Genomic DNA, 123,301 nt, shown 5'->3' on the forward strand with positions numbered 1-123,301 from the left:
TTAATCAATAGCTTATTGTTCCATTTATCTTAGTGCAAGAAAAATGTGGCAACATAAAACCTATTCCAGATAACAACAAAACTCTAATACTCACTTTGGACTCTAACTGCCTGCATTGTTTTTATGTGCACTATAACTTAAAGCTGTCTGAGCTAACAGCCAAGTCCTGGGGCACACAATGTATTAATGCCAAGTGAAAAACAACAATAAATTGCCTTTATAAGCTTGTGTCATGTTGAAATTACCTGTGGAACACACCTGAGGCTTCTGCACAGGATCAAATGACATTATTGTCTCTGTTTTGCCTTTTCATTGTTGTCTAGAGCAAAAATACATAATCATATGCCTATTTATCAACCAAGAGATATACTGTAGAGGGCTGTCTGCACCATGTGTTGTAGCAATTCTGCTCTCTGTGCCGGTTGCTAGCTTCAGCAACAACAAACATCTTTTCAAACATTACTCACCATTCTCAGTGGTTGACCACTAAGACCACCAGTTCCTTTACTAAATCATTTTTGCAGAAGCCCATGCTTGAAAACTCTAGAAGAGCTTAGAGTAACTTCTAGGGTAACTAAATTATAGTTGCATTCAACTATGTGGAACAGTCACATGTTTAGTTCACCAATATGAAACTTTCTGTGCTCTCTCTATGAACTGTACCACCATTATAAGAACAAACATCCAAAGGGCAGACACTTCTATCCACTGCTATGCACAGACCCACTGCCTGTGACAGAAGGTCCACTGGGACTACTATTTCCCTTATTCAATATGCCCTGCTCTGACACTCCAAATGACACAAGCTGATTCTAGCTAACATCCAAGGAAGAGTAAATGGGCCGTGAATTGGAAATCCAAAACTGCTCAATAGAATGGAGGGAGATCTTGAAAGGCTTTTGAGAGACTTACCTCTGTGTCCTTCCTTGACTCACATTAGTCAGCATCAGTGTCAACCCAATTCATTCTCTGTGTTGATAAAAGCATGTATTATTCATAGACAGGAGGAGCAATTCTAGATTAAATTATACAATCACTGTCTTCATACTCATCATCAATCATCTGTTTCTGCTTATGCTAAGTGCCATTGCAAATTTTCTCTCTAGTTTTTCAATGCCATTCAGTGAGTGTGAATCACAAGGTGTTATGGTGCTGTAATTATCTCCATCTATGTTGCATCCTTCTTTGAAAAACTACCTGCAGTAAGCTTGTGGTTCTTTGACAACCTAGTGATTGGAAACAAATGGCTCATCACTGTAGATGTTTATAGTCATCGCCTTCATCCTCCCCCACAATTACCTTGATTAAAGCCACCCATTTGTTACTGTGCCAGGCAGAAGCTAGAAGAAGCTATTAATGCTATTGGAGCATTAAGACATATTGGCTTAGTGCACTAATAACACCCAAACTTTTAATTTTGTGGTTTACATAGTTGCAGAACTTGTCTGTGGTGTAAAATGTGATTGCAGTTAAGATGGTGTTATCCTGGGCATGTTTTCATCTGCAGGTTTAAGCCCACCTGTCTTTGGATCATTTCTGGGGGTCTGTTGGCTGAAAACACGTAAGATCCTTACATAACTAATGTTGTCACTGTGGTACTGATTTGTCTATCACAACGTAGCCACACCCTAAAGCATAATCTGCTTTATTGTCTTTTATGCTAAGAAACAAACTGCAATACAGATCTTTAAGTTGATAAATACATTCTAAAATTAAATGTTTGCATCAATGTAGTATACAAGCCTGAAAAATTCTAATTTGCACAGACCTCTCAGTTGTCAACTGTCCTCTCCAGGTATGTTTAGTGTGGTGTCAGAGCTGGGTGTGCACTTCTCTTGTCCCCTGCCGTATCAGCGCAATAGAACACCCATTGAGTATGAAGCAGCCTGTTCAGCTCACTTCAACCCTCGCTCAGCACGGTTCACCTCGCATCACTGTTCGTCTGCACTGCTGGCCCTGCAGCAGTGCAGCCACAGGCTACAGTACCTCTGTCTGACCTTGGACATGAAACAGATCATCTGGACTAAGAACCTGCAGAAATTCAAGGATAAGACATCGCCACTGGTTTAAGAAATTAAACCAGTGGCGATGTCCTGGTACTTGTTCAATGCTGGAAATGGATTGTTTAATCTGTCAGGATTTCAGTATAAGAAGGTTTGTGGCGTCATTTTCATGTAGAAGATTGTTTTGGCAGTACACTTTTTCAAATTAATGCACAGACACATGAAGCATACCAGTAGTTCTTGTAGGGGGTCTGTCTGAATCTGTCTCAGGAAGATAGATTAAAAAGGAGTTGACAGAAGAAGCACATTTTTCTCTATTGAGAATAGTGACTAAACTTGTTTCCCGCCCCTGTTGTCTAAAGCAAAATACTCTGCAAAGTGCCTTAGTCCAGCATGCATTCTCTAGAGAAAAACAACAGAAGAAACTTCAACAAATGTCACAAGTGACCTCCTGAGTTTCCTTGTTTGTCTGTCTTGTCTCCTCCCTTGTGCTCCTCTCCTGTTTTGTCTTTGTTTCCCATTGGCAGAGGCAGGGCCCAGTGGTGGAGGTTTGACACACCTGTTTCTCATCTCAAGAGCAGCATAAAGACCCGCTTCACCCTTCCTCCCTCGGCCAGATAGTTCTGCTACTCATGTGGTAAAGCTTGGCTGTGTCTCAAGTATTGTCACGACAATACATTTTTTTTTTTTGCCTAAGTGAAGATTTTTGCCTTTGTGTAACTGCTCTCTCCTCTTCCCTCCAGTTTCGCCTGCTCCACCTGCTACTGCCCTGCCTCTGCCCACTGGATCCAGCTCCCTGTACACTACCTCCCCGTTTGGACCCCCGCTGCACCCACCTTCCCTGGAACTGTTCCACCGTACCCAGCCACTGCTCCCTCATTGTCCTTCACTGTCCCTCACTGCCCTCACTACCTTACCATTAAACCCTGTCTTTGAGTTACCTCTGTGGTCTGCTCAGGGGTCCTATTATTCTGATTGTGACAACAAGTTTGTTCTGGTCCCACAGACTTTGTCATTTTTGACAACCCATATCTATCAATCCAGTACTTTTACAGCTATAGAGGAAAGCCTTAGATGTTGCAGATACAAAGGATGGTGAATGAAGTGTCATTCAAACAGGCTATGTGAAAGGATTTGTGGTCCTCACATAAATGCCACATCAGGCCAGGCGTCAAGCCAGGGATTCATTTTAGAAGTGCAGGGAAGTGCAAAATGTGTGTGTGTAAAGGTGAGATCAGAGACTCTCACTAAACTTTTCGTAGTAGCTATAGCTTGCTCGCACCACAGGGTGGTGGTATAATTACAAATACAAAGCAGCTAACGAGTGCTTGTGGGATTAAATACAAGATGTTTTGTTAAATTCACCAAAACTACAAATACTGTATACAGGACAGTAACACTTTTGTGGCTGAATAACAGCAAGCAGACAAAAGGAATGTTAATGTTGTCCTTGCCCCAAAGCATTACTTGCCCACTGGTTCACCATCGCAAATTGTCAACATGCCATACTGTTATGAAAATGTCATTCATAGCCCACGACAGCCTAAATAACTTTGGGAGTAACTCAACTCTATTTTCTTCAAAACAAAATGCTTTGGACCTGTTATTTCAATGCAATATCACAAATTAACCAATTCATGTGAACTTTCATAATTTTCACAGTTATGTGAACTTTCACATGAATATAGAGGCATTCAAGATGATATAGAGATTACCTTGAACATATTTTGGGAGGAAGTTGAAGTGGAGGTTGGTGGGCAGCCACCTTGGAGCTCCTATGTGTGGAACCTTGCCTCAAGCTCCTATAAGCTCAGTGTCACGGAAAAATATAATGATTTACCCAAAGCTCCCCGATTTCTTATTGAAACTTCCTCTGCAATCAATAACTATTCACTGACATACACACACACACACACACACACACACACACACACACACACACACTACACTCAATACCATATAAACTCTATTGATGTAAAGTGTGCTTCAGGGAGGAACACATCTGTTAAAGATGTGGATGCCAGTGCTGCTGCAGTGTTGGAACAAAGGACAGAGGGTTAACATGGAGAGTGCTTACTGCATATACACACACACAGACACATATTTGGCCACACTTCAGTTTTACTATAATTTTAGGCAAAAGTGCTTTCCCTGTTTGGTGTAAAAATGCTAAATATTTAGGACTCTCAGTTATGTGTTACTGTTTCAGGTTCTACACAGATTAAGCCCTCTGTGTTTGTTAAGGCTCACAACCATCATAACACTCATTTGTAAGTACTGTATTTTGAGGAAGTTTTTGTTTTAAATGTAAGGAAACCAGCTTGCTTATAGGACAAAGATCATCAGAAGTCAGACAAATATCGAGCTGTATCACCCGCATATGAATCCTGTCAGGTTGTTTGTCTAATAATGTTTGTCTGGCAATTTTACATTCATATTGAAATGTATATCTACTTGTACTTATCAGAATTACAAGCACAAGGTGAATTTACCAGATTACGCTGGAGGTTTTGACACAGCGTCATTTGCACAAGTCGTATTTGAAACAATTAATTATTTAGATTAGTTGATGAACAGAGCAAGCTATGGATGAAATCACAGCGACTGAGCTCCAGTCAACAGACCAATCTTCATGACAGGTGAGCTAACTGCTCAAATTTGGTTTAAAACTCCAGAAAAAGCTTTTTTTTTGTCAAACTATTTCCAAGGTAAAGAATTATTATGCTCAACCTCTCTCTGCTCTACTGATATTGTAATAAAGGTCAAACACTAATTGAAACCACACTGAAATAAACCGGTTACACACACTTTGGTATTTATATAAATGGCAGAGGAAGATCATCAGTGTTGATGACTTAGTTACACATTGAAGGAAAGCATTGTGTTCAACAAATTTGAATTAAATTATCCATTAATGGTTTGTAAAAGCCATCTGAGTTGATAAAGCTTGGTTAATGAAAATGGAATTCAAGCAATTTGCCCCACATCCTCTTTCTTCTGTATACCTTGTTATTATTATTATTGACGTCGCCTAAAAGCCTCAAAGACTGACAGGATGCGTCAGCGGGACCATATGCAGTGTCTTGTCACCAGTTGGAGCTTTCTCTGCAGGTCGCCAGCTGCAGGTGACAGCATGGATTGCAACTCAAGCTGCTCTCTTTTTTTCTCTCCCACCTATGTGTCACTCCACAGTGCCTTGCACCATGTGGGGCCTGGGATGAGAGGAGGCCACATACATTCAGCAACATTATATCAGCAATAGGTTATTTGGAGGAATCATGGAGAGAGAAGAACATTGTGGCAAACAAATCACTTGCTATGACATTACACAAAAAATATTGGATAGTGAATTCAACACAGATAGGGGGCCAATATCTCCAAATTAGCACTCCTCCAAATTCAATTTAATAGTCATTTTAAACCACAGATGTTACAGAACAGAAGGAAACATTAGTGTTACTGATGTTTTACTGTCATATTAACTATGAAAAGCTGTCAGGTCCTCCACCTGAAAAGCACAGTTGAATGAAGTGTAATGTCCCCTGGGTTGTGCCATTACACCTTAAGGCGTAACGCCATATGTCCTGTTTTATCATGGACCTCAATTGGAGAACAAGCCCATGCAGTCTGTGGTTAAAGATCCCTTAGCAACAAGCTGCTAAATGACCTAAACTTTCCCTTTTTATTCTACAAACAGGTAATATAATGGAGTTAAAGGCACTTTAACATGCGCCAGACTAAGTTGTCTTTTCTATTCTGTCGTGTTTTGATTGATTTGACCGCTTGAATTTTAAAGGAATAATTCATGATGTAGGGAAATACACTTTAGATTAGAAGATTGATACCACTCTCATTTACTCTGTAGTTAAAACTTCAGGTACAGCCAGGTGATTAGCATAGCACAAGTACTGGACAAGGGTAAACACCTAGCTGGCTCTGTCCAAAGGTAAAGTTATTTATTTTATGTATACAACATGTAAAATAGTGGCTTTAGAAATAGTGGCGTATTGACTCGGTATTCAGTTTCTCATGTAACTCACCAAAAGAAAGCCAAATGAAGAAAGTCAAATATCCGTAATATTTGCTGAAACATGTCCATAAAGCATACATTCCCTCAAGAGGCCATTTGACAGGAAATTAGATTAATTTTGCTGCCTCCAGACTTAACTAGCTACAGTAATGTAATAGGTATAATATCCCTGGTTATTGCATGTCTTAATTGTTGCTATTTCATGTTGTGATTGGCCTCCCACAGCTTTTATTATTTCAAATTGTTGAGAAGATTATATCAATATCATTATTTCTCCCATTGCTGTAATGGCCACATAATATGCTAAATAAGGCAGGACTTCCTGTTCATGTTATAATTCACATTGAGTTTCTTACTAAATTGTCTCACAACTTTTTAAAAAACAATTAGTGACAAAAGAGGCTATTCAACTTTGCAATAACTATTCACTACTGTGAAAGACAATTAGTCATTTTTTTTGAGTCACTTTTTAATTTTTAAAAATGCAGTTCACTCATAGGGTGCTGGAACAATAAAGACCAGTCAACATGCCAGAGCTGTTACAGGCATTGAGGAGACCGAGCTGCTCTCAGCAGCAGGCTGCAGCACTGTGTGGTGCCTGAGGTGTGGTGACATGATGTGAGTTGACAGGTGGCACCATTGGTAATAGGGCTAAAACTCCCATCATGCGGCCTGCTGAGGCCTTGTCCTACCTTACTGACCAGTGAGTGCATAGCCACTGCTTATTAATTATTACACCATAATTCAAAGTTACAAAATAGTTTTTGAGAGATTTGGCCGCAGGGACAGATGTTGCATCTCTAATTTTGGAACGGAGATGACTCACTGTCTCAGAGCTTTCAGACTTGTTCTGACTCTTATGATGTCAGTGAATGAACAGTGTGAAGAACAGTTCTAAATATATATTGGTAAAGGTATCCTGAATATCAAATATGAGTTTACAAATCCAAAGGGACAGTTTAAACATCAACATTTCTGGCGTTGATTTCTTTATTTTTTTCCATCAAAAGAAATGCACAGATCAGCAAAGCTACTACATACAAATGGCCATACAATAGCAATTTCATTTTTGTTCTTGTTTGAAGGTGTTCAGTAAATTCTGGTGTGTCATTTATACACTTTGTACCTTGAACATTTGCAGTTATGCTGCATTCAGCAAAATAAATAAATAAATAAATAAATAAAATAACTAAATCAAACCAATGCTGTTCTTTCATGTTCAAATGAAAAAGTTCTGCCACAAACTATATATCTGGACAGATACTTGTCACTGCTCCAAGAAATCTACTGAACTTAAATACAATAAAGAAAAAAACAAAAGTTTTGCATAGCTTCATTGTAATGTAGTTACAGTACTGTAAGGCACTTCATGAAAAAAATAGGCTTTTTTAAAAAATCCTACATAATAAACCTTTTTGCCTCTTCATTCTAAAACATCATCTCAATATGCAAGGTTACAACATCTGAAAAAACAACAACTTCTCAAATCACATTTTGCGCACTATGTAAATCTACTGTACTCCTCCACTTTTCATTTGGCATTAAGTCTCAAGTTCAACATTCTCAAAAAACTGAAGTTGGGTTCTTGTGCATAATATGACTGACACATTGTCCCATAACCCCACACAACCCAGTGTTTCTCAAAAAAGAAAAAAAACAAAAAAAAACAACAAAATTGTGCAATGATTTGGGGTTATGTGGAGTAAAAGGCAACACGCTGTCAAAAATCTAGTCCCAAAACTAAAGAACCAAAATATCTGGGCAAATTACAGGTTGTTTCCTCATAGACCGGCACTGTACCATCAGTGACAGAGGTACATCTGGTTTCTGTTTTTTTAGATAAAAAAAGTAGTTTATTGTCTCTCTTCAAGTCATACCAAAGCATTGGTGTGATGACTGTGTGGTGTTCAGTCCAGCAGCTGTATGTAGGACTACATATTCCAGCAGCCTACTTGGTATGGACAGAGGTAAAGAGGATGCATCTGCTCTATCCAAGCTGATCTTCGTACTGTTTGCGGAAGCAGTCTCCAGCTGGGAAGAAATCCCAGCAGCGCTCCTGGTACATCTTCCACACATATGACTCCTGAATGCAGATATACATGATGAGTAAGTACACATTTAAATGTTACTCAAAATATTCAGATATTCAGTTTATGGACAGATAAGGGCTGAACAATTTATTGTTTAAATATCAAAATTATGATTTGAAAGCTTTTTGAATTGGAAAAGCCCAGATTTTAATTATAAATGTAAGTAACCATTGTCTTAACAAGCTGTTGGAAGTGAAAGTTTAAGCTAAAGATTTCGCCAACTATTATTACAATACAAGTCTCATTAGGGAGTGGTATTTTCATACAGCAGTTTCAGACAGTTAGCTAGTCAACATGGACACAGCACCGCTGTATCTCCCTCAATGACAGGATCATAATTGTCTAATTGTTGAAGATTCCTCAGAGAAAGGTCATTAGTGTAGAATTATACTGTACCTGGCCAGTGTGCTCGGTCTCGTCCTTGTTGATAAGGTACATCAGGAAGAACCTTTAGAAAAAGACAAGCCAATGAGACAAAACAAAAATGTCACACCAAAAAAAAGAAAAAAAAGAGTATGACAAGCTTTGACATTCTCCTACCAAAACATCTCATCACAGTTTAAACACACATCAGAGTGGGGAAGTGGTTCGCTGAGGCATATTTGATCAGTACGACTTTCACAGGAAATGTCACATTCTGTGTTACTAGGAGGCTTCAAAATATCTGACGCAAGAGTCTAAACAAAGTAAGACCATCCCATCTTTATCACCAATCACCTGTTGTTTCCCAAATCAAGTGTAAATAAAACGGGCCGCCGTATCTCTGTGGGCGTCACAGCTTGCCAGATTATGATGAATACTGTATGAGAACACACTATCACAAACCTATTTTCCAATAAAGTTCATGGCATTAAATAGTAATGAAGCAACATAATGAGGTCGCTCTCATATCCTCCGGCCTGCTTACTGTGAAAGCAAATGGACTGAGACTTGCTATTGTCACGGGCATTATACAGAAACACTGGATAAGCAGGGAGTGCAGGGGAAACAGAGCGACAGATGGAAAGAATACCTGAAGGGCTCTAGTGTTCTGGATCACTGGGGCTATTAGTGACTTTGGCCCTCATTCTGTTGTAAAGTGCTGAAGCCATCAATCATGTGGTTAAATTACAGAGATATGTTGGGAATAGATGACCACAATGATAAATTAATTTGAAATGAACCCTTAAAGAAGAAAAGAAAATGTTTAAAGATTAGATTAAATGTCTAAAAGAGGGATACTCACAGGTAATTGGCCAAATTGTGCTCTTGTAAGGTGTGAGTCTCAAAGCCGTGAGGTGTTGTGTCGAAGTAGTCATTACCGATCCCACAAATGAAACACTTGGTCTGAGGACAGGAAAGGAAAGAGATGATTACACTAGTGCCCTTCTTTGTTTCATATATAATATACAGTAGCAATCACAAAGACATTTTGCGTCATTCTTAAAGGGGCATTCCATCACTTTTAGGCATAAAGCTCAGTTTATATGTCTAAATGTCTATAAGTTTAAATATCCTCTGAGCTGTCTAAAGTCAGAGAAAATAATTAACTGATGATTTCATCACGATTGTGTGGGCTTAGACTGCAGACCCCATATTTTGGATCGAAAACCTGTGTGGTTAATGGAAGGCAATTTGAAAGATGAGGACATGTAATAGGCAAAATAGACTCCCTCTCTATTGTCAGACCCTAGTTGCAGATTTCCATGTGTTACTCCACTATTAGAACCCATTCACATGTATTTAATAAAACAAAACATTCTCCCTGTCATTACCATTTCTTAAGACCTGAAAAATCCAAGAGACAAACTCCATGTAAAATATGCCAGGCTGAGACAGATTTCTGCATGATTAAGATGTGTCCTTGTTCTATGGTGATCTTAGTCAAATGTGCAATTTAGGTAACTAGATAGAGCACTTTGTGTTCAAATGAATTCATATGATATGATATAATAGTGATATGATTGTATTTTTGGTTCATATTTAAAAGTTACTTTGTAGAATGAATTTAAAAAAGAAAATGCATTTTATCTGCTGTATTTTCACCACAATGCAGTGGAGAAGGATTTTACGTAAGCAACATCCCAAATCTCAATCCACCCAAGCTTCTTCTGAACCTCCATAGATTGGCAAGTATGAGTGAGAAAGAAATCTACTCTCACCTCCATGTCCTCTTTGACTTGTTCCTGCTGGTCTCTCAGCTCTCCAAAGGCATCAATGATCAAACCTGCAACCACAAAGGAACTGCTGTGAGCATATTGTATATACTGTATCTATTTAAACAATGTAGCCACAATCTTTCATCCGTCACTTCCTAAAAATATAGGATATACACTATTGTGTGGTAATTTAATGAGGCTTTAGATTACTCAGTGATTAGATTATTTAAAACACTGAAACAGTAAATGTCATTGAAGTTAGCTTAAAAAGGATTGTGGAGGAGGCCATCAGGTCATCTCAATGCCGGAGCTCACCCTGAATGATGGCCAGGAGGATGACGATGACGAAGAAGAAGAAGGTGATGTCAAAAAGGATACGGTAGAGCTCATAGGGATCACCGGCTGGATCCTCAATCTCATCCCCAATGCCTCCTCCTGCTCTCACTCCAACGTACATGTGGAACAGGTAACACTGTGGAAACAAGTTGAACGTGAGTTTAAGCGTCAGACCCACATCTAGCCTAAACATGTCTAAAATGTAAGAAAAACAGTCACAGTATTGGTGTCAGTATGGGATATGTGATTGATCCTTACAGTCATCATGTCATCACACTTCATGTCTGGCTCATCCTCATCCTCACTCTTGTTGTAGAACTTCCTGAAAAAGTTGAAGGCCACCACCGTGTAGAGATAGACCACAACTGCCAGCAGGCCGACCGTCAACACCAGCTACAGAGATGCACAGATGATACTCAGCAAAGTCTCATTACAAATATCTGTCTATTTACCCTAGTTGTGGTAGAAACTCAACAAACACAGCAAGCATTCATTTTCTATAGAGATCATTTACTCAATCACTAGGAATATACTGTAATGGAACATCTGTCTGTGAAACTTAATGTGCTAACCAATCACCCAGATCAGTTGTCTAACCTGATGCAGATTCTACATGGATTTACTTGTGAATCCAAACAGCTACAACACTGGAAGAAGCAGTAAACCGCATTTAGATTGACAGCAATGATTGATCTGCCTGTAGGCCTGTAGGCAGATCAATCAATCTGGCTGTTTCCTGGTGGCCTCGCCATTTTTGTGTATCTCCACCCTTGGAGATTGTAGTGACATTAAATTTTGATTAGTGCCTCCAGTCAGTTGACACGTGAATCGCTGCAAGAACTCAGTCAGACGTGGGATTTAAATGAAAGCCTTTTGCCTTTTGAACTTAAATGGCAAAGGACATTGGGCACATCTAAATTCTCATTTATGCATCCTTGCTTCTCTCACTTGCATCTCTCCCAATTTTCTCATGAGGGAGACATGAAAAGGTAGGGGAATTGACACAACACATACAATATTTATTAGATGACACAACTTTGCTCAGCCAAGCATAATTTTGAAGAAACATCCATTATCTGTCTTAAAATATGGCAGCTTCTGAAAAAAGTATAGAGAGACAGGCATTTTTCACAGGAGCTGGTTGAACAAATCAGTTAAAAGTAAAAAGAGAGTCAGATTTGTCCACTGTGATGCCCATGTTGCTCTGTGTCTGCTGTATGTGTAAATAAGTTTACAGTTTGCTATAAGACATAACCCACTGATAGGTTAGTAACATATAAGGACTTGGTTCTGTACCCTGGTGGTCAAAAATGCTTCAAGCTGCTTTAGGTTGTTGATAAATAGACATAAATCCTGTCACTTATAGAATCCTACTGAAGATTTTAAAAGGTTCTTTTTGCCTTTAAATTTGACAAGAGGCTTGGCACTCAATTATGACATGACATCAGTGGGACAAGAACAAGAATGACTATGCATGGAAACAGTGATAAGACTGGCTTGTGCCTGCACATGGGGGAGCACTGTTACAACCTCCCAGCCACTAACTCTGCAGTGACCCCTGCTGTTTGAAAGAAGACCTACAGCCTCCTTCTCCTCCTCACCTGTTTGCCATTATGTGTAACAGAGGACAGGATGGTGCGGAGGGTCTTGAAGCCCATGGCGATGTCCAGCAGATGGGCGGCAAAAAAGAAGTTGTTGTAGTGGCCCAGAATGGACATGGTGGTGTACCATACTAGATACAGGAATGACTGGTGAAGAAAGAGTGAATGAGAAGTTGATCAAAATCCATCTGTCCTATCATAATATCATCTGTCAAACAATTAATCATCACAAAGTAAACTCAAACTTACATTGTCTGTAAACACCACCCCCATTTTCCAGATATGGTACTTTGTATCGATTGAGCTCAACCTGTCAAAAGAGAATAGTTGATATGAAGGCCCATATTTTCTGATTGACCTCTATTTTTGCTCAAAACTGGTCCAGTCCTTCTACTTCCTATCTGTCTTAACTCACCATGACACCAGTGAGGCCTCCTTGATGACAGTTTCCTCTGTAGGGTTGAAATCCAGAGCACTTTTATCCAACCCCAGCAGCTCTGCTATTCTCTCCGCTCCATACAGATCTCCGTACTTTTTGATCACCTACAAATAGCAGCAAAACAGGAACAGAGGATGACACTGAAGCTGACATTCAGGGTATATCACCAGATTTGGCTTATGGTTTGAGTGCACAACAGATTACACTAAAATAACATAAGCCACTTACTTTGCGTTTGACAAATTTATCCCAGTAGTTGTTAGGAAAAGAACTGAAAGACAGCAGAAAAACAAATTAGGATTAAACTTTTGTTTATAAAAGATTATGACTCAGAATTTAACAACTGCAGTTGACTTACGGCGTGTTAATAACCAGTCTGTCCCACTGTCCTTTGATATCATCATCAGATGGCTGCTCTGTGATGTAGAGCCCTGCAAACTCCAGTTTTCTTGCTATCTCCTTCTCCCGCTTGAACACTACCAGAGGCACCTGGGAAACACAAGGAAATCAGCTGTGTCATCAGTATAATAAAGCAACATTCATCAATTTGCTGTGTAGTCAAAAGCTCAAAAGCACTGATGAAATACAGTGCAGAAAATCTTTTTTTGAATTTTTTTTTTAATATGTCAAAAACAAATGTTCGTCATTTTTATACAAGGCTAAATAAATATATGAAAATGTAATCATGTGTGGTTTATTTTTACTCCTTTAACGAAACCCACCCTTGCTAAAAATACTATAAGTCATAATGTACCTTTGTGTTTATGTATAAGTGGATGTTACTGTACCTTCAGGTAGTAGTATCCCACTACACACAGGAAAGATATGATAGTGTGGAGTATTGCCAGGCAGCGAAGCGTTGGCGCCATGTAACCTGTGCTCTCCTGCAAGACGAAATACTCTAGGGCACCTTCCTCCTCCTCCTCCCCAGCTCTTCCTCGACCATTCCAAGGGTCTTCATCGTCTGAGTAATCACCTGTCACCTGAAAGACAACACGATATTTAGGAGTATTTACTGAAAGAAGACACTAACAGCAATGTTTTACCCCTTTACTGTACAGTATATATCATGATAACTAAGCAATGAGCTTACTTTGTAGAAGAGAAGAATAAAGTTGATAGCAAAGGCAACAAAAAGTGCCAAGAATCGGAGGTTGTAGAAGTTTCTCGCCAGGTAGTTCTGTGAAAAATAACAATGTCATATTGATAGCAAATATATCTCATCTTTCAAATTTTTTTTAAAAACAGCTATATAACTAACATTATTAGAGAAAAGATCCCCCTTAATCCCAAACTATGCATTTCGAATTATATGGACAATATGAGTTGACTGTGGCTATTGGTCTTATGAGTGCAAAGAGAGTCATAGTTATCAATTGGAAAACCACTGTTAATATCAATGAAAAAGTATGGTTACAGACATTTGAAACATTGTTGAGTTTAGAGCAAATGTCTAACTCAATTGACTCCTCCACCTCTAATACTTGGAAGCGGATTATGCATTATACAGTTTTATGTATATATTGAATTCTTTTTTTTACACATAAAAATGATGGCCTTAATGATTAAGACCCCAAGTACCTGTGTATAGTGATATGCCACATGTGTCGTGCGCACATATGTGCATGCGTACATTCGTAGGTGCGTGCGTACATGCATGTGTGTGTATGTGTACTGTACATGTGTATGTGTGTATGTTACTATAGCATGCAAATTATGTATGTATGTACTGTCTATGTATGCATGTATGTGTAGCTTGTATGTACTCAAGTATATAGTTAACAGATATGCAACCATTGTGAACTTCCTTTGTTGTTTAATTGACAACTGTTAAAACTTAAGCCAGAACTGTGTATGAAATAATGTCACCCCGAGCAACGAAATATCAATAAAAAAATTAATTAAAAAAAAATAGCTATATATAAAAGGGAGATATCTGACCAGCATCTTGGTCTGATAGATTTCCAAGCCAGCGAAGAAGCTGGCCATGAAGGCCTCTGGTGGTTCTTTCTTCTGCCCAGTCCTCTTCTTTGGGGCTCTCTTCTCCTCCACTGAAGGCTCCGGAGGGTTATCATCTTTGGCCTTGTCATGGTCCTTCTTCTCACCATCATCTGAACTGCAACAACATACTTTTTGTTAGTGACAGACAGTCATGTGTGTAACCTTGCTGCAACACATGTCAAAGTTGAAAACAATTAAGCACTTCGAGATACAAACATATACACTTGGGGGTGATTTATATGCACACAGAGTGTATTGTTAGATCTCAATTCACATCCCATCAGGAGTTGACTAAAGTCCTGTTAGATAGCTGACTGTGTAGGAATATTTAGCACAGCAATCACATGACAATTAAACACAGATGGATTTTAAGAATTACATCAATTGCAATTCTACAGAGAATGAACAGTGAACAAAAAGACACTCACTCTCCTTTCTCTGAATCAGACTTGTAGTCTCCATTTGAAGCCTTCTTCTTTGCAGCCAACTAGAACAAATGGATTATTGTTATGACCATCAATTACTTTGCTAAATGTAAAGTGAGAGGAAGTCTAAATGCAGACATCACTAGTGTAGTGTCTCAAGTGGCTATTAGTTAAGATGTGATTAGGAGTAGCGTTATTCTAATTCCATTTGATTTAACATGAGTACTGACCTGTGCCTTCTTCTGCCTGACAGCACTGGCTATGGATGGAGCATCCCCCACTACTACCTCTGACACATCCCCCAGACCCGGCTCAGTCCCGTGCTTTCCCTCCTTTTTAGGCTGTATGTTGAGCAACTCAGCCATCAAGTCTGCTTCTGCTGCATCCCCTTGAGCCATCTGCCCCATCTCCGACAAAGCTGATGCTTCATTTGCCTCCATCTTCTCCGTCTCTAACACATCTCCATGTATTCCAAACTGAGTGGGATCTGGCATGTTTCCCAAAATGTCTGTTACCTTCATGTTCTTGGCACCTTCAACGAGGCCACCCCCAAACATAGTGGTCCACAAGATGTGGAAGAAACCCCAAATGAGGCTGTAGACAAAGTGGAAGAGGCCCGTTATGATCATCCAGAAGAAAGAGAAGAAGCCTCGTACCATCTCCCTTATGCTCATCTTCCTGAATTTTCTGTACTGCCGCCTCATGCTCTTGAGAGTGAGCAGCTGGCGAAAGTGGCCGAGGCTCTTTCTCATGGAGATGCAGGCAATTGTGAAGGCTGATGATGACTCCAACATCACACTCTCTTCCTCTTCTTCCTCCTGGTTCTCCACCACACTCTGTTTGTCATCTTCGTCTTCCTCTGGACGCTCCACTGGGTCCGGCTCTGAAATTTGAGAAGCTAATTGCATCTCAAAGATGGTGTCCTCACAGAAGTTGACAAACAGTTCCATCTTCTCGCTCTCCCCACCTTCGTTGACCACATCAAAGATAAACTGCCGCTTGGATTCCTTGACCTGAGGCTTTTCCCACTGGGTACGACTCGACTCACTAATCTCAAAGTAAACTCTCTCGATGCGCTTGGCTCCACCCATGATCTCAATGCGACCCAAATAAGGCTCAAAGTAGCTAAGAACACTCTCAGCCAGGTCAAGGAATGTTGAGAGGCGAGCATCATTAGGCATGTGCTCTGAGAGATTGGTTAGTAAAACAGCTACATTAAAGCCAATGTCCTTGGCAGGTTCATGAAATCTCTCCACAAACTGCTCGTAGTTGAACATGTCATTTTCATCAGCCTCAGTACAAGAGAGAAGAAACTCAATCTCAGATTGGGAATACTGCTTCTGGTTCTCCATGGACTTCTGGAAATCCTTCTTTGAGATTACACCTTTGCTCTCAGGGTCGTATTCCTTGAAGCTGTCCGAGGTGGTCAAGTCCTTCAACTTCAGGAACATGTCGAAGAACTTTAGGATCATCTCCACATTGCTGGAAGATTCCACCAAGGTGTCCACCATTTGTTTTCCAATGGTACCGTTGACAACATTACCTGTGAAATGATGAGATGAAATGAGGAAAGTGGCCAAAGCAAACAGTGTCTCAATACACGCAGTAAAAAGTGACAGCCTCCATGCAGATTATACAAAGCTGCTTTGGTAAATATTTGATTCAATTCAAAGCAAACAAATGTATTTTCTGTTTTATCAAAGTCCTAAAAGTCACAATATCCTTGCAAACTAATGCTGCCTGTACAGCTCCTATGATGAGTCAGTAAAAAGCAAACCTTCGAGAAGAGACAGCATCATGACGATCATGTCCTTCTGCAGGTCCAGCAGCTCCTTCAATAATTCAATCTGACTGGAGTCCTGTTAGTGAGGTGAAGACAGAAAAAGGAAACTTTATGACTCTCGCTGCAGTATATCACACAGTCTGCTGATGGCCTCCCTGTAAGGACACTGTCTAAGTTGCATTTGGTGAGATCAAGGCTGCCTCAGATTGAGGGGACCCACAATGGCCCTGCTGAGGCCCAGAAGGCCTGTCCAGGTAACAACCATCCATCAGCACCAGGGTTAATGTTATGTTACTGTCCAAGAGCAGATGGCTAGGTCAGGCTGACTCATTTGGGGTCTCTATGGAGCCTGTATTCAGCATGCCATAAATCTGAGGCACACTTTGATTCGCTAAACCCCTCCACCTGTGCTCTCGTTCTTCCCCGTGTCTACTGCCAGAGACAGAGCCCTTCCTGATCACCATGAGATAAGGTTAGGTGTTTAAATTTCATCCAACTGCTGGCATATTGGGCACAGAAGAAATATTATAGATGAATTCATATATCATACAGCTGAGTGGAATGACATATGTGATTGTACTGCAGTAGCCTGAGGTTATCCTTGAGCCTAGAGAGACCTCTAGTGGCAAAAGAGACCCTGGCTGATGGAGACAAATACTAATAATTAGCAGTACCACCGTATAAGTACCACCAGCTAAGTGCAGAATAATTATTAAACAATGTCAAAGTTTTAATTAATTATTAACAATTAAACATGGTTATGTTATTGGATTATCACTGATTTGTTTAATTTATAAGAATCAATTTTAATCTTAACGAATCATATTTTTATGAGGTAATCATATAGTTTTTGTAAATAAATGTATATCTTGATCTACACAGTAACCAGCTGTCAAATAAATTATTTATTTGTAAAAATAAGTATTTATTTATACTTAGAAATATAGTGAAGTAGAAGTATAGTAATATAACACAGATCTGCAAAGGTAAGTTAATTAATCAATTTTTCAATAGAAAATCTGTCTGCAAGTATTTTGATAATCATGACTATGACTGAAAAATATTCCCTCTCGAAAAACATTTTTTCAACCAGAAATGTCAATCATTCACTGGTTCAAAGCTCTAAATTTGAGAATTTGTTGGTTTTCTTGGTCTTATATTACTGTACTTTATTATATTATGGGGTTTTGCTATACTAAGTAGGACATTTAAGGACGACACCTTGGACACAGGATACTGTGACGAGTGTTTTACCATTTTCTGATGTCTTACTAACCAAATGATTAAGTGATTAATCGTAAAAATAATCAGCTGATTAATCCGTAATAATAAAAATAATCATTAGTTGCAAGTACATAAAAGTTATGCTAAGGTAAGTTACTTGACAAATACATATCAACAGAGCCAGAGTTAAATAAGAGGAATTACCTGGGATAACTTCATCTGCATGTTTGCAAAAACATGGAGGAAGCCCACCACTGCATCCCACAGCCTGCTGTGAGCCAGACTCTGTTGGTTTCCAATACATGGACCCTGATGCACACAGCACAGGTCAGATAGAGAAAACAGAGACAATCACAACATCAGAAATATATGATTTACTGTAATTGTGTATTGTAACTGAGGTTTGAATAAGTTCTTGTTGTGTACCTGTATATACTCAGTTAAAGAGTTGAACACCTGCTTAGCCACTGCCAGTGCTTTGGAGAAGTCCCTCTGACCAGCTTCATCAATAATATCCTTACCAGAGTAGTACCAATAAAAATCACTAATGGATTCCTAACAGAGGAAAAATAAATACATCAAGTACAGAGTACAGCATGAATGAAAATATGAAATATATATTTTCTGGATCCCTCTATAACAATCTCACACCTGGAGTCTTAGTAGGTAATCTACAGTACTAATGATAATGTTGACTGTAGTTGTGTTCCCTGTCTGAGTCCTTAGGAAGTTCTGAAAATCTAAAACAGATAATACAATCAGGGAAAAAACAATAATGATAAAGATCAGCAATAATACACTCAGGAAAAAGATCACTATGTCTCCAAATCTATGTTGTTTAGAGACATGCAGCTCAAACTTTATTTCAGGTGTATGGAAAAGCATATACCTACCATTGTTGTGACCCTCACAGAGAAGCTGCAGAAACCTAAAGAGATCTGTAGTGAACTCATCATTCTGCAGTACCTTGGAACCTGGGGACAAGAAATTAGATTATTGTCCTTTTCAGTGATAAGGTCAGAGACTCATCATTTTAATGTTAGTACAGGCAATACAGCTCACATTGCTTTCATTTCCTCATAAAGCTGCTGTCTACTTGTCAAACAGCATCAAATTATGTGCACTATACAAAGACAAGGTATAGTGCATCATCTCAAAAACTTAAAATAATGTTAATAGGAATAACACTGAGCTCTGTTATTTAACACCAGCAAAGTTTTGTTGTTTCTTACAAACAAAGCTTTGGGAGATTTGATTCTTAGTACAGTACACGCTGGTTAGTATCATCAAAATGAACATAAAATGTCCCACACGAATGACAAGCACTGACTTCTTGTAAAAGAAGATGTGTGGAAGCTTGAGTCAGTTTGGGTCACCTGACCATGGACTGAACAATCTATCCAGATGTCATAGAAGCATGCATGTGTTCCTTCAGTCCAAGGTAAAAAGAAAGTGGTTATTATGCATTCAGGGTAAGGGAGAGGGAGGACAGGGAGGGGAGGGATAAGGATTAGGAGGAATGAAGAAAAGGAGATGAACGGACAGCAATCAAGATGTCAGCATAGCAAAGAATGAGTAGAATCTAAACCATGTATTTACCCCGCTCACTCACGTTGACTGCGACCGATGAGATAAAAAACATGATAAGAAGAAAACAAACAAACAAAAAATAGCAGACATAAGCAAAGGAGAAGACATTGAGATTCCATCAGAAGAAGTAGGAACAGGAGAGAATGATAGCACTATATATATATATATCTTAACATACTCACATTGATTTGCAACACTGACATGCGGTTACAATTAGTAAAAGTATTACAAATACAGTCTGCTCTCTAGGCAGGTGTTTAGACTACAGATTAGACAGACTAACAGTCACCATCACTTATGCCTGAGTTTATGAGGTGAGAATGAGCTGGAATATGCATGATAACAAGATATTTATATACTGTATGCAACCCATCGGATCAAATAGAGACCTCTGATTAAAAAGTGGATTTTCATGTAGATGCAGTTGTGACTGTGAGTGCTTTTCATTGATAGACAGGACTTGGACATACAGTAACACAGGTGTATCTCTATGATGGATATACATAAAGACATGATGACATTCAAAATGACGCACAGGATATATGATATGGAGATGGGCTCGTACAACAATGAAATAGCAAAAGAGAGTTTGGTCAAGCTAATGGGGAACGTTGTGTCCTGTGGCTAATTACAAGCTTGACTAAGGAGCAATGACAGCATGAATTTGAATGAGACGTGTCATGTAAGAGTCCTAAATATTTCATTGGTGAGATCCCTTACAGTTGAGGTAGGGGAGAGTAAACAGATCCACTGCTGTGGTTTGGACCATGTAATAAAGAGTGGTTGAATATACAGAGTGCTGCCGTGGGAAACGGTCTCGAATAAAGCTTTTATAATATCTATTTCATCTTGAGATACACAGATCTACAACAGTTTATGGTTTAGCCTTCAGCAACACAGAGCTTAGTTAATTGTTTGCTGAACTTTCAGCATTGAGGTCTTACCTATGTTGTCCTTTAATTACAGGTATACAAGTGCTGGTAATACAGTAGATTCTGTATTATACTGATGTATAAATATGCACTGTCCTTATAGCAGTTTCAGTGCATTAAAGACAGTTGTCCCTGTTTTTTCTCCTCACTTACTTGATCCTTCCTCAGTAACCATCCCCAGACCCTCTGCTTTGTTTTGCCTCTCAAAAGCATTCAAGTCCAGGACACTGACAAAGACGAACAAACAAAAATTTAAAAAATGTTAACCAACATTTTTATATTCAGTATTTCAGCATTATATTTTTTTATGTTGCATTTGACAAATAAAATGACATTTGGCTTCATTACCTGCAAGACATCATCAGTCCAGATAAACTTTTGAAAAAGCCAACGTCTCTTTTTTCCTTCAGGTAGTCCAGCATTTTCTATATCATGATAAAAGTTGATGACAATAAATAGCAGGTTGATGCTATTAACCATATATCAGCATGAAGATCTACATCATGTATACCTGCTGGACCAGTATGTTTCCCCCGTTGAGAATAGAAATGCCAAGTTTGAGGGTGAAAGTCACGATAGCATCAAGTCGACCTGATGGGGACAATCCATATGTCATAGTTACATCACAGGTGCTGGTTGTATGAAGGTGGACAAGTGAATGTGTGTTCTCCTACCTTTGCTGGCACTGATCATCTGGAGCACCATCTCTGCAGCCCCTCGGTCATGCAGTCTTGCCTGCTGGTACAACATCTTTTGTTTCTCCATCTCCTTTTCCTATAAGACATCATAATATGCATCACTGTATGACTCAAAAACAAAATAAAAAGTAGAATAGTATTCTCGAGACATCAATAGTACCTCAAATGTTTTCTCTTTTCCTTCCTCATCTTCTTCCTCTTCTTCACCATCTGCACAACTCTGAAAGACAAAACAGAATGTAAAACCTGAAAAGTTTGCTGAACACCATAAACTTTGGCAGAAGCATTTTGAGAATGAAGTACCTTTGCCATCATATCTGCATATGCAATATACAAAGGATCCTCCTCCAAAGAACTAACAAAAAAGGGAGATAAATATCCACTGGTTAAACCGTGTTAGAAAACAATCACACATAATTATATTAATCGCCACTGCAATGTATGTACAGTAAGCAGCAAAATACAAAAAAACTGCTTGTTTCTCTCTGGAGTATGAAATATATGGCAATGATTAAACTTAATGCAACTCTTTATTAGCTGAAAGGCAGGCCAAAACTATTATCCAGCACAGATGGAGCAAAATTGTGCTGGTGCCAGGTGGCCAGGTGTGTTACAGTGTGTGTGACAGTGTGCGTGTATCTACCTGCACTCGGTCAGAGCATTGTGGCTGAAATGCAGAATGAGCTGGTGAAGAGGGTCTGGCTGCTTTCTGACCTCCTCTTCTTCCTCATCCTCCACTTTGGGCTGTGTTTTCTGGACAAATCCATAAGAGTCAATACTGGAGTTCAGGCATGTTCACTCAATATTAACTACACAGTGGGAGCCACTGAAATGTGAAAGCACTTAGTTTAGACAATGCTGTAATATTAACCCACTTACCTTAAGAAAATCAAGTTGTATCACGATAAAGACATTGATTGGATACACTGGTAGCATGCAGATGATGAATTACAAGCACAAATATGTAGTCAGTTGCAGACACATTCGCACACATGCTGGCACACACACACATAAAGACGGTGGTGTTAAGCAATATTCATGGGTGTAGAATGTAGTTAGGCATGACTCTCCATGAGCCCTGTTTACACTCTATCTTTGGCCGCTCTATCATTATCAAGGCGCCGAGACCGCACATGATATCAGACACACTGGAACGATTTTTTGAGGGATTGCTGGAAATATGGTTTTGTGATTGACCAGAAAGTTTTACTCGTAACTATTCTTAGAATCCCTGTGGCTTTAAATCCACATAATGTGAAAAACATATGACTAATAATAGTTACTAATTTCAAAAGTTGAATTTATTCAACATTTATCTTCATTTCATTATTGAAAAAGAAAAAACATGTCCTTTAGCATAGTGCAGTTTGTGCATGTGGTTCCAAAGTGCCTGCATGATAGTCTCTTATCAGAAAACTGCATTTACAGAAACATTTAAACAGAAATCATTAAACTCTAGTTCATAAAACCTGTAAGCATTTTTAACAAATATATATAATGAGCTACAAAGTGCAAAACAATTTTGAAGCACTTTTGTGAGGTTGTAAAGAAAGCAGGAACATTCTGTATTTCCTTTTCTTGCATTACAACATATTTAATGTATGACAGTGAAGTTTTATGACTGTGAAAATTTAAGAAAGACACCACAACTTTCATAAATTTCATTGGTAAGTCTAAGCATCATGACTGGATGCTCTCTTACCTCTGTTGGATGCTGTCCGACTACAGAACAGTACAATACCGGCTCTGACATCAGCGGTAATGTCATGCTTGCTAAAAATGGGCATCTAGCAGTGAGAGTTCGAGGGCGACCCAGTGGGTGGGAGTAGGGCGCTTTCAAGCAATTTAGACAATGACACGAGTAAAGGAGAGCGGTAGGGCTGAAGCACAGCCCCCCCACAGTACACGGGCACCGACATGAGGGCACTGAGGGGACGACATAAGTACTTACTGCAAGGTCCTGCACTAGCTTCTCCTCAAAAGAGTACTCCTCTGTTTCTATCCATATTCTCTGATAGGCCAGGAGGAAGAGGTTAATAGAGCGATGCCTAGGGAGGGGTGAGAGGAGATTAGCCTGGGTTAGGTAGGAGCAGAGCAAAGGTGGGAGGAAATCCCTCGCCTCTGAGAGGTTAATACTGGTTAGTGTAGGGGACTGGCACATCCAACTGGTCACCTCAGAGGAAGCTGTTTATGGTTGCGGTTGATCTAGTCAGAATTTTTGAAAAATCTAGCTGTCAACTCCAATCAGCATGCAGCATTTTTAATTTAGGACTGGATGAATTAGTTGAGTTAGATCTATTCTGACTTACTGTGGGACCAACAGATAGACCAGTGGAAAAACCAGTGGGAGCATTTGAATGGGAGTTAAGATTTGTAGCATAAACCATGCCTGGAGGAAAGCATCAGGTAGTTGAGAAAGGTACACAACACTGGATCAGCACTACATTACCGTCAGCATGGAGAGCAGACTGTCATAGTCTGTGTTCTCATGCATTATCTCCAGCCAAATATGTCGGTAGGCATTCAGGAAGTAATTATTATTTGTGTGCCTGAGGGGGGGGAAGTACAGTATGACATTGAGGAGAAAACAAAGATTCAGACTAAATAGAGAGACAACAGAGAAAAGATTACATCGGAATGCATGAAACTCAAGGAAAGTCAACATTATACAAAAGATTCACATTCATCTTTCAAATAGGAATATATTCCTCCAAACAAAAAAACAATCAATTGTGCCTGCATTGCAAATACTGACTAATAATTATTAGCTATGCTGGGACATATTTCACTGTCAACAGCTCTGAATAAATGAGTCATGCTGTCAGGCAGGCAGGCGGCATCATCTGAGTACATATTGAAGATGGCCTCCCCCAGGTTGGTCCTCATAATTGTTTTCCTCCCTACTGTAGCTCTCTGCCTGACTTCCTGTGATTGAGTTACAGAGCAGCAGGGCATGAAATTGCTAGTGTCCCCTTTTTTTCTATTCCTTGATAACAGCTGCGGGCCAGACATTTGTCCTACAAACGGGAGGAGGCTGTGCATTAATGCAGGGTCACAACCCAGGAAGACAGAAAATGAGAGTTGTGAGTCAGAGAGAAAAAGAAAAAAGTGTGGTGGTATTTGGGCAGCAAGCATAGAAGTGATGCTGCAACGCCCGCTACACAAGTTCCCATCTGCTAGCAGAACCATAGGGAGCTCTGAGCTACTGCTAATGTTTCATCATTAAAAGCCAGTTTATTATCATTTGCAGAAGTCTAGAGTAATACCTTGGCAGATTATAAAGTGGAGCCATGCGGAAGCAGGCCACGACCGCTCGCTTCCTCTGCTTGGACAGCAACTTCTGCCATACACATTTCTTGGATCTCAGTGGCTGCTCCACCTAATGGGAATAAGATATTTCATATGGCAACACTGAGGAACAGAAAACAACTCACTGCTTTCATCAGGCACACAGTATTTTTCTCACCACTAGTGTTTTGTATTTTGGTGAAAGGAGAGGGGTGGTACAGAAACATTCAAGCTTCCCAGAGCACTTTTTCTGTCAAGGATCACTGTTATTTGTGTTTTGTCACCCATTACAAAACAAGTAAAAAGAACAGATTGGAAGAGGCAGTGGATTTTATGCTTTTATGTTGCTGTACCCACCAAAGTGTACAATTCATACATCAAATATTCTCATGTAAAGCATACCCTTAATTAACTGTCTTATGGAGCATATTTGATGTGCAAGTGTCCTTCATTAATATTTGAACTCAAAAAGTGATCAGGAATGTGTTAATGTTTGACCTGCTCCAGGTTGAAGACAGCAGCAGAGATCCTCTGGATCCGGTCCACCACCCTCTCAGGGTCTGGAGGGCCCTCACTCCTCATCACTATGTCTTTGTAAAGATTTAGCTGCCACCTCACAGCAGGGTCCTCTGACTGTTTTAGAGAAGGGTATCAAACACAGAGCTGTATAGTACACAGTATATAGTATATGGAAGCTAACCACTTCCAATAATGAATCTAATTTCAACATGCTCACCTTTTCTCGAAGGTGTAGATTCTGCCGAATATGGTCTTTGACCTCGTCATCTGTGTCTCTCTGTTGACCAATAGGAGTAAAGGATCAATTGGTTGTAAACAAATGTAAAGCTTTCTCATTTTGAAATGCAGTTGTTGAAATCTCTTCTTTAAAAGATGGATCTTCAATCAGGCGGTAATTTTATAGAAGCATTCTCACCAGGAGGTAGCGAGTCTTGGCCAGGGAGATGAGTTCTTGGTCCCCTGGGGTACACATGTTTAGGCCAATTGGTAACATCTTCTTCAGAGCAGCCACAATCAGAGAGGTTTGGATAGAGTAGAACTCGCCACGCCTTTTTTTGTGCTTCCTCTCCTGGTCTTGTCCACCAGACTGAAAAAAATCATGATATTAACTTCAGACAACACACAATGAAAAAAGAAAAGTAGACTACTATTAATAAACCTTTTTTCAGGTAATACATATTGCTTAGACTAATGTTCCTTTCCACATTTGAACTGATACCTTGAGAGTATTTTATGAGAGCTTATTTCACAGTGGGAGCACTGTTACTGTATTTGAACAAAAGCCAGAGGCAAATGAGACATTCATTTTTCAGCACTGGCAAAATCTGAGACCAGACTAAATCTGTGAAGTATTTAGCAACCTAACACCTCAGCTGAAAGGGCAAGAGAGGGAAACAGCACCGTTGAGCCACAATAAAGCAGCTGGTTCAGTGAAAAATTTCCATATTCATAAATATATACACTGACACACATACACACACAAAGTACCACAATCAATCAACTGCAAACACACCACTGGCATATGATCACATGATTTGCTACAGAAGGGCTGGGTTTCATTACTCAACATGAGACATATCCCGCCCCCAAACACAATGAGGAATGACCAAAGTTACCGTGTTACACATGGTGATGAATGGAGCAAAGACCACAAACAACCAGGTGACATAAAATATAACTATACTATAGACTATATAGCACAGCTATAAGCTATTGGCTTTTCTGCTTCATGACTGGAGCATATAAGCCAATAAGCTGGCAGGTAAATAGCTCATGCACTGCATCACTCTACCTTTTCCTTAAAGGACTGTTCAAGATAGAGATACAGCAAGAGAGACAGAAAGAGAAAGGCAGATAGAAGGGCCGTTAATGGAGGCACACAGTCCTCACGTGGTCGTGCACTGCAATGAAAACCATTTGTTTGCCTTTAAACAACTTCAACAGGCAGACAAGAAATTAAGTGTTGAAATCCCTTTAATACTGAAAAGGGGTGAAGGTATGGATAAATATTTGCTGCAAGGGATGACTGTTAGTTTCTGTTATCAGCTGTGACAAGCATGCATGCATAAATTCACACACACAAACACACTTACACACACAGTCATACTTAAATAAGTAAAAGTCAATTTCATTACACTTACGTTATTAGCAAGAGGTTGTCTATTCCTTCTCTCATTCATAAGTCTGATCAGACAAGCTTTAACAACAGATGTTTCTCACATGCGTTTACTGTAAATTATATGTGGGTTTACACTGGGCCCCCTCAGATGTTCTTGGGCACATTATACTGTATGTTAACATACTATATTAGCACATGTACACAAAAATGCATTAACATGGCAGAGAAAATGTTAAAACATATCATGCTTATCCCACTGATCTTTTTTGAGCAGCGTTTTCATGTTACACACACTACAAAGTGGGTAAAGGTGCCATTACATATGAATAAAAATATGTGAAAAGTAGTGGGTAGATATAAAACCTACCTTAGCCATCTTAGTCTTACTATCTCCAGTCAGGAAGGAAAGGTTGTTGATTTCATTCTGGACCACAAAGTTCTGCTCTTCTCTTTTGAAATTCTGAAGAAAGACAAATGCTAAATGAATCCATTCATGTTTATTGTAGTTCAATATGTAGTGTGGTGGAGATCAGAAAGCTTACATGTGACTTGCACCAGAGAATAAAGATTTCAGCAACCATTCTGAAGAGGTCATTGGAGTCAGCATCCGGTTCTTTCAGCCACCTGGACCTGCAGTAGAGGGAAGTGAACATGTGCCCCATATCCTTCTAAATAGTGCTTAAAAAGAACTTGGTCATCTACGAGTTGGTGAGCTAACCTGTTGTTATCAACGTAGCGGATGAGCATAGGGTAAAAGGCGTACAGGTCCCTGCAGAGGACAGCAAACTCGTCCAGGATGAGCAGCTCGGCCTCCTGCGTGTCTCCTTTACTGTCTGCCTTTAACAGCTCCTCCTCAGCCACAACCTTTACCGTCTTCTTCTTCAGCTTCTCCAGTGTAGGTAGGAAGTGGCTCTTAAGCAGGTCCGCACGGGCCTTGCTGATTATGGGTTGCACATACACTGTAAACACAAACAGTGGGAAAAAAGGCAGAATGTCTTGTCGTTCAATTTAATTTTAAATGTGCTGATATATTTTAGCATTTCAGTAACATTTTATATAAATGAATTCTAATGGTTTATCTAATTATAAGCAACAGTACACCATACTAGTAATTCAACCATGAAAGCTTTTATATTTACAAAATGTCCTATTCTAAACTAAAAGATGCAGCTCCTTGTGCTCCTGATGGTATTTTACAGTTGCATTGAATAGTAATGGTGCAGTGGTAATGGTGCAGGTCCCATGGATAATGCAGGAGATCTTTCCAATGTTTTTTGATGTAATAAAGATGTCATAAAAAATTAGTGTGGTGTTGTATAAATGTAAAAACTACTACTGTAGGATATAGTAAACTGCAATAATCCAAGCCTACTGTACCTGCAATCCTCTTCATCCAGGAGGCCTCATCAATGCCCAGGTTGTTATTGAGGATCTTGAGGATGTTGCCAAGAATGAGACTGAGGTGCTCCGAGGTGACGGTGGTGCAGCAGATGCTGCCCCCGCTAGTTGGCTGGTTCTCAGGTCCCCTCTCCCACCAATAGGATAGATAGTTACAAAGCATGGGCAGTACTACCTCGATCACATGAGGCATCTCTGTGTACCGTGCTCCAGACTCAGCCATGTCATTGATGTCTTTCATCAGACCGTCCAAACGCGGCATCCCAGGACACATCTGTTCAACTGAGTCTGAAATGCCGAGGACTAAAAACAACACAGAGGTTTACAGTAATATGTGATTACAACTATCACTTCAACTGTCAATTATTATACTGTATATTTATAATAACAGCTGATTGATTTTGGCACCTGATCCAACAATTACATGACTTACTGGCTCGTTCACGTGCATTCTTGGTATTGTAGACAGAGCAGGGGTTGTAAGTGTTGAGCAGTGGCTCCAGGAAAGCAACAGGCACTGCCCCAGCCAGGGTGGCCAAACACTGACCGAGAGCTGGCAGCTGTCTGAGGGGCAAAGGGAGGGTGAGCGAAGCCTGCAGTGAATACAAGTGAATTTAGCCAGTGAAGTGTTGAAACACAATATTGAAACTGGGATACCTTTCTACATAGATGTTTTTCCCAGTGCCCAGCGCATACAGACTGGTCAGGATTCGATAGCAGGACACTTGGACATCATCCACTAGAAAAAAATAAATAAATAGAAAATTTGACAAACAACCTAAGCTGTCTACTGTCCTGCAACAACCATGATAAAATATGCCTAGTTACCAGTATTAAAAAGGTAATTAACTTAGCAAATAAGTGCTGTATATGGGCTAACTGGCTAAAACAACAATTTATATTTACTGGGGAAACATGTAATGTATATTATTACATAATGACACAGTGTCCCACATATTGGGATACATGGTGTCAGAAATATATCGTCACTGTGTTTTAATAAACTTCACGTTGACACTTGACTCCAGTTTTTTAACAGCCTCTCCAACAACACGTTTGATCATTCTTTTACTGTCAGGACTCACAAAGCAGGTCGACTCCAAAATGGTGCTGAGTGATGTGCTCAAACAGAGCGGTTAGGATGGGGAGCAAAGCGACAGTGGTGTAGTTGATATTTTGCGACACCCCTTTCATCTGTGAGCGAGAGTGAGTGAACTTCCCCAGCTTCAGGTTCTCAAAAGTCTTCTCCAGGTCCTCTGCAGCGTTCTCAAAGAATGTCCTCAGGCCCACCCTCACCAGCTCTGAGCCCGACTTCATCACTGTCCTGTTGGAGGGAAAAGTGAATGTGATAAACGACTGAAACCAAATGAGATATGCAAGGGCAGGGCTATAATGAACCACTGGATATCCCTTGGTATGCAAAGGACAGCGCTGTTTACTCACAGTAGGACACACTCACGTATGCAATTACTTCATTCTCAGTCGGTGAAGGTTTTAGTCATGAAATATGAGACGTGCATATCAACCTGACTGCCCTTACGCTGACAGATGAATGATTTATTTAATGAATTAGGCGGATATTTAAATCCAAGGTGAATGTTGGAGCTTAGAAATACTGTATGACACTCTGAAATAGCACAATGCATTAATATGATTAGTCTGTCAATTTTCAGCTTTTCACAGTTCATAACATTGCTAAATGAATTACCCATTGTTAAGCCTTCATGTGTCCCAGTAGGAAGGAGAAATGAAAGACAGAGTCTGTGGGCATCAGCTGTAGCTCTTTAGCACAAAATAAGACACAATAATACATTGCTGATTTAGCCTCATTATGTGTGAGCTGCATTTACAAACAGTACATTGTCTCTAAAGAACATTATATGCCTCGGGCAACGTGTGCTGCATGAAATTTGTTTTGCTTATTTAAATGCCAGAGGATGCTCTTTGTTAATGTCAGCACCTCCCATGAGACGGTGGAGTAATAACTGTTTAAAAGAACATGTTGATGACAAATATACTTCTCTTGAAATTATAGCTTGACACTGGAAAAACAAAAAGGGCTGTTCAGTCATTATGGAACAGAGGGCTTTGTTAACATTTTTACTAAACTTTCCATTTCAAGAAGAAAAGGCAGCGGTGCCAAGTTTGTCGTGAGTTTTATGTGCTGCCAAATGAATACCCACCTGGTGTCCAGGGTGTGCGCCAGGATGTGAAGACAGCTCACCATGGTGGTGGAGTCACTCCCTAAAAGACACCATGAGCACATAAGCAATCATTAAGATGTAAACACACACTGCCAACCATGTTTGGGGGTCTTATTTCATAGTTATGTACCAACAAGAGCTACCAATCAAATTACAGTATTATGTTGAGGTTTGGTTGGATTGAAATCTGTTTAGTCTTAGTTTAAGAAAAGCAAACTACTGTAATTACTGGCACAATAATTAAGACAGTTAACAACAGTTGCATTCTATAAAGAATAATGGCATATGTAACACAATTATATAGAGCACTATTCAGATCTGACAAAATAAAAATATGTATGTTCAAAGTATAGTCAATCAAACGTTAGCATTTATTCTTTGTGAGCTTCAGACAAGTCATAGGAATTATTTTTTTTTTTAGGTACATTCAAATTTAGTTGACCTATTTCAATATGAACTTCTAAAATCTAAATAATTATTTCAGTGGCTTTTGTTTAAGGGTTGCCTCTGCAGGTGTATAGGTCAAACAAAGCTTTAATAAAGTAAAAAAAAAAAAAAAAGGTAGCTAAAAAGCTAAAAAGCTAGCAAACTATATATTTTAAAGATTGCTTTTAATGCCACTGTTAATATACTGCCTAAGAAAAAACACTAAAGTTCATGAGTCAAAAAGTTCCCCAAGAGAAAAAAGTACAAAGTGATGAAGTGGCAATCACACAGACAACACATACACACATACATGGCTGACCAGTCAGTATGAATCAGCTTACCAAAGAGTGAAATCCTATGTCTGACAAGAGCTGCCAGTTTACAAAACAGGCTGCAGGTGTGAAGGTTAGAAAAGGGAAGGAAATCAGAAAATTACAATGAGTCAACTCTTAGAGGGAAGATTAGGAATACAGACTATAAGAGTGTAAGATTTGAAGTAAGGAATGGTGAATTGTTACTGGCATGCTATGTTGTTGTGAATAAATGAAAGTGAATATTGTGACTACATACCTGGTGACCATCTCCTTCTCCTTGTTGGAGGCATAACCGCTGCTGCTCAGGTTCTTATTGGGTGAGGAGAGAAAGTAGAGAGAGTGGTTCTTGAAGTACTGGTCGATGAGGGGGAGAAGAACCTGAAGGAGGACATTGATGACCACAAAATAGAATCAGCTTGATGGAAATTACATTTGAAAGAGTTTAATTCTTAAATGCATCACATCCTTACTTTGGCAAAAAACTTGATTTCCTGTTCATGAGGTGACCTATCTGTTTTTCCACTGGCAGCCATGGACTCTGGATTAAGAACATGAAAATGTTATTTAACATTAAGAAGTAACAAGACTTTAACATGTCTCTTATAGCCATGTCCTATGTTGTATTATCATACCCAAGTGGGCGATGAACTCCTGGGCTGAGTCAACATACTTCAGCAGCTTCTTGAGGAACTTATAGGCAAACCTTTTCTCCATGGAAGATGAATCCTGCTCTAAGTCCTTCAGACCTCTGTAACATAATGACAATTTAGCTATAAATAATTTCCCTTTTCATAGCATTGATGGTACTGTAACTTCACATATCAAACGTTACAGTTATCAAGTAGTGTAAAGTTTCTGGAAGACATCAACATGATAATGTATTCAAGGACACATCCAGTGAAGTATTTGTTGACCTTGTGATGCTGTATCCATTGATTTGCAGAAAGCGGAAAAGGTCCTGCGCCTTCTCTCGATCACGGGCCTTCTCCTTGGCTGTCAGCGTGTCGTAGGGCACCAGCAGAGGGTGTGTTCCTCCACCTGAGACCACAGACAATCCAGTACTCAATGAGTGTTAATGAGCCATGGGTATCTGCTGAGCGTCTGTGTGAAGTGACATGGAGTGGATGCACCTCTCAGCTGAACCTATTTAGTCAAGACCAGCGAGTCAGACACATCCATATGCTCTCACAGGCATATAAAAACACTCCAACGGCCGCACTTTGCATCCATCCATCCATCCACCCACACACACAAACACACAAGTACATACTGTCTTTCTCCCTGTTTTTGTGTGTATCAGTATATAAAGTGGAAGTATGATTGACTTCATTAGTGAATCACCTCTGCTTCCAAGGTCACTCTTTTTCTTCTTGGCCCAGATGTTATGGTAATTCTCAGCCAGCACCTCCACCATCCCCTTAGACCAAAGACAAAAGAGACAAACGGTACATCTCAGTGAGGAGCACATTCCCGCCCACATCGCTCATCAATATTCAAGAAGCACTGCTTTTCATCTCGTATTCAGGCTGAGGTATCTTTAGATGTGAAAAAAAAAGAAAAAAAATACAACAAAACCAATGTGCGGTCACCCACCTGTAATTCTCTGGACAGAACAACGTTGCTTGTGTCAATCGGGCTTGGATTAAATCCATTTGCCTGGAAGTGTTCAACGGGATACAGATATACAGTGAGGCACAGTGTGAATAACACAATTTCTGCTTTACTAACATGTGTTAGACTGATTCTTTAGTTGTTCAGCCCATTAGGCAAGATTACAAATAGCATACTGCTCCTTTTAATGCAAATGTGCTTGTTTTAGGGGTTGGTGAAAGAGACATAAAAATCGACATATACAAATGTTTTTAAAGGCCTTCATTTTTAAAGACTTCATTTTCAGGCCCATTTACAGTGTCTAAACATTTTTGAGGAACAAGTATGTCTAAATGTTAGAATTTGCCTCTGTCCTCTTGATTTCACCGTACCTGAGAGACCTGAGAGATCTTTCGCATTTTCTCATTTTCCCTCTGTTGAGACATGCTCTCTCCATCCTTGGTCCTGTCGATGCACCATCCCATTGCCAGCATACTCTTTAGGGACTCCCTAATTGGCCATCTGTAAATCTCCTTCTCCTGAAGCACCAAAGAAGAAAGAGTGAAAAAAAAAAAAAAAAACCCAGAGGCATCTTTATCTTTTCAATGCATTTTCATCCTCTTCACAAAACTGATATTCTTTACCTTCTCTGTCAGAGCTTTGTAGGTCCTGAGCTGAGGGTGAATCTTGGCCTTTTCATCCACACAGTCTCCATATTTCCACCCCAGCAGCACCTGAGGAACAAGTATAGTGGATGTAAGAGTGAAAGCGAGCTTTATTACCTTCAGAGCCCATTGAGGACATGATTTATTATTTGAAAAACTGGGTAAGAGATTAAGTATTATCCTAATAACAAGCCCTGAGTCATCAGAGAGCTGAAACAGTCTCAACTCCAGAAAGGCATTCATACAGAGAGACAAACAATGAACTGAAAAGGGAGCTAAAGCACAAAACAAAGCTGGCCAAGCTCTGCTACAAAAATGATGTAGAAAAGGTTCACCAGAGGAACTGCGATGGAGGCAAGGCCAGGTCTCTGAAGGGCATATATCAGAAACTGGCCCAGATACAGCTCCCAGACCCCGTCGCAGAGCAGCTGAACACATTTTAAGCCAGGTTCCAAAGGGCTGACCCTGTGGAGGACTAGACCCCAACCAACACCACCTATGCCTCTGCACCAATTAGTGTGGAAGAGCAGAAGGTCATTTCTGTCCTCTCCAATATATATCTAAGGAAAGCTCCCGGACCGGATGGGCTCACGGGCCATGTACTGTATACTTAAAGGCAGTGTAGGGGCACAGCTCTTCCAGCTGTTCCTGAACATCAGCTTTGTCCCCAGGGCATGGAAAGAGACAACCATCATCTCTGTTTCCAAAAAAGCCTCATGGGAGCTTACCACCATGTTGGGCGAGAGTCTGGACCTACTCCAGTTTGCCTACAAGGCAAAACAGGGAGTTGAGAGTGCCAGCCTAACTCTTTAGGATACAGTGGCGAGGCATCTTCATTGTAAGACATAGGTCAGAATTTTATTCATGGACTTTTCATCTGTTTTTAATACAGTAAACACAAACACACTTCTACACCACATCCAAGAACTGAATCAACATGAACACTATGGATTAAGGACTTTTTTTTAAAGGACAAACCAAACATGTCAGAGTTAATGGTTAAACTAAGAATCATTGTTGTAAACTATTTTTTAATATAGTGATGATATGGTCTGTTAATGATATGGTCTTGCATGATGGTTAAACGCTAACTGTCCACTTACAGGCAATATGAGGACACCATGGTTCTCTGGTACCAGGAGAGCTCATTGGAACTGAATATTAGTGTGGCCACAAAGCTGTGTTTCTGTGGGTTCCCAGCACCTGGCACCTGTCACACTCTCTCTGAACCACACAGCCTTGAGGGGCAGATGGTGGAACAGGTCAAGATCTTAAAGTGCTTGGGCACTGAGATCAAGCATCACCTGTCCTCCAAACAACAGGCAGACGGTGTCTACAAAAAGACCCAACATTGCATGTTTCTCCAGAGGAAACTGGAACATCTTAATGTCAGACAGGACATTTTAACAACAGTCCTCACATTCAACATTGCATCCTGGTACAACTTCCTCACCCAGAAAAACAAGAAAAATTCACAAAAATCATCAAGCATGCAACCAAAATCACCAACACCACTCAAACCTATCTCTCACACCTTTAGAGTCACACAGTAAAAAGAAGGCAGAGTCCATCATTAAGGACCCTTTCTCTCTCCCCTCACAGCTCCTTTCAGCTACTCCCATCAGACAGCCACTTCAGAGCACCTCTGGCCAAAAAGAGAACCTCTTTCATACCCACTGCAATATCCAATTTAAACAGGTCCACATAGACTCTCACTACTTTTTAAAGCAGTTTTGACCATGTGCTATTACTCATGTAATTTTACATTTATTTCATATCTTTCATGGGTGTATATTTTAATTGTTGTTTATGAGCCCCTAAGACAACTTTCTATCACTATGTAATAGACAAAGTTTTTTACATTTACATTAAGGAGACATGGTACATTTAGTTCCTGCTGCTCTCAGCTGTTGTTAAATTTTTGACAGATGCAACATTGCAGGCTAAGCATTTGGCACAAAAAAGAATACTGGCCCTCTTCACAGAGAGTAGCACAATTATTGTCAGCATGCCCAGAGTAATAACAAAAAGGAGGCATCGCCACCAAGGGGAGCAATGTTGTGATATTAGAAAAAGAACAATATCAAGAAATTGATCTGATCTTCCTCTTTTTTTGCATGGTTGAAATGCTGTTCAGCTCATTATTGTGTGCAGTATTTCTTTAAGAAGAGACATTTTAAGTGTCTTTTCTTACAACACTCATTCCACATCTAATATTGCACCGTTTAATGACCATTTTCTCAGGTGGAGACTCTCATCTTTGGCCTTACCTTCTCTGCCGACCATTTCTCATGGGAATGCTCTGCATATTTGTTGGCAAAGTGCTCAAGCTTCTCTGGAAGGGCAATGCTGGAAAACAAATGTGACAATGAATGCATGTTACTGTACTTTATCACAGCACTTAAAAAGAAAGGTGTGATATAGAAAGTCAGACTGGTACTGTATTTCTTATAGACATGTGGCTTCAGTATGGCTTACTTAGCTGTATTGATGGGTTTGGGGTCAAAGTTGCCCTGAGCGTCTATAGAAACAGGCTTCTCCACAGTAGTACTAATGGAGGCATCCACATAGTCAGGTGGCAAAGCTCCAGCTATGGCACTGAGGCAAGGCATGGCCATCTTGAATAGCTCTGGGTCATATTTCTGCATGGAGAGAGAAAGCAAGTTACAGTGTTAAATATATAATTTAAAACTGTTTGTACAGACAATACATTTCTGCAAATAGTACTTTTAGTGAGTGTAATGTGTTTAGTTGTTCATTTAACCTCAAACTTAAATAGAGCTATAAATCTGCTCCAGCCAAAGTGGCGGTGCAGTGGCCAGCGGAAAAGACATTAATGAAGAATTATTCTAAAAGCTGAAGAACAAGCATGCTTAGAAGCTTTGGATCAATGATCGCTGTCCAGATATTGATGTTTTCAGACCGGCCCTTCGCACAGCCTCGTTTCATGAGTGTGCAATTAGAGAGATATGCTGAGTCCAGCCATCTGTATCACGAACAGACCATAAGATATCTGTGGCAATAAAACCCCCGAATACATAAGTGTTAATCAAGTCCGTGATGAATTACCTTTATTTAACTGTTGATCGCTTTTGTATAAGAAGCATTTGTGGTATTACATTCTCATACCACTGCACTCCAAATCAGCTTGCACAAAATGTTTTTTTTAAAACACAGAAGATTCAGAGTCATAGCTTTTGCCAAACACATGTAAATGTCTATAAAGTAAAAAAACAAGTCACAGCCAAATTGCTAAAAAACTGCTAATGTTCTCCCATCAAAAGTGAAATAGATGAGTGATCCCTCACCCTCTGGGACAGAGAATCAAACACGCCCCAGAAGATCTTCTTGGTGAGCAGTAGTTCATCCTCAGATGCAGTACCGTAGCTTCCCCAGCCCGATGGGAGGCAGTAGTACTTCCAGTTCTGTTCATAGTGGTTTGTTAGCAGCTGGAGGACACACAGAGAGCAAAGCTCAAGACATGTTGAGTAAATACTTTGGTGGACAGTACACAGGACAACTGTGTTTTCAATTGCAGACAACAAGCATGCAGCCAATAAACAAGCACTAAAACATCACACTGGCACGAGCCCATGCATGTGTAGTAAATAGCACCTCGGAAGAAATAAGCTCTCCCACACTCACACACACGCACAAATGAAACCCAAATGTGTACATGAAAGTAAAGAACAAGTGTGTCCACCATTTCACTGGCTGGTCACATTCTATTACATAGCCAGTATTTCTCTCCTGTGGCCAGACGGATGAAGTGTAGCAGTGGAGCCAACAAGCCTGTAATCACACAGTCCAATACTTCATCCCCTTGTTTTCCCTCCAGTAGCTGCCCGCTTCTTCCACGCCACATGATTAACACCACGGGTGTGTTGCAACTGTGTACATTTGAGTGAGTGTGTGAGAGAGTGAGAGAGGGATAAACACCAGTAACATTATATTAAAGTTAGACCTTTACTGAAGGTCGATTTAAATAAGCTGCTGGTACCTTCTCACGAAACTAACAAGCTAATAACCTGAGGTAATAAAGCATGGCGATGCAGTGACCACACTGCAAAACTGAGTCAGGTTTAGTCAAAAGAACATAAAACGTCAAAATGACTGATAATGAGGCAGACAGGAAACAAGTGAAACTGGGGCATGCAGGCAGGGCAACAGGGGAAAATGAGATAAGGGCAAGATAGAGGATGGTAAGCGGATTTTAAAGAAGAGTGAGAAAAGTGAAGAAAATATTACCCACCCTGAGAGGCATCTTGCAGTAATCTGTAAGCAAGGGCACATCAAAGACGAGGCGGCGCAGGAGCTGCTGCAGCATAGAGGGACGAAGGTGCCTGCAGAATAAGGTGAGAGAGAGATAAGAGCTGCTGCCCTGGGCCATCTTTAACCATAGCATCCTCAGACTCTGACCACTTTCGTCACACTGACTTAGAAAGATATTTTGGGAAACCAGACTTTGAGCTATAATAGAATTTCGTTAGAAGGCTGATAAAACATACTGTTGATCTTTTCTTTTACTGTGAGCTGAGATAAAGGGTTGGCTATTTGGGTCTTTGACGTATTATCGCCACTCAACAAAAAAATGCACACAGCCAACAGAAACTTTTTACTCTACTAGTTTTGTATGCTCCTCACTTGCAGACAGACAGCAGGCATTCCTCTATGGCGTCTCTCTGAGCCTTGGTGAGTGAACGGCCCTTGGAAAGGCGGTAGATGGTGTGCAGAGTGGAGTCGATAAGGGTGGCATAGTGCTCTGTGCCAGCGAAGAGAGGGGCGCAGCGGGTGAGGAGGGGAAGCATGGCAGATCCAATGTAGCGGTTCATAGCCAGCGCTGTCTCGGTAGTACACAGACCCTCCTGTAGAGAGAGGGGGCCCAGGTAATTAATGACAGTCATGTTAACATTTAGATATGACTTTATGTAAAGTAAGACTAAGAAATAACACCTCTTCCTTTTGCAAAAGAAAATAAGAATGTATCTTACTGCAAATACATACTGCAAAACAAGTTAGCAAGCAAAGCTAAAAGGAGTAGGTGACTAACAACCACAAAGAGATATCAGATTGTTACACATGCTGCCTAGATTAAATCAGCATGAGTGTCCGTCAGTGTGAATAGCACTGTATGATCTGCTCTGCTGGATGTCAGACACAATAGCCACAGGTTGAGTAATATTCTTTGCTGCTTCTTCATTAACATTGGGGCAGACGGCAGACTGAGTGACTACCAGAAAGAAAAAGAAAAAATCACAGATATTCCAGACTTTACCAAGGGCTCTCATTGTTGTCTAGGGAATCACAGGAGATTAACTGAAACTAACTACTGCATTGTACACAGCACGCACACGCAAGGGTGTCTCAGCTCACTGAATAAGTGACTTCTTTGAACAGTAGGCCAAGTGCTGGATAATACCTTTTCCCTTGTGTTTAACTAAAAGAGTGCACCATGTGTAAAAATGTAGAGTTCATTGGGCCAGCATTTTGTTCAACATTTTGTTAATCTACTTAAAACTCATATACATTTTGTTGAAATAAGAGCAGGCTAAAGAACAACTACATTAATCAACTCAAGAGAAACTTGAACAAAAGCCTAATGAGGAGCTCCTCGTTAGTATAAAAGGTTGTCCGGTATTATTGATCCTGAAACCCCCTGATGAAGTTCATGTTATGGAGGATGGCTGTACATTACTTCTCTGCATTGTTACTAGCTCTACCTACCGTATCCAAGGAGTTTGCAGCCCTCAGGTCAGAGAGGAAGCCCACTTCGAGCAGGTGAAGCAGAAAGCTCTGGTCCTCAATACCGTACACCCTGTCCAGAAACAGCACCATAGGAGCCTTGTGGTCTGGACAAAAGCTGGCTGACATGTCCGGCTCTGTCACTGAACCATCTGAGAGAGATCCAGATGAGGAAAGGAAGGTGTGGCGTATTTAGAACAGAGCAATCCCTTGTACATTGAAATACCTTGAGAACAGCTCACAGTACATAATGAAAAGTCTTTTCTGATTAGGAGACTCATGTGTATTCATTAGGCAGCATGCAGCATGTGGATGAATGTTTTCTGGTGCTAAAGTCACGGCTCACTGTTCTCACTTCTGGCCTGCTGTCAGAGCTTGTGTGGCAGTGCTCACAGCAGCAAATTTAAAAGGCGAGTCTTGCCATGCTTATGCAGATCAATCAATAGAGCAAGACAGCTCTCTATAGAAATGATCTGGCTTACTCAGAACTATGGGAGTGTGCAGTAAAGCGTTGTGCTGATTAAAAAGGCATGAGCAGTGGAATGAAATCAATAACCTTCTGCTTTGGACTAAATGTGCAGAGTTTCATAACCATTGTATTTTCTTGTGTGTTAGAATCCTTTTGTAGAAGAGACAAATGAATAGGATGTGTCTTGATTGGAGGTGTGGAGGTGAGATGACATGCTGTGTGTTATCAGACCTAACATCCTGACTACCTTTGTTGGTGATGGGCATTTTGAGTGGTATGCTAATAATTCCCACGAGGTCCTCAGTAGGCACTAGAGAGCGTAAAATGGCACGAATACGTAGAGCTTCACCTTTCCCTTTGTTGATGAGCTGAAGAAGGGAGAATGAAATAGGAAATAGGAAAAATCAGAGGAAGTTCAAGAAAAACTATAATAATCACAATTTCTTGCAAACATACGTGCATCTCAGGAGCACAACGTCCCAACAGGTCAATGAGGGCAGAGTAGAAAGACATGATGGCATTGCCCATATGAACAACCTCCTCCTCATCGTCACCATCAGCAGACCTAACAGCAAAAAGGTGAAAAGAAACAGAAAAGAAAAATCAAAGCAAAGATGTGATGGGTCATCTTAAAGAGACAGGAACTGAAACTGCCTGTTAAGAAACAAACTGAGGGGCTGCATAAAGGGCCAGTATAAGATAAATAAGGAGGTTTTTTTTAACGGTGTCATGCAAAGCTACTCTAGTTGAGTCCCAGAATAAAAATATAGAGCTGGAAATGAGCATAGTATAGCAGAGCATTGATTTTAATAAGCTTTGCTTGATCTTCAGGGCTTACACGTCAGAGCTAACTCCCTGGACGGAGCCTGGCAGGTCTAAAGCAGGTGTCTCAGAGATCTTGATGGCTTCCTTCATGGCAGCCAGCAGGCCGTTCCCTCCCTCTCCCCTAAGGGCGGGTCCGAAACACTCTGGACGACGGATGAGCAATTTTACCACAACACTTGAGTTCTCCTCCACGCTCTCACCTGGAACACAAATTTAAAAATGATTGTGATGGAAATGGGGTAAATACAAACCAACAGGAAAATATATAAACACACATCTTTTTAAGTTTTTGGTACAGGATATAAATCCTCCTGACCAGACTCAAAACAAAGAAACAATAAAATAAAACAATACTACAATAAACATGTTTAAAATAAGAATCATTTCACAAATAATCTGAACTCAGCTTTAATATTACACAGAATATCTTTTGTTGACCACAGTTTATCCAATCTATTTTTGGAGTTAACAGAAAGAGCCTGCACCAAATTCTCTAGAAGCTTGATCCCAGCTTTTACAGCCAAAAGTGTGAAGACGTTTTTCTTCTTTTAGAGGAACACTTTGGTGGGAACCATTTTGAGTAGTTCCCCTTAACATCATATTAAACATCATACCTATTATTCCAAAAGTGTATGACAGGCTCTGCTGTCTGCTGATATGATATATTATGTGAACAAGCTTATCGACCTCAATCATATCTAAACTGTGTCTCCTGTATACTAGAGTTGGTCATTGTAATTTTCTTAACTCATGACATCTCTTTCAGACCTGGAGTTAGTTAAGTAGCTCTTCTCTGAACCCTCTCAATTTTTCTGAGACTATTTCCTTGCCTAAATTTTGAGAAGTCTGCACCTATATTCTCTTCTTCCACCAGTGTGTAGTGTTTACATTTTTCTGGACCTAATATCAGCAACTACTATGGAGATCTTCTTGCAGATGAACTGTGTCAATGTCCTTGGTAACAAAGAGTACAAGGCCCAGCACAGACCCCTGGGGAACTCCACCAGTTTTTTCTGGTTTCCAGCCTGAAGTGGCACAATCTACCACCACCTTCTTTTTACTATAGTATAAAAAGTCCTGCACCCAGTCTGTAACTCTGTCATACATGCAATACAATTTTAATTTTGACAGTAGTCTTTTATGAGAAACTGTATCAAAAGCTTTTTGGAAATCAATGCAATTAAGTGACTGTCCTCTATCCAGTGCTACTGACCACTTGTCAAGAACTGTGAGAGCCTGAAGATATATACTGCCTATTTCTGTAAAGTCTGTTTGACTTCTGATGGTCAACAATATATATCCCTGATTAGATTTTCCAGTCTTAAATACTATTGATGTCAGACTAACTAGCCTGTAGTGTCTGCTAATTATCTGTTTCCTTTCTTTGAAAATTGCACTGATTTTCTGCCTCTTTCTATTCACATGGTAAAAATGATCCTTCTAACAATTGATTATATAATACTGTTATGAGGTTCAACAAATCACACAAACCAATTCCTTTTTAAATCCTATGATGTATTTCCATCTGCCCCTGGTGAATTATAGACGTCAATATTCTGTAGACAGAGGCAGTTTTGTATTCTCAGTGGTATTCTAAAACATTTGCTTCTATTTGATTAATTTCCAATTTTGGTATTTCAGGTACATGCCCTTCAGGTTTTTCACAGATACACTGTTAGAGTAGTCTGGCAATGTTTCTTCCTTTTCAATATCATTTTGAGGGAGTTAGTATCTCATTTATATGGTTCCAGAAAAGGTCTTTATTAAATACTGCTGTACCTGGGTTTTTCCTCCTTCCTTTTTGTAAGAGGCTTCTTTGCAGGGAAAAGGTTGTGTTTTTTATTCAGAGTTCATATTTTATTGACAACTGGTCCTCTATTATCATAATTACATTATTATTGTTTTTATTGTATCTAATCAGATTTCTAATTCCCTACATGCTTCCTCAGAATTTGTCTTGTTTTAATTCTTTCTTGTTAGTTCATTTCACAAGTTCACTATCCCTAAGCTTCAGGCAAAACTCCAGATAGCTTTTGCCTTGAGCAACTGAATGAAGGTGTTTAAAACTTGGTTGGACTGCTGCTAGCATGTAGTGGAAGAATAAACAGAAAGAGAGAGAAACAGGGATGTTATCTGTAGTTATACCATTGACGAAGACTGCAAACCGCAAGAAAGAGAGGTAACGCTCTCCCTCAATGGGGTTCCAGCCAATGTCCGGATAGCCTTTAGCCAGAAGCATCGGACAACTCTGGAGACCACAACCTGCCAGGTAGGTGACCACCTGTAAATGGAACGCATAAATAACTTCACATATACTGGAGCTCAATACTAATCAAAATTTGATGTGTTACCTTCTTGACAGTATATACATACTGTTTAAATTTACTCAGAACAAAAGAGAGCAGGGTTAGAGGACTATGCCTTACCTTATCCAGATCAGGTTCTTCCAGTGCCAGAGCCAGGCCGTTGTTGTCCATCACAGAGGAAGCAGCCACATCCAGAGGAGTGGAGCCCCTCATAGCTGGTGAAGCTACAAGACAAATCACACATTTAGGTTCAACCACTTATGCTGAATGCATCAGCTTGTACCCATGGTCACATGTCTAAAAGTTTTGTTATGCTGTATTTGTATTAGTATATTAATCTGCTGTGTATAACTTATAGTAGTGGGAGGTGCCTTCAGCAAACAGCAGGGGGTAGTGTTTTCACTCCAAATATCTCCCGAGCAGCTAATCTGCCAACTGCTGGTAAACATCACATATTAAGCTCCACAGGGTTTACAGGGACCAGTTTGTGTTGTACTATGCTTACATGTATGGATACATTATCTGTAATCATTCTTGTATGCTCTTGTAGAATTTCAATTATTTCAATCAGTAAAATACAGTTTTCATTTTACTTATACTGAGCTGCATCATATAAATAGTACTCACCTGTTTAATAAGCAATGTGTGTTTGTGCGTGTATGGATTCATGCGTGCGTGCGTGTGTGTGTGTGTGTGTGTGTGTGTGTGTGTGTGTGTGTGTGTGTGTGTACAGGGGGGACACTCTCTTGCCCAGCAGGGTGTTCGCTTAGACTGTGGCATCACCATCTTCTAACAGAATGGGAAATAAGTCGCTCTCTTTCCTGTTAAACTCCCAACACTGGTGCACATGCTGAGACTCAAAAATACAAACATCTTCTTAGGTACAGAGCAAGTCCTTTGATGGCAAAAGGGTGACTACAGCACATCATCCATATTCATGAGAATGCTAAGAGTTTTTAAAATTCGTCTTCCATACATACACAAGGTGTTTTTTAAAATACAGTGCCAGTCAAAAGTTTGAACATAATTTCTCACTCAAGCGAATAGGAAGTTGTGTCCAAACTTTTGACTGGTTCTGGATGTTTGACCTTTGTGTTTCATAGGGAATGACAATCCCCACACTTCATCTTCAAGGTCATCTGCCAGCATGTCCTACAGTCTAAACATTTTGCTTGACTCAACATCAGTAGCCATTGGGCTAATCTTAGCATGTTGGATAATAGTAAGGGTGGCAGCTAAACAGAGACATTGCGATCTGTACCCACCGAGACCCACGCTGCTATTCTCTAGCAGGTAGCTAAGATGGTCGAACATGGCTTTCTGGTTCTGGCGGCTGATCCGGCAGAAGTAGCACAGGAAGCGACAACAGCTGGCAACCATCTTGGGGAAGGCAATTTCCTGTGGGGTACACATGAGAATATCCAAGGTCAAAGATCCAACTTGGTTGTATTTTAAAATAAGAACACTGTAGTTAAATCACCAACAAGATTGCTGTTCAAAGTACATATTGTATAACAGGTGTGTTTTTACCAAGAGTAGACACCATGTTTCATATTATATTTATGTCTCTACATTGTTAACAAATTGCTTCTTTATTCAAGGATACTGAGTTTACTATAAAGACTTCCTCTCAGCTTGTTACTAAAAAAGTGTCCCTGCATGTCGTCTGTCCTAATTAACGTCTAAAAGACCTGACATCTTGACACACTGCCGGCTAACCACATTCTGCCCTTTCTACCCTCCCTCCCAGACTGTGCCATTGTCAGCCTGAGGAGAAAGCCCACCTACTGGGACCATGTCTTCATTAATGTGCGCTCACCACGGGACCATATTCCACACATAAGTGATAACACGTAACACTGACTTAAAACACAAACTTTCAATGCGAGCAACATTATTTCCGTTTAGGTGGCACAGTGAACTCTGTGGGTGTCTCTTTAACAGCCTACGGAAGCAGACTGAAATATAAAAGTAGAAATTGTTAAACCTGGGATTTGTCTCCTCCGAGAACATTGACCATGACCTCCATTACAGTCTCATGCATGCCCAGTATTCTCATTAGGTTGGGGTGCTGGTAGAACACCTTGTTGTTCATGATGTCACTGTATAGAAAAACAGACCAGACATGAAATTACTTAATGTTCTCAAAAAGAGACAGTGCACTTCAATACTTTGCCAAATTAGCATTAGCAAGACCAGAAAAATGTACAAACTGCAGCAGCCACAACCTACCCCAATCCATCAATCATAAGCTTTTCCTCCTCTTTCCCCATACGAACAGACAGCAGTGATCTAATCTGACCAAGAGAGGCTAAAAGGTTGATGGTGTCCTGGACCGAGACAGCACTGATGGTGTAAGTCTTCCTCATGGCACGGAGGAGCTCTCCAATGCTGTCGTACTGCCTCCTCAGCAGGCTGAACATCTTACGGACCAGCTCTGAGTCCTGGATGTGACACTCCTGGGCCCAGCTGACCATGGTCTGGGAAATCAACTCCTTCAGATTGGCTGCAAAGAAAGTTGATAAAATATTGTCAAATATATAAAATGTTTCTTTTTAGTTTAGTTTAGTTTTTTTCCATTGTAGTTAGTAAATTTGGTTGGGGAGAAATCCACAGATATGTCTGAGTCAGATATGTTTTATAATAGACTTGACTCACTTCAAGTCAAACATCACATCACAACATCATCATTCTTCTCAGAGACAAACGAAAATGATCTCCTGAAAAATAATTAGCAGTAATTGTTTTTTGGTGATTTGGCACCAGTGGAAAAAGCTGTAAACACAATAATTCCATATCATAAGCTTATAACGTTCTTGTGGTAAATGTGTTAGCCAGCAGTTGCATATCTACACACCCAGCCGACACAGGACATTAACATTAATGCACTAATAAAGACTTCAAATCAATCAGTATGCTTCAGTCTTTTATCTCAACATAAGAATTCATTTCGTTTCACTTTTCTTTTAGCTCTGTTTTGTTCTCAAACAATTCCTCTGTCTGTTTGCTGTTTGGTGCTGGGCAGGTAGAATACAGATGGCTTATCAGAGCTTTTGTTCTGCTGTCTGCTGTGTGTGGATACAACTCAGAGTGGTGAGAGTGAACCACAACAGTAAAGTTGCGGGCGTAACAGCAAAACAATGAGCTGAAAGATGATGCTCTATATACAGTAGCTGAGAGGAACTGCAGAGTTGGGTAACAATTATCTGTGGGTTCATTACTACTAGTGGGAACTTTCACGTTACACACACTAATCTGATCCATTGTTTATTTCAAAATATTAATTAGTGCAGGTTGTGCAGCTAATATTGCATATTACAATATCCTCTAACACTATACTGCTTTCTTAGATCTTACCATTCACATTATTACATTAAACCTAGAACACAGATTATAATTAAGGTAAAGGTAAAATTACTCATTATGAAGGGATGAGTTAAAACAATGCAGATTTCTCTATTTTCAACAGTCAGATAAGATGTGTGTGTCAAATGGCAGAGGATGACTTGCTTCAACATTTTTTTAAAACCCTTACTTTCTATCATCACTGGCCTTATGAAGAATATATATCAAGACATGGCAACCCATCTTAAAGTACATCTGCCTTAAACACGCAGCACACATGTATAGACAGACATCAACACACACTCAAATACAAAGCTAAAGGTAAAATCCTTCCACCTGACTGAGTGCTCCCGTTTCTTCACAACATGTACTTGAGCACAACAAAAAAAGAGACGCGATCCAAAGGCTGCATTTCCAAACTAGTTCAGTGATGCAAATAAGTCCTTGAACACAGAATAAAAAGAGACAGACAGCCTATTCAAAGTCTTTCACTCAAATTTAGCTAAAAGTACTGCGTGCATGTACAGTATCAGTCACCTCTACAAGCCCAAAGGAAGGGCAATCAGCTGTGTTTCAACAATGTCAGTTATTTTCTTCTATTCTGTGGAAAAGGAAACAGACTTTGAGTGCTCATTCAAAAAAAGACACATTTTCAGCAGAGCAGAAAAGAAGCCCTTTTTATAAAGAATAGTGGATAAGGTGTTAATAGTTTCATACAGTACAATATTCTGCTTCTGTGGTTAAATGGAGACATTTTCTTGGACCACTCGTATGTGGAATATAAGGCTAGAAACTAAAAACCGGGTGCAAATTAAAATCAATTCCTAAAATTGGGTACCCATCAAAATTTTTCTTATTTCAGTTCCGCAGATCAGTTCCTAAATGTGATAAGCCTTTATTATTGCAAACAACTGCTACATATCTGCACGGACATGATATGGGTTACTTCAAGGCTTTATTAAAGCTGTATCAAAAGGGTGTGTGGGTGTATTTGTGTCTGTTCTTGGTATATAAATACACAAAGAAGAGACAGACATCAATTAAACAATTCAAAACCATAAAAGATGGAGTCATTTACCCAGGATTGATTTCCTTGAAAGTACTGCAATTAGGTGATTGTGTTTTTAAGACCCCCGGTTGATTGGATCTGTTGGTATCCAGGCTGTCAATCAATGGGCGTTTTGTGTGATAGTTGGGGGAGTCAGCAGAATGTCGCAGTCAGCGGTAACCGATCCTGCCACTGAGAATTGTGTGGGTGTCAGAGAAGGGGCAGAAGCACCAGCTTGCTCCAAAATGAGAAGCAGCGTTTCTTCATCTCAGCCAACATGCTTCACAACACCTGACTCTCATTCTGTCACAGTATCATGCACACTTGCTCATTGCTGCTCTGTCTGTCTCGCTCTTGAACACAGTCCTCTAGCACTTTGCCCTCACTATACCCCCCAACAAACAAATCTGAACAGTGTTGAGTTACATTGATGGGAGCCAACTGTTTTCATGGGATGAGAAATCACAAACAATCCCTGTGCTTTCTCTTTCACACACAGATCTCTTAAGGGTTACTCATCATGTCTACACATTAAATGAGTCTGGTGGATAAACCATTCATCAGAGGAGGAAAACTACTTCTGTGCTCCTTTTACTTCATCTCTATGAAATAATGGCAAAGATGACAGCGCCTTTTGTATCTTCAGGGTCTCACAGAGTAGATGACAGAGGGAAGGAGAAATTATAGCTGGAGTCACAGCACACAATATATCTTCTTCACTCTGGCTTTCAAAATACACACAAACAAACATACATTGACTTTTCACACATACCTACAGATAAAATGAATCTAATTCCAAACAAAATGAAACAAAAACTACATTAGCATTACTAATCGATCCCTTTGCCTCAAGACCAATTTCCTGTTTGATTTGATTGCTGGGATCTGAGGCTCATTTGGAACAATGGCTGACACATGGGTTGATGTGACTGCTCACATATATTTTATACAGGTGCCTGAACATTTCAGTCTCTCTCTCCTCTCTTACTATACACATTACTGATGAACTGACTACATACTTAATTTAGTTTTCTTAAATTAATGCATTATACTCCACATTTTGTCTTTCCTTTGAGGCAGGTCCCACTATGAAAGAGACAGGCAAATATGGTATCCACTCAATACTTGCTATCAACATATATAATCACAACATTTTTCAAAGAAAAACCCCACTTAGTTAAGAGAGGTCTGATGCCAGCAGAGATCTAATTCTCTAGTATTCCACTTCCTTCCCTCACTTTGACGCCTCCAGCTGTTGCAGAAGTAGAAGTGATGCTCCTGAACTGCAGCTGCCACCACAAACCTGTCCTCTAATCAATCAGCACTTACACAACACCCTGCAGACATCACCACCACCCACAGTAGTCTTTTAAGAAGAAATACACACCCCTCTATTTTCATCCTGCCTTGCTCCTTGGAGATCGGTGCCATGGTCTTCTGTGCTCCATATCAGGGTCAAATCAAATCCCAGTGGAGAGATTACCTTTCAGCTTCTGCAGTCAGCAACATATTTTGATCCCAAATTTACCCATCTGCAATTTGGCCACCTCTTGTTGCCAGCATTACTTGCAAGAATAGATGGGGATGATATGACGATGGCAAGATTTCTAACAGAATCTCAGAAGGGTTTTCGAATGTTATAAATTTCACATTTGTTATTCCCTATCTTGCCAATGAAGGCAGACACACACGTCTTGTTTATTGCCAGTAGAAGGTAAATCTCAGAAAACATCATATATAAGAAACAAGTTGCTGCCATAAACAGAGACAATAAATAAAATGTAATGTTTGTTTTTTTAACCAGCTAGGCAATAATGTACAATCACTGACTTGACTGGTGGTCAACAACAAAGTGGAGCTTGAGGATAGAAAATTAGATACAACTTGTTCCGTGTTTATACTTATATGGCACCCCAATTATTGAGCACGGTGATTGAAATGGTTTTTTGTTCATGTGTTTTCTCACACTTGTGCAGTTGTGCCTGTGCACTCACACATGTGTGTCTATTGGTTTAATCAGGTGAAAGATTCGGTTTTATCACCAATTTTTTTTTCTCTCATCTCTCCTGTCTCATCTCCCGGAAGACGCTCTTCACTCTGGCTCCATATTACCATAATGAAATTGAAAAGAAATTGAAATGGAAATGACTGCCACCCGGTGACTCAGTCCACATGACACTAGCAAATAGAGGCAAGACTGAGGGTGCTAGTGCTGCAATACAGGAGCCACTGCTTTTAAATTCTCCCCCTCCCTCTGAGCCAGAGACACAGACAGAGAGAAAAAGAGGCGAACCATACACCATAAACAAGCAGAATGTAGTGGGAAGTAAATGGAGAATGTGTGCTTTGAGTGCTTGTGCTGTTAAAGCAAAGTAACAAATGTTGCACAAACCATTAAAGCAATTCAACAACTTCAGGAACACTTTTTTAAGTTTTAGACATTTGTACTTGGAATTAAAAGCTCATAAAATACATTTGAATTCCAAATTACAAGAGCTACATGTATGCTTAATCTTCCAAACAACCAGTAAAATGTCTCACCTAGATGGAGGCATAATGTTACAGCAGGTACAATACAGTATTGCTAATATTAATTAAAAAAGAGATTTCCTCACATGGTGCCTCTTGCTCCTTCTCCGTGGGTTCCTCTGTTTTATGAGGCTGTCCTGTGATCTTGTTCACCAGATTGAGGAGGCGACCTTTAATAGATGTATCTTGCTCGTCTTCATCTTCCTCCATAGGGATTCCTACACAACACAAACATATAGATGGAACACTACATCCATGGAGCGCAATACATATTAAAGCAATATCTCTGTCAGGGTTGACATGTCATGTGTATGATTTCTATTGTGGCATGTACAGATTTTCCTACTATTCTGCAATTTCAAGCCATCTTTTATTGTTCTCTGTGTGAAGGGTGCCATGAGAGTTTGGCACTATTGCGGCAAGGCTGAGAATGCCATTAGATCGGTGGTGCCATAGAAGGTTGGGCAATTCAATTATTTATCAATACATCAAGATGTCAGAGAAATCTGAGAGGCACTGAACTATATATCTTCTGCCAAGACACAGAGAGAGATGCAGTGAGAGAAAAAGAAAGCATTTCATGGAGTAAGTGCCGGTACAATTCAGCTGATGTTGACAGCTCAAGCAATAGCAGCTAAAATGCACAATTACTGTGTATGTTTTTCACTGTATCCTTTTGAAAAGCGTTGAATCTAAACTGATATTTCCTCTAGTTTCGCCTTATTCTGCGTACACACTGTAAATGCAGCCTGTTTTACTCAAAGTGACTAGAGTTCATATTGAATACAATTATTTTACATTGACAGTGATCTTCATCTCACCACAGTGGAGCTGCAGCTGGTTGTGAAAATCATAGAGTTCCCCCTGGATGTCTGTTGGACATGGACAGTCCTCACCCATACTGAAGGTCAGCAGCATGTTGATCTAAGATATAAATATAAATTAACACATATGCACGTATAAACCAAAAAAAATGGCCTCTTCTGTCTAACTTGTGAATGGTAATTCTTCCCTTCTATAGTCTCCGAAAATGTTTTGATCTCATTGTAAGACTCAAAGACAAAAAACTAACAAAACCAAGCAAAACAGGTTAGGTGGTTTATTCTCCCTCAGTCTTCACGGGTCTTCACAGACCAAAGGACACCATGACAAGTCATTAAAGTAGCTGTGAAACACTGAACTATTCAGTTGTGACCGGGCAGGAGTATGTGTGTGTCTATGCCTGCAGTTGAGTGTGCGCTCTCACTGGAGCAATGCAAGCGCAGACAAAGAGGATGAATTTGCCTTGAGGCCTGTTTTAATACACACATACACACCAAAGAGAGCGCTTTAGGGAACATTTGAAGTTAGGACCAGCTGTAATTCACTCTGGGCCTTGGAGCCAAAATGAGGAAATTCAACGAAACAAAAACCAAAAGGGGATCTGGGAGTGGGGAGGGAAATTGGCCATGCATGTGAAAAATTACAGAACTTATATAAAATGTCCCATATGAATCATCTAGCTACATGCATCATTTGAAGCAGAGCGCTTACAGGCTTTCTTTGCAGACAGCTATAGATTAACATGTACTTTATTATAAGATGTATGACTTCTGGCTGTGGCACAGTTCCTGGCATTTACACACTGTGGCTGATTTCCCCCTTACGTCACATGAGCATCATTGAAGTCACAGGGCAGACATGTGAGTTGTCAGCATCACATGAATAGAGGTGAGAATTCTTGTGAAAGATGTCACAAATGCACTGTAAGCAGGAGAAAAGCTGTGTTATCCCAGTTCACGGCAGAGGGCTTACAGTGCCTAAGGCTTGCTGTAATCTTGGAGCATGTAGATTTTCCCAGTTGAAAATGTAGGTTTTTATTACACAAAAGAGAGAATGGAATGGTTTTCATAAATGTTCAGGATGCAGTGAACCTTCATCAATATCAGAAGCCAAATGACATATGCAACCATATGTGAAAAAATATGGGCCTATTCTCAATGAAAAGAAGTAGTCAACTATATTATGTTTCTATGCGGATTTGCAGAAACATATTAACCTACAATGAGCAAAAATTAAGAAGTATAATAAGATCTATTTCTTATTTATTTACTATGCATATTTTTTTCATTCTTTCCAAATCTAGCATTATTTTACATTTGCGCTGTTTTGCGTTGAGTAACTATGACAGCCAGCCTTGACCTGTCATTACCTATCCTGGGTATGGCATAATTGCATATTTTAAAGTATGTAATTAATTTTGAAAATACATAATACATTATAGAATGTAGTTAAAAGTCTCATTTTTCATTGTGGTGAAACTTTAGTAACATATATAATAAAAAGGAAATGCCTTGCCTTAAGACACCTATAAACACTTTGGAAATGCTGGCTTAGATAATGGGACCTGGTGAATATTGGGGAAATGGCTCCTCACCTGAAACTATTTTAGATATATTAGTTACATCAGTGTTTCTAATTACTTTTACATCCCTCTTATCAACCCTGCAGTGATTACAGCCTTGTCTCACCTGTTCTTGAGGAGGCGAGCGGAACTCTTTGGTCTTCTTCGCAGTGACAGCTGCAGACATATTGAGGGCCAGCATTAGCTCGTTGTAGCGGAACTTCTGGTTGTACTGCAGCTTGGAGACAAAGCTGTCAGAAAATGACACAATGGCCTCGATGCGATGCTTCAGCTCGCAATCGCAGAAATAGTGAAGCAGTTCGCACATCTGGGGAACAGACAAGGGGAGGAGACATGCAAGTGCATAAGCCCAATTACTTTTTGCATTACTGTTGCACACCTAGACGGCAGCTGTTAGGACCAAGTCTGCAAGGAATACATACAAACAACGTTATGGCTTCACGTTGTCTCACTTATTAAAGAGACATTTTATACTCAAGAGATCATTTGTTCAATATGAGACAGGGCCATTTCATGTTTGACTGACTTTTGAATGAGTCTATTACAGTGGAGCAGTTATGGAGCATGTGATTGAGAGCACAGCTGTGTTAGTCTTTAGCAGCGAATTGGTACCTGTAGATGATGATGTTCATTGATTTTACATGTTTTGGCAATTTACCTTCAGTGGTTTAACACATATAAGATTATTCTAAATCTGTTCATATGTGCGCATTATTACCTGTCGTTTGACAGGCTCAGGCAGCCTCTTCTCCAGAAGTCCTTTTATTGGCTGTTTAGCCTCTTTAGCTGCCTCCTCTTCTCCTGCTTCCACAGCCTTCTCCTCTGTTCCTGTTAGTCCTTCCTTGTCTGTGGGACCTGTAATTCCTTCCTCACGTGTCTCTCTGAACACATTTGGATCAATGAGCAGTAAGATCTTATGTACATCCTCACTACATAGCACACCCATAGTCAGCAGGGTGCTAATGAGCTTCAAAATTGGCACAAACTGGTACTCTACACCACCTCCTACGGGATCACGGATATGGTGCCCACCACCTTGAACAGCCTCTGTCAACATTGAAATTGATTTCTCCTTCAATGCATCCAGTGGGATTTGGGGACTAAACAAATGTTCCCGTTTGATGCTGATGAAACAGGGTGGAGTAAAGTTGAGGCGGGGTTTGAGCGAGGTGCTAAGCCCCACCCCTGGCGGGAGGTGCTTTTTGGAGGCATCAAAAAAGAGGCGGATGGAGCGTGTCTCAGCTGTGACCGGGATGATGAACTCATCTTTCATCATGAGTCGTGCTTCTTTGGCTGTCTCCAGGTGGATGCTGATCAGGACATTGTAGAAGCCCTCGCGTAACATGCCAGACAGGTACTGGTTGTCGATGGTGTATAAGAGCTGTGATTGGTCTAGGTGGCTGCAGAGGGCGTGAGCCACACGGGTGTTGCCTAGAGCACACAGTGCACAGTAGAGCTTCAAGGTGTGGTAGTGGAACTTCCTCATGTCCTCCTGCTCAGATAGCTCCATGATGTCGACACACCTTTGACACGATGGGAAAATAATTGCAAATACACCTTGATGTTGTTATTTATTTAGAGACCAGACAGGTACTATTTGGAACATAGGATAGTAAAATAAGTGTAGTAAAGTTTGACACAGAAAACAATAAACAATATTTCTTCATTAATAATCAAAATTGTAGTTATTTTTTTTATCAAATTTCTGTGGAAGATATAATATACTGTATAAGCACATGTCCTGCACCTGTTCTCCTCAGGTATGTGTACAGCCAACATCTGCAGGGGCTCCACACACTGGACCACCCAACCGTGTCTATCATTGACCCTTGCCGTTTCCACCTTGAGGAAGATGTTGGGCATGCGGCTCCACAGCACTGCGTTGATGGTCTGGACATATAGACGGGGTGGACACTGGGGGACTGGGTTCTTATGTTCACTCTTAAAGATGGCTGATGACAGAGGCATGGCATTCTGGAGAGAGCGAGCAAACATGGATGGGTGAGCGATTGAAGGATTATTGCAATTTGTCGATGCAATCAACATAATTAACCAACTTTTAACTGAGGCCTGCTCAACATGCTAAAATATTAGCCTAGTGGACCTAGCTAAAGGGTGTGTAGCTGTCCATTATCCTGGATCTGTGAAAAGTAATATATTCAGTAGAATGAGCTTGACTGTGAGCAATAAATCATTCAGCATCAATACAGCTGTGGCAAAGGAACATTACAGAACCAGTAGGAATTATACCTTTATTTTAGCTAGTTCGAACTGGAAGAGGTTAGGGCTGGTGGGTCGCACAAATACAGCAGGGAAGAGCTTGGTGTTTGGTTCCACCTGGAGAAGAGAAAAGAGAAGCTAGTTAATAAACAGAAAGTTGACATCAAAAGCTTGAGCGGCAGCAAGAGAGCATCACTTGTGGAAAGCAGCTTAATGATGCATCATGAAACTTCACTACTTAGTATATGCATATATGTGTGTGTGTGTGTGTGTGTGTGTGTGTGTGTGTGTGTGTGTGTGTGTGTGTGGGTGTGTGGGTGAGTGAGTGAGTATGCATGATCATTCTAAAGTGTCGGCTGGCGGGGATGACTCAGCACTGGGTGACGCCATAAAGAATTTCAGTGAGAGAGTGTAAGAAGATTATAGCCCTCGAAAGGTTCTTTGAGATTTAGTTTTCGCAGTACATCTGAACAGGCACATTCAAAGTCTGAAATTCAACAATTCAGACATTACTGCTCTTTTACAAAAATGTGCAATGACTCAAAATAAGTCCAAATGATAAACTGCATGTGGATTAATAAAACGTAGAGTGGACAGGTAGTGATTCCAAGCCGACTGACAGGTGGATGTATGGATAAATCACATGTAATCTTAAAATCAACTCTGTGTAATCTACAAATCCTTACAAAGTGTAAAAATGCCCTGAAGCAGAAGAGGGAGAAGAAAGAATTACAATATTTTGTAACATATACATATACTATATTTGCTTTACTAAATAATACTGGATTTCCTGTCCTTAACCAATTACTATAATTTGCTGTTGTCTTCTTATACACACACAATTGAGCTATATTCTGTCAAAAAGTTTAGTGTGGACAACATATACATTCATTACCTGATAGGATGTTGACATCTCTCTGCCATTGGCAGTGAAAGTCACTAAGCCAGTAGCCAGGTCTATCAGACAGCCAATCTCCAGGTCCACATTGCTGCGACTCGAGCCATGAGCAGCGTTGGTCACATCGCCACCCCACACCATGTAGCAGTTACTCCTCTTCAGGCTATCAGTGTAGTTATTAGAAATGAGTCTTGTCTTAAAATACAACAGTAGTAAAACATTTTGTTCTGAACACACAAGAAAAAGATTGTTGCAAAAGTTTGTCGACAAAGTCTCACCTCTCGTGGACCCGTCCTCGCTCGTCACCCAGGGTTACAGTCACTGATCTGTTCTTGCTGAGGTTAAAGTTGTTGCTATAGTAATGGTAGTCTGGAGTAACCCAGCCAACCCACACACCAGCAGGGTCCTGGCCAGCGAAGACCCTTACAGAGTGGTAGTACTGTGATGACACACAAAAGTTAACCAATACTGTAGGTGTTGCATCCAAAATATATATATATGTATAAAAAGAAGGTTTAAAAGATTATTCAATACCATAGTGATGCTGCTGTAGTCCACTCGTCTGCTTTCATCACTATGCCTCACAGATCTTAATGGATATCTATCAGAAACCACATTCAACAAGCGTCAATCAAGTACAGTTGATTGATATTAGTACAGTTGTGGTCTTTAGTTTTGACTGACTAAGCATTGACTGATAAACCACACATATATAACCACATCAAATTTAATTCAAATAGTCACAGACTAACTGAAACTAAACTTGAAGGATTTCTTTTTCTTGTCATGATTGTCAATAATGTTACAGTATATCAGCACAGGGTACAGTAGGTAAACTTCTAAGGAACAGCCCATAATTGAAAGGAATATGGCTCAATGAAACCCAGTAGAGGTTTCGACCTGTATTCTCTTTTAAAGGAAATAGTCAAGTTAGGTAATTTACTGTAATGGGAACTTTAAAAATGTCATTTGTTGTAGGTGATCACCTGTGTTTGACTTTAAGAGACTCTTCTTCATGCACTCCATTCATGTCTACAACAGGACTAGACTTGAAGAAGGAGTGAAACTCCACGGGCATGCTGAGACGACAAAACACCATGTCAGCGTTGCTGTTCTGGGTGCCAAATGTCTTGTGGGTGACTTTAAGACAGGGGGGGCTGTCGATAGTGCCGTCAATTCTGGTGACCTGAAAAGAAACAGGACAGTTTTTTGCATTCATACAATGACCAATATTGTAGTTGCAATCAAAGTATTTGACTGTGTTAGTCCGTACTGCGATGTGGTTGTGGTCCTTCGGCACATTGACAAAGGTAGGCAGACGCTTGCTGAACCACATGGTGAGCTCACGGTTCATGTTGACAGCAAAGGGTTCAAATCCTTCCTGAAGGCCACACATTGTGTAGTACTTGAAGGTGCTAGCATCTTTCCCCAGGTTCATACGACCCACTTGTGACAGGCCAAGGCTACACACTGGAATGAACCCTGAAGAACAGCCAGAGGAAGGAAGAGAGGGGAGTGTGAAGAAGAGAGAAGCGGAGGGAGGAGAGAATAAGACCTCTAAGAACACAAAGCAGGAGGGGAGGCAAAATCAATCCAGCTTTCGCAAAAAGGCAATTTACAAGTGTCACATTAAATAAGGGTGATTTTGTAACAGGGAACTTATTTTCACTTATATCCACTGCTTGGTCATTCTAGGTTAACACTCCCTGCTCTACATGTAAAGGCTTTATTAAAATATGTGAGGAAGAGGTCAAGGCATATGACGACACTTCTCTCTACAATCACCTTATCAGTCTTACACTCCCTGACCTACTACAAAACTTCTATAACGGGCTCTGTTATCACACACATTCACACATTTTCTCACCATCCTCAGTTTCAAAGTCAGTGAAACAAAGTTCAGAGCCCTTGGTGGTAATGAGTATCTCTCCATTAAGTGTGAAGATCATAGACTTGTCCTCCATGTTGATCATACAGCCCACCACGTCCCCAGCATGCCAGCACCGCCCGAACAAACGGCTGCCCATGTTCAGACAGTGGCCCTATGTATAGCAAAAGCACACAGAAAAAGAGTATAGTATACAGACTACACATAATGTCAAACTTAGTATTTTGGTGTAATTTCCCCACGCAATGTAAATGGATATTCACAGAGACTGATTTAGGTTTGATTGACAGCTTACCCTGTATCCATCAAAGACAAAAGCCAGCTCATCTGTGCCAAGCTCCACATCTGGCTTACATCCAGGCCTCGCCCAGCCCACTCTCATGTCTCCTCCCGTTACAGCGTCAAATTCAAAGTACCACTTCCCGGCCTTCACCGCATATGTCCTCTCTACTCTGAAGAAGCGGACTTTGTCAATGCTGAGCCGCTCAACTACTTGTCCTGTTAGGTGGAAGCCACAGTGTCAGAAGAGGTGGTGAAGAGAATGTGTGATTCATTTTATCCTGTATCATTTGACAGGTTGCGCATTTTTATAAGCATAAGCTTAATCCATAGGTCAAACATACCGCCTTCCTGGTCTGAAGGCTCAATATTGTATCCATAGCCTATCAGGGTGCGGATAGCTTCCCGTAGGCTATCCCGATTTGACTTCTTGGTGCGCTCATCTAGCAGAGCATAGGGAACCAGGCGAGGGTTGCGCTTACTCTTTAGATCCTGCAAGAACAGACAGAGAAACTTTTATACACCCTTTCAAAACCTATTTCCCAAGAATCCCTGCTCACCTCCTCAATTGTAGGCCGGCTCAAGGGAGCCAGCTCAATCATACAACTGTTGTGTTTGTTACGACTGTACTGTCAATCCCAGTAATTGAGAAGTTAATTGGCCATTTATTGCCATCAGTCTACTGCAGCTCATCATATGCTTAATATTTCCCATGTCATGTCCTATAGCTGTGGTTCCACTGGGGGTCAAGGCGCAATCATGGAAATATATTATTAATACTACTCAAGCAGATTTCTATGGCTTAATTTGAAATCTTGTACTGGTTATGCAGATCCAAGGCTGTTTGTTTGGTCTGAAATGCTTGCATATCATCAATGGGATTCATTGGCAATCCTGTGAAGAGTTGGTCAGTTATTTGGTGTCATGTTGTTAACTACTAAGTGACCCTTGAGAAAGAGGGGAGGACCAATTGTCTTGCAATGTTCAGTGAGGTAATTTAGGGTCAGTAAAGTTTAATTGGTACACTAAACTAACAGTTAAAGTTCAAAATGATAGCTAATTCATTGTTAATTTATATAAATCAGTGACAATTAACTTTAATGTGTGTATTTTGCCTAGTAGGTGTAATGTATGCAATATTCACACTGCTTGTACTGATTAAAATGACAGATAAAGAGCAAAGACAGAAAGAAAGAAAATGACCATGTACATGGCATATTTGATTGTTACTCTAAGCTTACAGGAGATTTCAGCACTCCAATCTACAGACACTTGCTGTCAAATGACAGGCATTCATACAGAAAGCCTCTTTTTTCCACATGATTGGCAAAATACTTCAAAATAGATCAACCTTGTGTTAGAAGAATGACATTTGTGCTGTAAATGATGTATTTCAAGCAAAAAGCAAACAGCTAAATTCATGGCAACAGTACCAAAATACAGTTAAAAGGTTCATCTAAAAACACTAGCCTATCTCTGCTGCAGTCTGTGTGTGTGTACAGTTTTAGTCCTTTCAACAGATAAGAAAGGACATGCTGTATCCACTGTCTTTGTGTACAATATGTTCTACAGTTTGTTGCCTTGTACTGCAGTATATCTTCCTGTGTGTTGAATAATGACATTGAGCTAAGAAAAGTCAGACTTTGTTTAGCCTGACAAGTGCATTGGTAAGATATAGATATAGAATTTATGAACTACAAAGGAGAAACTGAGCACAAAAGGAAGACAGTAGCAAAATTGAAAACTGAAGAAACACGTGCAGACAAAGAGAGTTGTTTCCTTAAATGTTTCTGAAAGTAAAGCTTAGACCTTCATGAGCATCTTGGCTGTGTTTTTACTGTACCTGCTGTATGCCGTAGGTCCACCCCTGTTTGATACGGTCCTTGGCCCACACATTGTGCGCATTCTCTGCAAGTTTGTCTACCAGCAGCTCCTGACCCGGGGTCAGTTTTATGTCAGAGAGGTCCAAAGGGGTCGGCTTATAACCATTGGACATCATGTAGCTGCAGAAAACAAATAATGGAAAAAATGTATGTTTCTCTGAATCATGAAGGTCTGAATATCTGAAGATTGTAGACTGGGTTAACACAGCATCTGATTTTTCAATTCTCTGCATTTAATGTACAGTAAAGGAGCCTGAAGTACTGTTTCAGTTGAAGATGATATTTTTCTCAACTACTGTATCTTTTTAATAGTCGGGGCAATCATAATCTGTATTTATAGACAGCTTTGATTTTGTACAGTAAATGTAAATGTGCTCTTACTTCTTTGGGAGTTTTATCTTTTTGAGGGAGTCCTCTGCATTTGGATTGACGTGAACAACACGGCAGCCCAATGCCAACAGGGTCCTGTGGGGGAAATACAACATACAGAGACGAAATGAATAAAGCTTTTCTGAACCTTAGGTTTAATCTTAATGTTACTTCTGCCTTGACAATAGGTTCAGATCCAGCAGGGTAATAGACGGGTAGGGGGCATGTCCTAATCTGTGAGATGGAAAAAGCCAAGGAATACACAGAGGAATGAACAGGGCGTGAAGTGCTCTTGACAAATTTTCTTCACACCTTCTGAGAGGACAAAGTGACAGGAAAAATGAGTTTGATGTCACTAAGACACCCATCAGTGTCACCCAGATGTGTCTGCCATTGCCACATATCAAAATTAATCACAGCAAACCATAGTGTTCTCCTTCATCATTTAAAGAGCATTTATGTAAAGCACTTGTAATAGGTCTCACTGGGACTGTTAGAGGCAGACATTGGTGTTGTGCAGAGCATTGACAAGTGGAAAAGGGAGTACTGACTGACAATCAGCACGACTTGTTTAGTTGTGCAACAGTAGAAATGGATATTTCTGACCACAAATATAAATGCATTTATTTATATCTTTATGGAATTCTCTCAATATACACAAAACAGGTTAGTGCTTCTATCACACCAAACTCCATTGATGTTATAATGTTTTGAAACAGCTTTTTAAAAAATGTATGTGCGTTAACTTTTTTGTTTATTGTCTCTTTCCCACCAGTACGCACTTCTTCTTCTCTTCAAAAACAAAAGTATGACCGTGGAGAAAACCAAACTGTAATTCTCAACATACTTTAGAGTTTCTGTTGACATCTGCAGATTGTAGTTCTTTTCAGTTTCTGGCAGCTTGGAGAAATCCACCAGGCATGGATGCTGCCGCTTATTATCATCCCTTATCTACGAGAAAAAGAAAAGTCACAGAAATAATATTTCAACATCCCTCTGTCGCCTGCAGTGTTGCTCCACAGTAACTCTATATGTATGTACATGTGGGAAGGTTTACTTAACATATGCATATGAAATACACAGCCTTGTCACTTAATGTCATTGTGAACTAAGAAGAGAATGGGAATGTGGTCTAAATACAGGGTGCTACTGGTTGCAGTGATAAGACAGTCTACTCTAGTGAACATGTTATGAAGGAGGAATAAGGGAGCATGTTTTCTTGGGGGAGATAGAAAGGTGTATGACTGGAATACCAAGTGAGAGGTGTAATGCCTCTCATGAGGCTGCACTTTATACCAAATAATCCCTTTGGCAATGCTGCTCAGAGGAGGCGGCATGGCAATGGTGGATATTTACCAAGAAAACATGCAGGGCTATGTACAGATATGCAGCTGTGTGTGTGCGGGTCCAGTGAACACCAGCCAGCTCTTTTGTGAATAGTACAAGAACTCAACAGGAAATCTCGTCTCTGGCTGTTCTTCCCCGTATAGAATTATATTTGTGGAACAAACAACACCTGAATGCAACCAGAGCTAAATAACAGATGTGTTGCTTATTCCCTCTGCTTTACCACATCTACTGTGAATGTTGCTGTAATTAAACACACCAAATGACAACTACAGACCGCAGAAGGAGCTGCAGTGGAACCACATCTACAATTACATTTAAAAATATGTGCACCTATCTGGTATTTCTCAACAAGTTTTACCACCACAGACACACTAATCGTCTCCCTGAGACAAAGAAGCAAGACTTCTTAATGATTAAAAGATAAATATTTCTGTTTTAACAAACAGGTGTCCTACCTATCTTCATCCTGTATTAAAGATTATGTCAAGGTGTTTCCTGCATAAAGGTACGTATTAGTAATAGAGGGAGGATGCTCATACATGTATGTTTGTATTATAGACATAAGAGCTGTGTTCCATACTGTTGTTTTGTTGTCATCTGTTCCTTTAAGGGCAAAACAGGTCACTTTTGTTATTCATTGCCTAATGTACAATAAACCAAGACAGTCAGCAGTGAGTCTTTTGCAGAAAAAAGGACCGATTATGAATCTTTTATAAATTGTAGTTATAATCACATATAACTTAAAATGTAATTGTGAAAATTAATCATTTTTTGTGTTTTTCCACAAAATAATGAAAAAATAGTTCTCTGTTTATTGATGCTAGTGATGTGTACAAACCTTCAAAGGACTAATTGGGCAATTTGAAAAATATGTTTATAGCCTTTTTTGCTGAGAATTAGATGAGAGGATCAATAACTCAGCCAGGAGAAGATTAGCTTAGTTTATCAAAAAGATGGAGAAAAACAGCTAGCCTTGCTCTCTCAAAACATTTAAATAACTCCTACCAATACCTCTAGAGCTCACTAATTAACCAGTTTTATCTGTTCTTTTAAAATTCATTCACAAATGGAAAGAGGAATCTTTCTGGAGTCTCAGCTGAATGCAGTGTTTAACTTTGTACAGAGCCATGCTAGCTGTTTCCCCCTGCTTCCTGTCTTCATGCTAAGCTAATTTTTCCTGGGCTACTGCTTCATAATTAACACACAGACATGAGAGTGACATCAATCTTCATTTCTAACTCCCTGCAAGAAAGCAAGAAAGACCTCTCAATCAATATTGGAGTGATAGCAGGTTTCAGAGGTTTAAATTTTCATGATAGCATGACACTTGGGTATTTAATTAAATACCCATTTCTTTTCTTTCAAACGATTAACTAAAAGCAGAAAATTTAACTACAGGGTTTCTTCTTGGTTTATTGCAGCGATGAAATACCCTGTTCTGCCCTTAGGTGAAACAATACTTTGTAATTTATGACTTACTGTATACTAAAACACAGACACAATGAATCTTCTACCTACAAACAAACTGGAATGGAGCTCCTAAATGAATGGTATGAAAAGCATCGATCATGGACAATGAGAGCGTTCTTTCCACTTACCCTCTTTTTTGGTGTGAACCGCAAATTATAAAAGAGAAAGCAAGATGATGTACAGGCTTTTTTGATGGTTCAACTCTAATACTATTACGTCTAATGCATTTAAAGCTGTTTTCTCACTCAACTCGAATATGTTTATAAAAAATGTGTACTTGTGATGTTTATTTCTCCAGAAACATGGCAAAATGTATGGATTATGCTTTTTAATCTTCTGATCCAGAGTGATGATCTTGTTGTAAGTGTATAATATATACGTAAAGGAACAATCTTCATTTTCTGACCTTGCCATACGACCAGCCCAGCTCAATCTTATTCATGCCCCACAGCTCATGGATGTTTTCAGCCAGCTTGTCCCGAACCTTTTCCAAATGAGGCGGCATAACAATCTAAGAAAACAGGCATAGTGGGTTTTTAATGAAACATTTCTGCATAGGCTCTGACACAAATTAATTTCTTGTAACGCTATTTCTTTGAGTTTACCTGGCTGGTTTCCACAGGTGTGGGAATGAAAGAGGCCTGTGACATGAACTGAGTGGTTCCCAGCAAATCTCGGACTCCTTCCACATCTCTCTTGTACTCTTTCACTGGCTCCACCTTCATCTTCTCTTTCGGCAGCAGAGCCTCGTAACATGGAGCATAACTTGAAGGAGGCAGAAATTTAAAGTCGCCATGTCGACCACCCAACAGGAATCGTACCCTAAGGAGATAAAATGTTGGTTATCTGTTGGCTTATTCGATTAACAGTAAATGGGGAAAATCTAATTATATGAATGCAGTATAAATTAACAAAAGTGATGATCACAGAGCTAAAACTGACAAAAGCAGTCAGTGAAAGAAAAAACAAACACACAGCCAAAAGTGCTGCTTTTCCTCCTCTTAATCCACTTCAATCATTTCCAGCCTGTGCTCTAACAGCGACAAGTTTAGTTCTGAGAGTGAAAAAAACATCTCAGGCCATCATTGTGAAGAGGCTCTCCTGAGGCTGCCTAAAATAGCTACTCAAGTAGTAGTTGTGACGCAACTGAGCCCATTCTGGATGCAGCCCTCAATTATTGAGTAGTGAAGATGTGTGTCTGTCATTTTCTGGAACGCTTATCTCCACAGAGATGTTCACCCTGTTCACTGGGTCATGTTCACCTAGCAAGCTCTAAGATGTCAGAACCAAAAATAGGTCAGAATGTGCCACTTGTCACATTAAATGCTGAGCATTAACTACATCATAAATTGTGCAGTAAGACATGGGTAAATTACAAACAGACTACTTTGTAACTTGGTAGTCAGATTTGGCTCAGTTTTTTTCCTTAAGCATCAATTTTAAAGTTTTTTTTTTTCATTGTGAAAAGAGAAATGAACTATCTGAAGATCACTAAAAGCTACGCTGTGTCAGAGCATAAGAAAACATACCTTTTATAGCAGTAATTCAACATTACATTGATTTTTCACTTAGGTTAGCTTTTTTTCTTGACTAGTTTTGTCTCTCTGCTAAGCTAAGCTAATGTGTCCTGGCCGCAGCTCTACATATAAATATGAGAGTGGTGTGAATCTCTCACCATGAAAGCAAATAAGTATATTTCCCAAAATGTCTTTTTTAATAAAAGAACAGTGAGGCTATTAAATGTGACAACAATTATAAAAGAAGAAATGTTAAATTGGTACCAAAAAGGTGAAAATAATTAACAACATTTATTTTTCTTTTAATCTATATTGCATGATCTCTTTCTCTAATAAAAGAGGAAGTAACAAAAGTCTAAAATGTCAAAAAGCAAAATCTGCTGAATCATATGCAACTCTCAATTCCCTTTCCACTACGTACACACAATCTAGTATGGCAACACTTTTTAGCAATTCATTTTTATTAGCAATTAGGACTAGATTTATTTTCTGGTGGCTTACATGACCAAATAAAATTAGCCTCCTGGTGTCTCAGGGCTTCAGAGAGTGAAAGCTGTAATGCAAAAGGCTGCCTCACTCTACGAAGTGAGAGCCAATCATGGAATCATGGGAAAACTACTGGAGCTTGAAATTCCATTTCAAAGTATTGTCAATCACACTATCTGTGGTTACCATGGCAACAGTGGGGAAAATGAAGCAAGCCTATTTTACCTGTGTCCAACCTCAAGACCAGAAGGATAAATGCATTTGGACCAGAATAACTGGGCAGATGCAGGCAGTGTCTGTGTGAGTGTAGGTTTGAAGTATATGTATGTATATATACACACACACACACACACACACACACACACACACACACACACACACACACACACACACACACACACACACACACACACACACACACACACACACACACACACACACACACACACACACACACACATATATTCCTTTTGGCTTGTCTGTGTCATCTGTCTGTGCTTGTGTGTCGCATATTCATCATCACAGCATTTTAGAGAGTCTGCCTCAACACACAGAAGAAATAAATAAATACTCACTTGACCCCTGCAGAGAAGCTGACGACAGGGAAGAAGAGCCCGTCTGTGTTGAAATTTTCAAACATGCCCTGAACGGGCTGTCCGTTAATTCTGAAAGAGATGCTGGGAGCTCCCAGGTCCAGACAACAGCTCACCACATCCTCTGAGGTCAGAATGTGCTGGTTAAGAGACGCAACCGCCCGTGGGATACGACCTGTTCAAGACACACATATGTAGACAGTTATGTGAAATATGACCCAGTGGGTGATGCTGGCATAGATCACGTCCCTTACACACATAAAGATATACACACAGGACACACATTTTTACTCACAAATATACCCAGTTACACACACTCTGGGCAAGGAAATCATCCCTGCAGGGTGCAGATGCTGTCTAGACGCAACCTGGCTGTAGCCCAGGGTTACTGCTCATGTTTATTACATCACCTTATTATGATCTGAGTTACATGCACACACAAACACTTTACCTCCAAACACTGACCTGACCAGAGGTGAAGTCCATCAAAACCATAGGAATAGAGATCATCTCCAACGCCATTACCCCCCCAGCCCTCTCCACCCCCAGGGTACGGAGCATAGCCTTTAGTGTTGGCCCAGCCCACTCTCAGGTGGGAGGGCTCACTGGTCACAAAGTGGTCCACCTGGTCAATCATCAGCTCATAGTACCACTTCTTATACTGAGCTGAGCCCTCGCTCACCCCGAGGAAGATGTTTGGTCTCATACTGGCAATGAAGTAAAACATGAAATCATTAAGTGTCCCACAGTGAAAGTAGAATATTCTCAGACATTCTTACATTTAGTTGTAATATGTTGAGTTTTTTTTCTTTCTTAAAACTAATTAAAAAGTCTGCCCTTAGGACAAGATAATTCAATTTGCTTCCAATTCATTCGGTTCCTAAAAATGTGTTGATATCTTGAAACGAGGCACAGAAAAGTAGATGACTTCACTATGGTCAGATTGGTGAGATTAAATCTGAGTTAAAATTATATTGCCCTAACTGGCATGTTTCTTTTCACTGCATAAAGACTAAAGTTTGAAGACCTTAAAAGATAAGAGATTTCACATGGGCTAAACCCACTGTCATGTCAATGTACAATGTGTTGTTATTATAGTCACTTTGTGGTTGATTGTACATTATCCATGTTTAAATTTGTGAGCCATGTTGTTAAGAGAACACAGTCCACACTCAACATGTAGTGTTAGTAGTAGATGTGTTGCATGTATACTATTACATGGGCCAAACATTGCAATGCTGAATTTACACTAACCCACAATGGAATCAGCTCTGCAGCTGGTTACACCAGCTGTTCATTATTTCAGTTTAGCCTCGTTGTAACTTGAGTGTTTACACATCAATTAAAATGGGTTGCACCACACGTAGCTAGGTTACTAGCTACGTTACTGCAAAGAACTTTCATTTTGTGTTGATTTTATTGGCCCCTTCAGACACAATTAAAACCAGCAGGTCATACAAAGCAAAAGAATTAAAACAAGCAAATCCTAAAACTATTAAGACTGAGTACAGCGCAAAAGGGCATAATAAATCATAATCATAAATCATTAGTCTGGGCAGTCAATAAAATCAAATAAAATCTATTATCATACTACTCTAAAACACACATTTTTCATCAAGCACATACCACTTGACCTCTTAAAATTGTTATTTTTGGCAGTTAAGCAGGCAGTTACAGGTCTATTTTTCTGTAGTCTAAGGGAGAAGAAAATGCAAATATGTTATTTAGCACACGCATTGTGATTTACCAAACCTGAAGGTATTATTTCTGACCCTAACTGTGTCTATAAATAATACATTTGAAGGGCAGGTATTAACCGGCTGCGCACAGATGACTTTTGTAACTGTGGAGAGGAGGAGAAGGATATACGAATACGCACAGGATGGAGTTTTTCCACCTGTGTTATAATTTTGGAGTGGAATATTTTTGGTTTTACTAACAGCATTGACTTTGTCACAAATAATCTCCCATATGTCGGTTATTCTGGTAATATTTGTTTTTGTTATAACTCAATATATTAGTTAACCTCTTCCACTAGAACCTGATCATATTTCATTTTGCGCTTTCTGGTCATCCAAACTCTCCATTAAGACACTGAAAACACTCATTTACATACTGCTGTCTCCACCCTGTTGCACCTGTTTTCATTTACGCAGTTATTCTTACTAGATCACCCGCAAAATATAGCTGTTGAAACTTGGAAGCACAAAAAGTCTGAAATAAATTTACAAGAAGTTGGTGCAACAGTCATGTAGATCAATCAGAGTGGAACTTTAATTACTTGCTTACTTCCTTATTTCAATCGTTTCATTTGGCAATGTAATTTTGAAATGAAAAGAAATAACTAAAATCTAAAATTGTATCAGAGAAGCAAGATGTTAAAAGGAAATGGTGCATGGATGGTTTTCTAACCTTTGGACATCATTGACCAGCTGGGTTTGCAGCAGCAGATCTCTCTTGGGCAGCAAATGATCACAGATAAGGTTCTGATTGGTTCGCACAGCTACGCCGTTACACACACATAGCGAGCAGAGCACATCCAGAATCTAAAGAGAGAAGTGGAGGTAGGGGGGAGGAACATAAGCAACAATATTGAGAGGAAGAGTATAACAGCTCCCTGACAAATGATATTAATCTCTCTTTCTAGAAATGACCCTAAACACTGACCATTTTACTGCTCTAGGTACAGCTTATTTTCAAGCAATCACTGCATAATTACCCAGAGATGTTTATCGGGGGCAAAAACATGTCCAATAATATTCCTTTGATGTTACCTTAACAAAGCCATAGAATTAAATGGGCCGGAGAGCTCAGCCATGGGTGACAGACCAGAGCCCCCTACTCTTTATCATTGGCCCTTTTCTCCTGCTTCCATAGCTAAATGATACATTCACGCTGATTTATGACCCAGGCCAGCTGGCTGCCTTCTCCTGGTCTCAATTCACTTTTAAAGAGATTGATTCATGACGGGGACACACTGCACCCAAACCCCCAGGAACCCTCTGTCAATGATGAAACTTTGTATGCTGGAAGAAGGTGTATAATGAATTAGTAGCTAAAGAGAAAGAGAAGAAGAGGTGAAAAAGAGCCCCAAAGGGAACTGTTACGGAAATGGATTTGCATCCGGTAAACCATTTTGGTGAGCTTAATGAGGAAAGAACTGAAGATGACAGGATGCAAGGTAAACCAGCAGTGTGCAGTTTCAGTGGTTATGTGCTTTCTTGCTTGACAAAAAAACAACATAGAAGTGATTGGTGATGTATCAGTGTGCATCTTAAGGAAATAATTCAACAAAATGTTCTTATTCACTGTCTTGACGAGTTTATTGAGAAGATTGATACCACCCACATGTGTTTAGGCAGCCGGAGCCATCAGAAATTAGCTTAGCGTAGTACAAACCTGGGAAAATGCTTCATATCTACCATACAGACATGATCTATCTTCTCATTTATTGTCTGGTACTCATTTGAAATGTGCATCACATTCTCTTTGCTGCGAAAAAGAGATACAAACAATGTGTGTGCAGCCTGAAGGTGAAAGTACTGAATGTGGTTTCTCAGCAAGACAACAAACTTATGTTAATGATTATTCACAATTTGGGTTCATTGTACAACATTCTCCTTGTAGCCCAAAGGTCTGACTGATAGTGCTTCCCACCTTGTGATTTCGCCCGTGCTTGTAGAGTAGTGATATGATGGACTTGATGTGTCCTCTCTGGATGATGTTGAGGGCCTCGGGGCTCTCAATTAGAATGCAGTGTAGAACCTCCAGGATGCCTGCATAGCCACAAATTCATCAATTAGTTAACACCCGCAGAGGAGAAAGACACACCAGAGGACAATCCTCAAAGAAACATGTAGTCCACTTAGATACTGTAGCTTCTGGTGCATGTTTTATACTTAAAATGTAAAAGTATCTGTATTATTTTTTAGGTACTGTAAGCAGCCTCATCTTTTTACATCCTCATATTGACTCATATTCCTGTTGAGGAGTGCTGGATAGTTTCGTGATGTCTCTGGCAGAGGAAAATGCAAGGTATCCCACAATGCTGTTTCACAGGAAGCTCAGGATGTGTGAGAATAATAATGATCGTACCTGAAGAAGACTCCAGTCTCTCCAGCTTGCTAACCAGCCAGTCCAAGTTGTTGGAGAACTGGGTGCAGTTGTTCCTGTTTCCTCTAATTAAGGCCGCTGTAGGACACAAGGTAAGTATGCATGAGTCAAAATCTTAATGGAAAGAAGATTTTTTTTGTGTGTGGTTTTGCAAAGTAGTCTGATGGATCCTTTCAGTGCCAAATCTCACTCCTTACACAACAGCAAAACAATGTCACCAAAAGGTGGACACCTTAAATGCAAGCCCAAAGCCAAAGAAGGGAGAGGTGCTGCTTTGACACTCTTATACATATTAATTTGGAAGATGCCTAAGATGGGGGGAGGGAACAACACAGGGAGAGAAAAGACATAAACACAAGCAAGCACAGACACACACCCACATATGCCCTAGCAAAGAAAGACAGGGTCACCCAATGCAGACAGACAAGGAAGAAAGGAGGGGGGCATCCCAAATCCACTTATCGCTGCACCGGAGCAGGTGTGTAGAGGAGGGAATAGGGGAAAGGAAGAGACGTGGCTGGAACACTAATAAGAGCAAGGAGGTGAAATCAGTGTAAATAAGAGTGTGAAGGACACACTTAGAGGGCAGAGGGGCTTCAACATGGCAGGATGAAAGATAAACTTAAATTCTCTCCTTAAGACAAATATTTTATATTAAAAAAAAATCATGCCTGCTTACAATTTTCTGCTCAGAAATGCATTTTTATGTCTCAATTGGAGAAAAAAAAAAAGTTCCAGCCAAACATTGTATTCATCAGATAGAGGACAGCAGACATAGAGGGAGAGCAAAAATATATATATATCTTTCCCTGCCAGGTCACTTTAGTTAGAAACATATATGTGACAGAGCATATGGTAGCAGTGCATGAGGTTAAAGGGATTTTTTTGGAAAGTCAGGGATGGTGACATTGGGCTGTGGGAACATTAAGATCACCATAAAAACAACAGCATAAAGAGTGTTGAGAATTGACATTTAGGCTTCAGCAGTTAAAATCATCTGGCACATAGAGGACACCCAAAATAGTGTGTGTGTGTGGTGATTGATCTTACTGGGGTGATGCCCTAGAAGCACATGACGTAAACGGGAAAGCCTCTTTGTATGCAGTGCAACACATGCCACACACATCTTTTCTCCAACAATGTGGGTATATGTGATTATTAGAGATGGGGTATTTATAGTGTGTGAGCATGTTTATTGCTTGTGTGTGTGTGTGTGTGTGTATGTGTGTGTGTGTGTGAATGTTGGGCCTTGCAGTTTCTGGCAACCCCAGAATTCAATCCTCCAACCTGAAGAGTCAGTACATGGCTGGTTAAATACAAGGTCAACACAGCTCCTCATCACAACTGAACCACTATACTTAGAGATGGAGGTGCTTTATCCTCAAACAAAGATTTTCATCTCTGAGATTTAACGTGGGTTTGTCTATATGTGTGTGTGTGTGTGTGTGTGTGGTAGCCAAGCCTCTTACCCAGCAACTCATACAGCAGATTGAGAATGTCTTTCCAAGCTGCTCCTGCCTCTGGCCCAGCACACTCCCCAAAATGGGCCACACTGTTGTACACGTTCAGACGGTCAATGCAGTTAGACACCAGAATCAGCATGCCCTGAGAAATGACACAAATTATTAAAATCACAATAACCAAATGAAAAAAAAAAAAATGAACACATAATACAGAGGTCTTAATAACAAGCTCTCATTAGTATGAGTGCTTAAATTGGTGAAATCCTTGTCTGCAGCATTTAATTAGTTGACCATCATGAACACAACCGTGATGGCTCTCTCCTGTCTCATTTGGTGGTCATGTCATGGTGATTTATTCTAAAGAGAAATCTCTATGGTGATCAGATATGCTAAATGGGGGGCGTAAAAGACAAAATGAAAATTGCAGATGATTTATAATGCCAAGAAAAAATCATGACTCAGCTGTCTGCAGTGACAAATTGACCATCTAAATGTAATATATTAGGAGTGCAACAGAGGTGTGCTATTTTAGTGTATTATTATAGAAAGACGGGTAAATAAGGTGAAAGATGAATTGATAAAATCTGCATAATAAGCAGCAGATATTACAAGTTCTAATTTGTATGATAACTGCACATATATTCCATTAAGTATTTATTAATGTTGGCTTGAGGATATGGTGGCACATTCATTTTGTTGTTGTAGCCTGTTAGAGCTACGGGGAGTTTCGATGGTTGACATCATAGCCCCCCTCAGTAAGGCAGCTGACATTTCGTAATTGATGAAAGCAATTTAAGTCCTAGAGGCTTAGCAAGAAAGCTTCAGTGCATTCGTGCCAGCCTCTGGAAAACTTATAACACCAGAACTGCTGACACTTTCAAATGCAGTGCCTCCAAATACAAGATGGCATTGAAACACACCACAAAGAATCAATCGCTTTAGCCTTTCACAAACTTTGTCTTTTGCAAGTTTGCCACTGCTTTCAGCTTACTCTTATGTGCAGTCACTTACTGGAACTGCCTCAATCACAAGTCAAACTCTTTACTCTTAATATTTTGCTGCACAATAGAATAGCTCTTGGTATTATTCGCTGATATTTTATGGTCTGTGAGTTTGCCTTCCTTGACAGTGAAACTCACTTCCTGTTTGAATAGATTCTGCCTATTCTTGAGTGACCGTAGCTTGATCTGCCTCTCTTCGTGCTCCAGCTCAGCGTCAGGGACCTGGAAATAGGTGATGAGGTCATTGAGGGTTTGGAGCACCTCCTCGACGGGCAGGGAGACCAGTGCCCTATTCTTAACACCCAAACAATCCAGGTCTCTGGGAGAGAGTGACAGAGAGAGCACAGAAACATCAGTATCCAGACAAACTGGGAGAAAGGAGCGATAGATGATGTCCCCACTAATTTCCTTGATCTTGTATAGTTTTTTAAATACCACCATTCATCACACATTACCACTGTGACACAACACAGTGAACCTTTGATACAGACACTCTGACTGGGAGGCTGAAAAGACTTGAGAGGCTGCAATGACTAACACAATGTTTAGCCCACAGGTTCATCCATGCTGAAATGCTGATTTCCGTTGGCCTTCTAAAAATAGCTCCTGTCGAACGCGTGGGAGGGGTGTGGGGAGATGTATGTGTCACAGCCGCAGGGGAAGCTGACAGACTCTCACATGTTTCTGCCATGAGTGCCCCCAGACCAACCCAGGGGACAGTGGGCCGTTTGATAACAAATAAGGGTTGTGGAAGCATCCACTTACGTGCACCAGGGCTTCTTTTCTCGTAGCCGGCTGTGCGTAGCCGTGCCGCTACTGCACTGTTTGCCATTTGGAAACGCATGACTGGACCACTGAGTGAGCTGTCTGGAGCTTTGGTACCCCACTCAGTCAAAACTCACAGCGCAACACTCCACCGGGTACTTTCGCAATCTGGAGGGACGTTACATCACGGCTAAGTGGATTGCGTGAGGATCTCAGGGGATTTGAGATGTCTGTTTTTTAGGTTATATATGTAATATAGTGATGTGTTGCAGTTGGGGACTCTTTGCTTTATCATCTGTAGACATTATGCTCAGCCATCCTCAGTGTGATGCTTACGTAACTTGTATCAATTACAGAACATTTTGTCTATTACCCTCATAAAGTGGCTTAAGACAAATGCAGGCTGTAATGTGGTTTAATTGGGCAATTTGTGCGATCACGTCACTGTGTGCACCAGTGAGGAAAAGCGACGTTTTCGCAGTGTTTGGCGTACCTGATGAATCGTTTAAAGAGTAGCGTGGTGTTGCGGATGATGCGTGCCGCTCGGGACTCCTCGTGTTGACAGCGCTGCAGGGTCAACCCGTCATCCATGTGACCTTCAGAATGTAGGCATGCCTTGAGATGTGTGAGGAGAAGAGACAAGAGTGTGAGACAAAGCCATGAGACAATATAGAAGAAGGACCAAAAAAAGGGGATAGGAAGCTGTTCAATGGAGAGAATGTCTCCAGCCGTCCTCAGGCAGCACTGAGCCACAATGTCTGGAACACAGGTGCTGACTCTACAGGCTACCTGGCTGTGTTTACACGGAGGACACATTGTCACACACATTATCACACACACACCCCTATCACTTCTGTCACAGTAGCCAAGAGACAAGGTTTAAATTAGGTTGAGGCAGAGACACAAACTAATGAACAATCATCTTAAATTAATCATTTCATTACCCTGTAAATAATTATCTTCTCCGAGGAATCTAATTCATTTATTAATTTTGTTTGTTTTTGTATATGCCTTGCATTCTAAGTTGAAGATGAAATGGTGCACACTTGTGTTTGTCTTCACTCACTCGTCTCTTGAGGGGACCCAGACGGGCAGATTTGACATCAGGTGCCTGGTAGGAGAGCCAGAGTCCCGTGGCCACGTGCATGACGAAACAGAGTGAGTCCCCATATTTAATTTCTGCCACCCCCATGCCCTCGATGTCCCGCTTGGGGCTCTGCTCCAGCTTCTCCTACGCAGGGGAGGAGAAAATAAAAACGTCAAGGCTGTGAAACGGATGAGTACGCTAGCATAAAATCCCAAACACATGCACATACGGACATACTGGATGCAGATTTATTCTTAATCAAACCACCGACCACATGTCAACTGTCATCTGCTGCTGAATGCTCTATCCAATGACAGAATGGGAGAATTATAATTGTTTTGCAATTAGGATCAGATCTAACTGCAACCCATGAAGAGGCCATGATAATTGACTTGACTTATATTCTATAATACATGCTTTAAATCCACATTGGAAGGGTCACTAATTGCCTTACAATCATGGGCCATATCTAAAACTCCATTACACAGAATGGAGCTAAAATGTCAGTTCAGTCACAGTCGGAAAGTTCAGCTAAATTAACCTCTATGGCGTAGCTTTTGATGGTGCAATAATTCTTGTAATTTTCATTGTCCTTGAACAAATGGTGATTTTCCACTCCAAGGATAGTGGGTGGTTCATTTGTAAAGGTTTAGAGGTGATCCTTTGTAACTCCCTCTCTGTGGCGTTTACTGAGGAAGTGTGTGGTTAATCCCATGTGACACAGGTCACCTTGAGGGACAGCAAGTAGTCCAGGATTCATGAGTGCATGTCCTTGCCTTAGAAGCTCTGAAGCAGAAGGCGGTGGCGATGGTGTCGGACCTCTCCTGGTCCTGCAGCACCAACCCCTTGTCCTCAGTCAGGGCAAGGTAGTGACCAGTGGTCAGGTGCCGCAGTCTGAAGGGCTGACCCCAGCGGATGTGGCTCCCACTCCAACTGTCAAGGTCACCATGGATATACGGACACACCCACACATTAAAATGCAAACATAAAAAATGATCAAAAGTTGACTTTTGTAAGCCCTGGATGCCTAATATACACTAATTAGTTGATCTAAACATTGCTGCCAGCTGTTAATTATCTTGCATGCCATGAAGCAGTGTAGGATAATTAGTAAATAGCTGAAAACATTTAACTAATTATGCACTTTTCTATTCAGGAAACAAAACAGGGTCATAATATGGTCATTGGTGGCAAATATCACATTTGACACAAGAAGTGAAAACAGGAGAGATGAATCCATGGGAGGTTGTAAAATAGCCAGGTCAAAGAAAATGTGGCACAAGGAAAGAGAAGGAGGGAGGGTGGAGATAGAATGACAGAATGAAGAGACAGAGAAGGCATAGTGCAGCTTTAAATCATAAGTAGGGACAGGAAGGAAAGGACAAATGGGTCCTGAGTAAAACAAAATAGAAGAAACAGCAGGCAGAGAGAAGAAATGCAGACAAGATGGGGAAAAAAAGAAAATGATGGAGGAATACAATGGCAAAAATGAGAATAGAATCTAGCAGGCAGTGAAAAACAGAAAGGAAAACAGATCATGTAAGACATAGCCCACCTGATTCGGAGTGGCTCCAACCTCCACAAGGACCTGGCCTTGGCACCAGCTTTACCCGTCTCATAGTTGACTATCCTGGGGATGCCAGAGAAACATGAGTGGGTGGTCTGCCTGTGGATGCTTCAAATGTCTAGCCACTGATACTGTCAAGGTCATTCTTTCTGACTTAGAAGAATACCACCTCTTTACTCTCATTTGTCACACTGATATTCACTGGGTGGATGTTCATCTCACACGCATAAACACATAAATACTGAAGCATGGGCTGTATTTACTCTGCCGACAGCAGCATCACATCCTTCAAACAGAGACATGTGTGCCCTGATAACCCACGGCTACACTGTCTATCAGTGATATGGGTGACTGGGTCCAAAGATAAAAGAAATCGCTCATCAACCCCCCCGGTGACAGCTTGGAGTGTGTTTGATCTGCCCCAGAAAAACAGGAGACCTCTAAAAAGCATGCTCCTTTTGTTGAATTTCAAGGACAACACTAGAGGAAAGCTGGAAATTACTTTATAATCCAGCCCCCATATTTGCCATGCTGGGGTCTAAAAATAGATACATTACTTACATTAGTACTGTATATGTGTATGTGTGCCTGGGAGGAAGACACATCTCCTGGCACCTGGCTGAATGTTCATAGGCCTTGCTGCTGTTTTGACCCACTTCAAGTCCAGTGTGCCATTTTTCTGTGGCCTACCTCATCTGTGTTGGCACCATGCAGCTATACTGTAGATAAAAATAGCACGGCAGCCATTTTTCCTCCCATGATAGCCAGGTGTCGCCGGTCAGAGGCATTTTGATGACCGTGGGAGTTGAGGAATCATTGGTCAATCACAGATCAGTTAGCCTCTCACATGCTATGTAGCTGGTTTGCCGTCACTAGTGTGACCCTAATGCTGCAATACATTCTAGGTTAATATAATCTACATGGACGCACCTCTGCTGCTCCTCACTTTGGTCTGATCCTGGGAGGGTCACTACTTCATCATGTCCGTGGAACAGCCTCATCACATGGCCACCTAACAGGTAGCCTATTGGAGGAGGAACAGAACATTAAGATATTTTGACTCTGGCCATTTCATTTTTGTTGCTGCGTTTGCCTCCATTATGAGAACTTATCATATCAGAGAAGCCATCTGGAAAGATAGACTATCTAGATCACAGAAATGGGTTATAAACTCAGAGATCATTTCCATTTGTAGTATATTCTCAAGTATTTATAGTCACTAACAAGCATTAATGCTGGGCATGTTCACAGCTGAATAAATTACACTTTTAGATTAAAAAAACATCCATGTTTCTATGTTTCAGTTAAATGAGATGCTTTTTATATCATACAAATGAAACACCAGTTTATTGCCTTCTGAAATACAGAGAAGTGCTGTGAATATTTGGGGGCCTTCCTAATTAGTGAAAAACTTGAACCCAGCTTGAGATATATTTACTCATTCGCATTCATCTGACAGCCTACACCCTCTTCCTTTTTTCAAGTGTGTATGTTTTCTCTCTTACTTATGTTTGATTTATATATATATATATATATATATATATATATATATATATATATATATTTCGCTTGCTTTAGACATTTTGCAAACTTGTGGAGAAGATAGTGGTAAAAATTGAAAATAAAATAGTAGAGGCAGGGGTTTTGTGTAAAGTCTCTACCTTCCTCTATGTTGCTACCAGAGCAGATGGGATGGACATTCCATAGTGTCTGCATAAAGGAGGCGTCCACCTGGATGTTGCCATTGGAGATGGATAAATGCTGTGGGACACAAGGAAACATTACATGTAGTTTTTACTTACATTATGTCTACTGAGCTTTTTAAAGATTGTCAGTAACCAAAGGTGGAAAAAATACATCAGCATTAACCTGCAGTCAGACAGAAACAGAGGAACCTCTAAGCAAACACATGTACTGGACATTGGGGTTTTTTGGGGTTTTTTGGGGTTTTTTTAAGTGAAAACTCAGAATTCAGCAGCACTCAGCTTAAGTTTAAAACTCTCTGTAAGCACTGATGTGGAAAGAAACTTTAGTATATCGCTTGAAGCATTGAGGGCACCATAAAACTGACCGACAGATGCCTTGAGTGTTTGGAGATTCATAGCATCTGGGGGGCTGTAATGCTCGGTGTGTGTGTGTGTGTGTGTGTGTGTGTGTGTGTGTGTGTGTGTGTGTGTGTGTGTGTGTGTGTGTGCGTGTGTGCGTGTGTGTGTGTGTGTGTGTAGCACTTACGCCACTTTCAGGGACACAAACCAGACTTAAGGCCAGTTGTTTAGATATGTGCAATTGGGACGAAAGCTGTGTCCGTAATTGGGTTAGTGGTAAAGGTTAAGGTTAGGGTAAAAGTTAGGTTTAATAGTGATTATAGTTAGGGTAAGAAATAAATGTAAATCTATGTTAATGAGCAAAAAGTGACTTACATAAATGTTTGTATTTGTGTTTTCCACAGTTTTGTAAATCAGACTCTTTCCAAAAAACACATTTTATGGCAGCTGTGTCCTGATCATCCTCTCTCCCCAGAGTCTCTCTGCTTCCCTTAGGTTCTGCATGTCCCCACAAACCACTGTGTAGGTGAAAGTGACAGAATACCAGATTGACATTGGTGACAGTAAGGCGATCATGGTCATCTGGCCGTGCCCCTACCGCCACAGGGGGTAAACACAGCCTGGCTGCTGTCACCGTCTCAATGGATCAAAGGGAACATGCTTCCCAGGGTTTACATCGCACAGTGCTATGCACAGGGGGCAGGATGGTCTCATAGAAAAAGAGCTGAAGAAGCTAGTTCAGCAGTGCAGTGGGGACTTAATCATTATTAAAGGCAACGGGATGTGGGGATGTGAGGATGTGACGAGGATGATAAAAGCAGCACTCTAAAGAAATCTCAACAAAACTGTAATCATAATCCTACAAACCAGACATTTCCAGCACAGATCAAATTTTGCTTAATGCAATTGTTTGCATCCAGAAGGGAAAAGTTGTTTCTCTTAATATGCAGTAGGATTTAAGCCTCCTGCCGGAGAAAGGTCATGGGGAAAGCGCAGTAACCGGATTGGGATAATCTGAAATTTTGTCACATCAGGGAAAGCAGATTTGACGCCCTACTACTAAGACCTCTACATTATGCATGAACACAGACACACACACACACACACACACAGACACACACACACACACACACAATCCTCAACGATCAAACGCCAGACAATATCAACTTACAAGGTATCGCTCAGAGGACACGCTGACAAGGATGAGGTCATCACCGATGCGCACCTTCTCTCCTTCCGATCTCTGCTTGGAGGCAGGGTGGATCGTCCACCAACAAGCCTCACCTATAGTGGTACACACATGCAGGCACACACATATATAACCTGTCTACATGTTTTCATTTGAGCAGTTTTGAGAACACCCTGCCATCACTGCCCACATGTCATCTTTACAGTAGGCAGAAAAGAGGACTCAGACACATTGAAATGCACCATGGCAACAATCTTTTCAAGTCATTGAAGTGACTGCTCATTTAATGCATGGTATGAAATAAATAATAATGCAAAAAAGAAGTGGGTCCAGGTATCAAGATACCACAACAACATGATCAAATGTGTTAGGGAGATGTAATCAGCACTGACAAAAGAACCACACTGTGAGTCTACACTCTATTAACTGAGATGGTGAAAAGACACACACTGAAATTTGCTTGTGAACAAATATGGTGGAGCGAGAGAAAGAGAGAGAGAGAGAGAGGAGTAGGGGGCTTGTGGAACATGGAGAGCAGAAAGAAAGAATAGACTGAGTGAAAGAAACCAGAGAGACATAGAGACAGACAAAGAGAGACATAGCCGGTGAGGACGAAAAAAAGAGGAAGAGGTGGATAAAAGCAAACCGTACCAGAGCTTTTCTTTTACCTGTTGAATCCTCCTGCAGGCCAACATCAAAGGACAGCTTATCTGTCTGTGACCTTGATGTCTTCAAACAGGCCAGGTACTGTGGTCAACAGACACAACAAACCACACAAGACAGAGCCGTCACGCTCACATGCTGCTTTTCACGTGACTGTCATTTACTTCAACTTCCAACAGTGTCTAAATCCTGCTTCTGTCATAATCCGGTGGGAATTTTCATGATGGTGACAATGATGGCAATTGTGTCCAAACTCTTACCATGGAGCTGAAGGTATGCCGCAGGAGGATAGCGTGTCCGTACAGAAGAGTCTTGTGTCCGCCACTCTGCGCTGCCTAAAGAGATCATTCGCACACACACACGCACGCACGCACACAAACACGCAGTTATACATCAGCTCTATACAGCCCCCAGCGGTCAACCCTCCAACTGCTTCGATATACGCCCGACCTTTGGCACTGAATGTTGACCTGGGCGAGGACCTTCTCGCCGACGATGATGACCTCAAGCAGGGGCCACATATCGCCTGGGGGAGGGTTTCGCCACCCCATCTCGCCATTAAGACATGCAATCTGACTTGTCACAGGAGATGGTGTATCTGGCTCCTGTATCCATGTGCGAACAGGATACGGGATCATCTTTCCTGCACTCCGACTACAGGAATGTCGGAAGGATGCACAACTACTGTCAGTCTCCAATGCAATATTAACACTGGCAGAGAATGACTCCCACTCTTATAGGGGTTTGGGTTAAGATGCAGGAGGGGGAATAAATGATATCTCTACAGGTAGAGATGCAAAGGGGGTTCCGTTGCTGCATTTTGTTTGGCAAGCAACTCCCATGTTACTCACCTTCCTTATGAGCCTCTAGGAAGCATTAAGGTAAGAAAGAGTGTCATTATTCAGAAAGAACAAATGTTCTCCTGAGCCTTTATGTCTGCCACTGCCTTATTTTAATACAAATGATCAAAGTCTTGGGGGCACATGTGATTGTCACTAAGTCAATTTTTTAGAGAGGGATTAAGAAAAACAAGTTGAATAGCATTGGCGCAGGATCAGGAAATAATTACTGAAACAATGCCAACAGTCTAGTTTAATCACAAAAATGCAATCACAGCAAGACACTAATGATGTGTATCTACCAGTGATGTAGATTTGTTTTGTTTTTTTTGTTTTTTTTTAACAAAATTACAGTTTTAGTTGTTGGTGAGATACATAAATCATGGCATTGTTTCATCTAATCATGCACCATCTCTCTCTCATTCTATTACTTCTTTTTCTCTTTCTCTCTCTATCCTTATTGGCTAGTGGGACAATAGTGGGACTGTGATTTGATGCAGTTGTGTCGTGCAGACTGCAGCACTGGCTTCTAGGCTTCTTCTGTACTGCTGGCTACTGCTATACCCTGGCTGAGGTACTGAGCTTAATGCGGCGAGTCACATCCAGCTGCAATCACCACAACCAATAAACCTAGGCCTCCTGCTCACTCCCTTAACCCACAACTTGGGTGGTGTATTACACAGGATGGAGTACAGTGAGGGAAACTGTAGCTCTTATGAGAAAAGAATTATCTTCTACACCTGGGGACATTGCAGCAAATATTGAAAACACCTTGAATAACTGAAATGAGCACAACTGCTTATTCAACCATAAAGGAAAAGACTATTGGACTATCCCTTGTCTACTGTTGCTGCTGACCACAAGTGACATCTTCCTATCAATTTAAAGGCGAGACATCTAGTAGGAAACAGCCTCCTGGAGTTTGAGCCATACAGCAGTTTGTGTGTGTGTGTGTGTGTGTGTGTGTGTGTGTGGCCGCACTGTTCTGGTTTCTCTATAAGGGAAGTGAGAGAAGCCACAAGCTAAAACAAAAACAAGGTGGCAGTGATAGCAGAGGAAAAGAAACACCAGCATGACAGAGGTCGTCAGAGCAACTCTCTCTTTGACTGACTGATCTCATCATTTGCCCTTTTGACCAGCGACCCCCAAATCAAACGGGTCAGTGCATTCTGGATGAGTGACGACAAATTCACACAGAGTGCTCGCTGGTGGTTATTGAGCTAAATGGGGGTTGGCATTTACACTAACTGTTAGTGTGTTGTCTTTTCATGTCCCCAATGGTCCCTTCTGTGTCTCTCTGGCTTCCGGCTTAAACAGGCTGGACTACCGATTTGCTCGAGCCACTGTCTATTGATAAGCCCATCTGTTCAAAGACGTATTGATCTCAGAGCCTCAGCCGAGACATATTCAACCTCCATTTCCCCTTTAATGGTGCTTCCTCCAGTGACAGTTCAGCACAGGCAAAGAATGATGAATAGGCAGACAATATCGAAAACAGATAAACGTGAGTGTAGAGAATGCACTGAAGTAACAGTGAAAATGGCCCTCCAAGCTATCTAAAAGTCTCTGGGGTATTTGCTGCAAAGGAACATAAGGTGTGAAAGGTTAAGAAAAGAAATTTGACTTGAGAAAACTAGTCTTTTAGAAAGTATGAAACCCAACAATATGAAGTGTTACATTAAAGCCTTAGAGAGGTGCTGATGCAAGAGGAGTAAGGCTGGACTAGCAGTTAAATATGTCCATTTGAGTGTTCATTTAGCGTTTAATATTTTGAGCAGCCTTTTTTCTTTGCTGTAGCTCATAATTCCCTGCCAGCTATAGCTCTTCCACATCAGCAGTGGAACCAATGGTCTAGATTTCGTCATTCTGCTACAAAAAACAGTCAACTAGCAGCCACAAAGCTCCAGCCCTGACACATCCATTCATCTCTGAAGTCAAGTCAATGAATATGAGCCTCAACAGCTGAGGATTTATGGAAATTCTCACCATCATTAGCTGTGTGGCATTAAAGGGTGGAGTGGCGAAAAAATGAAAAGACTCCAAGTGATGCTGAGAACTAATTTCAGAAATCTTGATCTCAGATGTTTGCATCATCTTGTAGCATAAAGCCAATATGAGTAAAAGACGATCTACTGACAAATGAGAGCTTATCCTATGTGGGGGGTGTGCATAAAACAAATGACACTGTAGAGAACATCCATCTGAAACCCCCTAAGGGCAGAGCTAATGTTAATCTGACGCTAATCCAGCATTGGTGCCGCTCTAGTTCTCCAGCAATGGAAAGTGAGTTGTCTGAGAACTGATATGTGTGAGGAACCTTATTGGAGTCTAAACAAAACTCTATTTGTCTTTGTCAAGTTGTAGGAGATCAGACACAATCTACTCAACCAGTGTGCGCAAAATAATCCATATGATCATCACTTATTTCAAAGCATTGGATTGAGTGTTTGTATATACCACCAGTTCTAATGTAAAGACAAAAGCCATAGGGGGCTAAATCAGGAGTTAAACTAGAAGTGAAAATGGTGTATTGTGGCTAATCTACTGCATCATGCATAAGGGATGACAGGGTAATGGCATGAGTGGTGAACATACCCATCGGTCCGGGCCGCGTGTCTATCATGCGGGAGATGGAGATTATACACAGAAAATAGAAGATAAAGATGGGAGAATTACACATCTGTCACACCAATGAGAAAGAGAAGGAAACAAACTTGCAAGAGGACAGTTGAAACAACATCAGGAGCAGAAAACAGAGAGAAGAATGAGCGCTGATTACAGTTTCTACCACTTGCTATTGATTACATGTGCAGATTCCCTTTGTCATATTTCAATTATTCAACATCTTCTGTCAGTAATATAATGCACTCTTTTCTTGAGTTTCTGATGTTTTTCTTACAAAGGGGATGATGTAGCTAAATTAGGCTTTTCCTTGAAGTCTTACTGTTAATCAAATGGGCAAAAAGACATGAGGCCCCTTTAGGAAATGCTGCAGTAATGCCAAGGCATCCCCTTGATATTCATCAATATTCATGGGGGCCCAGACCTCTCTGCAGCAGCAGTCCCAAGGCCACTGTAATGGGCCTATTCTGCCCATTAATCTCTTTTTAGTGACTGAACAAGTTAAGAATATTTAACTGAATTTGCGACAGTATACAGCTTTACAACTTCTCTTCTCCTTTCAAATGTCTAAACAGACTGGAACAACATATAGAGTATGATTCAGGGTGACTTATGAAGAGTTGAAGTACGGAGTGTTCTGTGTGTTTCTCATCTGCATCACTCACCCCTTCACTGTTCTGTCCGCTCTTAGCCAGCATCTCCTGCAGGGCCCGTACTGACAGAGACTGCTCCAACACAAAGTTACAGATGCACAGGTCTGGAGGAACATACTGCAACAAGAAAAAAAGTAGGTCTCGGGTTAAAAATTAACACAGCACAATGTTCTCACAAAGGAGTTTCTAAGGTTACTTTCCTTTTACTTTACATACAGAATCCCTCTCTGTTCTCATTTTTGTAGTTTTAAGCTGCATGAAGCAGATTTTTGCAGACTTTAAGAAGTTACCTGAGTGTTATCATGTGTGGTTAGTCTTCTCAGCAGTCAGGAAATAACAAATCAGAACATTTAAAGCAAATCATCCAAACAGGAAACAGTATATAATGTAAATATTGGAGATATATTTCCACCATTCCACCATCTCCAGCTTCTATAACAATGATAAAAATGAAAAACAATGGCTTTTGGGTGCAAGGAGCATGCAGTTTAATCATTTCTGGGTAATGAAATCCTTGAAAATGTTATCTTATGGTGCCTGCCGCTAAAATGCAAAATTGCCTGCCGCACCTTTACTTTAAATGGATGTCACTGCCATAGCTGTTCATTAGCATACAACCTGATAAGGTGCACAGTAAATGTAATATTGCTTGTTACCTTCTTCTCAGCCATCTCTTTTTTTAAACTTTAGTGAATGACTGACTGGTCTTGGTGTATGGTCTTGCAGGCATGTCCAAACTATTCCATAAAAGGCTGTGTGTGTGTCTGCAAGTTTTTGTTCCAACCAATCAAGAGTGCACATGATTCCACAAATCAATTCTCTGAAGAAGACTGATTAAATGAGTCAAGCCTGGTGTGCTCCTCCTTTGTTGAAATGAAAACCTGCAGCCACATGGCCCCTTATGGAATAGTTTGGACATCCCTGATCTAGAGCACAGTGCAGTGTGCATTGTACAGCATGTCCTAAATGGATGAATCAAGAAAGTCAAGAAAGCACCTGCCTGAGAATACAACTCTGCTGCAACATCCCACTAACACAGGCCCAGCAGCTTTTCTCCATTTATAAAAGGATCACTACAGCCACTTGCCCTGCCTTTCATCCAGACTAATTTTGATTTAGTGGGTAACGACTCTTTTGCCATATAAGCAAAACATCCTGAGATCATCAGGAAAATGAAAACTGCTCACGGAGACTACAGAGATCTTTGATTAGATGCTCACTCATAAAATCTGTGCTGACTTCTGCATTTATACCACATTTGAACCAAGTTTGTCTTAATCAAAGAGACCATATTCATTAAAGGGTATTTTAGAAATAGATTAAGTGCTCTCCGGACAGTCCAGCAGATTAGCCAAGTCTTGGACAGAGAACTGTTTGAAAAGATATAATGCCAAATCTCATCCAAACCAGGGCAGCACTGAATGGGACAGGAGAGAATATACAGTAGGCAATCCAGTGACAGAATGAGGGAAGCAGCGATGGAGATATTGTGGGGTATGGCTACAAGATAAATTATATCAACCTAAACACTCTCCCTGGCCTCCTTACTGAGTATCTGACCACCTCCTAAAATGGTTCATTCTAACCTCATTTGCAAACTTCACACAACCCAGTTTAATGTTGAAGAAACTATGGGTTCACATGTATGATCATCAGGATTAAAACAACTGTTACTGTGCAAAACCACTGTAACTTGATTATTAAACTGTGTTACAGTACGGACACTCCAATTGGGAATAGAGATGACTTGATTTACAGCGGCATATGCCAGTCTGTTGAAATCCAACAACCCTGCTTCCAGTTTCATTGGATGGTTGCAGATGACAGACACACTCCCAGCTGCCAAAACCTCTTAATTTAGACATCAATTTGAGTGACTTGTATTATTTTGAATTTTTTTTAATCCTTCATGTCTCATTTATGTTTTAGTTATACAGACATGCAGAAAAAAACACTCCTAGAGATTCACTTAAAGGAATAGTACAACATTTTGGGAGCTACACTTTCTTGCCTACAGGTAGATGAGAAGAACGGCACCATCCTTATCTTCTTAAATTTGAAGCATCAGCCTTAAGACTGTTAGCTTAGCATAGCATGACTGAAAACAAGGCGGAGAAGCTAGCTTAACTATCCGCCTATCAGAACCACTATGTCATTCCCTATATCTGGAGTCGCCGCTGGTTATACCTGGTAACCTCACAAGTCGCCACGCTGAGAAATAGTCCGGTTCAAGCACCTCATAAAAACCCTGACTTGCTTTTTGTAACATGTAGTTTGTAACCTACAGTTTAGCTAGCATTAGAGGTGCAAACACTCTAATATCAATACAGGTATGAGAGCTGTATCGTCTCATCTACACACATCCCTTCCCTTCAATAACAATGTTGCCTTCTGCTTTATGCTTAGCCAGCCATCTCTCTACCAGAGTCACAGTCGACAAATCATAATAAAGACTCTGGTGGGAAGCAATCCACCCCCACCCTCATCTCTGAGGGTGACTAACAGCTGACCTTTGCCCCCTCCACAATCATAACTGTAACAGTTGGTGGGGAGGGTACTGCCTTGGCAGTGAAATGAAGGTCTAAAAGAAGTAGAGAAGATGATGAGTCCAGTCCTGTCAGGTTGTCCTATCACAAGGCAGAGCAGGCAGACAGCTTTACAGCAGCTGGGCCGTGCTCTGATGTTTGGTTTATCAGCAATCGTTTGATGAGGGAAAGAGCGTAGCTAGATGTCAGGGTAGGATTGATCATGTCTTCATTTTTGTCTCCAGAAGGGGGATCAAAGGCAGTTAAAACTGATTGCCCTGTGGAGGTGAGCTTCCTTTTCAGCCTAATTAGAGCGCTACTAAAACTATTAATTGAAGAGGTAATTAAAGGATCTAAAGCAAATAATCAGCAAATATCAACTGGTTAGTGTTAGGATAGGTATATGAAAAGAATTGTCTTGATTCACATACAAAGACACAGCATCACTGCCATTATGGCATGGTGGCATCTACCCTCCAGTGGTCATAATATTGAGTTGCTGACAGGCAAGAGCTGCTGGTCGTATATCACAATCAACCAGCTTCTCACAGGCTGATTGATGTTGCCATTTAAACCGCACACTGTTTAAATCAACCTCATTCCTGTAGTGCTGGTTCTATGCCCCATTATTAGACTAGTTCACCAAGGAAAGGAGGCATCCTATTTAGCCATCCAGGCCCACTTCTAAATTGCTGTCTTAGTTTTTTTAAAAACCTAACAATCGTTGATCCCAAAGGTGGGGTGATGCCTTTTCATAAAAACGGCAGGCAATGAAGACAAAGTGCCAGATAGGGAGAACATCCATCACACCTGTCAGGTATAATTACCATCCAATATGGGGTGAAAGCCTCACCTCCCTCTGCACAGAATAACCCCCAACCCCCACTCTTTGTGAGAGCTGCTAGAGGGCAGGCAGGGGTTGTTGAAAAGAGAGAAGTCTCCAAATGTAAGGAGTACATGGATCTTTGCTCACATGTACTAGCACATTTCTGATCTACTGCACATCATTTCTTCTTCCTCTCTCAGCTTGAAAATCATGTCTGTCTTACACATTTACACACATTGTATGTTCCCAGTGCCTTGGCTTTAGAGAAATTGGTCTCAGACAATACTAATGGCTTATGATTAAAAGACAATCAATGTGGAAAAGCCCATTAGGCCTACTGTCAACAGGCTACAAGAAAGCATTAATGCCAGATTAGCAGCAGATTGCCATGGCTCTCTCTGAATCACTTGTTGATTTTGTTATGCAATAGGAAGAAACATCTTCAATAACATCAAGAAAATAAAAAAAGTTGTGGATGCTCTTTATAACTAATACACAAAAGTGCATTGATATGGCAACCCGCTGATTACAAACGCAAACAATTAAATTGAACTCATTAAAACTTTGCACTGAGTTGCACAAACCAGAAAATGCGTCAGCAGCTACAACCATGCTGCTCAGCTGCAATAAAGCTGTAGGCAATTACAGCCAACGACAGCACTGTTTATGAAACAATCCATCAAATACGTCCAGAGGCGTAATTTCAGGGAATTATCATTTGACGGCGGGCCCACAGAGATGCCGATGTTGTCCCTGAACCCTGGGAAGAAAAGCTCATCAGCGGGACTGCGGTGGATGTGAGCTGTTGTTCCTGCTTTGATGATGTGCTGAGCTGCCTTCCTGCATGTCTCTGCTTGGCTTCACTGATTGTTTGCTGGACCTAAACAAGGATGAACTAAATGGATGTTTGGTTTCCACGGAGCTCTCGTCTGGGTGAGTGAATCCTTTCATCCGGTTCACATTTCTGCAAACTGCTCCATGTGACATGTTTATTATATTAGTGTGTGTGCGTGCATGTGTGGTGTTGGAATACATTTCATTTCAGAGCTACAAAGAAAACAAACTGGTTCCATCACAGTAAGTAGAAGATGATTTTTTAAACAAGGAGCTGAGCAGAGACATCACATACCAATAACATGCATCTCTATGTTCCTTTTCAAATGAGAAAACCAGTGTTTACCTTTGCTTCAGATGTGGGCTCCAGGTAACACAGCCTGTTGCCCAGCCCCTCAGCAGCCAGGCAGAACTTGCGATTCTCCTTCTGGATGCAGGCCACGCACTGGAGGACCACTTCATCATCCTGTCAAGACAAAACGGACTTCAGTCTGCATGTCTGTTCAAGTGTGTGTGCATCATGTCCTGAGAAAACCCCAATTCACCCACACACATGCTCGTCCTCTCCATTGATCAGGGGGGACTGAGAGAGGTCAGTGGTAGAGGAAAAACACCAGACAGATGCAACAGCATGACTCTCAAAAACTCATTCATTAAAACATTTATTTTAACTAGGTACTTGTATGATTTACTGCATAATTTACACATTTTCTAAATAATAAATAATTGTATGATAGCTACAGTTACACTCTGAACATTCTGAGTAGTTTAAATGATATATTTGGTGATATTCTATGTTATGTATTGCCAGTGCAGCCTCAGTATGATGTAATGTATTCCTCTGTGTCATAGATCTCCATTGCTGCCCAAAAGTTATTAAAAAGACATCAATAAGCCACACAGTTGCACCAGCTGACAAGTCTCTTCATTATGACGAACATGGGTAGTGTTGTTTGTTTTGAGTCAATCCTACATACTGTAGAGTGTCTTACTGCAGTAATTACTCACAAGAGCAGGGAATCTGCAGCTGAAAATAACCCAACAAATGCACTATTTGCTTCTGACTGAGAACTTCTGCTGGTTAAGGAATTATCGATTTTTGTCTTTTGGAGGATTTGTTGAATAGCAGCATCCAGCACCTTATCCTTTACATTTGAGTTTGCTGATGTGTCCTTGAGCAAGACTCTGAATCTCAAGGTCATCCAGAAAGTTCTGTGATTTATTGTGAATATCATGTATGAGGATACACGATCATTAAACATTCGTCAAGCATATAATGCACCACAAGACGCCTTATGAATAACATATGCCCCCCCCCCCCCCCCCCCCCATCACCACCCCACTCCCACACAGAGTTATCCTTTTTACTCTGCCTTTGCCCAGCTAATTGGGGGGTTTTCCTCTCTAAATGTGATGATCAAACACATCCATGGCTGATCCCTTTGAGTCGATCCAGTCTCCTTTAGGCTATTTACTCTCTTTATATGGTACAAATGAGATTGGGGAAATTGATTTGAACGTTCAAGGTTTAAAAGAAAATAATGGTCTGACTAAATGAATGCATGTTCTATATGTAAAAGAGATGGCTTGCAGTAGTTTTTATGTGTAAAATGGTTTGTGCATCTATTTTAACATGTACTATAAGCCTATATTTATCATATTTCTGGTATAGAAATGTCTTATTGGATGTCTAGCATTTAGCTCCTAGTTCTTTGATATGTCAGGAGCAAAATAAATCAAATGGTTAAATCTTGAATGCAGATGAGCTATAGGAAATAAGCCTGCTTTCTGTCCTTGTGTATCAATTGTATCAGTTAAACGTTTCATAAAAGGCAGGTGCAGTACTGTAGCTCATATTCTTTCAGGAACCCAAGAGCGGAAAACAAACATCTGATGCCGCGTTTGTGCAAATGGGTTGATTGTCTTTATAGTGTTGGCCCTGTAAACGCTGAATTGGACACGATAGCAGAGCAAGCGGAAATCTGCTGATATGGGCTGCTATGGGATGAGGAGAGTGGGGGGGGGGGGGTTTGGTGGGGGGACTTCTGCACAATGGCCAGCTGCATTATTTAATGTGAGGAGGATTGTGCTGAGAGGAGAGTGCAGCAGCAGTACAGTAGTAGTAACAATAAAGCACTCCATTACAGTGCACCACTATGTATGAAAGAGAGGAAAATAAGGGAGCATCTTCATATGTGCATATACTGACTCTCTTTTATAAATTTGTTTGGATGCGCTGCATGAAAATCAATATGACAAGCCTCAGGGCCCTGAATGGACACATTTTTTGAGCTGATGCTCATGAGTGCCTCAGATGTGGCTGAGGGGGAGATTATAATTCTGGGTGCATTGTGAGCTTTTGTCTGTAACGACTCTTACTCGCAATAAATGAAAATAAATACTGTATGCAAGGATGTGCAATATCATATTCTTCATAATAATACATTAAGTTTTTAACAAGATAAAAAACTGTCATATCTTGATATTTAAGGATAAGCCTGGTGTCTACTCTGCATTTTTCTATATGTAGTCCCATTTTATCTTATCATACTATATTTACTGTATTTATTAATTTGAAATGTTTGTTGATACTGTGTCTCTGTCATCTCATCAATGTCCTGTATTGTCAATTATCCTGTAGTGTTTGTTTTTAACATAGTGCAATGAAGCCAAGGATTAAACTTTTCTTTTGAATACACCATTGCAATTGGTGACATGCTCTTTCATTTAGGCAATTATGGGCACTGAAGTTTATTTTTAATAATAACGATCCCACACATACTGACCTGCTCTCATAAATAAATCACTAGTCTGTTATTTTGGCCTTTTATTGAATTTGTTGATAATAACAACACTACAGAATAATGACAGCCTTACCCTTACATGTTTTGTGTATTTACTCATCATGGCAACAGTATGTCCAGCAACAAGAAACTGAAAGTTTAATGTAATGTTGCTGCTGGAGGAGGAGTAATATGCATTATGTACGGTCAGCTGCATCACTAAAATTGGAAAACACAACAAACCTATTCCTCCAGCTCGAGCAGAAGTACAGTTGAAACCAGAAGTTTACATACACTGTATAAAAATAAAGGCATAGTAATCTTAGTGTATGTAAACTTCTGGCTTTGGAGAACATAATAAAAAATGGTCTAAAAAAATATCTTTCTATGATAGCTACAGTTACACTCTGAACATTCTGAGTAGTTTAAATTATATATTTGGTGATATTCTATGTAAGAAACTTATAATAAATGCTGGGGAAAGACCAAAGATAACAATGAACTGATCCTACTAAGTATTGTCAGTGCAGCCTCAGTATGATGTAATGTATTCCTCTGTGTCATAGATCTCCATTGCTGCCCAAAAGTTATTAAAAACACATCAATAAGCCAAAAAAATCTCTCTCTCATTATTCTGGCATTTAGCAAATATAAATAATTTTGGTAATCCTAACTGACCTAAAACAGGAAAGGTTTCATCTGATATAAAGTCAGACAGTGAGAAAAAAAAGGTTATATATCCTTTTATACAGTGTATGTAAACTTCTGGTTTCAACTGTACCTGCTTGCGACCTGATGTAAAACGACAAAACAGACAAACTACATTGAGTTTATCAATCCTGAAAAACTAACTTGGAAATTATATTTTGACAAAAAATGGTGTTAGTGCTAAACCTTTGTGTGTATTTACACTGATAAATGCAGTCCATCATTATAAAACACAATATAAATGAGATACATGTTTATGTACAGAAGGAAGCAGATGTACTTGCGATAACACTGATTGCTGGAATTGATTGTGCTATTCATGGGACTGTAGAGACTTTGGAGACTCCTGGATCAATATGAAAATGTTATTCAACTCAGATTGAAATGAATAGTATACGGCAAATCAGCATCTCGGCTGGGCTGGAACATGTAATCAGTCTCCCTGTTGAGGGAGCAAGTGTATGGTTGATTTGGGCCATATAAGGACAGTATCGATCCACGCATCACATTCCTGCCTGTCCGAGTGCCAAGAATGCACACATACAACACACACACACACACACACACACACACACACACACACACACACACACACACAGGCTAACTCTCAAGTCTCAGGATTGGCCCCGTTCCCCCGTCTCACCCCCCCCCCCCTCCCTCTAAAGTACAATTAAATATCTGACAGTCTCTCTCTCTCTCTCTATCTCTCTCTCTCTCTCTTCCTCCCTCCGTCACCAACCCCACTTACTCATCCCCTGTTTTACCTGACTGCTACAGAAGAGGAGGGAACATTCGTTGATATCAATCATTCATACAGTGAAGCACTAAGTGATGTCAGCCAGGCTGCAAAGAAAGAAGATGCTCTCCTCAATTTGGAATGGCTCAGTTTAAATCTGAAAAAAATGTCAGGTTTTAAGGGGCTCTGCTGTTTTCCGGTGTCCATTTGCAAAGATCTCTATATTGTATCTCTGTATGAACAATTGAAAAGGTGGAGCCAAATCTGAACTTCTACTGTATGTACTAATCTAGAAGAAATCCTGATTCTAAATCTAACTGACCTGATGATTTAAATGACAAAAACAGTCCTTCAACATAACCTTGCTCCAGAATATGATAGGCAGCCAACCTTTTTCTCAGGTTTAAAAAAATGACACATCCATCACAGGTTAAACAGATTGAACGAAACATAAATCATTCAATTGCCTTAAAACAATGTGAGAAGTGAGTTGAGTCTCCCAAGGGCACCTTGAGAGTGAATTTGACTCATAGTATTCCCCCTCTCACTGCTGTTCTTTTGTTCTGTGTAAACCTAGGCATTTGTTATCCCCATTTATATTTCCCCAGTATATATATGTGTGTGCGCACTAAAACAATAGTGTAAAACCTACCTTGCTCCTACGAGACTCGTGTGATTAATACACAAGCATATCAATGAGCAGGCTCAGCTTATTTTCTTGGTTTTAACCAATCACGCTCTCCCGATGCGCAGGGGAATGATGACATTGGTGGAGATTTTTGCATAGTGACAGGTTGGCATACCAAAAGCCTCCTCAACAACGCTGCAGCAAGCCAATCACTGTTTTGAATTGGAAAACACAGAAATTCAGGCTGAGATTCCTGTAAAACACCAAAGTCCTGAGTCTGGACTTCTAAATAAATTATCATCATTGATGATAGTAGGGAGTGATTACAGAGTTTAGAGGCAAGTAATAGGTTGTTATGGCTCGAGAAAATACAATCCTGGCATTAGTGTGCAATTATTTAAAGAGCATCTCTTTCTCTCTCCTGTATCTCTTTCTCTCTTCTTGCTTTACGGTACACTGCTGCATATATAGTTTTCAATTCCAGGCCCCCCAGACAACAATGATGAGAAGTCAAGGGTTTGTGGAGTGTAACTCAAAGTTATTCTGTTCCCCTTAAGTACTGGGATACATACAAGCAATCTGAACCAATATGCTCTCAGGTGGAGTCTGGAGTACCTAAGCCTTTGGTTTGGAGAGGTGTCTACAGCATTTCAGCAGGTAGCACAGTGCAGACCATGCCATCAGCTCATGGAAAGAGACTCTTAACACCTTATCATGCACCACACAGGGCTGCAGTGCTTTGGCAAAGTATTCTCAAGTACATCCTGGAGGCGCCTCAATAACAACTGTAAAGCTGGAGTCACAAAATTTGTTAGAGACACAAAGGACACACAGAGGAATATCTCTCTGCAGGAAAACAGAATGTTTCCTCTTTTTTTACTTTCTTTTTTTCTCTTTTTTTTAAGAGCACTGAGAGTCTGGGTGCGATGGCAACTGAATTGCACCGGTATTTCATGTGTTGCTCCAACGCCTCCCATAAGGCTTGTATTTCCACTTCTTGCACTATGCTACACCCAGCTCTCTATACTCATGACATTATCATCTCCTTTCATTTGAGATGCTATATCTCAAGTTTAAAGCATCATGGCCGCAGAGAAAAATAACAAACACTGCATAATAAACACTTTAGGAGTGCAGTGTTAACTCCCAAAAGAAAGACACAACATAACAAGTGGTGTCACTGTTAATGTGTCTCACATTCAAATCCATGAAGCAGATTTTGGCTTGGAAGATGCTTTGACGCTCTAGAGAGCTGCATACATCCATGTCACCTACATGTCCTGTCACCAGTTTTATGTGTTTTACAAAAATGCACTGGTGCAAGATGATGTATAAATGTAGTGGAGTTTATAAAGGAAAGGCAATTACACCTCCTGTTAAGAAGAAATGGCCACTGCTAAGTATATCCCATCAAAGTAAAGACTTGTGGTGATAAAATCAAGACTCTGCTCCTGCAGCTGCAGCAGCTCTTTGCTCTCTGCCTCATTCTTTGAGGTCAGATTTGTTCTGGCTTCTTCAGCTTGATCTGGTGCCAGAGAATCTGGTGAATCAACAGCAAATTGATCTGAGGGTGGCACCGCATGGCCCTCTGGGAGAAGCTTGAAGGATATAGCACCACAGGTGAGAGAAGAGGGAAAGAAAGGAAAGAAAGGGAGGTAGAGAGGCAATGGAAACGATTCCTGCTCACAGGAGCAAACAAGATCAAATGCACCACACACACAGCATTTGCCTTCTCTTGTCATTGTCCCCCTGTGACACAGCTCTGCAGTGTACTGGGTAATAAGTCTCCATGATCACCAGGGGCCTGCTGCCAGTCAACACTGTACAGAGCCTGGCTCACACATGGAGACTTTGTTCTAGACAGATTGATACAGCTGGTCAGACACTACAGAACAAAATACAGCTGAGCAGTGGTTTCACCCCCTACATGCACTCCCTCCGCCTCTCTCATCTCACACCCACTCTCACAGTGTAGATACAGAACATGGCCAGGTGTTTCCCAGTCCTATTGGCTGTCCACAGAGAAGAGGAGATGAGAGGACTGATTACAGACAATAATGACGCACTGCTAAAACATTTGGGAATTGTTGGCTTAACCATCTGTTAATTCCCTCTGGTCAATTTAGGTGTAGATTATACATATTACATGGGATGTGCAGATGGTGTTTTGATGATTTAGGATCCAATCTCACTGTATTTGTCACTTCTTGCTAAATCACCAAATAACAACAGTTAGCTTAGTGTAAGCTAACTGGATATTTCCACTTCCTCTTAAACTGCATGAATAATTCCTACATTTATAAAGGTTTACCAGTTAAATTTAATGTATAATTCATCCCCTAAAACTGTAAGTTTACATAGTTGATTGCTTTTGACCACAAATATTTCCTTTCAACCAATTTATACATAACTGAAGTTGTAATGGTACAACCTGATTCGCTTTATTAGTTTAAACACTAAGAACGTATATATTAGTTTAAAACAAAACAAACAAAGGATTTATGAATGGCTGCTGCGAGAGACATTTTTCACGGCAGACATTTTGAATGGTCATAGCAGGTAAAGCACAGGTGGAACTGATAAAATGATCCATGGCTCATTTCAATTCAAATGAGGATTTGGCCACCATTGATGGTATTATTGCACCTGTGCTTTCCAGCTTTGTACAATACTGTATTTGTTAATGACGATCAAATAGGGGTGAATATTTCAGCCTCAGTGGGTAGACTGAACCTGCAAGTGTAATACTAATTGTAAGATGCACACACCCCCCCCCCCCCCCCCCATCATTTCTTATAAAGGTCTTGCAGTATCAGAGGAAGCACTGTAAGACAAGAAACGTTGTGTCCCAGAATATTCTGGTGCTGATTACTCTCTGCTGGCTTACTGTTGGAGTGGCTTGTAGTGTAATGCTCTCTCACAATGTGGCGTGACACCCACAGAAATTGAAAGAGAAAGAGAAAAAAAGTTTGACTAGAGCAGCGGGTGCTTTATTCTCATGACTCAGTGTTGCTGTGTATTTGAGAGTGCTAATGCTCATCTTGAGGCAAACTGCTGAACATGCTGCCCTCTAAGCACAGACAGAATGATAGAGAGAAAGGAAAACAGGGCAATACAGTGCACACGAAAGTCACACACACACACACATACATACATACACATCATTAAAAACCCTAGGCCAGAGTGACACCATAAATTAATCTTGACATCAGCTAAAATTTCAGCCTCCTTTAAAAGGCTTTTCTAAGGGTGCTGGAGATGACAGCTTTACAGCTTGTTATTGAGGAGTGTCAGTGGCTGGTCCCTGGCACCAAATGCACACAGCTGCATCCTCAGCTGCACTGGCGCGGTTAATGCAGTTTGGAGAATCTTTAAACACATTTCCCATTTGTACACTGTTTACACAAGATCAAAACTTACAATCTGCAATGTCAGATCAAGTCAAGTTTATTTAAAGTTGGAAATGGAGGTTACAGCTTTGCTCCAGCAGGATCCAGCCCAAGAAAATTTGTGCCTTGAAATATAACCCAAGCTAGTTTGTCGCTTCATTTTAGCTTTGTTGAAAGCATGTAATTGTCTGAAAAGTGCATGGGTGTTTAGTTGACTTTCCTAGAATAAATAAATGAGAAAATGCCTCTAAGGCACTGAAAGATAATCTTATCTGTGTTGGTTCAATAGTCCCATCCATATTTAATCCTCTCAGGTTGTTTCTGTAACAGTCATATGGCACATACTGCACTTCAGTCCCTGACTGTCTAATCACTGTGGGCAATCTAATTACCCAATCACCATACACTCACACTATACAGCTGAGAGCAGCACCAACCATATGGACCGAGGCAATCCATCTAAAAGATTGGACAGGTATGGCGATCAGCGTGAACCAAATAGCTCGGGGTGAAAAATGGCCACATCCTAAATGACACAGTGATTGTGGCTGCTGTTAGCATTGCAATGTTAGAGCAAAGCTTTCCTATTCAAGGATGCTTTTGCAACTTAACTCTGACTACTATTTTCTTTATGTTGTGGGTTAGTATGATAATTATATTAAAGCATTCATGTTAGAAGTCAGAGGGTTTATACATTAAGAGTGAAGGCTGCTACAGGTCAATTGAGGAGAAGTTTCTAAAGAGTGCTCTGCAGGCAGATTCAAACCCTCCCAGGTCTAGAGGTATTAAGCCTGTGTGCATGCTTCAGTACCGAAGGAGTGGAGGAGGGCGGCTGTAAAGTGTTTCATTGCCCCTTGCAGCATTGCTTCCCCTTTCCCGGCGGTGGCTTTAATGTGAAAGGCTAAGTAAGCATTTTCATCACTTCCTTGCTTTAGGCTTCCTCGCTACTGAACGGAAAAAAGGAAAAAACACGAGACTTGAGCATCACTGTAATATGTTTCAGAGCTTTACGATGAGGCAATACGGTGACTATGGGAGAAGATTGGGGTAGTATTGCATTTTTCCCCTGACTGCACAATGGTATTGAGGATGCTCAGGGGCAATATGTGACAGCACTATAGCTGGGGCTCGGACTGGGGGAAGAAATGAACAAACTACTTTCCTCTCCCACTGCTTCCCCTTCACAAAGTAGCCTCATTTACTGAGGGGATTGAGACTTTTTGTTGCAGGACACAGAGAAGGGAATAGAGGCTGGTTCTACTTTCTGACAAGCAAATGTGTTGTATTTTTAGGGGAAAAGGCTTCATAGAGGCCCCATGGGAGAGCAGCACTAACAGGTGCATTTGTAACCATCCTGTGTCCAGGAAGCGAAGCATGAATTTTGACTCACCATTTCAACTGTGTGAGGCTAGATAAAGACCCAAGTGGTGCAGGGATGGAAAACACACTTCAGGATACTTTATCACAAAGTACTTGATATGTGGCCTAAAATATCAAAGGGAGCAGTGATTGCAGGTATTTCAGGATTGCCATGGCCTACGCTCATCCACAAGGAGAGGGTGTTATGTCATTTTGCTATCTCCTATGTCTATCTGACATTGTTTTAAAGAAATAGTTTTTGGGAAATACACTTTTGAAATTCACTTTGGATGAGATGATCTATATCACTCTCATCCATCCTTTACATATGAAGCCAGAGCTGGTGATTGGGTTAGCCTAGCTTAGCATAAAGACCAGAAACGGGGCGAAGCAGAGCCTGCCTCTGTCCAAAGACTCAAAAATCTGCCAACAAGCACCTCTAAAGCTCATTAATTAACACGTTATATTTCATTTGTTTAATTCACACAGTAACTAAAGTGTAAAAACGACAACTTGCAGTTGGGAGTATGTGCCAAGCTATTTTTTGGCTGGGATCAGCGACTTTCCTAGTTGTTACCGTGAGGCTGCCAGACAACCTGTGGAGACTCCACACTTCAGTTTTTGTATTAATCAAATGAACAAGATACAATGTGTTGATTAGTCAGCTCAAGGTGTTGGAGGGCAGATTTTTTTAAACTGGACAGAGCCTTGCATCAAGTCTGTTTGCTAAGCTAAGCTAACCAGCTTCTGGCAACAGCTTTGGACAGATCACAGAGTGGTACTGATCGTTTCATTTAACTCACAGCAACAAAGTAAATAAGTAGAGTTCTCAAAATGTCAAACTATTCCTTTAAAACAGACTTTATTCTACAGTTGGTGCTGGCATGTTTCATATTTTTGGGTGATATAAATGTGATCCTATCCTATCACCAGCAAACATCACCTTATCCATAGCTTTAAGTGATATCCTACAATTCCAAATCCCTAAAGGGAAAACTGACCTCAAAACCAGACTTTTGTCAAGAAAGGTACAGTTTTATTTTGTAACTATAATGACATTACATAAAAAATTGTTGACATTATTTTCTCTTATCCTTTTCTGCGCAATGTAACAGTATTACACGTATCCCCTACATATGCAATAAAAGTGATCGCAGTGTCATCTTGTGCAGGATAAAAATATCCATTGTCCTTTAAGGCTTGACATGACTTAAATTCTTCAGAGTGCTCATCCACATGCTTGTGAGTGTGAATCTGTTGGGCCCCCGGCACAGAGGAGAGCAGAGATTGAACTACAGCTGAGACACCACTGTGTCAAAGTTTATTTGTCCAGAGACTGGTGATGATGCCCAGCTGAGGTATTCACGTGTCGAAGCTATAACACAGCTGAGACTGGGAGAAAAGGATCACAGAACAGAAGGCAGGCATAGTGCAGAGAAAGTTTGACTAAGTGACAATTGCAAAATTTAGGGACATATCATCCCAAGCACCATCACGAAGAAGCAGGTGGGAAAAAGAGAGGCTGAGAGTTGGAAGACAGCCTCTTGTAGGGTAATTTTTACCGCATCAAACATCACCCTGCAGCACTCTAATCTGTCATATAGTTCAGTAAGAGGCCTGTAAGAGCTTGGTAAGGTAATGTTTAAGTGTCAACTCCTCTCAGGTATATTGCCACAATAACACTTCTCCAAGTTGGGAGGGAGTGCTACCGGGGGAGGTGACAGAATCGAGCCATGCTGCAGAGATACTCAGCCCAGTGGAAGGATAAAAGATGTTCCACCATCTCAATGTGTTGCCTTGCCTGCAAAGCCAACTATAAAAGTTGTCACCAAAGAAAATAACAAAAAGCTACACAACCATTTAGAAGTGAATGCTCTTGAAATCAAATAATGCATGTGTGTTGCTATCCTTGCTGTACATGCAACCCTTATGAATCTCCAACCCTGTTGCTTGCTGTCAAGTGCTTTTTTTATAATGCACATTGTTGACTCTGCAGCAACAAGGCCCAATAAAGAAAGTGATATCTCTTTGTCTGTGCTGGCGAAGTGCGACACAGAGGTTGTTAAAGAGGTATGAATCTTTTATGAGGTAGGAAACGCCACTGTTGTCACTATCTGATGAAAATGATGGGACTTTGGCACCCACCTAGAGCGGGAACATCACTGGAATTTCTTGACATAGCAGTTTTTGTTGGGCTGGACACACCTATGTGTGAAGATCCTGCACAATTACACACCATCAGTCGAGTCAATTAGATTATTTGCTGACGTGCATTGGTGACACTGGGAGTGCCTTTGCCCAAACATTACAATCTGGCATTACATTTCAGAGGGCTGTCAAGGTTTGCTCAAACTCAGCTTTCTCTTATAACAGGGGGGTAAAGCGAGCCTTAACATCAGGAGATTGCAGCAGTGAACACTCCTCTAAATGGATTATTGGGGGCACCGTGGGGAGACAGAACATTGGACATAATTACGGCAGATACCAGAGCTGCTTTATGTAGGAGGAGAATGATTCACAGGCGTGGCCAAAAGTAGGAAGAGTTTTAATGATTTTTAGCAGCGATAAAATTTTCTGTGGTAACATAATTGTCACTTGCACAGATAAAGAAATTGTAAGAATGTTGTAGTTGCACTTCTGAAAGATATGAGTGCAGGAAGTGAACTCATACTTCTTCATGTTTCTACTGTATGTAACTGTTCGTTAGCAGGAATCTACACAAACAGATGAGTCTGTTTGTTCAAGACAGCTGTAAAGTGTTCAGCAAGGGCTACTGACACATTCTTCTCAATCAGATCTGAATCTGTTTTATCCTGAAGAAAGTTTTAAATGAGCCAAATTTATCTGGATAGATAGCTTTGGTGCCATCCTTGCAGCTAATTTGAACTGAAAAGGGGATTTTTTTGGTTTGTTTTGGGTAAAATGATACCAAACAATTAAACCTTGGAGGAGGATGTAATTGATGCTGCGTAGCCCATCCTGCTGCGTAGCCACTCATCATCAAATGATTGAGAAAACAAAGATAAAACTGAACGAGCCTGACAACATCTGGAAGAATCACGCCCAGACACTAGAAATTATTTCCTATTTCTTTTGTTCTTGATAAAGTAGAATCACTATAAGAAAAGCTTATTCCTATACTATACATTTTTCCTATACTATACATTTTATGCAAAGCAGACATTGACAGGCCACAGATTTTCTACAATCAGTGAGCAATGCCACATCTCCAAATAGGATGTCATACATAGCCACAGCCTTTTGGAGTGTAGCACATTTGGATATTCAGCCTTGTATATGAGAGCCAACATTTACTGCCAAGAAGAGATGACAAAGCGAAGCAGAGACAGAGATGAAGAGATGGCCCTGCTAGCTATGGAGGAGGCGGCAGCTAACAACAGGCTAACAGTGGCTGGTGGTAATGCCTGTATGGTGTGTCTTTTTTGGGTTAAAACTCAACCAGATGGCAGGAAGGGAAAGGAAATGCAGAACAGCACAAAATCAAGTAGTACCATAAAATACATAAAGCTTGCTGACTGGGATTTCTAACTGTGCTCAACATATTTTTCACACACTCATTTGGGTTGTGGCATTAGAGAGACAACTGATGGCATACCACACCAAGCTATTATCCTATTACCACCAAAATGAGTAGCCCTATTTGAAAGTAACAGAAGTGGTGGGGAACAATCACGTCTGTATGTTTTTTGTATGCCGTCAGTGGTGCTTGCTGGATTAATTGCATTGTATTGTTGTTGGTCAGAGGCAGTCAAGCAGGATATGTGGAGGTGGCCCAAGCACAAAAGAATGTAGAGAAAACCAAAAGGACTACAGCTCATTGACATCAGTGCTATTTGTAAAAATGGGGCGGGGGGTGTTATTTGGTCTGTGAATAAAGTGAACAGTACAAGGAGTATCAGTCAGTGTATAATAGATGTTTTGTCCCTATTGTGAATAACAGCTGACTTATTGTATATGAATGTAATGAATGTAATTATAAATGTTATGTGAAATATACAGTATATTTGAACTGGAACAGTTCTCAGGAGACCTAATAATTAACAATAACCTGTATATTAGTTTGTGTGAAGAGTTACACAATTATATGTAGTTATTATGCTTTTTCCTTTTCAATTATTCATTAGCTTTGATGAGGTGTGAAAGTTTGTTTGGATTGCAAGATTTTGCTGAAAAGAACAATCATTATGGAGAGCAATTTAATACAGTAAATAATGGTATTGTTTTAATTTAATTCCTAATTAGATATTCAACCTATAGTTTAAAGGATAAACTACTATATTCAAGTCTTTCCCAAAGGGCTCTTGAAAATAATCATCTGTGATATTTTGTATAGTGGAGGTTAAATACACTGTGTATACATTAAAGAGTAGATGAATACCTCTTAAAAACCTTTAGATGCTGGCTACATAAAAATCTTGAACTGTAGGGATGTGCCAAGTCATCTTTTTTCTGTCCCAATATCGATTCTGATACCTTAGCCCAAGGTATTGATACTGAAGACAGATACAATATCACTTTTTCACCTAGAGTTAAAATCTGTTAACCTAATGGCGTGGAACCCATTTGGATCATTTTTAAGTAAAAGGTAACATTGAGGTCAAGCCCGGAATGCTGTAGCCTGCCATGATTAAATGAATTTAAGAGATAGTGGAAACACCATATATTGCCATTGATTTAGAAATATTATTTACTATTGATGAGTCATTTTTGGCCGAAACATTTAATTCTTCCTTATTTAACTTTATTGAACTTCCAGATGTTAGTCAATCAATGTTATCATCAACAGGACACCTCGTTATGATAATCCATGAGAAAGCATCCTACAAGAATTCAAGTGAAGAGCCTTTTAACATATACTATTCAAAATGTGTTTCCGCATATCAAGTCAAGTACATTTTTATTTATAGGGCCAAATATTATACATTTGCCTCAGGGGGCTTTAAAATTTACAGCATACAACATCGTCAATCCTTAGACTCTAGGTTATTGATTAGCTCATGCACAAAATAGAAGATCGACTGATAGATATCAATAATAAAATGAATAATCCATTACAATCTTGCACTTCTAACACAAAGTGCATCTACTGTAAGTATATTAAGGACCAGAACAGCAGCATGTCAGTAATTAACACGTATCAGACAGAAGTGCACATGAGGCAGAATTGTCATATCAAGACTTGCTAGACTTAATACTACAGTTGAAAACATAAATGGCAGACGCGATGGAGGTCTTAAACTAAAATAAAAGAACAACAGGGTCTTCGTAGGAAGGAAGCTTCCTACACTGCCTCATTAAATATTCATGCTCTGAAACACCAGATCAATCAGGCCCCCTTACTGCATGCCACTGACATTACTGAGGAAATTTCTTCATTTGGTGGCACGATCAATAGCTCATTACAGCAGCTTTACACTGGGTCGTCTCTGGGCAGGCCTGCTAGCTTAATTCCCTCTACATCACAGGCCTATCTTATCTGTCCATCTTCATCATGCAACAGTGAGAAACAGCCCCTGCTGAGCAACAATCACACCCGAAACCTGGCACTGACTTACTTCTCTGCAAGTTGAGCTTTTGAAAGTTTTTTAGAAAGTACAAAACTGAGAACTGTGAATTTGTCTGAGGTTAATGCTAATGGGTTATATGAGGGGAGTCAAAACTGCAGCAGGGTTTAAGTATATGTTCATATGCTGTGCAGAAAAAGAAAGTATCTATTTGATCAACAGTATGCCTAATGCATGACAACTTTGCACCTGAAGTAGTTTAAATGCCTATATCCAGGCAAAGAACCACAATAAATCAATTCAATTTCACACTTGTTCAATGCCCAACACATGTATGTAAGGTATCAATCATTTATATAAAGATTCACCCACAGCATCGGTATTCTGCATCTCTCTGGTGAGTGTAACATCTGACAAAATGATTCAACAAAAACATTTAACGAGAGAATATCTCCGTGAGAATTTGCCAAAACAATTTACATTTTCTTAGTTTCATGAAATTCACTTCTTCACAAAGCAATTTCAGAGTGAATCTCTGCGCTCAAATCTGTACCATTATGCTCAAAATGCCTCTTGGTTACTAATGAAACTGAGCTATTACTTTTTTTAATTCAACCATGAAATGACAGCAGACCTCATCATAATAACATTAGAGCTACCCTCCTTAGTGTCAAGTAGAATGCGATGATGTGCTGAACTAAATTCCCATCAGTGAGAACAATTTCATGGTAATCTCTAATAATTATACACAGGGCAACTGACAGAGTAACAGGAGGAGCCAGATATGAAGCAAGTGAGGGACACTTGTGGTCAAAAATAATCTGTGCAAACAAGTATGGACTTAGATAAGACACACTGAAAGACTGAGAAATTATATTTTTTGGCATGTCCATTTCCAGAGTACTGAAAGGTCAGCCGTTCTTAACAGTCTCTGCTAAAGTAAAAAAAATGATTCTATGCAGTTTTATATAGAGAATACTGTATCTCCGACTGCACACTGCAGATCAAGGGCACCTTTGATTGCCTCTGGGCCACAAGGACCTGTTAGATACAGCCTCCACCCTCCCAGGATCTGTCACTTCACCATTTCAAATTGCAGGTAACACATACAGATGCATGCCGGTAACATGCTATGCAACGCTGGATCACAGCGAATATGAAAAGCCAAAAAAGAGCAACTGCAACAAAGGAAGGAAAGGAGACAACCAGCAGGGTGTTCACAGAGACATGAGTGGGTGAGGAGGCAGTGAGTTCTGGCACTGATGTTGGGGGCATACAGCACAGCAAAAATTAACACTTTACTGCTTCACAGTCTTATTTGTTTCTTTCCTTATGTGGCTATTATATTTTTTTTATTTGCTTGTTTGGCTCGATGCATTACATCTGTGTTGCCGCATTGACAGTCATCGCCTGGATGCAAAGTGAGACCAGCGCTTTCACATAAACAAGCCGAGCGCTGCCACAGTGCATTAGTCACAGCCCCAGTCTGGCCTTTTCAAAGTCGCTACTCCCACTCAAACTGCTAATAGATCACCAGAATTTGATATTAGCCTAGCAGGGATCCTCGCAACAGAGAAGTTGTGCGCGGTGTGCCTGTGCACGCGTGATAACACAGCGTACTGTGCCATGTTTTCACTAATAAGTGGCCTTCTGTCAGTATGGCTATTTGACTTAAAACAAAAAAAAAAGCGGAGTGAGTCCATGACAGAAGTTTACCATTCCGTCTTCTTCCTCTGTTCTCCATCCGCTCTAATGACACAACAGACAATGGGCGACCAATTCATTTAGAAAACTACTCTTGCATAATGAGCTGCCCTAGCCATGTTACCTTAAGCTGATATTTTATTCATACTGTTCACTATACTGCTTATTATGAAGCTGCTGCTGGTGAAGCTGGAGCAACTGAGGACATTTTCCAATTTCCACACAGGACGAATAAAGTTCCTATAGAATATGCAGCCTTATTAAACTCTCTGTGCAGCACCTTGCCCCCTCTGACATTAAACAGCAGTTTGGGGGCAGCTTTTCTCAGAGTCTCTTGGCTCACAATCAGCACTGTTCCTCTTCCTGTAACATCAAATTACCCATGGCTGAGGCATGCTTGCTCGTTTCCCTCTCTTCCTTTTCTCCCACTGAGTTGGTTTTATAGGCAGCAGTCCGGCTGGGATAATTTCTGCCGTCACTCCAGGGAAATTACTTTGTGTTGTTAGGGAAAATGCAGATTGTGAACTGCTTTATCAAGCTTCTTGACTCAAGTAACAGTCAACATTTCGAATGCCAGCAAGAAATACGTCTAAATATCCTTACAGACTGTTTGCCATAAAGTAGCACTGATGTAAAGCTAAGTTCTGAGCCATGCGTGTGTCTATGAGTATGCATATGTGCAACCGACTTGAGCATTTCTTTCTGCAGGAATGACTCAACCATGTACTGTAGAGAAATGTGGGCGCATGAACATGTATGTGTGGGCATGTACATACTTTTGTGTGTATCTGTTCTGTTCCTCTACACGGAGTACTTCAACCGTGCCTTGCTTGAACTGATGAATAATTTCTGCACTGTGCTCTGCTGTGGCACGTCTGGTGCAGCCTGACTGCACCACACAGCTAAAGCTCCGCATTTGCATTCAACACACACACACGCGCACACACACACACTTTTACACTCATGTACACCAAGCTCGCTCACTGCGCCTCCATCCCAACACCATCCAACCATTCAGCTGCTTCCCTGTGTGAAGGGATGCAACAAGCTGCTATGCCCTTTTTTAAAGTAACAGCATTTTCCTATTAGTCAATATCATCTCATTTTTTTTCTCTCAGGGTTACCACTGGGGAAAACATTTTCACTGTGAATGGGACCAAAGCAGTCAAAAAAGCAAAAAGTGCTAAATCCACAACTCTGATATGGGGCTGCCTCTTATAATCCTGATTGTGGATTGGTGGCATTTTAGGTTGAAGCCCAGAAAAGAGTAGTAACAGTGCAGAAATGTCAGCTCTCTTTTGGAGTGGCAGGCATGCTGATGTGGTGACCTCTGTGTGCTGTGGTTTAAAGGTTGGGGGACTATGGGACAAATGAGCAGTAGGGTAGCAGCCTTTAGTGAGAAGAAAGAAAGAGACATTTTAAAGATCACTGCCATTGCTGGGGATATGAATGCCGTTCAGTGCTAACATGTATTCAAGATTCCATCATGTATTTATAGGTAGTGTTATTGTGTGGACCTGACATATAAGTGTGGACCTGACATTTTTGACATACGTTCGATTACTACAGGACATTTATGTATAAAAATCAGTTTTGAAAGCAGAGGAAAACATAACTGGGTAACTATCATTTACAGGAAAACAAGAGCATCTCTGCTCTATTTGCCTCAAAGTACAGCAGGTTACGCATCTGTAAGCAGCTTAATAAAGGGGAACCACAAGCAGCAATTCCAGTGATATGTGCAACCAAACACCTCCTGCCATCTCAGGGATCTATCTGGAAGACCTCCAGCTCTTTGCTCCTTCATCTCTCCCAGACAAGTGTGTATTTTCAGACATGATATACCCCTCTGTGCATTTAACCATAAGTGAGCACACCATATCATCATCTATATTTTGTCAAAGTGGAAAATATTCCTCTCTCCTCAAGCACTGCCAGATATTTAGCGTCAACACTCACCTTCAACTGTACATGTTCTACTGTAGCTTAAGACTGAAGATAAGAAGAGCAATTAGTCTACAGCCTATTTAATACTAAATTACAATTTGTTTACATGAGCATACAATCTGTCTAAATTGGCTCAATCTGCATGTGTAATTTGGCCAGGGTGCAACAATAATGTATTTATCAGAAAATACTGTCCTCAGTTCATTTGCATAGACCTTTGCTGCTGCACAGGAACCCTGGGGCTACTGTCTGGCCAGGCAGCCTACACTGCCAGGCAACCACGTTAGAATATCTTATACACTAGAATACAGCATGCATATTGGTTCAGAACTCCCTTTTTTCCTAAAGGAGATTTAAGTGATGCTACAAAAAGAAGCTTTTCGACTCTGCACGTCCTTTTAAGACAAACATCAGTGTTTTTCACACAGTCGACCTCTGCCAAATTGAAAACCATTAACGGCTATAACCGTGCAGCGAGGTTCATAGGTAAGTTTTACATGGTAAGGGAAATAGTGCTGTCAACTTCTTGATAAAGAGACTGCAGAAAAGACAATAGCTCTCAGTGAGCGATGCGCAAAACAATAGGGCACTATCGCCGCCTCTAAGATCTGCAACAAGCCATAAGGGTTATGAAAGGTTATGGGATCAAATAACATCTGTCAAGAAAGCCAACAATTGGCAATCGACAGAAATAATCTCATTCGCAAGGTAACATGAAAAAGAGAGCTGCACATCTTTCCACAGCTGCCGGCGCAGCGCTTCAAGTACAAGCGGCAGGAAATGTACTCACAGTTCTGAGGAACTGGATTTCATCCTCTCCTTCTCCACCTTCAGCCATGGCTGCAAAGGAGCCTGTTCAGACTCGGGAAGCCTCCGCTGGCTCCTCTCTCCTATCGATATTAGCATATAGCTAATCCACGGCCATACAGCGGGGAGACTACCGCAGCATGTGTCACTCAAGCCCCTGTACTCAAGCCACGCTCACCGCCCGGAGGAGGAGTGTGTCAGCATCGGTGGGCTGGAGCAACTGGGGACGGTGTGGCGGGGAAACAGGGAGAAGCCAAGTCGTGTAGCCAAGATACAGCAGCGGGGGCTTTATGTTCGACGTCACCGGCAGACCTTATTAATACAAGCGTAAAAGCGCGAATATTCAAACGTCAGTGCGTTTAATTAAGTGAAATTAAGGCTATCTAATGAGTGTCACGTTATTTTTTGGTTTTCTGGCCCTATCTCGTGGCTCCGGGTTTTCAGTAAACGTAATGTTTGGAAGGAAATCGGAAAACAAAATTATAATGCTAGCTGCTATTTGCAGTGCTAGTCCAGATCAGCACCATGGTCAGCACCCCGCAGCACAGACATGCTTCTGCTTCAACACAACGTGATAATCACAGTCTCCCAGACTGCTCAAACTAAACTACTGTATTATTTTTTTGAGAATCAATGCTGGGATAAACATGTTCTCATCTCTGGACGGAGAATACAATGTATTACTACAGCCATGTAAAAGAAACATTCTCCTCTACAATCTACAGCATTTCCTAAAATACACATTTTACCCTAAAATGTCATCTTTACACGTTATAAAAATGTTGTATCTAAAATGTATGTATAAGGCTGGGCAACATATCGATTTTATATCAACATCATGATATCAGAATATTGTCTTTGATTTTGGATATCACAATTAGAGATCCACCAATAACAATGCAGATATCGAATATCAGTCCGATACTGAGTCAAATGATTGGATCAGGTATTGGTGACAATGTGTTGGTCTGGTATCAGATACAATTATTTTCAATTAATAACAATTCAGTACATTTATATGCATGTATTAATGTGTTACATTTTCTTTTACAAAGTTAGGAAAGCAATGTTTAAGTCAAGCTTGATGTTTCCTCACACATAAAAGAATGATCACAGTCTCTTCCACACAGTGAGGCATACAGCTTATTGATTAAACACTGGTATTTGATCAGTACTCAGTATGAGGTGATACCCAAAGCCAAAGTATTAGTATTGGTACCCTATCGGGCCTGAGAAAGTTGGATCAGTGCAATTGCAATAATATTATATGACAGTGTTGTCTCCTCCTGGTTTTAAAGGCTGCATTACAATAAAGTGATGTGACTTTCTGAACTTCTAAGGCTGTTCTACTTACATTTATTAATTGTATCCACATTACTGATGATTGTTCATCAAAAACCTCCTTCTGTAAATATTTTGTGAAAGCACCAATAGTCATCCCTATTAAAATAAAAAATATTATATTCGATTTTGTCCATATTGCCTAATATTTACTATTACATTATGTGTGAAAATGTCAACAAAGATGGGATATAAAAACCTTAGTAAGCTTACTTTATGTGGGTTCAGTGTCAACAGAGCCAATAAAAAAGATGAAAAAGATTCTAGCCTGCGAAAGAGACATTTTATTGTAAATGTATTCAATTATTTAAAACATTTTATTGGATGAATCATCATTAAATTATTAATTAAATTAGATTAAAACTCAGTAAAAAATTCATGCATGACATGCAGGGTATTTTACTTTGAGGGCAGAATATGCTAAAACTGATGAGTGTGGCCTTGGTTATCCAAAGTTGGGCCACATCTGACCCACAGTCAGGGTGTAATGAAACCAGTTTATCTCCACAAAACAGTAAATAAACCTGTATGGCTCCTTTTCAAAATGCGATGCTGCCCTCTAGCGTCATAGATGTGACCTGCTCCACTCCTGCGTCTCCTTCCTCCCTTTCCTCCTCCTCACCTTTTTACTTTTATTCCATTGAGTCTCTTTTTTAGCATTTGATAGTCCCCCCCCCCTATTCTTCACTCCAGGTATAGTTCTTTTTAATTAAATTATCTCCCACCTCTCCTCTTTCTTCTTTTACAGCCAGATTAACAGCCACTCTGATGAAAAAAGCAAGCTAATGATATTCATATTTCTGCACCCCTTGTAAAATTCACTCATTACATTTCAGTCACCTTATAAAAGTGATTACACCAGCTGTAGCGTTTGTGAGAGCTGCATAGCACCCACGAACCCCTTTGGATCTCTGAACTACTTAAATAGCCCATTTAGGTGTATACTATTTGGATTTTATCATTAATAAGTGATACCTTTCAGGGTAGCCAGATATAGATTATCTGTCATGTGGCATAACTTCTTGAACTCTAAACCTCTACTTTGCAAGCCTAATTTTCTACTGAATTTGATTGAAATCCAACCATACATGCATATACATATATTCATATATGTGTGCATGCGTGTGTGTCATGTGACTTGGGTGGTCACTGGTCACATCATCTGCTACATTATAAATAAGCAGAAAAAAGTTAGAATTGCTGTAATTATTATACTTCACAAAAAAAGGAAACCTCTAAAGCACTTTCTGATATATCTTGTACTATGAATAAACATAATTGGGATGCAAACAACCTCTCTGGTCTAAATAAATACACAATTTAAGGGGTAAAAAAACCACGGTTAAAAATAGAACGTTAATTCACACATTAGCCACTAGGTGTCTCTGTTTAGTGCATAATAACGTCAGCTAGAGCCACCAAGTCACTAGTCCACTACCTTTCTGTGCACTTATCTTTCTGCATGTACAGCTTAATGTTAGTCTGGGAAACACTGGAAACTGCTGCGAATGTTTAAGTGAATTAACAGCAAACAAACATCGTTTCTTCATTGCTCCAAACAGAGTCTGAAACCCATCACATGGCCTACCTGCAATCCGCAGCTGCACTGACTCAAAATGTTGGGGGTGGATACATGATAAATAACCAATCACAGAGCAAGGAGCCAGCGCTTAGTTTTACCATTGGACCAAACTTCTGTCAATCACGTTGAGCAAGCCCAGAGAGGCAGCGGTGAGCACTGGCTGGCTGCAGCACTGAAATGTGAAGAGATATTTACCTTGTAAGTTAACCGGGTAAGTGACAATTTATCTTCTGCAAACTGCTCTACTTTTACCAGCTGCAGGTGCGGTTTACTGTAGCGCACTTTCAGCTTCTAATTAAATATAGGACATCAAACTGAAGCTAACATGTACCTATACGGGTTTTCAATTTATTAGAATGTAATTTAGAATATATTTAGTTAAATATATATTTTAATTTCTGTAGCAAGTTTGCATGCAGCTGCCTGAAAGCCGGACGAATAGTCTAATTATGCTGCCATTTTATCACAGAGCAATGCACTCTGGTTGTTGCAAGGTGACAGTAGCCCACGGGATTATACTGTGATGTAAACAGTTGGGAGATGTTGCGAAATGCTGAAGTAAGCATTTGGAGCACAAGTAAGAAAAACGTGCAGGTTTTGCTTGTAATGTTATCGCATCCTAAATATGAGGCTCTGCATGTGTCGTCACCTTGTGTGATTTTATGCGGCAGCTTGTGAAATGTTGATGAAATGCGGTTTAGAAATGTTTCATCTGCTTATACAGTAAGAAGAGGATGGAGATTTAAAAAGGGTTAGGAAGACATGTCTAAAATACAATCACTGTGCATTGTGCAACTATAGTTAAGTCTCTGCAGTGTTGGATATGATTCAGTTAATTAACAAATGGGTTTTTCACTGACGCTGTGTTTTCTACTGTCAAACTAGCTCTGCAATGGTTTTCAAATCATCTATAGTGACCCATATGTGATATAATATCTTTTGTATCTTTAAAATTTAAATATTATATTTTATTTAAAGCTGGAAGTTCACATAAGATTAATAAAACAGTCTGTGATTTGGAATTCATGAATGGCAATAGCAGGACAAACATGTTTTTCTGGATATAGATTGTGTCTTATGTATAGCTTTGTGCTACTTTCTCTTTGGCAGCATCTGGAAAGGCCAGGTGATGAATAACCAGAGATCACCCTCTGCGGTCCAAGCCCGGTCACTCTGTCTGGGAACCACTTACTCAGAGGGTGATTAACATGGCACCTATCATGGAGGGCACACACACGGTTTTGCTTCTGTATTCACCCATCCATGAGCTGAGCAACATCAGCCTTTATTTCCCCAAGAGGCGGGCCCCAAGGTTCAAGTACAAGAGCCGCGCCCCTCACTCCGGACAGGCCTGTAATGACCATGACTGGGGAAAGGAGGATCTCGCAGTGTCCGAACAAAGAGGCCAGTCTTCCAACTCCTCAGGCAGACTCTTCAGCTCCCAGCAGGCAACAAAGGAAGCTGTTGCAAAGCTCTGCTGGCTGGCGGCAGAACACCAGCAGTTGCTGGCTGATCTCTTATCGTTGTGCAGGAATTGTACCAACAAAGTCAAGATGGGTAACCAGGATGGGAAAATCCAGGATTACATAGAGGGTCAGGAAGTTCAGTCTGGAGGTCAGGTTCTCAGCACCAACAACTACTCTCTCACAGTGTCTCCAGAGCATAAGAGAGCTACATCTAAGAGCAGAAAGCTGAAGAAGTTGGGAGGCAAGAAGCTTGACAGTGCTGAGGATTTCCTACACAGTCAGATGAAGAAGAAAGTTATGAGTAAAACTTCATCTTGTGAACGTCCTGCCCAGAATAGCGTGTCCATATCTTCAGTCTCAGTAGTGGAACAGATCCCATGTATCTCAGCCTCTGTCCATGTCTCCGACAGCCCAGTCACTGGCTCTTATGTTAGTGCAGTCAGTAACCCCATACTGCCTATGGAAGAACCCTTCCAGATTGCCCGTGAAGGCTGGGACTTCATGGAGGACAACCGGACATTTGACCCTGACATGGATTTCTGTAATGACTTAGAGTATGACAGTGAGCTGGGCTTCGAATCGTCTTTTTGCAGCCTCATGGAAGGTCTGACCCGAAGAGAGAGTGGAAGCAACCTTCGACCACTTAAGAGGTTTGATTCATTGGCTGAGACTTCAGCAGAGAATGTGTCAACAGAAAAGTCCGCTCAGCAGCTGTATGATGAAATCAACCAGAGGAATACGGGAGTCCGTGTGGTGGCTAAAGTTCAGGATGTGGAAGGGAGAGTGCAATATGTCAGCCATACAAGCCCAGACAGGGAAGGGCCCACCAAATCATATCCAGGGACCAGCACCTGCCCACAGGAACATGGAGAGTGGAGAGGACCAAACAGAGACCACCTGCTGGGAGTCAGTAGAGAAAAAACAGGTAACAAGCTCTCTGAGGGGTTACGTTTACCCCTATCCCAAACTACTGAACCTTTCCCTCCAGTCAAACCTCACACAAAGAGCCCCACTTCCCCATCTCTCGCTGCGGTGTTCAACACATCCTTCCCTGCCTCAAACAGTCTCCAGAGCATGTCCCCAGTCCTGTCCCCTCTGTCCTCCAAGCAGGCAAGCCCACAGCTTAACCACCGTATTGTATTGCTATCAGACAAGGATGTGGACCACGACCGAGACAGCTTCAGTAACACAGATGAGGTCAATGACAAGAACGGCAACAAGCGGGCTGTCACGCGTCTGGATCTGAACCTCAGCAGGCGGCCAAGCAACTCCAAGTGGAATTCCTCCAGCAACTCCACAACAACAGGTGAGTTGTTAAAAATCAGTCCGCTCTTACTCTGAACACAGAAATTACTGTTTAAAAACTCACTGGCTTGATGTTATTGTTGACACTGGTGCTTTTTAAAAATCTTAGTAACATTATTCATTTGTCAGAATGTGCCCTTCATCTGGCATTGCTGATGCTGGATTTCAAAGAGCAGAAAAACAGAAGATGCCTTGAAAGCAGGAGTGTATTTGAGATGCCTTGAAAGCAGTAGTGTGTGTCATACCCACTATCTGAGGTTGTTGCTGCAATGCTCCAGCAATTACTCTGCAGCATTGTAACTGGCAAACATTTTCCACATATTGATTTTTACTTTGGCACTCTAGCTGTTAGCTTTTATTTTCCACAAAATAAACTACTTAAACCTGTAGGTAAACCTGACTTTCCTAAAATGCCTCTGTTAGTTCAGTTAGTTTTTGTCTGCTGTGTGGCTTTGACATGTGACCACAAATTAAAAACTACCCAACAGAGACGTACAAGGGGCAAGCAGGGCCTGAGAATAGTTTGGCTGATGATCCATTTTAACTCCCTCCGCACCACAATGAAGCCAAAGATTAGTGGGAGTGTCCCAGATCAAAGGCTCAAAGTTGACACGAAGTTCGACCTGACCAGGGTTCTCGTGAGCATGGTGTGAACTGAAGCATTGCCAATTTAGCCTCTGAGGGATCTGCTGTCCCTCCCTCTAAACACACATCCTACCCAGTTCACAGGAAACTGACAAAGGATCAGGAACCCAACGGGCACAAGGGTTACACAAAAAAGGATTAGAATTTCCTCATTTGCAGAGCTTCTGATTTAACAAGCCTATTGTAATAAGCCGGCCTATTGTATTGTTTACAATGACAAAACAAATGAATTTAAACACCCACAACATACACAATATTTACAAAGCCATAATAATGTCATAAGCTTTGCTCAGGGTTTGTCAGTGGGAGGTAACCACTGGCCATTGGTCGCCTTAACTCTTAAGCCTCACCTCATAATAGTGTTGTATGTAATTTAGCATACGTTATGGTTATGCCATTCAGTGAACTCGTGCCCTCTGATAAGTAAGGAGGTGTCTTTAGTTTATACATCTTTACTGAAGTCGCTCCAAACTGTATAATCCAAGCTGTTACAGTCTGATACTTCAAAAAAGCCTTGTCATTATTTTTACCCCTGATATATCATCCCTTTTAGTCAGTGTGCTACAACCTTTGCTTTAATCTTCAGCAGGAAACAAATAGCTTTCCATCAGTTATATAATTTACTAATAGCAGGCGGATAGTGGTTGGACTTTCTTTTATGTCCTTGTTGACCGTTATTTTAAAAAAAATATTACTGCATCCCAGATTATTTGAGTTGTTATGTTACAGACTAGTCCTGGCTCAACCAATACAAGCAACAGTGCTGAGCTCATCAATGGGCAGGGGAGGATTGAGCTGAGCTGTGTGGAGCTAAGCTATCTGGTGGCTAGGGTATAAATAACCCAGCTTTACTCGTGGAGATGATTTGGATCGATTCTTACTGAAATTAAACTGCCCCTGTTTGTCCTCACATAACTAGGCATGCACAAAGATGCTACACTCAGGTGACACATTAACATTATATATGCACACATTATCCATATTGTTTGGCATTAAACACGACCTGATTGTTTTATTTTTTTATTTTATTTTATTTTTTGTCTCTTCAATATACTTTCAAAAGCCAAAATTGACATTTGCTTTCAAATGTATTGTGAGCTTTGTTTTTTCATCTTGAGAGGGAGATTGGATACATTTCCTAAGCCCTCATCAGATATGACTGTGTGCTGTTATACTTATATATAAGTCAATGGTAGATAAGTCTGAATGATCAATATTCGCATATGTAATTGACTGCTTCATACTAGACACATGCTACATGATGCAAATTCATCAGGGTGAAGGCTTGAGTCTTTAATCTGAAACACAACCTCACTGTGTCGATTGTGCTGCATCTTAGCTGTTTACTAGATCGATGTTGTGCTGCTTGATAATTGAATGCACTTCAAATGCTAACACAGATAAATGAACATCAGAGGGTCCAGCCAAAAGGGCTAAGTGGGTCAGTGTGAAGCTGGCCCTTCATGATTTGCCAATGTCGAACTAATTATGATCCAGGCTCTTTCATCTGTACTCTAGTATTGAGGCTCGGTGCTTATTAATGAGTGTGATTATGCAGACAGGAGTGGTAATTTAGTAACAAATTCTGCTTTTTACTTCATGTGTTAATGTGCCTGCCCTGTAGTCTGTGTAACAGAATATTTTATGCATACACTTTGGTATGTATATCGTGTTCACACAATATTGATGTACAGTTTTTTCTTTATGTTATTATTATGTTATTTGTTCTCACAATACTTATTAGGACTGTCAGCACAAATACCATTTTAAGCTCAAGAAACATTAAACCTGTTTAGTTTGTTTTTGCACATGAAGATAATGTGGGCTTGGCTGTTTAGCTGCCAAATGCTCTATTTTGTTCATTAGCTAGCCGCTAACTTGTCTTTCTGTTGCTTGGTGTTGGGCAGGTAGCTTACATAGGGTTAGAGTTAACCAAAACGGTAGAAATGTGGGCTGGAAAACCAAAACAATGAGCTGATCCATTGCCATTACAAAATTATTGATTGTAATTGCTTCTTTTTTTAAAATCACATTTAAGGCCAATCAGCCTCTCTCTCTCTTTCTGTTTATCTCTCTCTTTCAAATGCCTTGCTTATTTTGTTGTCTGACATATGGCAGGCAATACCATAATCAGATTACCCAATACGGCAAGGTCATATGAAACTGATAAGTGCAGACCAAGAGTATTTCACCCTGCTCTCCCCGCTAGCTGTCATTCAACAGAAAGTGCGCTGCCATGCAACATTACTCCTCCCAGTGAGAACAAGGGGCAACTCTATCTAGATAATGAAGTGCATTCTGCCAAAACACAGATTCCTCTCTCTTAGTCTGTCTCGAAACTATTGCTCTGAACTGCATACTACATGGAGGGAAACATGGCACAAAGGTCTCTGTCTCTTATATAGCATAACCTGTTTCTTTAATAAATGACTCTGCAATACCAGCACCAGGCAAATGTTGGCTGTGTTCAATCTCATGCTGTAGGGAGTTTGCAGTATGAGCAGCTTTATATGGCTTCTACATTATATAAAGGGGACGTATTGTGCCTTTTCTTATTTTCAGTCCTGCATATATTACAATGTCGGATGTGTCAAATAATGAGATAATGTAGGTAGAAGTAATCGCTGTGAGATAAATACACCAGCTTCAGATTGCTTCTGAACTGTTTTTGCTACTTTGAGTCCAAGCTGATGTCTGCTCGTGACAAATGTATTTTATATGGTCATCTGCTCCACACACAGCATGCAAGGCCACTACTCTGCCCTGCTAACATTATGGCATGTTCTTACGAGCCATGATTCAAGTCACGCTTGCCCGCTGTATGTGATTTTCCATTTCAGAGCACAGCAAAGTAAACTAAGTATCTGTTGGAGGTGTGCTGGTCGTCTGTAGCTCTCCATCATCATTATAATCATTACTGTGACTGTTTCTGCTCCCTGCATTATTTCAAAGTGAGCTGCTGAACAAATTACTCCAAATTTCTCCAAATTTTGTTGTAGTTTGTAGCACCGCTAAGAGGCTCTTCTAATTTGGTCAGAAACATGTTTCATTTCCTGTATATTCTTCACAATAATACTCTCCAGTTATTTAGTTATTTAAAAGCTTTTAATATGAAACAGTAAAGCAGGAAATGTTGGGTTTGCATCAGCGGTAACTTAACATGACTCTGATATAGTTGCCCCTGGACAGGCTTTCAGAAAGCTGGCCAATCAGAATACAGTGGGCTCATAAGAAGGGAGGGCCTTAAAGAGATAAGAGCTAAGATTTCTCGTTCTCGTTTCTCGTTCTCTGAACTGAGGGGCTGCATTAAGGGCCAGTATGAGATAAATACGTTGTTTTTGAGTTGTTGCAACGCTACTCTAGTGGAGTCTCAGAATAAAAAATAGAACTGTAAATGAGCATAATAGGTGTCCTTAAATGTACACACACCAGTGAACTGAAGCAAAGCTAATCAAATATCCTGTCCCCCAGTCAATGTCCTGCCAGTCTCAATGAAAACACTGTTCCATCTTGCTCAACTCTGACTGTCCCCTCAGCAACCAGAACTGGATTTCAAATGAGTAATAATGACTCTGAGTATCTTGTCATGCTACATTTCTGCTGTGGCCCTCAGGGTACCACATCATTTTCTCTGGGTTTTCACTTGTAGCTTCCCTTGCATTGAGCCAAACCAGTCAGTCAATCAGCCAGCCTGACAGCCATGCACAGCCAACAAGCCTGCGTGGAAAAACAGCTGTGACAAGCGCAAAAGAAGCTGGGTGATTTATTTAAGTCCTGTGTTTTTCATGATTTATATAAAAGTCTATGATCCTCCTTCCTGGCTAAAAGTGATGGAGGGGGTGGAGGCTGCCAGATGCTCTCATCATGCTACATGGCCCAGTTATTTTACTTTGAATTGTGAGGTTATAGATTTTTGTGGATAAAATGGGGCACACTGGGTGAACCTTTTTCAATGACTTTAATAAGAATGAGAGACTGCACTGTGTAAGGAGGTAGAGTAATGCTTGGTAATTAATTAATAGATTTGCATGTAAATATTTCTGGCCTGCAGTAGTCCTTTGATAATATAGAGATGATCGAGTTCATTAACGCTTCTTGTTAACTGAACAAAACAGTAAGCACCCTAAAGGTTTAGAAGAATAACTTTGCTTTTAACGTTTTTTATGTCTGCTTGTGCTCAGCAAAGCTCTCCCTGACCACTGGATGAGTGATGACCAGCCAGAGTGGTAGAGTGGATTAATCAATCACCACTGACAACACCCACCTGTCAGGATCTGACATTAGATGGTCCCAGAGCTGTACCAAACACAGATATTTTTTCATTAAAATGATAATACTTACAGTACCACAGGAACACCTGTCAGCTGCTCACTCACACACTGTGATTCTCACAGTTAAATTACTGCACTGCCAGTAAACACCTGCAGTTATTCCCTTAGAAAACACCTCCACAGTATATGTCGTAGATGTGTGAAATATAAAAGTCTCTATGAAAGTACACTGACTTTACCAAAGGGGACTGCATCATGAATATATATGAATATATATGTATAACTTGCTGTCAAACTTAACTGTAAGTCATCCAAAAGACAAACACAATCCCATCTTCATCCTGTGTTTTCCTCAGTTATGGACAGAGTGATTCTGTCCCAGCTTTTAGAGCAGCAAGGAGGGAGATTAAACAGCAACAAGCACACAATTTTCCCCACAGCCCACTTGAGATCACTGTGTGCATGTGTGTTTGAGAATAATAAATTAACTGCTAAAAAAGTACATGCAGTTTGTTCATTACCTAATGCATCTATAGAGTAGCTAGTCCAATCTGTTTGCAGTTGTTACATTGCAGTGCTGTGCGTTATTCACCATGTCTAGTATACAGCAGTGACATCACAGCTTCACTGCAGTGTGTTTGACTATAGTGCACCGCATCGGATGTGTTCTTGTCTCTCCCTGTCCAGATGGCGGCAGTGTGGGCCACATTATACATATTTAATTAGCTGACTGACTGGCAGTATGCAGGCACACACACATAAGTCATTTATCCATAAATAGTCATGTTTTATTTTAGGGAAGACAGGCCACAGCACATCTTAATGGGTGTTCTTTGTTTGTTGCTTATTTAATATATTTAATAATTTGTGGAAGGACAATATTACATTTAGAGTCTGTCCACCTGCTTTCAAATGAACCAGGCATTGTGGAGAGAGCTGTTTCTGAACTGTAGTTTCCTTGGCCTGGAGTGAGCTTAATTCTGCATTTGGAACTGGCCCAGCATACAGTCAGCAGTTCCCACTGTGGGACCATGCAGCACAGCATTATCATAATGAAAAGTTATTAATCTAATCCTACTTTTTTTCTGCTGTCCAAGTCCCAGATAACTGGAGGGACTGCAGGCATTGCTGCTGTGCCATAATGACTGATTGTGCTGACTACTGAAGCTGAATTTCAATGCTTCCATTTTTCAGTGAAACCCCCCAGTTGGTTATATGTGTGTGGGCTCTCATAACTGAATTTAAAGCATTTGGCTGAGAATCAGACTCTGGGGATCTATTCAAGGGGACTTCCTTTTTTATTAGAAGTGACTGCCAGGCAACAATGCAGTAATACTGTATACCCTGCTCATAGATATTCATTACAAAGTGAATGTATGGGATTTATTGAACAGGAAGTTATTGTGTTTCTCAGTTTTCACCTCACAATTCTAAAACGAACAGGTCAAGGTGTTGTCTTACAGCCAGAAGAAACTGAGGCTACCAAGATCTGTACCCTCCCCCTTCTCACTCACAGTGTGTTCTCTTCTTTTCTCTCCTCATTCTTTCACCTCACTTTCCCTGCCCTATATCTCGTAACTTGTTCTTTTCCTCTCTTTTTCTTGCATGGCTGACTCTCTTGAGACAGTGAATGCATGCTATAGAGGAAATGGGTTTCTATGCACATGAGAAGTAGTGGAAATAGCTCATGTGTTGGCATTCTCAGGACAAGCCTGACTCCTGAAGTTAATACCATGTGACTTGTTCAGGTTGTAATGCATGAGGAAGGTTCTGCAAGTTCAGGCTGTGTCTGTAGTGTGGTACAGAGCTGTAAGTATAAAGGGCCAGGTGCTCTGGAACACATCCAGTGTACTGCAGCAAATAAAATCCTATTTGAATTTGTAAAGATATTTTTATCCTGTATTAGCTATGCTTTCCAAAACTGCACTGTGCATGTGACTGCCCAGTCAGGAGAGGGCAGTGTCTCCCAATCTAAATTAAGGTGGAGTCTTACATTTCCACTTTTTCTGGTCCTGTGGATGACTAAACACAGAGTCACACAAATCACCTGCACCTACATGCAGCTGACACTTGTAGTACAGTGATAGTGCTGAGCAACGGCATTTCATGGTTCTGTTACAGTGAACATGTTATGAATGCAAATCAATATTAGACAGTTATTTGATTTTGAGATCAGTGCTGTGCAGCCTCATGTCCTTATTGGATCAGCATGGGTTGCTGCTGGGGTTGACGATGGGAACGGGCCTGGCTGAGTGCAGATAAAAATAGCTTTGTGCCCTGGGGCCTGTAGCAAGACAGGGGTCTCTCTTGCTGCCTGTTTGATGCTAAAGGACTCTGATGCCTGCTTTCTACCTCATTCCACTTTTATTACCATTGCAGGTTACACAGGAAAACAACTTGCGTCAGTCAGTGCTGCTTATTTTGCATGGTCACACATAATCACTGGTTATGTTGTTATGTTTGGTGTTTTTGTTCTTATTCAGTGCTATGATTCCATGCACAACATCGCACATTAATTATGCTGTTGTTGCCTGTGTTTGTTTGTGTGTTTCTGTAGAGGACTCCCTCCTGCGTCAGGATGATATTTGGATGCTGGATGGCGATGAGCCCCTTTCCCGTGTCCCTCGCCCTGACCACCTGGACTTCCTACGCATCACACCGCCCGAGGATGACATCATCGGGGACACACCCTACTATCCCAAGCTGGAGTGCACGGTGAGGGCCCTTGAATATGAGTAGAACAAACATTTACAGACCAATGTTAGCTGTAATGCCTACTTTCACAGAGCAGTGTACCATGGCATTTTTTCCCCCCTCGGGCACTCATGAGGATTGCTCTCCACTCGGGCATTTAACCACCTGATCATAAATTCTTAGAAGTGGATTAAAGGTTCATGGATTCTAATCTGTAGACTGAGGTCTTAAGCCAAAACTGACTGAGATCATTCCACTCAAGCCTTTCTTGTTCAGAGCAAACACAGAGAAATCGCTTTTGTAGCCTTTCTAGACCATTTTGTACCCTTATTTTCTATGGTGTAAGCCCAACACCATAGAAAATAAGGGTACAAAATTGTCTTTTCTTATAGCCTTATCTTAATAGCCTACACTTTAGTATAACTTTTTGTTATGAGCAAAGGTTGCAATACAAAAGATTTAGATTGCCAATGGGCATGTTATTTAAGTAATCCTACATTATGTGTGCCTAAAACAAAATTGCTGATTATATTATTATGCAAATAAGTAGTGAAATTAAAATGCAACCAAGCTGCATTCTAATAGTGTAATGTTGAAAACATATTTCCATCTCTGTAAGTCTCCAGAACATCATGTTTGCCTTGAGGTAGACACAGTCATTCCTGTGGCTGGCTACTTGGGTGTGGTTTTAGGCAGGTAGAAAGCGCATCAGCACAAGTCATGCATTGTTTCCCTGAGACACAATAACAGGCTCGACTCTGAGCATACTCATTTAACATACCAACACAAAGGGCAAGCTGTACAGAATTAGACACTCCGTAGTGTTTTGAAAGTAATGCCATCTTACATACTTGGCTGTGGCATGTCCTCATTGTCGCCCTCATCCATCTTTATGGCAACAAAAATACATACCTGTGTTGCACATTATGGGATCTCAGTGTGTGGTAACAACTAAGTTGGCAAATGGAGGGTCGTGATGCTAATGCAATTGGGTGCTGTAGGTGTGGTTTGACAGTCTGTTAAACCTGCAGAGTTTACATCATGCAAGGAATCCTATTTTGAGTTGATACCGTATGCCTCTCAGGATTCATATCATAGTCTTTGTCAGTGGTGGTATATTGGTGCCTCTTTCTATTGAACCACCCAGGGGATTTATTGCCTGTGTGTATGAAATACCACTGCTTGTGTTGCTTTCTTCAGATGAGGGAAAAACAAAAACAATCACTGGTACATTTAAAAAAAAAGAATACAAGATGAGCACATGAGTGTTATTTTAAAAATGCTTAATTTAGGGCTGTCGTAAAAACTGGATTAGAAACATGTACAAAGCTTGCTTAGTCTGTGCTCATTGAGGCGGTCTGAAGGAAGGCATTCAGGAAGGTTGACCTTTGGTTGCTCAGGGCAACCACAGTTTGTAGAATGCTGTGTTGCCTTAAGTACGTTCCTGACATTGAACTAGACATGTATCAAAAAACAGAGCTTATTTTAATCATAGGAGCTAAGCTCAAAGATAGTTGAAGCACCATAGAGGATCTCTCTCTGCTTTTTTTATTGTCTTATTTAAACTGTTTAGATATTCTACTCTCCCACATAGACTGTATTTCCTTTTGTTAGCTTGTAAACTTTAGCCAGCTTGTAAACTTTATAAACCTCCATAGAATTTATTATTATATTCAAATCCAAACTGCTGTTGCTTCATTGCACAGTATTTGTTATATTTTTATTTCAATAGTATGTTGGCAGTCATAATGAATATAATTGATTCAAAATTATATTTTTCCAAACTGTATTCAGTCCTGTTCAGCCTGAGAAGTTATGCTACTCAAAGAAAGTTTTACGTTAGCCAGAGCTGGCTATGGCCACACTCACTAATCACACCATCATAAACCCTGTATTGCAGTAGCTCACAGCTTAATGGTGCAATGTTGGGTTACTGGACTACAGCTCTCCACCTGACCACAGGCTGACTCCCCCTCTCTGTTTACTCTTTTACCTCAGCAGCCATTTTACGGAAGTGAGCAGAGGTAATCAGACACCTGTGGTGCCGGGTGCTACAGGTTCCCTCCCAGGAAGGGAGGGATCTGAAGGGAGGCGTCCCCGGACTGGGTAGACCAGTCAGACGCATTTTTTTTTCCAACCTGAGGTTTTTTTTTCCCCTCACACAACAGCCCACAGAGCTTTCCTGTAAACTGAGATACGAAAAATAAGACAGATTCTAACTAGGAGAACGGTTCAGTCATGGACTCCAGACTGTATTCCAGCACATGAAGGAGAATATCCCACACCAGTATGGACAACGCTGGTCCGCTTGTTGGAATAGTTGGGCATGCTTCGTGAAAGGCAGGTGAACTCTGTTCTCTCCCAGGGAGATTACAGAAGGACATGTCTCCAGCTACTGAACAGCTTGACTTATCTTGCAGCGTCATGGGAAACTTGCTCGCACATCTGAGACTAAACTGATCTACTGACAATATACAGTCAGTTGCAGTCTATTTGTGATAGAATGAAAGTCTGCTCTATGCAACCTGTTTATACGTGAATAAACAGGATTGTATGATAGCATTATTTTAATTTGCACCCTCCTGGAGAAGGTAAGAGGAGCTGGGGAGATTTTTTCATACAAAGGCCTTTTGTTCCAAGCCAACAGTAGAAATCGAACAGGAGCAGCTTGGATAACTGGAGGTGGGGTGATGAACTTTTGTGACATTTTCAATGGACATTTTTCTGGAGCTGCTTCCTGCTCGGGTTCGTTTCTCTTTTGCTTTAAGTTGGTGTAACATCTTGGATAAAAATGGACAGATCAACTAACAACTCAGATGAACAGGGGAATCAGCCCGCGAGTTCCCTCATAAATTCCTTCAGCAATCTTTTCACCAGGAATAGGTCTCTCTCCTCAGACCTGGAGCCGCCTGTGCTGGTGTCTTACAAGGACTTATCAGATGGCATGTTAGAGAGTTCTCTTGATGGAAGTGGTCAAACTATTAACAGTGAGAAGAAGCTCAAAGGGAGGGAGGATGTGCAGGGTGTTGAAAAATGGGATACTTGCAAGGATTTTGGCAATCAAGTTAAAAAAACACCTCAAGGCTCAGCTGACCAAGATCTAGTACTGGTCACTAGGGTGGAAACGTATAGTGACAATGAGGAGGAGGAGGCAGGCCTTAGCAGAAGTAGCTTGTTAGAGAAGTTAGGCAGAACCAGGGAGCCCAAGCTACTTGTACATGACAGTAACACAGTGGACCATGGTGATGGAGATGAGATAAAAGATGACACTGAGGCAGAGTACCAA

At 40.6% G+C, this 123,301-nt stretch overlaps 1 protein-coding gene across 1 annotated transcript; it reads right to left on the reverse strand.

Moving 5' to 3' along the window:
- Nucleotides 1-7,978: 7,978 nt before the first annotated feature.
- LOC128374953 (ryanodine receptor 3-like) lies at nucleotides 7,979-106,742 on the reverse strand. Its single transcript, XM_053335173.1, has 107 exons — nucleotides 106,695-106,742; nucleotides 87,472-87,591; nucleotides 82,953-83,057; nucleotides 82,261-82,281; nucleotides 79,678-79,692; nucleotides 79,087-79,161; nucleotides 78,832-78,910; nucleotides 78,146-78,258; nucleotides 76,591-76,690; nucleotides 75,860-75,953; nucleotides 74,918-74,992; nucleotides 74,139-74,295; nucleotides 73,342-73,506; nucleotides 72,769-72,890; nucleotides 71,649-71,829; nucleotides 70,516-70,651; nucleotides 69,029-69,124; nucleotides 68,591-68,709; nucleotides 67,346-67,479; nucleotides 65,399-65,640; nucleotides 64,916-65,108; nucleotides 62,943-63,159; nucleotides 62,744-62,848; nucleotides 62,466-62,468; nucleotides 60,365-60,468; nucleotides 59,530-59,613; nucleotides 59,109-59,268; nucleotides 57,610-57,757; nucleotides 57,282-57,484; nucleotides 56,966-57,140; nucleotides 56,372-56,580; nucleotides 56,085-56,284; nucleotides 55,633-55,699; nucleotides 55,377-55,537; nucleotides 55,096-55,261; nucleotides 54,231-54,317; nucleotides 53,728-53,954; nucleotides 52,699-53,503; nucleotides 52,087-52,287; nucleotides 50,398-50,500; nucleotides 49,663-49,794; nucleotides 44,887-45,160; nucleotides 44,642-44,756; nucleotides 43,920-44,052; nucleotides 42,775-42,878; nucleotides 42,494-42,629; nucleotides 40,362-40,548; nucleotides 39,980-40,088; nucleotides 39,771-39,891; nucleotides 39,037-39,206; nucleotides 37,957-38,177; nucleotides 37,565-37,655; nucleotides 36,621-36,761; nucleotides 35,791-35,954; nucleotides 35,583-35,661; nucleotides 33,292-33,381; nucleotides 33,040-33,186; nucleotides 32,651-32,713; nucleotides 32,399-32,474; nucleotides 31,972-32,095; nucleotides 31,690-31,805; nucleotides 31,528-31,595; nucleotides 31,314-31,435; nucleotides 31,085-31,134; nucleotides 30,297-30,357; nucleotides 29,199-29,437; nucleotides 28,771-28,852; nucleotides 28,547-28,677; nucleotides 28,093-28,416; nucleotides 27,434-27,674; nucleotides 27,258-27,345; nucleotides 27,083-27,175; nucleotides 26,389-26,403; nucleotides 25,513-25,683; nucleotides 25,315-25,374; nucleotides 25,077-25,211; nucleotides 24,557-24,669; nucleotides 23,242-23,338; nucleotides 21,934-22,043; nucleotides 21,594-21,645; nucleotides 21,451-21,510; nucleotides 21,267-21,366; nucleotides 21,104-21,183; nucleotides 20,941-21,017; nucleotides 20,746-20,819; nucleotides 19,670-19,687; nucleotides 18,964-19,044; nucleotides 18,722-18,810; nucleotides 18,497-18,625; nucleotides 18,275-18,379; nucleotides 16,841-16,922; nucleotides 15,294-16,606; nucleotides 15,067-15,125; nucleotides 14,579-14,753; nucleotides 13,731-13,817; nucleotides 13,426-13,620; nucleotides 12,996-13,126; nucleotides 12,866-12,908; nucleotides 12,614-12,741; nucleotides 12,448-12,508; nucleotides 12,199-12,345; nucleotides 10,856-10,990; nucleotides 10,577-10,733; nucleotides 10,265-10,329; nucleotides 9,349-9,449; nucleotides 8,520-8,571; nucleotides 7,979-8,116 (listed from the first exon to the last, which is right to left on the reverse strand). The coding sequence occupies exons 1-107, from the start codon at nucleotides 106,740-106,742 to the stop codon at nucleotides 8,021-8,023; spliced, it is 14,700 nt and encodes a 4,899-aa protein (XP_053191148.1). The 3' UTR covers nucleotides 7,979-8,020.
- Nucleotides 106,743-123,301: the final 16,559 nt, after the last annotated feature.

Source organism: Scomber japonicus, chromosome 16, assembly GCF_027409825.1.
Source record: "Scomber japonicus isolate fScoJap1 chromosome 16, fScoJap1.pri, whole genome shotgun sequence".
NCBI classification, from domain to species: Eukaryota; Metazoa; Chordata; class Actinopteri; order Scombriformes; family Scombridae; genus Scomber; species Scomber japonicus.

What these genes read in the sequence shown, in the direction of transcription:
- LOC128374953 (XM_053335173.1), bottom strand. Translation starts at nt 106,742, where the DNA reads ATGGCTGAAGGTGGAGAAGGAGAGGATGAAATCCAGTTCCTCAGAACT. An exon ending in AAACCCATCAATACAGCTAA is followed by an intron (nt 35,662 to 35,790) that starts GTAAGCCATACT and finishes TTTGTTTTCCAG; the next exon opens with CATTGCCCTTCCAGAGAAGC. An exon ending in GAAACATACTGGTCCAGCAG is followed by an intron (nt 21,018 to 21,103) that starts GTATACATGATG and finishes ATCATGATATAG; the next exon opens with AAAATGCTGGACTACCTGAA.